This window comes from Sus scrofa, chromosome 4 (genome assembly GCF_000003025.6).
Source record: "Sus scrofa isolate TJ Tabasco breed Duroc chromosome 4, Sscrofa11.1, whole genome shotgun sequence".
NCBI lineage: Eukaryota > Metazoa > Chordata > Mammalia > Artiodactyla > Suidae > Sus > Sus scrofa.
Window position 1 is genome coordinate 48,085,475 of NC_010446.5, and position 144,179 is coordinate 48,229,653.

The following is a 144,179-nucleotide window of genomic DNA, read 5'->3' on the forward strand; positions in this document are numbered from 1 at the left end:
TGAGGAGTATCCTTTTCTCCACTGAAGAGCTTCAACCTTGTAGAAAAATCAATTGACCACATAAATGAGAGTTTATTTCTGAGCTTTCTATCTATTTGATTGATATATATGTTTGTCCTTATGCCAGCACTATGCTGATTTAAGCATCATAGCTTTGTAGCAAATACAGGAAATGTGAGTCCTCCAACTTCATTCTTCTTTTTCAAAATTGTTGGCAATCTGCAGCCTCTTGAATTTCTATATGAATTTTAGAATCCATTTTGTTACTCTATGAAGAAAATTTTTGGAGTTCTCACAGAGATTACATCAAATTTCTAGATCACTTTTAGTGGTAGTCATCCCTCTCTATCTGTGGATACAGGGCCCACAAATACAGAAGCCCAACTGCACTGACATCTTAACAATGTTAAAGTCTTCATATCCATGAAAACAAATGTTTTTCCACCTATTTAGATCTTTAATTTCTTTCAGCAGTATTTGTAGTTTTCAGCATATAAACTTTTTACTTGATTAGATTTATTCCTAAGTATTTGATTATTTCAGATACTATTTTAAATGAAGTTATTTTCTTGATTTTATCTTCAGATTGTGTATAGTGGAGTGTAAAAATGATTTTTTTTGTTTGCTGAGCTCTGCAATTTTTCTGAATTTGTTTATTATCTCTAGTAGCTTTCTTCTAGATTCTTCGTATATGATCATAATATTTCTACACATAGGGTCATAATATTTGTGAATAGACATGGTTTTACCTTTCTAGTGTGTTTAACTTTTCTTTCTTTTTTTTTTTTTTTTTTTTTTTTGTCTTTTGTCTTTTTTGTTGTTGTTGCTATTTCTTGGGCCGCTCCCGGGGCATATGGAGGTTCCCAGGCTAGGGGTCCAATCGGAGCTGTAGCCACCAGCCTACGCCAGAGCCACAGCAAGGCGGGATCCGAGCCGTGTCTGCAACCTACACCACAGCTCACGGCAACGCCGGATCGTTAACCCACTGAGCAAGGGCAGGGACCGAACCTGCAACCTCATGGTTCCTAGTCGGATTCGTTAACCACTGCGCCACGACAGGAACTCCTCTTTTTTCTTTCTTTCTTTCTTTCCTTCTTTCTTCAGCTCTGACTTGAATTTTTAATAACTTGTGGAATAGCAGCAATGGTGAAAGTGAGCATCCTTTGTCTTGTTTGTGCTCTTAAGGAGAAATCTTTCAGTCTTTTATCATTGAGGATAATGTTTTCTGTTTTGTTTTTATAAATACCCTGTATTATGTTGAGGATTTCCCTCTCTATTTGCACTTTTCTGGATGTTTTTTCATGAAAATGTGTTTGATTTTGTCAAATGCCTTTTCTGCATCAATTGAGATGTTCATTTGTTTTTTCCCCTTTCATTCTATTACTGTAATGTATTAGATGAATTGATATTCTCATATTAAACCACCACTACATTCTTTGTATAAATCTCAGTTGGCATACTGAATGATCTTTTTAATATGCTACTGGATTTGATATGCTAATAGTTTATTGAAGATTCTTCCACCTATATTTGTAAGATATATTTGAATTATGGAATGAGTTAGAAAGTATTTCTTCTTCATTTTTATGAAAACTGTGTTATTCTTTAAATTTTTGGCAGTATTTACTTATGAGGACATCTGACCCAGAACATTTCTTTTTGGAGAGGTCTTTGCTAGCTACAGGTCTGCTAAGAAGATTGTCTATTTCTTCTTACAGTTTAAATGATTTCTGTGTTTCAAGTAATTGGTCCATTTTTCTTCTATATTATCTAATTTGTTGGTATATGATTGTTCAATAGCTACAGTTGGCATATAATTTTTCTTAAAATTATTAATCCCTTTCATTTCCATAAGGTCAGTAGTAACATATCCAGTTTTAAACTTTTTTTTTTTTTTTTTTTTTTTTTTTTTTTGCCATGCCCATGGCATGGGGAAGTTCCCAGGCCAGGGATCAAAGCTGTGCCACAGCAGCAATCTAAGCCACTACAATAACAATGCTGGATCCTTAACCTGCTGCACCATAAGAAAACATCTAATTTTGATTTTAGTTATTTGTATCTTCTTTTTTGTTGTTGTCATTCTAGTTAAAAGTTTGTCAAATGTGGTTTTTTTGGGGTTTTTTTTTGTTTTTTTTTTTTTTGAAGAACAGACTTTTGGTTGCAATGATTTTCTCCCTTGTTTGTCTATTCTGTATTTAATTCATCCCCACATTAATTTTTATTATTTCTTTTCTTGTGCTAGCTTTGGGATTCTGCTCTTCTTTTTCTTTTTCCTTAAGTTTAAAATTAGGTTATAAATTTAAGATCATCCTTCTTTTTAAAATGTAGGTATACATAGTATTTCAGTCTTCTTGATAGAAATAAAAGAAAAGAAAAATGTTCAAGGATTTTAAAGAAAAATCTTTTGGAGAGATTTCTCAAAGAGCATGGATATCAAGCTGTTTGTTTTAAGATACTTTGAAAACTTACTTTTCAGCTTGAATTTTCTATAAATATATAATTTTTATTCACTTTTATGATTCAAGAAGTTGTCTTGAAAATAAAAATTTAGATTGTTCTAAAAGCAAGTGAGGAATATATTATCCTTCTCTCCCTATGCCTTATCATCACTGCCTTTGTCATTATCATTACCCATATACTCAAAGCATCAATGCCAATTTATAGACTAAGTGGCTGAGAGGGTGAAACATATTCAAGCATGCCATCTCAAGATAAACTTGAATATATTTATATTTGGAACTATGATTTGTTCCATAAACTGTTCACTTCTGTTAAAAGTGTTCATGATCTCCTACAGCTCTGATGTTCTTTTCTGAAAAAACAAGTATGATGCCGTATTGAAAAAAAAAAAAAAAGTTCTTTAAAGCCCTGTGAGGGATTAACTATTTGACCCCATATAAAATAAATCCTAAAATTACTTAATGCTTAGTTATTCTCCTTTTTGAATTCAATCACTCATCTGAATTGTTTCTTTTTTCTTTGTCAGTGACTCTACCTTTCCTATATCATTCAATGAGTCAAAGTCATAGTAGATTTATGACTGAAAAAGTCAGATGCTCTTACCTATAATCAATGTTCAAAGAACTTTTACCTATGTTTTCAAGATTAATGGTGTGATTCCCACTTAAGACTACCCAAGATAGACAGTATTACCACTTAGAATTCTGATATTTCTGGTCATGCTAAGTTAGACAAGACATCAACATTATTCTAATCACCTTCCTCATTCATGGTCCCTCAATGACCTCTGATATTAAAGAGTCAATACTAAAATCATGACTCATCTTTTTAGTTTCCAAGTACATGTCTGCAAAAGAAATACATTTTGCAAGCTGGTAATCTGTGATTTTCTTATTCAATATGGCAAAGTGTCATGCTAATTTAGAGCCAATCAAATAGCCAAAGCTTCAGAAAGACACTTAACATGAGAATATATTCTAATCCTCTAAATTTTGAAAACTGCATTTTACGGAGAAGCTTCATATACTTTTGTTTTATGATCTTCAAGCAAACACAAAATAATATACTAAACTATAGAGACTAAAGGTGCTTGTTGGAAAAAAGAAATAAAGAGGTTTGCTTGTTCTTCTCTTTTCCAGTTTCATTGAAGTTTGATTGTTGACTTTGTCAACTAAAAGTCATCAAAGCTCCAGGCAGTTATTGTAGTAGTATTGAATAAACTACCTTCTTTAGTATAGTTGCATGATTTGGATGTCTGCCTTTCTAGTATTGGTAGAAAACAATGTATTCTTATATGTAGTATGTTCCCAAGGTATCAGACTTACAGATCATGATGTTCTCTTGGTACCAAAATAAGTGTACATAGTTATTTAAAAAGAAAATGTTAATGCTATGGGATATTATTTAGACCCCAATTTCACTAGAAATAAAAATGTTACTTTTAATTAGAATGTTATATGATCAACAGAAATTATGAGTATGACCTATTAGAATGAGTGGAAATTTAGATTTAGAATTGAATATAAAAATCATCTTTGTCTAACATATATATATACACCTTTTTTTATTTTCCTTTTTAGGGCAGCACATGTGGCATATGGAAGTTCCCGGGCTAGTGGTACAATTGGAGCTACAGTTGCCAGCCTATGCCACAGCCGCTGGCCAATTCCACAGACACAACATGGGATCAGAGCCATATCTGTGACCTACACCACAGCTCAGGGCAACACCAGTTCCTTAACCCACCAAGTGAGGCCAGGGATTGAATCCATGTCCCCATGGATACTAGTCAGACTTATTACTGCTGAGCCACGATGGGAACTCCTATACTTTAATTATTTTTTACTTATTCTCTATAAGCCTCAGATAACTCATTTGGAAAAATATATAACAATATCTAACTCATAATGGTGCACCGTTTAAATAAAATAATGTATGTTTATCAATGGACATATTTTGTTCATTTTCCTGAGGGATGAAGATCAGCTTGTTTCCTTTGGTCATTGCTTGGATTCATATATCTTTTCAATCCTGGCCCCCAACTAAATGAGTGGCCAATAACTGGGTTATGTTTTCCTCATGGTGAAGACAAAACAAGGAAGATGAAGACAATCACATATACTCCTGCTAGGAGTTGACATATGTCTAACTGCTTACATTTATTAGCCAAAGCAAGTTATATGGATGAATTCAATGGGGGAAGGGAGGAGTCAACCTCCTACACAGAAGCATGACAATAGTAGGACAGGATTTTTAACAAATAGTAGATTCTATCACAGACTACATTCTTGTTAACAAATATCTACTCTCTTTCCACTATAATATAGAAATCCCTCTTCACAAGATTCCTCAAAAATATTAGCCATAACTGCTTCAGCCTCAAAGTTTAGGACCTTGATCTACATAATATTCATAAGATTCAGGCACTTTAGTTTATGTGCCCTATCTACCAAATGTGCAACAGTAGAACAGTGGCATCAAAACATCGCATACTCCCATTTGGAAAGGGAAGTAATAATTGGTTCTTAGAGATTCTGAAATCTTATGGCACTGGTTACAATCACTTGCTATTTTGGGGTAATGAATGATCCTTGATTATACCTTTGAGAGAAACTCCCAGTTCATTGTTCTCTATGGGTTCTTCCCTCTTTCTTGGAGGGCCTTTATTTTCTACTAGCATCTTTGTCCATCTTTTTGTTTGTTTTTGTTTTGTTTTGTTTTTTTAAAAGAAACTATTCTGTATGATAGAAATGGATGTTAACAACAAAACCACGAGTCTCGGGTTAACGGAAGTGACAATTTTATTCCATTCCAGAGAATGGACGAACTCTTAACTTTTAATCAAGCCACATGTTTGAAGAGATCATTGCAGTAAATGCACTCCTTAGACACTGGGTAGCTTTTCCATCTTGATTCCTGCTATTTGAAAGTTGGATGTCCAAGAGCTCTTTTAAATCTCAGTCACAATCCCCCCCCTTTTTTGGTGGGGAGCACATCTAATTTATGAGGAACTTCTCAGTCCAGGTTTTGAATCCACACCACAGCAGCAAGACAAGCCACAGAGATGACAATACCAGATCCTTAAACTGTCATGATGGAACTCCAGTCACAATCTCTTCTAAAGCAAACATAGCAGCACTTAGGTAAGTCATGAAGAAGTTTAGTTGATTTACAATGTTTCTTCAATTTCTGTTGTATAGCAGAGTGACCCAATCAAACACAATTCTCTGTGTTGTACAGTAGGAGCCCATTGCCCATCCATTCCAAATGTTACTGTTTGTATCCACCAATCCCAAACTCACTGTTCATCACACTCCCTCCCCTCTTCCCCCTAGGAACCACAAATTTGCTCTCCATGTCTATGATCTGTTTCTCTTTTGTAGATAGGCTCATCTGTGTCATATTTTGGATTCAACATATATGTGATATCATAGTATCTGCCTATTTCTGACTTACTTCACTTAGTGTGGGAATCTTTAGTTCCATCCATGTTGCCACAAATGACATTATTTTGATCTTTTTTATGGCTGAGTAGTATTACATTGTATATATGTGACACATCTTCTTAATCCATTTATCCATTGATGCAAATTTAGGTTTTTTCCAAGTCTTGGCTATTGCAAATAGTGCTGTGTTCAACATAGGGGTCCATGAATCTTTCTGAATGAATGTTTTGTCTGGGTGTATGCACAGGAGTGGTATTTGCTTTACACTATCTATGATTTAAGTTACCTCCATATGCCAATAGCCATACCAATAGTTTTTGAAACATCTTTGTCTTTCTGGACTAAGGTACATTTCTTTGAAAATTACCTAGCTTCTGTGAGATAGCATCATGTTCTTTTTACTCTGATCCATTTTGTCCAACTGAAAATCTTTTATGGAATGATATTTACAGACCTTAATAAAAGATTTGGTGGTCATATCCTTGATTGAATCGTTGTACTCTATGCATGCCCATGTTTTGGATTTTGTCCTCAGACTATGTCACTGTATATTTTTGCCAATTGATGAGGAAAAGTTGATACATATTTGAAGTCTGAAAAGTCTCATAAATTCTAAATTTTTCATTTGTGCTTCTACTTCTGCTTGTAAACAAGCCAATACCTCTCTTATTTATCTTTTCTTTTAGAAGTATATTAAGTGCATTTAATGAGAAACAAATTTTTCCCCAAAAAAACCCAAATCATTCTTTTTTTTAAAAAAAAAAACAAAACCCTATTGAAAAGGATGAAATTTCATTAGCTGTAATTTTTTTATCTTTCAAGTTATTACAGTTTTATCAGAATTGTACAAAATTTACCTCAATGCTAAGTTCAAATCTAATGATATGTATTTTAGAGGTTTTGTTATATATATATTTAGCTTTTATTGGAGCTACGACCAATCCAAATACCAGAGACTTAAAATAAATATTTATTTCTCCACCAGTTTATATGTGGGGTTTTGCTCAGCTGTGATTTATTCATCTTCTTACTTTAGAAACCAAGCTTATTTAGTAGTCACTATCTATGACATTATGTTCTTATGGTGAAAAGGAAGAGCAAAACAAGCTGGAGGAAAATAACACAAATGCATTTAATGATTCTGCTGGGACATGACATATTATCATTTATGTTCATTCAACTAGAGTAAGTTGTATGGTCAAGCCCAAGCTGATGGATAAAAAAGTATCCTCCACCACAGGAAAATATAGCAACAGAGGGAAGGCATTGATAAATGTGAGCAACCAAAAAACAATCTACCACTATGTGCAATGTAAACCATTTCACTAAAGGGAAGTAACTGTCTAATAAAGAGAATTCTTTTTATATTATCATCATTACATTTTGTTATTTGGTACAAGTGTGGTAGCATAACAAGTTTTCAACAATTACATAGTAATTTTCTGTGTATTACGTATAAACTATTAGTAAAATAACTTGACATTTAATAAACATAATTTTAAATGGTTTTATTAATCAGTCAACTGTGTAATCAATCATAAGTATATTTAACTGTAAATGAATTTATCTTTAAATGTGTGGATCATAAGAAGTAATATCTTTACTTTTTAATGTAAAGACTAGCACTATGGTGACTGTTGGTAAGAATTCATTCAGAGTGAGTGCTATGGAAAGAAGACAGTAAAGACTTTAGGGTTTTATATAAGGAATTAGTATCTCTTCTCTTAAATGCCTCTGTGGTCCCAAAGTTATATTTGTGTTTGAGAGATAAGCTAAATGCCATTACTCTGATATATAGTGGTTTGTATTTTTAGAAAGGGTGAAATAACCAACACTGGCATTTTTACATCTGTGAAATAAACCAAGAACCCCATTAAACTCAATGAGCATTAACCTTCTGTAAAAACGTATCACTCCTGTATTTTAAGGTAAAAAGTTATAAAATATGAAAATATTTGAAGAAAAAGAAGATGAAAAACTAAGTTGTATTTTTTATTGTTTTGAACTTAGTAGAGTGTTAGAAAAATGTTACAGAGAGAGGACAAGATGGCGGAGGAGTAGGGAGACACGCTCACCCTCTCCCACAAACACAACAAAAAAAGCACATCTACAGAATAAATGACTCACACAGAACAGCAACCAATCGCTGGCAGAGGAACCTAAACTCCAATAACGGCAAGAAGTTCGTGACATTACTGGGCAGAATGGGAGAAAAGAGGAGAGTGAGAGAAGGTGAATCGAGTGGGACGGGCGCTCCCGAAAGGGAACTGTGGAGGAGAAAGGGATCCCACACCCTGGAAAGTCACCTACTGGGGGAAAGATCAAATAAACCGGAGGAATCTCCAGATGCAGAGAAGAGTGTAGCAGTAAGTTGGACTACAGAAAAGCTGATCAACAACCCAACGGACCATCTGAACTACGGGCACAGTCACCAAAAATTGAGACGCCTGGGTGGGGGCTGGGCACTGAGACCTCGCCTCCGAAGGTTAGTCCCTGAGAAAGGGCCGGGCAACACCTGGGTGGGGGCTGGGCACCAAGTCCTCGGCTCTAGAGGTTAGTCCCCGGGCTGGGGGGGCGGGGTGGAGTGGAAACTGCTTGGGAGGTCTAGAAACCATTTGACGGGGCAGAGACTGCCTGGGAGACTAGAAAACAAAGCTGTTGCAGAGGAAGGGAACAATACTCTAGGGGCGGGGAAGTGGAAAGCCACATCAGAGGGAACCTGGGAGAAGAGCCTGGTCTGCGCCCGAGCTGGGGAGGGGAGAGAAGAAGGGGTGGGTCCCCATAGAATACCCCCCACGCCACAGCAAGCTTACAGGCCCGCTAGCTAGCAGAAAGCTGTGCTTCCCAGTGCATCCCCTCCCCCCACCCCCACCACCCCCTACGCTCTCACCGGACCTGGGGCTGCCTGCCTTCCAGGAGGGCTGGCCTCAACAATTGCCTGAAGCCTACCACCACAGGGGCTGTCCCTGCACAGGCCTGCTTGCCCTTTGGAGGGGCTACACTTCCGCAGAGCAGCACCAAACACCACCAGCCCCCGAGAAAAGGCCTGCAGCCCAGAAAAGCTAGAACAAGCCTAGCCAGGCCATGAATAGATCGGCCTAATTCTTATGGTTTTTCTGAGTCGGGCTGCCCCGGGGCGGAGCCTCTTGGGTTTCCAATGGCCCTGCTACATGCCCAAGCCCCCAGGGGATGCCCTAGTGGATCAGCTGCATTGGACTGCCAGCTCCAGGCAGGACCCCCTGCAGCCCAGAAAAGCTGCAACAAGCCTGGCCAAGTCAGGAAAAGATCTCAGACAGTTTTTCTGAGTCAGGCTGCCCCTGGGAGGAGCCTCTTGGGTTTCCAATGGCCCTGCTACCCGCCCAAGCCCCCAGGGGGTGCTGAGACCAAGTGGACCAGCTTCATAGGACTGCCAGCTCCAGGCAGGACCCCTTGCAGCCCAGAAAAGCTGCAACAAGCCTGGCCAAGTCGGGAAAAGATCTCAGACGGTCTTTCTGAGTCGGGCTGCCCTGGGGAGGAGCCTCTTGGGATTCCAGTGGCCCTGCTACCTGCCAAAGCACCCAGGGGGGGCCCCACTCCCATGGAATAGCTGCTCAGCACCACCAGCCACCTGGAAGAGCCCCTGCAGCCCAGAAAAGCTGCAACAAGCTCGGCCAGACTGAAAAGATCCGCCTACATTCTCAGGCTGTCCTTCTGAGTTGGGCTGCCCTAGGGAAGTGCCTCTTAGGTTCTCAGTGACCCAGATAGCTGCTCCAGCCCCCAGGGGGTGATGCACTCCTGAGGAGCAGCTGCCCAACACCGCCAACCCCCTGCAAGAACCCCACAGACTAAAAACACCAGAGCAAGCTCTGCATGACCAAGTGAAATCTGCTACCATCGTGGTGTGGACCTCCCAGTCCTGTCTGCCCTCAGGAAGCCCTCCTTTGCTTCAAAGAAACACTGTTAGCCCCATCAACACTCCAGAAAAGCCACACTGCCTCAAAAAAGATTGACCAACAATGATTGACCCTCAGGAAACATTCCACGGCAGTGTCAAGGCAAACACTACCCGATAACGAAGAGTGCAACTCCCTCAGGAGAAAGAAAACAACAAGCAAGATGAAGAAGCTGAGAAACCACCTCCAGTCAAACCAACAGGAGAACTCACTTAAAACAGTCAACAATGAAACAGGTCTCTGCAGTCTGACAGACCTGGAGTTCAAAAGGGAAATAGTGAAAAGACTGAAGGAATTAAGAGAAGATATGAACAGTAATGCAGATACCCTCAGAAAGGAACTAGAAAATATAAGGAGGAGCCAAGAAAAACTAGAACATTCATTTGCAGAGATGCAAACTGAACTAGGGGCAGTAAAAACCAGAATGAATAATGCAGAAGAATGAATCAGTGATATGGAAGATAGAATAATGGAAATCACTGAATCCGGTCAACAGACAGAAAACCGAATCAAACAACTGGAAAGCAATATAAGAGACCTATGGGATAATATAAAGCGGGCCGATCTACGCATAATAGGAATTCCAGAAGGAGTAGAAAAAGATAAGGGGATGGAAAATATATTTCAAGAAATTATCGCTGGAAACTTCCCAAATCTAAAGGATACTGGGTTCAAGATACAAGAAGCACAGAGGGCCCCAAACAAATTGAACCCAAACAGACCCACACCAAGACACATCATAATAAAAATGGCAAAAGTTAGTGATAAAGAGAGGATCCTAAAGGCAGCAAGAGAAAAACAGAATGTTACCTACAAGGGAACCCCCATAAGAATATCAGCTGATTTCTCTACAGAAACACTACAGGCCAGGAGGGAATGGCAACAGATATTTAAAGTGCTCAAAGGAAAAAATATGCCACCTAGAATACTCTATCCAGCAAGAATATCATTTAAAATAGAAGGGGAAATAAAAATGTTTTCCAACAAACAAAAACTTAAAGAATACAGCAACACAAAACCCAGGTTAAAGGAAATATTGAAAGGGCTTCTCTAAACCAAAAAGAAAGGAAGGAAAGGGAAGAAAAAAGAAAAGAAAAAAAAAGAAAAAGAAGACGAAGAGGAAGAACTAGGACTGAGGAAACCGCAATCAGAGAGCAGTCACTCAAATAAGCCAGCATACAGATTTAATCATGAACATGCTTCAAACAAAATACAATTTAAAAGGAAAAAATAAAAAAGAGTCATCAAAACCATAAAATGTGGGAAGGGATGTTAGGAAGTAAATAACCCTTTTTGTTTGTTTGTAGGTTTCTCTTTTAATTTTAATATAGTAATGAAGTGTTTGAACTTACAGGACCATCAGGCTAAAACACACAATTATGGGAAGGGGTTAGCATACTTAAAAAACAGGGCAATCACAAGCCAAAACCAAATATTGCATTTGCAAAAAAAAAAAAAAAAATACACTCAAGCAGATAATAACAGGAGACCATCCAACCAAAAAAAAAAAAGGAAGAATGGAGAACCATAGAATCAACTGGAACACGAGGTTCAAATGGCAATAAATAATCATCTATCAATTATCACCTTAAATGTCAATGGACTGAATGCCCCAAGCAAAACACACAGAGTGGCTGAGTGGATAAAAAGACAAAAACCTTCAATATGCTGCCTACAAGAAACTCACCTTAGGACAAAAGATACATATAGATTGAAAGTGAAAGGGTGGGGAAAAATATTTCACGCCAATAGACATGACAGAAAAGCAGGAGTCGCAACGCTCATATCAGACAAAATAGACTTTAAAACAAAAGACATAAAGAAAGACAAAGAAGGACACTATTTAATGATTAAGGGATCTATCCAAGGAGAGGATGTTACTATCGTCAACATATATGCCCCAAATATAGGAGCACCCAGATACATACAACAAATATTAATAGACATAAAGGGAGATATTGATGAGAAGACAATCATAGTAGGAGACCTTAATACCTCCCTCACATCAATGGACAGATCCTCTAGACAGAAAACCAATAAAGCAATAGAGATCCTAAAGGAAACAATAGAAAAGTTAGACTTCATTGATATCTTCAGGACACTACATCCAAAAAAATCAGAATACACATTCTTCTCAAATGCTCATGGAACATTCTCAAGAATCGACCACACATTGGGACACAAAGCGAATCTCAATAAATTTAGGAGCATAGAAATTATCTCAAGTATCTTCTCTGACCACAATGCCATGAAATTAGAAACCAATCATGGGAAAAGTAAAGAGAAAAAACCTACTACATGGAGACTAAACAACATGCTACTAAAAAACCAATGGGTCAATGAGGAAATCAAGAAGGAAATTAAAAACTACCTTGAAACAAATGATAATGAAGACACAACCCCTCAAAATCCATGGGATGCTGCGAAAGCAGTGCTCAGAGGGAAATTTATAGCAATACAGGCCTTTCTCAAAAAAGAAGAAAGATCCCAAATTGACAACTTAACCCTCCACCTAAATGAATTAGAAAAAGAGGAACAAAAAAGTCCTAAAGTCAGCAGAAGGAAGGAAATTATAAAGATCAAAGAAGAAATCAATAAAATAGAGACTCAAAAAACAATAGAGAAAATGAATAAAACCAAGAGCTGGTTCTTTGAAAAGGTGAACAAAATTGACAAACCCCTGGCCAGACTCACGAAAAAGAGGAGAGAAAGAACCCAAATCACCAAAATTATAAATGAAAAAGGAGAAATCACAATGGATACAGCAGAAATACAAAACACCATAAGAGAATACTATGAACAACTATACGGCAACAAGTTTGACAATCTGGAAGAAATGGACAATTTTCTAGAATCTTACAGCCTGCCAAAACTGAATCAAGTAGAAACAGACTAATCACTAGAAATGAAATTGAAGAGGTCATAAAAACACTCCCTACAAATAAAAGTCCAGGACCAGATGGCTTCACAGGCGAATTCTATCAATCATATAAAGAGGAACTGGTGCCCATCCCATCCTCCTTAAACTTTTTCAAAGGTTGAAGAAGAAGGAATACTCCCAAAGACATTCTATGATGCCACCATCACCCTCATTCCAAAACCAGATGAAGATACCACCAAAAAAGAAAACTATCGGCCAATATCATTGATGACTATAGATGCAAAAATTCTCAACAAAATCTTAGCCAACCGAATCCAACAACAGACCAAAAAAATTATACACCATGACCAGGTTGGGTTCATCCCAGGTTCACAAGGATGGTTCAACATACGCAAATCAATCAGCATCATACACCACATTAACAAAAGAAAAGTTAAAAAACATATGATCATCTCAATAGACGCAGAAAAAGCATTTGACAAAGTTCAACATCCATTCATGATCAAGACCCTCGCCAAAGTGGGTATAGAGGGAACATTCCTGAATATAATCAAAGCCATTTATGAGAAACCCACAGCAAATATAATACTCAATGGGGAAAAACTGAAAGCCTTCTCACTCAAATCTGGAACAAGACAGGGATGCCCACTCTCACCACTGCTCTTCAACATAGTTTTGGAAGTCATAGCCACAAACAAAAGAAATAAAAGGCATCCAAATAGGAAGAGAAGAGATCAAACTGTCATTGTACGCAGACGACATGATACTATACATAGAAAACCCTAAGGACTCAACCCCAAAACTCCTTGAACTGATTAATAAATTCAGCAAAGTAGCAGGAAATAAGATTAACATTCAGAAGTCAGTTGCATTTCTGTATACCAGCAATGAAACATTAGAAAAGGAATACAAAAATATGATACCTTTTAAAATTGTACCTCACAAAATCAAATACCTCGGAATACACCTGACCAAGGAGGTAAAGGACCTATATGCCGAGAACTATAAAACTTTAATCAAAGAAATCAAAGATGATGTAAAGAAATGGAAAGATATTCCATGTTCCTGGATTGGGAAAATCAATATTGTAAAAATGGCCATGCTCCCGAAAGCAATCTACAGATTCAATGCAATCCCTATCAAATTACCCAGGACATTTTTCACAGAACTACAACAAACAATCCAAACATTTATATGGAACAACAAAAGACCCAGAATCGCCAAAGCAATCCTGAGAAACAAAAACCAAGCAGGAGGCATAACTCTCCCAGACTTCAAGAAATATTACAAAGCCACAGTCATCAAGACAGTGTGGTACTGGTATCAAAACAGACAGACAGACCAATGGAACAGAATAGAGAATCCGGAAATAAACCCTGACACCTATGGTCAATTAATCTTTGACAAGGGAGGCAAGAACATCAAATGGGAAAAAGAAAGTCTATTCAGCAAGCATTGCTGGGAAACCTGGACAGCTGCATGCAAAGCAATGAAACTAGAACACACCCTCACACCATGCACAAAAATAAACTCAAAATGGCTGAAAGACTTAAATATAAGACAGGACACCATCAAACTCCTAGAAGAAAACATAGGCAAAACACTCTCTGACATCAACAACATGAATATTTTCTCAGGTCAGTCTCCCAAAGCAATAGAAACTAGAGCAAAAATAAACCCATGGGACCTCATCAAACTGACAAGCTTTTGCACAGCAAAGGAAACCCAAAAGGAAACAAAAAGACGACTTACAGAATGGGAGAAAACAGTTTCAAATGATGCAACCGACAAGGGCTTAATCTCTAGAATATATAAACAACTTATACAACCCAACAGCAAAAAAGCCAACAACGCAATGGAAAAATGGGCAAAAGACCTGAATAGACATTTCTCCAAAGAAGATACACAGATGGCCAGCAAACACATGAAAAAATGCTCAACATCGCTTATTATAAGAGAAATGCAAATCAAAACTACCATGAGATACCACCTCACACCAGTCAGAATGGCCATCATTAATAAGTCCACAAATAACAAGTGCTGGAGGGGCTGTGGAGAAAAGGGAACCCTCCTGCACTGCTGGTGGGAATGTCAACTGGTACAGCCACTATGGAGAACAGTTTGGAGATACCTTAGAAATCTATACATAGAAATTCCATATGACCCCACAATCCCACTCTTGGGCATCTATCTGGACAAAACTCTACTTAAAAGAGACACATGCACCTGCATGTTCATTGCAGCACTATTCACAATAGCCAGGACATGGAAACAACCCAAATGTCCATCGACAGATGATTGGATTCGGAAGAAGTGGTATATACACACAATGGAATACTACTCAGCCATAAAAAAGAATGACATAATGCCATTTGCAGCAACATGGATGGAACTAGAGAATCTCATACTGAGTGAAATGAGCCAGAAAGACAAAGACAAATACCATATGATATCACTTATAACTGGAATCTAATATCCAGCACGAATGAACATCTCCTCAGAAAAGAAAATCATGGACTTGGAGAAGAGACTTGTGGCTGCCTGATGGGAGGGGGAGGGAGTAGGAGGGATCGGGAGCTTGGGCTTATCAGACACAATTTAGAATAGATTTACAAGGAGATCCTGCTGAATAGCATTGAGAACTATGTCTAGATACTCATGTTGCAACAGAAGAAAGGGTGGGGGAAAAACTGTAATTGTAATGTATACATGTAAGGATAACCTGACCCCCTTGCTGTACAGTGGGAAAATAAAAAAAAAAAAATTAAATAAAAAAAATGTTACACGTTTCCCCCTAAAAACAACTTACTCTCTAGCACTTTACTCCAACCACTCATTTTTATTTACACAAAGAGCAGTAACATGGAGGTTGAGTGTGCCAGTGGTGATGTCAAGTACATAGGAATAAAGCCCATGGGCTGATTTAGAAGTGTAGCTGACATACAAATCAAAGCATTCTGAGGACTGTTGAAACCTAAATCAAGTCTAATTTTTTGAAGCAACATGTTCCCCTACTTGAGGAATCAAACATTACAGAATCCCATAATGAATATATGCTCAGAAATTTAAATATAAAATGTATAATCATTATTCATTGCTATATGAATATATAGTTCATAATTTAAATTTTTCATTCTGATCAAAAATACTAATGAATACTATTACACCTCATGTTTACTGAGTTAATTATATGTTGATAAACATTTGACATATACACATTAAAAATTGAGTCTATGTCTACCTATTCATACTACCTCTTTGTTCTATTGTAGACATTAATTGCAATTAAAATGAAGAATGATGAAATAGCTGTGATGATTTTAGAAATTTTTATCTTCATGGCTTATGCAGAAAAATTACTGGAAAAATGCATAAGAAATGATGCTATAAATTAAGAAAATGCAAAACTATCCCTACACTCCATAAATTTGTTTAAACTGTTTAATACAATTGCAAATATTCTGGTAGTATGTTTTATGTATTGGCTTTTTCTTAAGAATCAAGATAACATTTGGATGAGTTCATACTTTAATGAAACATTTTAAATTTACAATTAAATATATTAAGTACATTTAGTCCATTTATATTAATATAGCTATACACTTAAATGACAAGGATGCTTCCTAATGACCCAGCAGTATGATTTAACTCTATCAACTGAAAAACACTGGTCTAATTAGAGCTTAGGGCTTTACTTCTTTCACTCTTCTTTAGCTTAAAGGTATTATCTAAGGCTAAAACCACTATGTTATCAGAAGGCTTGGTATAGGTCATATATATGAGGAGCAAAGAGATCAAAATGTGTTGTGTTTATGGGTGGCCCTTTCACAAGGCTTGTCTCAGTGGATTTTGTCTTAAAATTGAAGTTTCTGTATGTTTGATGGCACAAAGATCTTGTGATAGGCCTTTATTTGTTGTACACTTTGTCCTAGGAAAACTAATGTGTCAAGAGAAAAGGAGGGTTTGAGAGTCATTTTTAGTATTTTTCTCTAAAAAATGGGAAGAAATGTATTTTTACTTGAGGTATTTCTTCTTTCAGGTCACTGAAATTTCAACATGCTAAGGGTCAATGGGAAGGAGTCAAAAAAAAGCAACAGAAATTCTCCAACTTCACATGGTTCAAACAGATTCCCCAGAATAAATCCTACATAGGGCTTTGTGGGTGGATGGGAAAGAAAGCCTTGAAATTCATCCAGAAGCACATATTCTACCAAAAGCTATTCTTCTAGTAACTTTGTACCACTTTCACATCAAGGATAAAGAATAATCATAGAGATTAAGTCCCAGGCTGCTACAAGGCTGCAGAGGTTGGACTGGAGCATTAAGTGTAGAGCTTTCAAAAGCTCAAGACAGATTTTGACAGGAGAGATCCACTTTTGGTTTTGTTTCCTTTGCTGCATCTTCACTCTGTATGTAATCCAATGTGGAAATATTGTCTGAGTTCTTTGCGAAGTGGTTGACACTACTGCTTTCCTTTTCAGCTAGATCTGACTGGTGGAGTCAAGGTATAATAGCTTCATTATCTGCACTGCATTGCTCATTATTCAAATTACCTTTCTACAATTTTGTTCTCTTGGTTGCTTAAATTATCAGTTTGAGCAATCTTCTTTTTTTCTATTCTCTTTCCTTGCCACTATAGAATTTTGCTTTTAATATACCCTATTTTTTAGAGAATTTCAAGTTCACAACAAAATTGAATGGAAAATATAGTTTCCATATGTCCCCTACCTCTGCAGGCACAGACTTCCCAACACCAGAGAGGTGCATTTGTTATAATCAATGAACTTATATTGACATGTTATTATCACTCAAATTCCATATTTTACATTAGGGTTCATTCTTATGTCATACATTCTATGGGTTTTGAAAAATATGAAATGCTATTTTTATAGTACTCCAAAAACTCTGATACATATAATGTAGGTGTATGAATATTCAAAGTATGTTTTTGAATATCATGATTAAAAATAATGTAATATTATGGTAATTGGACATGCTATTCATGGAAAACCTTGACTTTTGTCCAATTTGAAGGTCTATTCATAAGCTAAAAGGGAGGAGAAAGAACTGAGTGGATTACATCAAAGCTAATTTTCTGTGAAAATTTCTTCTCTGGGTCAGGCATGAGTTGTAGCATTGTCTGGCCCCCTAGACTAATGAAAATTGTGGATGCCATGTAACTTATGAAAAATTTAAATGTTCTGAACCAAAGGCCCTTTCTTTGTTCCCTTTTGACTTAACCCAAAACCTGTGGGAGCAAAGGTCATTGGAGGAATAAATCCTAATTGTGACATCCTCTGTATTTACTTTGCCTTATTCTCATAAAATATTCCTATTCATTTTACAAAATTTAGCTCACACATCACCCTGTTAAGGAAGCCTTCTCTTATTACTGTACTGTGGCAAAGTTAATCACTCCTTGTTCTCTGCTTTATACATAATTCTGTTAGGGCACTGCATAACAATTTCTTTGTGTACATGAACATCTCATTTAATAGATGTCCTTAATTGAAAGCAGGAAGTCTCACTCATCTCTGTGTTACTTCACAAGCGCCATGTCCTGTCCACAGCAATTGCTCAATAACAACTGTTTTTATTTGATTTAAATAGTGGTTCCATTACTATTTGTTTTTTTCATCCCCTCTAGTTTAGGCTAGCTCTTTATTTACCAATATGTTTTTTGCTATTATAGTTAAGTTGACTGAATCACAAAATAATTCACTGTGCAAATGTATGAAGAAATTGTGACTTTTAAATTTTCATATAAATGATATAATATATATCATAAGCATTCAACTAGATAACTGAAGAAAATTAAATGTGGTCTAATTCACTTAACTTAGTACCACATGGTAATTTAATAAATTTATTTTGATAACTCAGAATTACTTCCATGGTTTCACCGAGTGGTAAATCTTTGAGCTTTTTATGATGCACCTATTTTCAAGATAGCATTTGTTAGAAAAATCTGGAGTGTCTTGGGCTTACAAGACTTCATGTTATTATGACCACACTAGTCTCTGCTATAGGCACAATATTCTGGTCTCCTGCTTTGACTAGTGATAAATCTAGCTGGTTTTATCATGTTTCTGGGTGGAAAGTGAGCTAGGCTATGCGATCATGGTCGCTATATCTAATAACTTGTCTCACTTATAAATACCTTACTTCAGCTTCATCATGTGATCCAAGTCCTTTGTCAGTGCCATGACAGCATTTCAAAAACTTAAAAAAAAATGATTCTTATAGACCATCACAAATGTACACATAATAAACATGTATTTAAAATAGCTTTAACTTACTAAATGAGGGAAAAAGTAGGATAGAAAAACTCAGTAAAAGAAGAATTAAAGGTATGCAGTTTTATATAAACATTCTACTTTAAAACACTGAAATAGGAGTTTCTGCTATGGTGCAGTAGGATAAAGATCTGACATTGCTGCAGCTGGGCCATAGGTTGCAGCTCTGACTCAGATTAATCCCTGGCCTTGGAACTTCCATATGCCAAGGGTATGTGCAAAAAAAAAAGGAAAAGAATGATGAAATAAGTTTTGGGGGGGTGGCCATGCGTATAGCATGCAGAATTTCCTGTGCCAGGAATCAAACTTGCACCAGAGCAGTGAACCAAGCCACTGAAGTAACAACACCAGATATTTAACATGCTCTTCCACAAAAGAACACCTGAAATAACTTTTCCAATAGATATATAATCTCTTCATCATCCTTCCAAGCAGTGAAATCATAACCTTTGAGATTATCTTTTCTACTGAAAAGAAATCTGCAATTGAACATATGGCTTCACACAGAATCTGAGTCCTAATTAAGCAGAAATGATATAGCTAGAATGTACACCTTTAGAGAATTAAATAATCTTTGGGTAGGCATGTTAGACACTACTTCAGTATGACACGGAAAAGACATGCAGTCATCCATTTAACTTATTTCAGGTTTTAGATCATTTCTTTTAACAGTGTGCAAGTCCTCTGAGTACTTTTGTTTACACCACTGGATCACAAGTGAATTTCTGGCTTCTTATTTATCTTGCCATGTACAGGGTATGAGAAATACCCGAGTCATTTCCCAAATTCATCTAACATAATCCTGACATGACTGGTCTTGCTCTATTGCTTTTTAACACATTAGAAGTGTCTGTTTGCAATATTTTTTCCAAAATAATTAAAGCATTTCTCTTTTAGATCTTATGAAGCACACCACTTTTTTTTTTCTTTTTAGGGCTGCACCTGTGGCATATGCAAGTTCCCACACTAGGGATCAAATCAGAGATGCAGCTGCCAACCTACACCACAGCCACAGCAAGGCCAGATCCAAGCCACATCTGTAACCTACAATACAGCTCACTGGCAATTCTGCATCCTTAACCCACTAAGCAAGGACAGGGATCCAACCTGAATCCTCATGGATACTAGTTGGGTTCCTTACCACTTAAGCCATGACCAGAACTCCCATTAATCTCATTTTTTATCTTTGACTCCCAATATATCTGCATGTTTCTACCATGCTTTTTCCTTCTTGCACTATATATTTGATCGGGGTTAGAATGTATATAATGAGGAAGAAAAGTCATTGTAGTAAACTCTCCATTTTCCTCTATTGTGAGATGAGGATGATATAGATTTCAGGTTCATCCTTCTTTTGGGATAAGACATTCTCTATGTAAAATCTACAATCAAGTACACCAGGCTTGGCTATTTGTACATCAATGAAAGAAATTTGGAAATTATTATCCCTTAATTCTCATTCTTTCCAAGTCATGCTTTTCAAGAATTTAGGGTCATCAAAGAGAACAGAAATTAGCTTTGAGTCCTAAACACTTTTTATTTGAGACATCCACATTCTATAAACTTTAAACCATTACATTTTTGATGCCTTTATAAAGCTTCTTATTAGACAAAAAGATATATGTTATGTTTCTAGACTTAGCTCTTTCCTCATCATATTCTACTCTTTAAGCAAAATGAGTTATTTCATTTCTCTATATATACTTCAGAGTTTAACATGCAGATCTTTTTGCCTGAAACCCTCTTTCACTAGCAATTCTGACTAAATCTTAGTCTTTCTGTCTCAGCTTAAGAATGGCTTCCAGAATGCCCCTCGTATGCCACTATTGCAGGTGCACTTCTCATAATATATTATATAACATTCTTCTGGTTCTCTATTTCTGTGTAACAAACCACAGAACATGAAATGCCTCTCAGAAAACTACAGCTGTCTCCAGGAGTTTCTTACAGTTTTACTAATCCAATTTACCAGCAACATCTTAAAATTATCATGTACATGTTCCTGCCAGTTCATGGCTATAGCAGTTTCTACTCCAGGAAAGCAGATCTTTGCTATGTATCTCTGTTCCTCTGTCTTTCCAGATTTGGGGGTGGCTGTTTGCCCTGCACAGTCAGTTCTCTGATTCATGCAAGAAAAGACATATATTTTTTCTCTTTGTTCAGCTTTTTGTTTCTATAAGGATGAAGCACTTGGATGGAATTGTATGAAGAGGGAAAGTAATGAAGTAAAATAAAACAGAACATGCTAAATGTTTTGTTCAACCAGGGGCTTTAAACAGAAAAAAATAAACAATGTGAAATTATTAGCTTATAAGCATATCTTAGTGTTCGTTTACATATTAGTTCAATGATGTTATTAGAAGACACAAAATGGTTTGGTCTCTCAACTATCCAGAGCTTCATACAAAAGCTTGTTTGATCCCTTTATTATTATAGAATGTTGCCATTATTAGCAATACACACTTTCTAAGAAACATGTAGAAAAACAGCCAGTTGGTTTTATTGGCCAGATCTGGGTCCCATAGAAAGACATGATATTAAATATTGGAAGAAGAAAATATAAATTTTTCATGGACCATCCCATCAGAATGAACCTCAAGGAGTTCCCACCATGGATCAGTGGAAACAAATCTGACTAGGAACCATAAAGTTGTGGGTTTGATCCCTTGCCTTGCTCAGTGGATTAAGGAGCCTGCATTGCCATGAGCTCTGGTGTAGGTCACAGATACAGCTCAGATCTGGCATTGCCACGTCTCTGGTGTAGCCAGCAGCTACAGCTCTCTTTAGACCCTTAGCCTGGGAACCTGCATGTGCCACAGGTGTGGCCCTAAAAATAAGACAAAAGATGAAAACAAAAAAGAATGAACCTCAATAATTCCCTAACACACTAAATGAAATAGGTAGAAAAACCTAGGTAATTAATATATAATAGGCTTACCTGCATGTTCCGCTATAAACTCAATCTTACGATGTCAATCTGATTCCTTAATATATCACCCATGATCCAGTATTTATTTCTGGCACTAATATTTTCCATTAAGAAGATTAATCTATACTGTTTCCACTTTTTTCACAACTCTTATACACCAAATATAGATATGTGGAATTTTATGTATAATATTTCTCTCAAAATTTCCCCCTGCTTTTCTCTTCTCATTGTCTTCACACCAGACAAGCTCTGCTTTATATCAATGAGAGATGAAATTTATGGTCTTCTAGCAGGTCATAGTTCAAATAAAATTTATGCTATAATTTTCTCTTTAATTTATCATTCCCTTCTCAAGGGCCTAATACAAACTTTGACTGCTCCATTAGCTGGAACAAAGTCCTTCCCTAATTTTCAAACTATTTTTTTACTCTTTCTCAACAGGCAATAGCACTCCATTCCATTCATGTGATTCTTACTTCTGCATCTGAAGACATGTTACTTATTCCCACATTTTGGTCTATGATCTTTTTTTAATGCTTTGCTCCTTGTACTGTAGTAGTCATATTTTTTCTTTTATTAATCAAAATACTACTTATATGCAAAAAATAAATCCAAATATTACTTGTTCATAAATGTATTTTTGATAGTTTCTTATCCATGTCTACAATTCCTTCTCCTCTTTGTTTATAACTGCACTTATAGTCAGAGAGAAGTACTGATAACTATCATTTGTTATGAATTGCAGTGCTATAATTTATAAAATATCTTATTTAGGCTTAAAAGAACCTTATGTAATATGATCTTTTATTATGAGAAAAAAGTGCAAGATTTATATCAACTAAATATTAGAACCAGGATTCAAACTATGGCCTATCAGAAAAAAAAAAAACTTTTATTTTTATACATGTATACACACAAAGTCACCTCTCAACTCACTTTTCTCTCAATAAAAATCTGGTTTCACTCTTAAGTGATCTAACATATTTTCTTCATGTTGGTTTTATTTCTTTAAGAGATTGAGCGGAAGGATAGAAAGAACAGTATTAGTATATACAACTTAACATCCATCACTCTAGTTGACAACTCGCCACTCAAAGATCTGCCTCCTCTTATAGATTGTGATTTTCTTAACAAAATGGACCATAAATGATTATTGTTTCTGTCCTTGTTAGTTGGATGAATGAATGGATATAGTAATCAAATTATTAATCAATTGAGGAAGGACACACATATATATGTATACAATTATCTATATGTGTATGTGTGTGTATACATATATGTATATAAACTTTTTATATAATTTTTTTCCCTCTGGCAAAAGAGGTGACTTTAGAAAAATGCTATCAACCCAGTATTAGGCAATAAATACCAAGATGATTGATAAACAGGTAGAAATACAATTGGGTCAAGGTATACGCATTTTTTTTAACAGACAGTTCTCCAAAGAACACATACAGATGGCCAAAAAACACATGAAAAGATGTTCAACATCACTCATTATTAGAAAAATGCAAATCAAAACCACTATGAGATACCAACTTATACCAGCCAGAATGGCCATCATCAAACAGTCTACAAACAATAAATGCTGGAGAGGGTGTTGAGAAAAGGGAACCCTATTGCACTTTTGGTGGGAATGTAAATTGGTACAACCACTGTGGAAAACAACATGGAGATTCCTCAGAAAACTAAAAATAGACTTACCATTTGATCCAGCAATCCCACTCCTAGGATCTATCCAGAGAAAACCATGACTCAAAAAGATACATGTACTCCAATGTTCATTGCAGCTCTATATACAATAGCCAAGACATGGAAGCAATCTAAATATTCATTGGCAGAGGAATGGATAAAAACGGTGTGGTACACAAAAGGAACTAAATAACAAATTTGCAGAAACGTGGATGGACCTAGAAATTATCATGATAAGTGAAGTTAGTCAGACAGTGAGATAACATCATATGCTATCACTTATATGTGGAATCTAAAAAAAGACACAACGAACTTCTTTGCAGAACAGATACTGACTCACAAACTTTGAAAAACATGGTTTCCAAATGAGACAGTTTTGAGGTGGGGTTGGGCTGGGTTTGGGGATGGAAATGCTACAGAATCGAGTGATGATCATTGTACAACTATAAATGTAGTAAAATTCATTGAGTAATTTAAAAACTATATATATTCTTTTTCACACTACTTTTTCAAGGAGTAGTAGTGATATTTTAAAACAAAATTTACATATTTTAATATGTATATGCATATACTCCAATCAACTTTCTAACTACTTTTGTACTTTGCACGTTAAGAATATCTGGCTGGTAGAGAAAAAACAAATTATTTTATAAATCTCATGTCCTAAAGTTATGCAGAAGTTAATAGAAGCTCACTTAACAATAAGAGCTTTTTCTCTATTACTGTCTATACATACAAGTAAGATATATGAATATGAGATATTTTTAAAGCAGATTCCAGAAATGCATCACCTGAGCCCACTGGCTGATAAAGTTATTGCATAACATTTCTTATCCCAAATATTTAGAAATATTTCTTTCCTTAAGTGTCCCCATTTTTTTTCAGAGAAAGTGGCAAACTGAAATAATAAAGTCTTATCACTATTGGAGTTTTGTTTTTAAATCCTTATATTTAATGAATAACTGAGATAAGTTTTGGAGGATGTTTCTCTGTATGATCCAAATCTATTAATAAAATACAGTATTGCAAAATTTTAAGATTATACAGAGAAAATTAATTCTCTAAAATGAATGTACTTTCTTTACTAGTAATAATTTAATAAAACAAAGTTTACTGCAATAGCATGCTTAATATAATTGCATACCAAGGGAAATTAATGACTAATTTACAAAATGTGTTTTGTTTTTATTAACATAAAAAATAAAGTTGTCCTTAACTTTAAGTACTACTTGTGAAAAGTAGCATTAAAATAGTAGAGAAATTATATGATATATACAATCCTATTAACTTTCCTTGAGGCTCAAAATGAATACCAATAAGCTGCTATTTTGGAAGAAAAAATACAATAAAAACAAAAACATAAACTGCTTCATGTTGGAGAATGTATCTGTGGAGACTAAATCAAGGAAACAAAATGTACTTGTTCATATAATATCCAAAGGCCAAAATCAATTGTATAATGTACCCCAAAGACTCAAAATTATGTGTTCTCATTCATATTTTAAAATCAAAGTTCTTTTGGACTGGGAAACTTGTGAACAGAGAAAATATTCTTGAATCATTAATGTTGCTTGTTGGCATTTAAAAAATTGATAAGATGGAAGGTATATATGGTAAATGAAAAATGTGACTCTAAGTATCATTTTATTAGCATTAGAAAATAAAAAGTAATAATTAACTTATGTGGGACTTTTGGCATTCCACTTGAAATATACACATCTGGAAAGATGATTATTCTCAATCTAATAGAGAAAAGATGCAAATAATATACAAAGGGCTCAACTTTTCTTGAAGCCATTACGAAGCAAGAGACTATGGGTTTCTGACAAAAAAAAAGTTTTCAAATGAAAGACAAGTAATACTTGTCTAAATTTGGATGTATTAACATGAATACTTGTTCAAATATCTGCTTTTCTTTTTGTATACTTAAAATTTTTCATCAATAAAATAAAAGTTCTAAGGTCCAATTGGGCTGGAGGAGACAACGCTAGACCCATTGATAGGAGGTTCTGGCCCTTAATGGGTATGACCCAGCATGCTAATTCATTTGTACTACCTTCCATTCGTTTCTTCTTAGGACATTTTTCATCATTTTAGGCAAGTTTTCCATGCTTTCTCTAATCTTTCCCATAATTTAAAGATGCCTATATTAGAAGTATTTTTACCCTGGAATTTTATTTTTACTTTCTTTGTGTGCATATTTAGATAATGCTAGTTGATGCCCACATCTGAGTGCAATAATTCCAATTTGAGTGATTCTTGAGTACAGGGTATTGGATTTGGTATCATTGTGTTGTAACTCATTTAGAAAAATGGAAAAGTATATACTTTTATCCAAGTTACATCAAAAACTTATTATATAGAAGTATATTATAATTAGTTTTTAACTTGGTAGGAGGATTGTCTCACATATGAATATGCATTTTAGCTTGTTCTTGTGCTGATCTCTTACTAATATTCACAGAATACTGTATACATAAAATGCCTCATTGTGTGCATGCAAATTTAAAAAGAATATAAATAAGTCTTTCAACTCCTTGGTCAGATTTATTCCTAGGTGTTTAATTTTGGAGGGTATGACTTGAAAAGTTATTGTATTTTCACATCCCTCTTCTAATATTTAATTGTTAGTATACAGAAATGCATCAGATTTCTGAATATTAATCTTGTATCCTGCTACTTTGCTGAATTTGTTGATCAGTTCAAGTAGTTTTTGTGTGGAGTCCTTAGAGTTTTCTGTGTATAGTATAATGTCATTTGCATGCAGTGACAATATTACCTCTTCTCTACCAATTCAGAAAATTTTTATTTCTTTTGGTTGTCTGATTGCTGTGGCTAGGACTTCCAATACTATGTTGAATAAAAGTGATGAGAGTGGGCATCTTCGTCTCATTCCAGATTTTAGTGGGAAGGCTTTCAGCTTTTCTCCATGAGTATTATATTTGCTGAGGGTTTATCATAAATTAATTTTACTATGTTATATTCCCTCTAAAACCACTTTAGTAAGAATTTTTATCATGAGTGGATGTTGGACTTTGTCAAATGCTTTTTCTGAATCTATTGAGATGATGATGTGGTTTATAACATTTCTTTTGTTAATATGGTATATAACATTGATTTATTTGCATATGATTAACTATCTTTGTGAATCTGGAATGAATCCCACTTGATCATGACATATGATCAAAAATTTTTCCCGTCGTGGCGCAGTGGTTAACGAATCCGACTAAGAACCATGAGGTTGCGGGTTCGGTCCCTGGCCTTGCTCAGTGGGTTAAAGGATCTGGAGTTGCTGTGAGCTGTGGTGTAGGTTGCAGATGCGGCTCAGATCCCACGTTGCTGTGGCTCTGGTGTAGGCTGGTGGCTACAGCTCCGATTGGACCCCTAGCCTGGGAACCTCCATATGCCACAGGAGCAGCCCAAGAAATGGCAAAAAGACAAAAAAAAATTTATATGGGGAGTTCCCATTGTGGTGCAGTGGAAACATATCTGACTAGGAACCATAAGGTTGTGGGTTCAATACCTGGCCTCACTCAGTGGGTTAAGGATCTGGCATTGCCATGAGCTGTGGTGTAGGTTGCAGATTCGGCTTGGATATGGCATTGCTATGGATCTGGCATAGGCCAGCAGTGACAATTCCAATTAGACTCATAGCCTGAGAATCTCCACATACTATGGGTGCAGCCCTAAAAAAACAAAAAAGACAAAAAAAATTATATGGAACAATAAAAGACCAAGAATTGCCAAAGTGAAACTAAGGAATGAAAACCAAGCAAGAGACATAACTCCCAGACTTCAGTCAATATTACAAAGCCACAGTCATCAAGACAGTGTGGTAGTACTACAAAAACAGATATACAGACCAATGGAACACAACAGAGAACCCAGAAATAAACCCAGACACCTATGGTCAATTAATCTTTGACAAAAGAGCAAGAATATAAAATTGGAAAAGGACAGCCTTTTCAATAAGCGGTGCTGGGAAAATTGGACAGCTGCAAGTAAATCAATTAAACTGGAACACATTAATTAATTCAAAATGGCTTAAAGACTTAAACATAAGACAAGACACCATCAAACTCCTGGGAGAGAACATAAGAAAAGCATTCTCTGACATCAAACTTACAAATGTTTTCTTAGGTCAGTCTCCCAAAAGAAATAAAAACAAAAATAAACCAATGGGACCAAATAAAACTGACAAACTTTTGCACAGCAAAGGAAAGCATTAAAAAGAAACAAAAAACAATCTGCAGAATGGGAGAAAATAGTTTCTAATGATGCAAACAACAGCAATAGGAGAAAATAGTTTCAGATATTGCAACAAACCTAATCTCTAAAATGTACAAACAACATATACAACTCGAGAGCAAGAAAACCAACACCCCAATTGAAAAATGGGCAAAATACCTTTCTCCAAAGAAGATTTACAGATGCCAACAGGTACATGAAAAAATGCTCAACATCACTAATTATTAGAGAAACGCAAACCAAAATTACTATGAACTACCACCTCACACCTGTCAGAAGGGTCATCATTAAAGTGTCAACAAATAGAAAATGCTGGAGACTGTGTGGAGAAAAGAGAACCCTCCCCCACTGTTTCTAGGAATGTAAATTGGTACAACAACTATGAAAATGGTATGAAAGTACCACAAAGTTATGTATAGAACTACCATATGACCCAGCAATCCCACTCCTGGGCATATATCCAGACAACACTATCCTTGAAAAAGACACGTGCATGCATATGTTCATTGCAGGACTCTTCACAATAGCCAAGACATGGAAACAATCTAAATGGCCATAAAAAGATGAATGGATTAAGAAGATGTGGTACATATACACAATGGAATACTACAAGCCATAAAAAAAGGAACAAAATAATGCCATTTGCAGCAACATGGATGGAACTAGAGACTCTCATACTAAGTGAAGTTACTGCAAAAGAAAAAGACAAATACAATATGTAATCACTTATACCTGGAACCTAATATATGGCACAAATGAACCTTTCCACAGAAATGAGGTGGATAGACTTGGAGAATGGATTTGTGGTTGCTGAGAAGGATGGGAGGGATGGACACTGAGTCTGGGTTTAATAGATGTAAATTGTTCCATTTGAAATGATTAAGCAATGAGATCCTGCTGTACAGCACTGGAAACTGTATCTGGTCACTTGTAAGGGAGCATGATGGAGGATAATGTGAGAAAATAATGTATTTATATGTACATGTTTAATGTATATATACATATATATGTACATATAGACTGGGTCAATTTGCTGTACGTTAGAAAACCAACAGAACCAGAATACCATGAACCAATTATAATGCAAAAAATTAAAATCACTGAAAAATAAGTAAAATATAAAAGGATGTAAAAAGTAAGGGAATGTGAGTAAAAGTATAGAGCATTTTCTTATTTTTTTTAATAATCTATAGTTGATTTACAATGTTTCTTCAATTTCTGTTCCCCTTTGCTGTATAGTGTTTTCTTTTAAGGTGCAAGGAAGAGGCAATCTGATGTGGAATCTGATGTTGTATACAGATGCTAGATAACCTGTCTTCTTTAAAATATTTTGAAAGCTCTCTTAAATATTTCTATAATTAAGACATGGATTTTAGTGACAAATATTTCTTAAAGTTTGCAAATACTTTGCCTCAACAGGCAAAGTTTATTTAAAAAAAAACTTTTTATTTTCTTAAATTCCAGATTTTCTTGATAGAATAGCAATTCTTCAGAACTTGTATCTTTCTAATAGTCACAAAATATCTGTAGGCCTTCAAAATTCATTCTTTATTTGTTCAATAACATTAACCAAAACAACGTGAAACAAGTGCAGCTTCTAGAAGACATTTTTATATCTGTAGCCAACATTTGGATTTCTCTCAAAAATTGCAATTCCTATTATCGGAGGAGACAAATGGTAGAAGAGTAAGAGGACACACTCACCCTCTCCCACAAAAACATCAAAAAACACATCTACATGTAAAATGACTCACACAGGACATCAACTGAATGCTGGCAAGAGAACTTAAACCTCCCAAAAGGGCAAGAAACTCTTGACATAACTGGATAGAACAAAAGAAAAAAAGAGAGAGAGAAAAGGAATCTGGATGTGACAAGCATTCCTGAGAGGGAGCTGTGAAGGAGAAAGGAAACCCACATCTTGATGGAAGGCCACTTAACTGATGGAAAGATCAGCCAAGTCAGAGGGGTCTCCAAAATGCCCAGGAAAGTGAAGCAGCAGGTCTGAGAACCAAAAATCAGAGTGAGAGAAGCACAGATCATCTGAACCACTGGTGCAGACACTGCAGCCTGAGATGCTTGGGTGGGAGCTGGGCGCTGAGGCTTAGACTCTAGAGGTGAGTCCATGGGAGCAGACTGGGGTTGGTGGTGTGGAGACAGCCTAAGGGACTAGGAGAGTGGTGTGCTGTGGGTAAGCAAAGCAGTACACTAAGGGATGGGGAGTGGAAAGCCAAGGCAGAGGGAACCCAGGAGAAGGTCCAGACTCACAGGAGAGATAAGGCACCATTGTTGGGGAGGGGAGAAGAGAAGCAGTGGGCCACCACCATAAAAATCTCCTTGCACCCCAGTGTGCACACTTGTCCACCAGCTTGCAGAGGGCAGGACATCCCCATGTAGCATCCCCCGCTCCCGTGGCCCAAAGTGTGCCCCCCCAACAGAAAGCTGCACACAGCTCCACAACTCTCCTGGCTGCCCTGCACTGTGGGAAGCCACACAATACCTTGCCCTAGACTGTGCGTCTCAGGCATAACCCCTTGTGACCAGAAGTCACTTGCAAGCCCACCATAGATCTGGTGTCTCCAGCAGTAGGAAGCCACTTGCTAACCCACAGTGTACTGGACCTGCAGATGGCAGAAGCAAACCACTGCAATTATCCCTGATTCCAGAAGTGGTCATGGCCTACCACAGATGGGGATATATGCACAAAAATCATTTGCAGCCCCAACCACTTCAGAGGGTATCACAGAGAAGGACACTACAATGGAACACCACCCAATGTTACTCTCAATCCCCCAGGAGCAAACCCACACTGCAGCTGCCAATGCCAAAGTTCTGAGAGGGGCCCTTACACTTGGTCATTGTCCCTTCCTAGGAAGCTGCAACTAAGAATGCTTTGTTAAGCACATCCTGTGGGGGCTAAGCAGGACCAGGTACTTCTTGCATGATTTACAGGTGGTGGGGGCAAACTGCCATAGTTATCTCTGGCTCCAGAGGTGGCAATGGCCTGACACCAATAGGGGTCAGTGAACAGGCACCATTTGCAGCCCCATTTACCTCAAGGGACTCACAGAGGAAGGCATTGTGACTGAATCAACTATTGGTTCTCTTGCACCCTTGGGAACACACAGGACCTGCTGTTACCACTGCTGAATGTTCAGGGGAGTATCCATATGCCAGATCCCTGTCATTTCCCAGGATCCTGCAATCAGGAACAGCTTGTTCAGCACCTCCTACATGGGCTAAGTAAGATGGATCACTTCATGTAAGGTTTAGAGTTGGTGAAGGCCAATGTTCAGAAGTTATTACTGAAGCTAGAGACAGTCATGGCCTACTCCCACTAGGTTTCCCTGAACACATACCACCTGTGTTCCAATCACCTCAGAGGAGGGCATTGCAATCAAACATAAGCTATTGTTGCTCCCACCACTCTGGAAACTCATGCACCCTTCTGAAACTACAGCCAAATTCTCTGGTCACCTTGTAGATCCTTCTAGAGTTCATTACCAGTTTCCAGGGCACTACAAATAGGAGTAAACTGTGCCACCTTCCTGCAGGTCTTTCTTCCATTGACAGCCCATCGACCAAGCACTGAGTACTGGCCTTACCCATTGCCCCTTTCTCCCTGAAAACACAGTGAGCATCCTGGGGATAACAGACTGCTTACACTGAAGAAAGAGACAGCAAAGATTCAAACTCCCACACCAAAAAAAAAAAAAAGTAACCCCCCCAAAAAATACAAAGGGTTATTCTTGAATATAAATAGACTTACAAGACTACAGTTTGGCCTCCCCAAATTCACAGAAAAAGAAAAACACAAGCAAGATGAAGAAGCTCAGAAACCATTCCCAGGAGTTCCCGTCGTGGCGCAGTGGTTAACGAATCCGACTAGGAACCATGAGGTTGCGGGTTCGGTCCCTGCCCTTACTCAGTGGGTTAACGATCCGGCGTTGCCGTGAGCTGTGGTGTAGGTTGCAGACGCGGCTCGGATCCCGCAATGCTGTGGCTCTGGCATAGGCCGGTGGCTACAGCTCCGATTCGACCCCTAGCCTGGGAACCTCCATAAGCCGAGGGTGCGGCCCAAGAAATAGCAACAACAACAACAACCAAAAAAAAAAAAAAAAAAAGAAACCATTCCCAGTTAAAGCAACAGAACTCACTTAAAGCAGTCAACAATGAAACAGATCTCTGCAGTCTGACAGACTTCATGTTCAAAAGGGAGATAGTGAAAATACTGAAGGAATTAAGAGAAGATATGAACAGTAATGCAGATTCCCTCAGAAAGGAACTAGAAAATATAAAGGAGCCAAGAAAAACCATAAAATTAATTTGCAGAAATACAAACTGAGCTAAAGTCAATAAAGATCAGAATGAATAATGCAGAGGAATGAATTAGTGATGTGGAAGATAGAACAATGGAAATCACCCAAACAGGACAGCAGACAGAAAACCAAATGAAAAAACAGGAAAACAATATAAGAGACCTATGGGATAATATAAAGTGGGCCAATCTACACATAATAGGAATTCCAGAAGGAAAAGAAAAAGAAAAGTGGATTGAAAATGTATTTGAAGAAATTATTGCTGGAAACTTTCCAAATCTAAAGGATACTGATTTCAAGATACAGAAAGCACAGAGGGCCCCAAACAAGTTGAACCCAAATAAGTCCACACCAAGACATATTATAATAAAAATGGCAAAAGTTAATGATAAAGAGAGGATCCTAAATGCAGCAAGAGAAAAGCAGTGTCACTTATAAGGAAACCCCAATAAGGCTATCAACCGATTTATCTATAGAAACAGTACAGGCCAGTAGGGAACGGCAATATATATTTAAAGTGCTGACAGGAAAAAAATCTGCAACCTAGAATATTCTATTCATCAAAAATAGAAGGGGAAATAAAGAATTTCTCCAAGAAACAAAAGCTAAAAAAGTACAGCAATAAGAAACCCACTCTAAAGGAAGCAGTGAAAGGGAAACTACAATTCAAAAACAGTCAGTTAAGTAAGCCAGCATGCAGATCTAAACATGAAGATGTTAAAAATAAAAAAGACATCAAAATCATACAATGTGGACAAAGGAAGTAAGAAAAATTAGATTCTTTAAATTTTTTAAGGATGTGTCTGAGCATATATGATTATCAGGCTAAAGCAAGCAGATATACGAAGGGGTTAACATACTTAAAAAACAAGGCAACCACAAATCAAAACTGACACTCACAAAAACTGAAAAGAAAATTATTTAAGCATAAAATAAATGGAAATCATCCAACCAAAAAAAGAAAGGAAGAAAAGAGAAACATAGAAGCAACTGGAAAACAAGGTTTAAAATGGAAATGAATACACATCTATCAAATTATCTTAAATGTCAATGGACAGAATGCTCCAATCAAAAGACACAGAGTGGGGAGTTCCCATCATGGTGCAATGGTTAACAGATCAGACTAGGAACCATGAGGTTGCAGGTTCAATTCCTGGCCTTGCTCAGTGGGTTAAGGATCTTATGTTGCCATGAGCTGTGGTGTAGGTCACAGATGCAACTTGGATACCACATTGCTGTGGCTCCGGCATAGGCCAGTGGCTACAGCTCCAATTAGACCCATAGCCTGGGAACCTCCATATGCCATGGGAAGTGGCCCTATAAAAGGCAAAAAGACCAAAAAAAAATAAAATAAAATACAAAAAGAAAAAGACACAGAGTGGCAGATTGGATAAAAAAGCAAAAACTTTCAATCTCCTGCCAAGAGACTCACCATAGGGCAAAGCATACTTATAGATTGAAAGTGAGGGGATGGAAAAAGATATTTCATGCCAATGGACAAGACAGGAAAGTAGGAGCTGAAATACTCATTTCACTCAAAATAGAATTTAAAACAAAGGCCATAAAGAAAGACAAAGAATAACATAATTTAATGGTTAAGGATCCATTAAAGAAAAGGATATTACAATCATCAATATACATTCCCTTAATATAGGAGCACCCAGATATTTATAACAAATACTAACAGACATAAAAGGAGAAATTGATGGGAATACAATCATAGTGGGAGACTCTAACACCCCAGTGACATCAACAGACAGATCCTCTAAGCAGAAAATCAATAGAGCAACAGAAATTACAAAGGAAACAATAGAAAAGTTAGACTTAATTGACATTTTCAGGACACTACATACAAAAAAATCAGAATATACATTCTTCTCAAGTGCACATGGAACACTCTCAAGAACTGATCACATATTGGGGCCCAAAGCTAACCTCAACAAATTTAAGAGTACAGAAATTATTTCAAGTGTCTTCTCTTACCACAATGACATGAAACTAGAAATCAACCACAGGAAAAGAAATGAGAATAAACTGACTAAAGGGAAACTTAAAAACATACTACTAAAAATCCAGTGCGTCGAAGAGGACACCTAGAAGGAAATTAAAAAATACCTTGAGACAAATGATAATGAAGACAAAACCACTCAAAATCTATCAGATGCCACAAAAGCAGTGCTCAGATGGAAGTTGATAGCACCACAGGCCTTGCTCAAAAAAGAATAAAAATCTCAAATCAACAAATTAACCCATGACCTAAATGAATTATAAAAAGAAGAACGAAAAAACCTAAAGTCAGCAGAAGGAAGGAAATCATAAAGCTCAAAGAGGAAATCAATAAAATAGAGATTCAAAAAACAATAGACAAAATCAACCAAACCAAGAGCTGGTTCTTGAAAAGCTAAAGAAAATAGACAAAACTCTGGCTAGACTCACTAAGAAGAGAAGAGAAAGAACCCAAAGAAACAAAATAAGAAATGAAAAAGGAGAACTCACAGTGGATACTATAGAAATACAGAAAACCATAAGAGAATACTATCAACAATTATATGCCAACCAAAAACAAAAAAACTAGAAGAAGCAAATAAACAAACAAAAACCTAGAAGAAATGGATATCTTTCTAGAGACTTACAGCCTGCCAAAACTGAATCAAGAAAAATTGATCAACTGAACAGACCCATCAAGAAATGAAATTGAATATATCATAAAAACACTCCCTACAAATAAAAGTTTAGGACCAGATGGCTTCACAAGAGAATTCTACCGAACATACATAGAGGAACTTATACACATCCTCCTTAAACTTTTTCAAAAGGTTGAAGAAGAAGGAATACTCCCAAAGACATTCTATGATGCCACCATCAACCTAATTCCAAAGCCAGACAAAGATACCACCAAGAAAGAAAACTATCGGCCGATATCTTTGATGAATATTGATGCAAAAATTCCCAACAAAATTTTATCCAACCAAATCCAACAACATATCAAAAAGATCATACACCATGACCAGGTGGGATTCATCCCAGGTGTACAAGGATTGGCCAACATACGCAAATCAATCAACTTCATATACCACATTAATAAAAGAAAAGTCAAAAAGCACAGATCATCTCAATAGATTTAGAAAAAGCCTTTGACAAAGTCCAACATCCATTCATGATAAAAAGTCTTACCAAACTGGATATAGAGAGAACATACCTTAACATAATCATAGCCATTTATGACAAACCCACAGCAAATATCTCAATGGAGAAAAGCTGAAAGCCTTCCCACTAAAATCTGGAACAAGACAAGGATCCCCACTCTCTTCATTGCTATATGAAACTTATACAACTCAACAGCAAAAAAGCCAATTACCCAATGGAAAAATGGGCAAAAGGCCTGAATAGACATTTCTTCAAGGAAGATGTACAGATGGCCAACAAGCACATGAAAAAATGCTCAACATCCCTGAGTATTAGAGAAATTTAAATCAAAACTACCATGAGATACTGCCTCACACAAGTCAGAATGGCCACCATTAATAAGTCCACAAAAAACAAGTGCTGGAGGGGGTGTGGAGAAAAGGGAACCCTCCTGCACTGTTGGTGGGAATGTAAGCTGGTACAACAACTATGGTGAATAGTATGGAGGTACCTTAGAAATCTATACATAAAACTACCATATGACCCAGCAATCCCACTCTTGGGCATATATCTCGGGCATATTTTTTCCTTAAAAAAATGACACATGCACTCGCATGTTCATTGTAGCACTATTCACAAGAGTCAAGACATGGAAACAACCCAAATGTCCATTGATAGATGATTGGATTGGGAAGTTGTGGTAAAATTATATATATATATATATATATATATATATATATATATATATATATATCAGCCATACAAAAGAATGACATAATGGCATTTGCAGCAACATGAATGGAACCAAAGACTCTCATAATGAGTGAAGTGTGTCAGAGAAAGACAAATACCATACGATATCACTCATATCTGGTATCTAATAGACAGTACAAATGAAACTTCCATAGAAAAGAAATTCATGGACTTGGAGAATAGACTTGTGGTTGCCCAAGGGGAGGGGTGGGAGTGGGAGGGATTGTGAACTTGGGGTTAAGGGATGTAAACTATTGCTTTTGCAATAGATGAACAATGAGATACTGCTGTGTAGCACTGAGAACTATGTCTAGATACTTACAACGGAGCATAAATATGGGAGAAAAAATTATGTATACCTTTATGTGTAACAGGGTCCCCACACTGTATGTACCTTGGGGGAAAAAAAGTGTGTTGGGGAAATAACAAGAAATAAATTATAAATAAATTAATAAGTAAGTAAATTTCAAAATAACACTAAAAAAAGAAAATGGGTGATTAAAATATTTCAGATGTTAAAGAAAAAATGTGCTTATATTTGTTATTCTTTAGAATTACTGGCATCTTGATATTCCACTGCTAATTTCTGCTAATGCATTGGATAGTTTAGTTTTTATCAAAAGAAGTTAATATTAAATTCTCAATATATAGAGATATAGGCAATGTGACATGCTAGTTAAAACTCAGAATTCAAATCCTTCCTCTACCAATGACTACCTGTGTGGCTTGAGCAAATAAGTTCACCCTTCTAAGAATTATGTAAGAATATTATGTATGAGTTGTAAACATAAAGCCTTAGAAGAATAACTGGAACATAAAATGTACTTTATAGATGATAGACATCATTCTATAGTGATTGTATCTAATTCACCTTTAAATCCCTAAAAGATCTATTGTACGCCCTTAAATATTATACCTACTGATTAGATTTCATCTCATTATTACAAATTTACAACCTCAGAATTTTTTTTGTTCTCAAAAATATTTCAAATAAGCAACAGTGTAAAATAGAGTAATCATTAAAATTATATTATAAAAAGATACAGATTGTGTTGACATACACTTTCTTTTAAAAGATACTGATTTTGATTGGAAAATGTACAAGTAGCTATGATTAATATATCCAAAAACGTAAGCAGCTAATATCTCTGTGATGACTATCTTTAGTGATTTATTTGCTTGACTTTTTCTTTTCTTTTCTGTGTGTCTATTGAAGTTCTGTGGTTTTCAGTTCCCAGGAGATTTTGATCTATATCAGTGTATATTTTGATCTATAGCAGGCTGTATGTATGTGTGTATATATATATATATATATATATACAGAGAATTGTTTTAAGTTGCTGGTCTCAATTTCAGAGGCATTTTCAATATTCTGCATTTTTATTCTCACAATTACTGATTTGCTATATCTGTAGATGATATCTGTGGACGATTCCTTATTTTTACTCCAGGTTTGCCTTTACAAGTAAGGTTTCCATTTGTGATGTTCTTGTTTCTAGCTGTGGCCTTTTATTTTCTCCCTAGAAAATTTCCTTTAGCACGTTTTAAAGCTGGTTTGGTGGTGCTGAATTCCCTTAGATTTTGCTTTTCTGTAAAAGCTTTTGATTTCTCTCTCATATCTGAATGAGAGCTTTGTTGGTTACAGTATTCTTGGTTATAGTTTTCCCTTTCATCACTTTAAATATGTCATGCTACTTCTGCTGGCCTGCAGAATTTTTGTTGAAAAATCAGCTGATAATCTTAGGGAGATTCCCTTGTAGGTTATTTGATGATTTTCCCTTGTTGCTTTTAATATTTTTTTTGTCTTTAATTTTTGTCATTTTGGTTAGTATGTGTCTCAGCATGTTCTTTTTTGGGTTTATCCTGTGTGGGACTCCATGCTTCTTAGACTTGAGTGAATATTTCCTCTCAAAAATGAGGTATAAATTAGACATACCTCAAAATAATAAAGGCCATATATGACAATCCCACAACCAATGTCATATGAAACAATGAAAATATCAAAGCACTTTTTACAAGAGTAGGAAAAATACAAGTATGGCCACTCTTGCTATTTTTAATCAATATATAGTATTGGAAGCCCTAGCCATAGCAATCAAACAAGAAAAATTAATAAAATAAATAAAAATTGGAAAAGAACTAAAACTGACATTGTTAGCAAATGACATAATATTATACATTAAAAATCCTATCAAAACCACCTAAAAACTATTATAACACATTTATATATTCAGTAAAACTGCAAAATGCAAAACTGATCACAAAATTGTTGCATTTCTATATAGTAACAATAAACTATGGAAAGAAAAATTAAGAAAACAATCCCATTTACTATTGCATCAAAAAAATAAAATACCCAGGAATAAATTAATACAAACTCAATGATTTGTATTCAGAAAACTATAAGATATTGGTGAAAGAAACTGAAGACAACACAGAAAAATGGAAAGAAATATTGGGCACATTAGCTGGAAGTCTTAAGGTTAAAATGACCTTACCACTCAAGGTAAATTTCAGATTAAATGTCATATCTATCAAAATACTAATGGTGTTTTTCATAGAACTAGAACAAATAATTCTATGGCAACAATGAGACAACAAAATAGCCTATTCAGCTTTAATACTGAGAAAGACAAAGCTTGAGGTACCACATTTTCTAATTTCAAAGTATAATAAACTATAGTAATAAAAACAATATGTTACTGACTGACACAAAAACAGATACATAGACACATAAATTAATGGAACAGTATGGTGATCCTAGAAATAAACCCTTACTTATATGGTTACTTAATCTATGGTAAAAGAGGTCAAGAATATACACTGAGGAGAAAACACCCACTTCAACAGACAGTGTTTAGAAAACTAGATAGATACACGCAAAAGAATCAAACTGAATTACTTACTCGTACCCTATACAAAAATGAGCTCAAAATGGATTAAAGACTGAAATATAAATTTTGAAACTCTAAAACTCCTAGAAGAATACATATGTAATATGCTCTATGACATATTTTTTTGCTGTCTGTTTTTTCAAGCAAGGGAAACAGAACAAAATTAAGCAAACAGAACTACATCAAAATAAAAAGAATTTGTACAACAAAGAAATTTATCAATAAAATAAAAGGATTTGCAAACAATATAGCTGGTAAGGGGTTAATATGCAAAATATACAAAGAACATACACAATTCAACATAAAAAAAAAACCAACAACCAGATTTTTTTAAATGGGCAAAATGCCTGAAAAAACATAAACATATTTCTAGAGAAAACATAGGGATGACTAGCAGACACATGAAAGGATTTCTCCTTTTGTTTCTCAATCAATAATCATAAGGGAAATGCAAATCAAAACAACAAGGGGATACATAATCTCATACCTGTCAGAATGGCTAGTGTAAAAAAGACAAAAGACAAGTGTTGGCAAGGATGTAGAAAAAAAGGAACTCAGGTGCACTCTTGGTGGGAATGTAAGTTGATACAGCCACTGTGGAAAACAGGTTACTTAAAAAATTATGAATAGAACTATAATAAATTCCAGCAATTCCACTCTGAGCATTTGTCTAAATAAAAACAAAAATACTAATTCAAGAAGACAAATACACCCCTATGTTTATTGCAGCAGTATGTGCAATAGCCAAATGGTGAAAGTAACTTAAGAGTCCATCAATAGATAAATAGATAAGGAAGACGTAGTATAAAAAATGGAATATTGCTCAGTCATAAAGAAAAAAATCTTGAGATTCTCAACAACATGGCTGGATCTAGAAGATATTATGCTAAATTAAATTAGTCAGACAGAGAAAAACAAATACTGCATGATTTCACTTACCTGTAGATCTAAAAAACCATAACAAAACAGAAAGCTAATCATAGATACAAAGAACTCATCTTTGCCAGAGGAGAGAGTGTAAGGAGTGAAATAGGTGAGGGAGATTAAGAGGTACAAATTTTCAATTATAAAATAATTCAGTCACAGGAATGCAATGTACAGTATATAATCAATAATAATGTGATAATTTACATGGTGACATATTTAACTATATGTATTTTGGTGATGATTTTGCAATGTAAGAAAGTATTGAATCACTCTGTTGTACACCTAAAACTAATATAATATTGAATTCAATTATAATTTTATAAAATGTCTATACATATATTTCTGTATATATTTATCTCAATCCTTTTATGATTCTATGTATTAGAAAAAATACAATATTTTTTCTTTCAATAATTTATGGTTATTTAGGCTATATTTTTGATTGTTGCTGCTATTAAAAATATCACTATAATCTTCCTCCTATATATCATCCTATTCAAAAATTGAATATAAGGAACATACCTAAAAATATGCTGCATCATAGTGTTTACACTTTTCCAACTTTATACTAGGTATTTCAAAATTGTTTTCAAGCATTGTTATTATCAAGTTATATTGCAACTTCAGCAAGGCTTAATATTTTCTATTTATCCTAATACTCTACAATTATTATCATGGTTTTAATTTTTTGCCTATCTAATGTTTAGTATGCTGGTGATTAAATTGTGGTATTTTTGCTTAAAGCCTACCTTGAGATGATGTAACTGAAACTAATACCACATTTGGTGGGTGGATCTATGTTTGTTTCTGTAAGGGGAGGAGCTAGAATTTGCAAGGATGAAAGAGCAAAATGGTCTTCATTTGTTTTGCTTGTTTCTGTCACCATCAGAAAACAGTTCACCTTAGTGGCAGTAATTATTACTTATCTATATTTTTGCATAGTCCCCATATCACATTCTCTCAGTAGTACTCATGAGCTAAGAGGCCTGGACCACTGTCCACAAACTTCACTTTAAGTTCCTAAGGTTCAGTGTTAGCCAATCCCTCCACTAGTGACCAGGTTCCAGTGTCACAGGTTCTAGTGTCACAAGGTCACTTTCTGAGCTTCTAGGTTCTAGTGTCACAAAGTCATATTCTAAGCTTTAAGGTCCAGCACAAAACAGAAGACAATTTCTCCTCAGAGATAATTCCAAGATTTTTTTAACTGCTTTAAATACTTAGGTGCTAATAACCTAAAGATTTCAGCTCCGTGGTGTCAATTGCTTTTATAAATTTTCACCACTTTGAAAACATGCTGTGTTCCTTCTTCAAGCCTTCTAATACTTAGTTAAACAACATTCTATATTGCAATGTCTGTGTTGAAATAATCAATGAATCAATGAATTTCTGGATTCATTACTGGATTCTATCCAACAGAAATATTAAAATTATCATAATTTTATTTTTAGTTGAATTTTTTAATAATGTTTTTGAGGAATTTTTCACATGAGAATTGACTAATTTAATCTCATTTTCAATGGATCTTGACATTTTCCTTACTAATATTTCCTACTTGTTGATCATCTTTATTAGTTATATTATTTATATTGTGTGAAGCCTAATTTCTTTTCCTTTATAAATACCTCAGTTACTTATTGTGTTTTGTGGGGAGTGGCTGTCTCTTACTTGATTTTGATATAGAAAAATCATTTAATATGTTCTGCTTCTGATTCCTTCTTTTAATATCCTTCTTGAATATGAATGCTTTCTGTGAGGTAGCAGGCTAAGATAATGTGAAAATTCTGATAGGAAAACACATACAGCTGCTAAATAACATGCAACAAAAATTACTTTAATTCATGTCTGAGTTTACAAGAAAGGAAAATAATATCCAAGAGTCAAAAGAAGGAATAGAAAACAGAGAGCTAACCATAAGAGTTAATTTTTTTCCTGAAATAGGTGGCAATGATTAAGCTCTAAAAGATTGTTTTTATATTTCCTTTCCTAAACTTTTTAAAATATTTTAAATGCACCAAAGTAGAAAGAGGAAAATGAATCCTATCACCCAGATCAAGAAGTATTAAGTTTTTACCATATTTATATAGAAAAGCTAGTCACGGAGTATGTCATTTCACCCTTCATTCTCCAAAAATACACAAAAAAGGGACAAATTTCTTGACAGCAAGGTAGGAAACACAACAGAAAACTACATTTAAATTTCCGACAATATAACTGTTAGACTAGAATTTTATTATTAGATTAGCAATTATTCAAGAATAAGTGAAAAAAAGACATTTTTTCAGACAGATTTAAGTCTAAAGTACTAACAAATCCTCACTAAAAAAATTACTATTAATCGATATGGCTTCAGGAACAAAATGGAGCTGATTCTTGTTACTCATGATAGTTAGTTATATTCTATAGATTTTCTAGGAACACTGAATTAGTGGATTCATAACTATTTCTCCAAAGAGAAATATAGACTTTCGTTCCTAGGGTCTCCTGGAAACTTTTTTCTACTTATATATCATGCTTTTTTTGTGCTATGTAGGTTTGCCAACATCATTGTAAAACAACCTGTCTAATTAATGTTGAAAACACACTTATCCATATAAACCTTTCCTGTATAACATTTGGCATATTTAAAATATATTTCTCAGCATCCTGATCTGTACAATTTGCCTTGACTGCAAATTTTTATGCCTTACTACCTTTTGAAATGAAAAGCTTTAATTAAGTTTTAATTTAGTTAACATTTTTTGACCCTGGGTAATGTAACCTTAAGTTTCTTTTGTTTTTACCCTGAAAACAGTACTATCTACTGGATTATTTTATCAGTTATCTTCTCACAAAACCATATATTATTTTTCCATTTTATTTTCTATATTTTTATCATGCAGTTTAGATATTAGTTTAGCACTTTTCACAGTGGCCTCACGCATATATGGGCAAATTTCCTCTTATTTTTTTCTGCATGTGCATTACTGATTAACATTGAACTCACCATACAGCATTAGAATTCATGCCTAAACAAAGCTTATTAATACAAGTTTTTGTCTCTATAAGGCACATCACAGCCTTCTCATGCTTAGCAACACCATATATCTCATCAGCACTATACTTATGGGACAATTTAAACAGTGAAATCAAAATATTTGTGTACTTATATGTGGAATATTTTTTAAAAGGATACAAATGAACTTATGTACAAAACAGAAACAGACTCACAGACTGAAAAACTTATGGTTACCAAAGGGGACAGGTAGGGGGTGGGTGTTTTAAGATTGGCATATGCGCACTGAGGTATATGGAGTGATTGGCCAGTGGGTCATGCTGTGTATTACAGAGAACTCTATCTATACAATATTAGGTGATAATCTATGGGGGAAAAACATATGAAAAATAATGAGTATGTGTATATTTATGACTGAATCAATTTGTAGTACAGCAGAAATTATCACAACCTTGTAAATCAACTATATTTCAAAAAAAAAACCTTAACAAATAAATAAAATAAAATAAACGGAGTTGATATAGACCACAAAATGTATACTACATAGGTCTTAAAAAGGACAACTGTTTACAGCATGAGAGCAGAAATAACAAAGCAGTGTTGCTTTGTTTAACCTCAGCTAGGAATGTGTGTGCTGAGTGATTTTTTTTTTTACCATTTTACATATACACATGAATGACCAAGAAAATGTTATGAGTATTAATTTTGATATTAAAAACAAATTTTAACAATTAGTTAAATAATTAGGATCATTTGTCAGAAGGAAAGAGGGAAATATAAAAAAAATTGTAACCCAGAAATTCAGTGGGTAATATACCAAAGCATTGACTATATTAAACCATAAAAATTATGGATAATTTTATTAAAAAGAAAAAATTTGTAGTTAAAATATTACATACTAGCATATATATATCTTTAAATCAAAATTAATATTTGCATAATACCAGTTATACTTGATATATTTGCCAGTAAGTATTAACAATTAAATCAAATAAAATGGACTGGAAGATCAAGAGATCAAGAGGATGTGAATCTCACATATCCCAATGAACACATCAAAAATACATCTCCATGTGGAACCATTCTCAGTAAAAGAAACTGGATACTGGCATAAATGTTCAACTACAATCAAGGACGTAAATAAAGATCCACATGGAATAAGAATGGGAAAGGAACAAAAGAAATGAGTTTGGAGCCTATGCTGCATACAGGGGACAAAAAGGGGGAGGGGTTAGGGTCTTGGGATCCTCCCTGGGTAGTGAACGTCTCAAGCTATCTAGTGGTTATCCCAAGTTTGGGATTTCCTCGTGGGAATATGAGTCCCCTGGGCTGGTTTGAAAACCAGTGGGACAAACCATAGGGCTGTAGGGAATTGTGACTTCAGTTGTGAAGAATGTGCACATATACTTGCTTACTTACAAGGCAGAGGAAGCAAGTTGAAACTACCTGGGGTTCTCAGTTTCCTGTAACTCCCCCAGTGCATTCTCTACCAGGAGCCTATGTTGACACCCCTTCCTCCAGCTTCTTGAATAAGGTGAAGATTGCTGTAAATGTGTAGAACACATATTTTAAGTGGATGGAGTTGATTCAAACCTGGCATTGCATCTGAACAAGACAAGGACAAATAGTCCTGGTCACATGGTATATCAGGAGCTGCCTGAAGCTCTGACTGATAGGCTAGTACTTTCCCAGAACATGCCCTGGCCCTCACTGGATGCCTGGTATGGCTACTTTAACTTCAGCACTGCTTCCCACTAGGGCAAAGGTGCCATTACTAGGGTAAGAATACACACCTAGAGGAAGTCTATGATAGCAGAGTATCAGGACATGAGGTTCACCTACTCCCACAAATACATTGGAAATATAACTACATGTGGAAATATTCACACAGAAAATTTGTGAAAAACTGACACAAGACGTCTGGATTATGATAGAGCAAGAAAGACTTTACAAAACCAGATAGGACAAAAGAAAGAAGAAGGAATATGAGCAAGAGAAAAAGAAGTGAAAGGAAGTGAGACGGGACCTGCTTTCCGAGGAGGGACCTGAAAAGAGAAATAGCTCTTGCACCCAGTAAGAGTTCTCCCACCAGCAAGGAGATCAGCCAAAAATTGAGGAGGAACTCTAGATAAACAATGTGAAACAGTTAAAAAAGAGACAATCCTCTAAGAATTATCAGTGCTATAAGCAATGACTGTAGGCAAATGCCAGCAGGTGTTGGGGACTAAAACTTTGGCCTTAGAAATCAGACCAAAGAGGGAATTGGGCCTGGTTATATGGGAAAAACCCAGGGTTGGCCATGCAGAAACAGCTGGAGGGACTAAATTATAGGGTGACCACAATAGAGAGCATCTAATTGGTGGCAACAGTCAGACTTAGAGACTAGACGCCATTGTTTGGGGGTGCTAGAAGGAAGGGGTGGGATCCACCACTATAGCTTTGTTCCCTGAATGCAATGTCTCAAGGACACTGCCTGCTTCAGCTTGGGAAACTGCTTGGTAGCAGTGGCTGCCTAGCAACAGCTGAAAAGCAGTCCCAACCTTAGGGCTAAGACTTCTTGGAGCTGGAGTGGGTGGAGTAACCGCCTAGGGGAAAAACACAATTTCTCAGTTCCTTCCAGTGGCACCCAAGGTACTGGAGCCCAATCTGTGCCAGAAGAGCTGCAGGAAGTGGTGCCTATTTGCCACAACAACAGTGATTTGCTCAATCAGGGAAAATACGGGCACCATGGCTCTGCCCAGAGGCTCTATAGGGTGGCTCTTGGCTTTTTTGATCTGAACCAAAACAAAAAGCCAAGAGCCAAGAGAAAGCTATTGGTACCCTGTCCCTGCAGGAGCTATGAGCTGCCCTACTGGAGAAAAGCACAAGATACTGGGCCCCTGCCAGTGGCCCTGCAATGGCCCACATCAGTGGCACTTGTTCTGCACCAAGGGAGCTGTGGGAGGCCCATTAACCCATATTACAATCCTCAATGGCTACAGAGAGCACTCCTACCAGCAGCACGACAGGGGGAAGGACCATCAGAATACACAGCCTGCAGCTTCAGAGAGAGCATTTTAGCAACAGTTAGGGAGAAGCCCCCCCCGGGGGGGGGCATTAGAGATCCCTAGAGTGGCAAAGCAAGTGGAGTGACAGCAGAATAGTGGCACTCATCCCTATAGCTGCAAAGAGTAGTCCCTCAAGCCTTCCTGGCAAAGGAAGGGGAGGCAGGAGAAACTGCTGACATTGCAAGCTACAGGAAATAGCCCTGAAAGCTACCTGGTAGCAGAGGAGTTGCAAGAAATACTGCTACCCCCAAGAGCTTCAAAAGCAATCCTATGAACACGAATTGCTACCACCTGCCTCAAAAATCCCATCCCTAGAAGTGACCCAGCTCCAGGAAGGGAGGTATGATACCACTGCTCCCAACACATTCTCTGGGTACACATGAATGTTACCAAACCTGAGAATTCAAGGACTGGGCACCTCATTCAGCATCCATATACTAACTGTTAGGGGATGATAAACAGAGAGGTAGACACATGAGACTACAAAGGAGCAGCTTTCAGACAAAGGAACAGGACACACACACACACACACACACACACACACACACGCTAAATGATGAGGAAATTGGGAATCTATCTGAAAAATAATTCAGAGTGATGATAGTACAGATTATCCAAAATCTTGGGGAAAAAAATTGGAGACACAGATCAAGAACTAAGAAGAAATGTTTAACAACGTGCTAGAGGATTTAAAGAGCAAAATGAATAGCACAATAGTTGAAATGAAAAATAATCTAGAAGGAACCAATAACAGAAGCAGAAGAATGAACAAGTGAGGTGGAGGAGAGAATAGTGGAAATCACTGCTAAAAAATAAAGAAAAAATAATGAAAAACACTTAGGAGAGTTTAAGAGCTCTCTGGGATCACATTAAACATACCAATATTCATATTGTAGGGGTTCCAGAAGGAAAAGAGAGAGAGAAAGTGACCAAAAAAAATATTTGAAGTGATTACATATGAAAAATTCCCAAATATGGGAAAGGAAATCTCACTAAAGTAGAGAAAGCACAGCAAATTCCATACAAAGTAAACCCAAGAAGAAACACAGCAAGACACTTACTAATCAAACTGAAAAAAAAATAAATTCAAGGAACAATATTAAGAGCCACAAGAGAAAAGCAACAAATCACATATAAGGGAATCCCATAAGGATAACAGCTGATTTTTCATCAAAAATGCTATAAGCCAGAAGGGAGTGGCAAGATATATTTGAGGTGATGAAGAGGAGGAAACTAGATACAGGAATACTCTATACAGCAAAGCTTTCATTTAGATTTGATGGAGACATCCACAGTTTTACAGACAAGCAAAAGCTGAGAGAATTCAGCACCTCCAAACCAGTGCTACATCAACTACTAAAGAAATTTCTCTAAGCAGAAAAAGAAAAGCCAAATTAGAGATAAGAATATTACAAAAGATAATATTTTTAAAAGAAAGGATAATATGAAAGTAGGAAATCACCCACTGACAAATATGATATCAAAACTAGCAAGAATGAGAAGAGAGAACAAATGCAGAACATTGAAATGAATTTGAAATTAAGAGACCACAAGCAGAAAAATTCTGCACACATATAGATGGCTATATCAAAATATAATGGAAAATACAAATTAAATAACTATAATGGTCACACAGAAAGAAGAAAAAGCAAGCCTAATATAACAAAAAATAGCAAATCACAAGAGAAGACAACAAAAAGAGGAAGAGAAGAAAAAAGACCCAAAATAGCAACCCAGAAAAATTAAGTAAATGAAAATAAGTACATACTTATCCTTAATTACATTGAATGTAAATGGATTAAATGTTCCAAGTAAAAGATACAGACTGGATAAATGGATTTAGAAACAAGACCCATAGGTAAGCTACTTACAAGAGACATGCTTCACCCAAGGACACATACAGACTGAAAGTGGGGGTATGGAAGAAAATATTACATGCAAATGGAAATTATAGAAAATCAGGAATAGCAATACTTATATCAGACAAAATAGGTTTTAAAATAAAGGACACGAGAGATGAAGAAGGACATTGTGTAATGACTAAAGAATAAATCAAAGAAGAAATAACAATGTGAATATATATGCATCCAACATAGGAGCACCAGAATATATAATGCAACTACTAACAGCCATAAAAGGAGAGAAATTGACAGCAGCACAATAATGGTGTGAGACTTTAACACTCTACTAATAGCAATGGACAGATCATCCAGACATAAAATAAAAAAGGAAACACAGGCCTTAAATGATACACTAGAACAAATAGACTTAAGTGGTATCTATAGAATTTTTCATCACAAAGCAACAGAATATACTATCTTCACAAGTGCACATGGAACATTCTCCAGGATAGATCACATCTCGGGCCAATAGATCAAGCCTTGATATATCTAAAAAAATTAAATTATCTCTAGAATTTACCTGATCACAAACCTATGAGACTAGAAATAAACTTCAAGGAAAAAAAGAAGAAAAAACACAAACTCCTGTAAGCTAAACATTATTATACTAAACATCCAATGGATCATTAAAGAAATCAAAGAGAAAATTAAAAGATACTTAGAGATATATGACAATTGAAGATACAACAATCCAAAACCTATGGGACACAGCAAAAGCAGTTCTGAGAGGGAACGTTACAGTGATATCATTGTATCCCAGGGGTGGGGGGACTCAAATAGACAACATAATATTACACCTTAAGCATCTAGAGAAGGAAGAGCAGACAAACTTCAAAAATGGTAGAAGGAAAGAAATCAGAGTAGAAATTAATAACATAGAGACAAAGAAAGCAAGTGAGAAAATCAATGAAACCAAAAGCTGTTTCAAAAAATAAAAAAAAATTGATAAACCTTTAGCCACACTCATTAATAAAAAAAGGGAGAGGGTTAAAATCAATAAAATTAGAAATGAAAAAGGAAATGTTACAACTGACACTGCAGAAATACAAACGATCATGCAAGACTGCTATTTGCAAATGTATTCCAATAAAATGGACAACCTAGAAGAAATGGACAGATTCTTATAAAAGTACCACCTATAAGACTGAACCAGGAAGAAATAGAAGATATGAATAGACCAATCACAAGTGCTGAAATTGAAACTGTGACTTAAAAACTTCCAAAAAACAAAAGTCCATGACCTGATGGCTTCTCAGCTGAGGTCTACCAAACATTCATAAAAGAGTTAACACCTCTTCTGAAACTTTTCCAAAAACTTGCAGTGGAACACTCCCAAGCTCATTCTATTAAGCCACTACCACTTAGTGGCCAAAGATGCCAAAACCAAAGATACCACAAAAAAGTAAATTACAGGCCAATATCACTGATGAACAAAAATCCTCAATAAAATATTAGCAAACTGCATACAAATACATACTAAAAGATTAGATACCATGGTCAAGTAGGATTTATCCCAGGAATGAAAGGATTCTTCAATATCCACAAATTTATCAATGTGATATACCACATCAACAAAACAAAAAATAAAAATAATATCATCATCTCAATAAACTTTTGACAAAGTTTAACACACATTCCTGCTAAAAACTCTCTGGAGAGTTTGGGATTAATAGATGCATACTATTGCAGTTGGAGTGAATAAGCAATGAGATCCTGCTGTATAGCACAGGGAACTATGCCAATCACTCATGATGGAACATAATTGAGTATAATGTGAGAAAATCACAAATACATATATATGTATAAATGTGTCACTTTGCTTACAGCAGAAATTGACGGAATATTGTAAATCGACTATAATATTATTTTTAAAAAAATTAAAACAATACGCACCTAGAGTGAAAGGAACTAGATGAGGCTGAACTTTAGGGCTACTTCCCCAGTACCTTGAGTCCCACTCCCATTCCCAATATGGTGGTGATGGCCATTAAACATAGACAAGGTTCTGGTTAACACTTGTCTCTGGTTCTAGCCCATCCATCTCCAGCCCCACAACCCAACTTGGTGATAATGCCAACGAACCTTGGAAAGGACATGAATCACACTCATTTCAGATCCATTTTTACCACTAAAGCCACTGTTGCAGCCAGAATAAATGGGGATGTTCCTCCACAAGAACACCACCTCAAGACCAGGATATGTAACCACTTCAACCTAATTTCAGAGGAAATTAAATAAAATGAGAACACAGAGGAATATGTTTCAAAATTAAGCATAAGAAAAAAAAAACTCTGGAAAAAAGCCCTAATAAAAAAGAGAAAATAACTTACCGGATAAAGACTTCAAATAAAACATTTAAAAGAATGAAAACTGAACTTGAGAAAGGAATGTATGAAAACAGAAAGAATATTAATAGGAAACAAAAGAAAAATGAAAGAACCAGTTAGAGCTGAAGAATACAATACTAAAATAAAAAAATGAATTAATATAAAAATACAGAAAAATGAATGTGATGTAGAAGATAGAATAATGTAAATTACCCATTCAGAACAGAAAAAATAAGAAAAATCATAAATGGAAGTCAGTTTAGAGCATCTCAGAGAAAACATCAGGGATTACAGGGATCCCAGAAGGAAAGTGAAAGATAAAGGGGCACAAAATGTACTGGATGAAACTATGGCTAGAAACTATACAGTCTTGATGAATAAAACAGATATCTAGGCAAAGGGATTACAGAGAGACCCCAAAAAATTGGGACCAAACAGTTTCATACCAAGACATATTATAATTTAAATGGAAAAAATCAAAGATAAATAGAGGATTTTAAAGGCAGAAAGAGAAAGAAAGACTCACAGATAAGGCAATGCCCACAAAGCTACCAGCTGATTTTTTTGCAGAAACATTACAGGCCAGAAAAGAGTATAATGATATACTTAAAATACTGAAACCTAGAATATTCTACCCAACAAAGTTGTCATTCAGAATTGGAGACTGGAGTTCCTCTGTGGCTCAGTGGGATAAGGATCCAGCTTTGTCACTCCTGTGGTTTGTGTCACTGCTATGGTGTGAGTTTGATCCCTGGCCCAGAAACTTCCACATGCCATGGGGACAGCCAAAAAGAAAAAAAAATGAAAGAGTAAAAATACATCTTGTTCAAAAAAATTGAGGGAGATAAGAAAAATTCAGAGAAGGATCAAGATGGCAGATGAGTAAGACATGGTGCACACCTTCTCCCACAAACACATAAAAAAAAAATCTACCTGTAGAACATTTTGCACAGAACATCTAATAAATGCTGGCAGAAAACCTTAAACCTCCAAAAAGACAAGAAATTCTACATAACTGGGTAGCACAAAAGAAAAAGAGAGAGAGAGAGAGAGAGTGCTAAAAGAATAAGGAAAGAACTAGCACTCATGAGAGGGAGCTGTTAAAAGAGGAAAGGAAAAAACACCCTGGGAAGCCACCTAACTGATGGGAGATCAGCTGAGAGGGAATGACCTCAAAGTGTAGAGAAAAACTTCAGCAGCTGGACTGAAGAGGGCAAAGCAGACTGAGAGCCACACAGACCATCTGCACCATCACCCCCGGACATCACAGCATGAAATATTTGGGTGGGGGCTGGGCACTGAGACTCAGGTTCCCAAGGTCAATTCCAGAGAGAAGACAAGGGTTGGTTGTGTGGAGACAGCCTGAGGGGCTAAGGAGTGGTGCACCATGGGCTCAGAAACTGAGATTCACAGCTAAGGGAACCCAGGAGGAGGTCTGGGCCTGCAAGATAAGAAAGGCACCATTGTTGGGGAGGAAAGCTGAGGAGTGACAGACTGCAATAGGTATATCTTTCCCTGAGCACACCAATATTATAATAAAAATGGCAAATTTTAAAGGTAAAGAGAGGATTTTAAAGACAGCAAGAGAAAAACAAAGAATTATAAGGGAATCACCAAAAAACTATCACCTGCTTTCTCTAAAGAAACATTCCAGACCAGAAGAGAGTGGCAAGATGTATTCAAAGTTCTGAAAGGGAAAATTTGCAGCCTAGAATACTCCACCCAGCCAGGATATCGTTTAAAATAGAAGGAGAAATAAATTCTTCAACACACAAAAACTGAAAAAGGACAGCAATACTAAACCCATTCTAAAAGGAACACTGAAAGAGCTCACTAAATAAAAAATAAGTAAGAAGAAATAGGATGGAGGAAATCACAATTGGAAAGCAATCACTTAAAAAGACAGTAAACAGATCTAAAAGGAAAAAAAAATACTACTGTGAAAGTGATGATAAATGCAAAGGATAGAAAGGGGACAAACATGAAGGTGTTAAAAAGGGAATTAAAATCATAAAATGTGGGGAAGGAAAGTAAGAAAATCTAGATGCTTTTTAGATTGTTTATGAACCTATATGACTATCAGGTTAAAGCAAACAGATATAGGAAGGGATTAACACACTTGAAAAACAGGGCAACTACAAATCAAACCAAACATTACACTCACAAAAACTAGAAAGAAAAGGACATAAGCATAAAATTAAAGGATATCATCCAACCAAAAGAATAAAAAGGAATAGAGGAGAAACATAGAATCAATTGGAAAATAATGTTTAAAAATAAATAGATAGTTATCAATAGTTACCTTAAATGTCAATGGACTGAGTGCTCCAATGAAAAGACAGAGTGGCAGACTGCATTAAAACAAAATCAAGAGACTATATAATATGCTGCCTACAGGAGACTCACTTTAGGGCAAAGGACACATATAAAATGATAATGAAGAGATGAAAAAATGTTTTTCATGCAAATGGAAAAGATAGGAAACTTGGAGCTGCAATACTCATATCAGACAAACATGACTTTAAAACAAAGGTCATACAGAAAGACAAAGAAAAACCCTATTTTATGATAGAATCAATTCAAGAAAAGAATATTACACTCACCATTATGCATGCCTCTAATATAGGAGCACAATAGACATATCCTCCTGACAGAAAAAAACAATAAGGCAACAGAGATTCTAAATGACACAAAAGGAAGACTTAATTGAAAATTTCAGGACATTACATTGAAAAAAAAATGTATTACACATTCTTTTCAAGTTCACATAGAATATTCTCAAGGATTGACAACACATGGGGCACAATACTAAAGTCAACAAATTTGAGATTATAGAAATTGTTTCAAGTATCTTCTCTGACCACAATGGCATGAAACTAGAAATCAACAACACGAAAAGAAAAGAGAAAAAAAAAAAACTGACTACATGGAGATTAAACAACAAGTAACTAAAAAATAAATGGGTCAAAGAGGAAATCAAAGGTAATTACAAAATATCTCAAGATAAATGATAATTAAAACACAACCATTCAAAATCTATGTGATGCTGTAAAAGCAGTGCTTATAGGGAAGCTCATAGTGAAATAGGCTTCCTCAAAAAAAGAAGAAAAATATCCCCAGACACCTATGGTCAATTAATCTTTGAAAAAGGAGGCAAGAAGATAAAATGGGAAAAAGACAATCTTTTCATTAAATCTTGCTGGGAAACCTAGACAGCTGTATGCAAATCAATGACACTAGAACACACCCACACGTCATGCACAAAAATAAACTCAAAATGTCTGAAAGACTTAAATATAAGACAAGACACCATCAAACTCCTGGAAGAGAAGATAGGCAAAACATTCTCTGACATCAACCTTACAAATGTTTTCTCAGGTCAGTCTCCCAAAGCAACAGAAATAAAAGCAAAAATAAACCAATGGCACCTAATCTGACAAGTTTTGCACAGCAAAGGAAACCAAAAAGAAAACAAAACAAAAAGATAACTTACAGAATGGAGAAAATAGTTTCAAATGATGCAACTGACAAGGGCTTAATCTCTAGAATATACAGGCAATTTATACAACTCGAGAGCGAAAAAGCCAATCACCCAATAGAAAAATGGGCAAAAGACCTGAACAGACATTTCTCCAAAGAAGATACACAGATGGCCAACAAGCACATGAAAAAATGCTCAACATCCCTGATTATTTGAGAAATACAAATCAAAACTGCCACAGATACCACCTCACACCAGTCAGAATGGCCAGTGTTAATAAGTCCACAAATAACAAATGATGGAGGGGGTGTGCAGAAAAGGGAACCCTCCTGTACTGTTGGTGGGAATGTAAGCTGGCACAACAACTATGGTGAATAGTATGGAGGTACCTTAGAAATCTATACATAGAAATAACATATGACCCAGCAATCCCACTCTTGGGCATATATCCAGACAAAACTTTCCTTAAAAAAGACACATGTACCCACATGTTCAATGCACCACTATTCACAAGAGTCAAGACATGGAAACAACCCAAATGTCCATTGTCAGATGATTGGATTAGGAAGATGTGGTAATATTTTATATCTATATCAGCCATAAAGAAGAATGAAAGAATGCCATTTTCAGCAACATGGATGCAACTAGAGACTCTCATTGAGTTAAGTAACTCAGAAAGAGAAAGAAAAATACCATAGGATATTACTCATATATGGTATCTAATAGACAGTACGAATGAACCTTTCCACAGAAAAGAAAATCATGGACTTGGAGAATAGACTTGTGGTTGCCTGAGGGGAAAGGGAAAGAGTGAGATGAATTGTAAACTCAGGGTTAATAGATGCAGACTACTGCTTTTGGAGTGGATAAGCATTGAGATCCTGTTGTGTAGCACTGGGAACTCTGTCTTATGGTGGAGCATGATAATGTGAGAAAAAACAATGTATACAGGTATGTGTAAATGGGTTACCATGCTGTACAGTAGAAAATTGACAGAACACTGTAAACCACTATAATGGAAAAATAAAAAACATTATGTAAAAATAAATAAATAAATAAATAAATAAATAAATATAAAAAAGAACAAAAATCTCAAATCAACAATTTAACCCACCACCTAAAAGCATTAGAAAAACAGAACAAAAGCAACCCTAAAGTCAGCAGACGGAAGGAATTCATAATGATCAGAGAGGAAATCAACAAAATAGAGATTCAAAAACAATAGAAAAAACAATATTACCACTAGCTAGTTCTTTGAAAGAGTAAAATTAATTGAAAAACCTGTGGCCAGACTCACCAAGGAAATGAGAGAAAGAAATCAAATAAAAACAAAATAAGAAAAAGTAAATCTCTGAACAAATACTCCAGAAATCCAAAATAAAAGGATACTATGAACAATTATATGACAACAAATTTAACAACCAAGAACAAATGGCCAATATTCTAGAGATGTACACCCCACCAAAACTGAATCAAGAAGAAATAGACTATTTGAATAGACCAATCACTAGAGATGAAATTGTACATGTAATAAAAACAATCCCTACAAACAAAAGTACAGGACCAGAGGAATTCTGAACTCAGAGGTGAATTCTACCAAACATACAAAGAGGAAGTTATACCCATGCTTCTTAATCTTTTCCAAGAGGTTGAGGAAGTAGGAACATTCCCAAAGACATTCTATGAAGCCACCATCACCCTAATACCAAAACCAGGCAAAGATACTACCAAAAAGGAAAATTTAAGGCCAGTATCTTTGATGAATATAAACACAAAAATTCTCAATAAAATTTTAGACAACCAAAATCCAGCAACATATAAAAAATATCATACACCACAACCAAGTGGGATTCATGTCAAATTCACAAGGATGTTTCAACATACACAAATCAATCGACATCATACACCACATTAACAAAAGAAAATTCAAAAAACATGATCATTTTAATAGATGCAAAAAAGTAATTTGCCAAAATCCAAAATCTATTCATGATTAAAAGTCCAACATCCATTCATGATAAAAACTCTCACCAAAGTAGGTATAGAGGGAACATCCCTTAACACAATCAAAGCCATTTATGACAAATGCACTACCAATATAACACTAAAGAGAGAAACTGAAAGCCTTTCTACTAAAATCTGAAACAAGGACAAGGATGCCCACTCTCACCACTTTTATTCGACATATTACTAGAAGTCCTAGCCATGGCTGACAGAAAAACAAAAGAAATAAAAGGTACCCAAATTGGAAGAGAAGAGGTAAAATTGTCACTCTATGCAGATGACATGATACTATACATAGAAAACCCTAAGGACTCCACACAAAAACTACTTGAACTGATCAATGAATTCAGCAAAATAGCAGGATACAAGATTAACATTCAGAAATTGGTTGCATTTCTGTATACTAACAATGAAGTATTTAAAAAGGACTATAAAAACAGGTGTTTTTTAAAATTGTTCTAAAAAATTAAATACCTGGAATAAACATGACTATAGAGGTGAAAGATTTATATGCTGAAAATTATAAAACATAAATCAAGAAAATTAAAGAGGATACAAAGAAATGGAAAGAAACTCCATGCTCCTGGATTGAAAGAATTAATATTGTTAAAATGGCCATACTAATACTACCCAAAGCAATCTACAGATTTAAGGCAATTGCTATCATGTTAATCATGACATTTTTCACAGAACTAAAACATACAATCTGAAAATGTGTATGGAATGATAAAAGACACAGAATCACCACAGCAAACAAACTGAGCAGGGAAAAAAACAAAACAAAAAATGAGACAGAAGGCATACCTCTTCCAGATTTCAGACAATATTACAAAACTACAGTAATCAAGAGAGTGTGGTACTTTTACCAAAAGAGACATACAGACCATGGAACAGAATAGAAAAATCAGAAATGAACCCAAACACCTATGGTCAATTAATCTTTGACAAAGGAGGTAAGAATATAGAATGGGGAAAAGACAGTCTCTTCAGCAAGTGGTGCTAGGAAAACTGGATACCTGCCTGTAAATCAATGAAACTAGAACACATCATCACACCATGCACAAAAATAAACTGAAAATGGCCTAAAGACTTAAATGTAGAGAAGACACCATAAAACTCCTAGAAGAGAACACAGGCAAAATATTCTCTGACATCAACCATATAAATGTTTTCTTAGGTCAGTCTCCAAGGCAACAGAAATAAAAACAAAAATAAACCAGTGAGACCTAATCAAACTTACAATTTTTGCACAGCAAAGGAAACCATTATATAAATACAGAATAGGAAGAAATAGTTTCAAATGATGCAACAGACAAGGGCTTATTCCCTAAAATATAAAACTTATACAACTCAACAGCAAAAATAAACTAACAACCCAATTGAAAATGGGTAAAAGACCTGAATAGACATTTCTGCAAAGAAGACATACAGATAGTCAGCAGACATATGAAATAATGCTCAAATAACTAATTAATAGAGAAATGCAAATCAAAACTACAATGAGTTACCACCTCACACCAGTCAGAATGGCCATCCTTAACAAGTCAAGAGATAACGAATGCTGGAGAGGGTGTGGAGAAAAGGGTACCCTCTTTCACTGTTAATGGAAATACAGATTGGTACAACAACTATGGAAAACAGTACGGAGGTACCTCAGAAAACTAAGTATAGAACCACCACATGACCCAGCAATCCCACTCTTGGGCATTTATCTGGACAGTACTTCCATTGAAAAAGATACATGCACCACTATGTTCATTGCAGCACTACTCACAATAGCCAAGACATGAAACAATTTAAATGTCCATTGACATATGAGTGGATGAAGATGTGTTATATATACCCAATGGAACACTACTCAGCCATAAAAAATAACAAAATAATGCCATTTGCATCAATGTGGATGGAAATAGATTCTCATACTAAGTGAAGTAAGTCATTAAGAGAAAGACAAACACCATATTATATCACATATCTGGAATCTAATATATGGCACAAATGAACCTATCTACAGGAAAGAAACAAACTCATAGACTTGGAGAACAGACTTGTGGTTGCCAAGGGGGAGGAGGATGGAGAGATATGGACTGGGAGTTCAGGGTGTGTAGATGCAAATTTTTTCATTTGGAATGGATAAGCAATGTGATCCTTCTGTATTGCACAGGGAACTACAACCAGTCACTTGTTGGAGGAAGATGTGAGAATATATATATATATATATATATATATATATATATATATATGTACATATATATGACTGGGTCATTTTGCTTCACAGCAGAAATTGACAGACCATTGCAAGTCAACTAAAATAAAAAATAAAAATCTTTTAAAAAATGAAAAACTCCTCAGACCATCAAAACAAAATTATCATTAACACTAAGCAGACCCTACCAGAAGTATTAAAATGTCTTCTCTAAGTGGAAAAAAGGTTACAAAAACAAATAAAAATTATACAAAAATTCCCCTAATAAATCATCCATCATTTAAATATGCTAGTATAAAAATTAAAAGACACAATTGTAAAGTCAACTATAACTACAATAAACAATTAAAGGATAGGCATTAAGATGTAAAATATGACATGAAAAACAAAATATTAGGGGGAGTATAAAAACTGTAGAACTTTTATAATACCATTATATATACATATATATACCTCAAGGCAACCATGAATAACAAACCTATAAAAGATATACTCTCAGAGAGAGGTAGAAAAAGGAAAGCAAACATACACTAAAGAAAATCATGAAGCCACAGTGGAGAACCAATCAAGAAACAAAAACAGAGCAAAGAGTAAGTACAAAAACAACCAGAAAACAAGTAATAAAATATTAATAAACCCATAATCTATCAATAATCATTTTAAATGTTGATAGGATAAATGCTAAATCAGAAAACACAGAGCTGGATTTCCCTTCATGGCTCAGTGGTTAATGAACCCGATGAGGAACCATGAGGATGCGGGTTTGATCTTTGGCCTTGCTCAGTGGGTTAAGGATCTGGCATTGCCATGAGCTGTGGTATAGGTTGCAGATGTGGCTCGGATCCTTCATTGCTGTGGCTGTGGTGTAGGCTGGCAGCTGTAGCTCCAATTCATCCCCTAGCCTGAGAACCCCCACATGCTGTGGATGTAACCCTAACAAGCCAAAAAAAAAAAAAAAGAAAAAGAAAGAAAACATAGAGTGGCTGATTGGATGAAAAGCAAAACCCATCTGTATGCTACTTAATACAGACTAAAATCAAAGCTAAAGACACAAACAGATTGAAAGTGAAGATGTGGAAAAGACAACCTATGAAAAAGGAAAGTAAGCAAAAACTAAGGTAAACAGTATTCATATCAGAAAAAGTAGTATTTTTCATAGAAAAAGAAATAAGAATTATCCAAATTGGAAGGAAATAAGTATTGTCATTATTTGCAGATGATATGACTCTATATAGAACACCCTAAAGTCTCCAAGATAAAACTATTCAAATTAATAAATGAATTCAGCAAAGTTGTAGAATAAAATATTAACATACAAAAATCCCTGTTTTTCTATATACAATAAAAAACTATCAGGAAGAGACAGCAAGGAAACAATCTTGTTTAAAATCATATTGAAAGGAACAAAATGTCTAGGAAAATATGTAACCAAGGTGGTGAAAGTCTACCACATTGAAAATTTTAAAATATTAATTAAGAAACTTGAGGCTTATACAAAGAAATAGAAATACATCCATTGCTTGAAGATTGGAACAATTACTATTGTTAAAATGTCCATAGTACTGAGAGCAATCTACAGATTTGATGTAATTCCTATCAAAATACACATGGCTTTTTTCTCAGAACTAAAAAATCATCACAAATTTTCAAAACAATCATGAGAAAAAAAAGAATAAAAAACAGCTGAAAGTATTACCCCCTGATTTCACAGTATACTACAAAGTTACAATAATCAAAACTGTATGGTTCTGGTACAAAACCAGGCATATAAATCAATGGAATAGATTAGAGAACCCAGAGATTAACTGACACACTTACGGTCAGTTAATGTGTTACGCATGAGGCAAGAATATGCCTTGGGTAGAAAGACTGTCTCTTACATAAGTGATGCTGGGAAAACTGAACAGCTACATACAAAATAATGAAGTTAGAACATTTTTTTATCACATAAACGAAGACAAACTCAAAATTGATTTAAGACCTAAATATAAGAGTGGACATCATAAAACTCCCAGAACAAAACAAAGAACACTTTTTGCCAAAAGACTTGGCAATATATATTTTTTTGCAACAGTTTCCTCAGGCAAAAGGAAAAATAAGCAAACCAAAATTAATTAAATTTGGATGTATTTACACTGCAAAGGAAACTATCAACAAAATAATATATACTGAATGGGAGAAAATATTTTCAAATTCTATTACCTATAAGTAGTTAACATCCAAAATACATAAACTACTCATACAAGTCAATATTAAAAAATACCTCGATTAAAAAATGGGTGCAAGACCTGAATAAATGTTTTTCCAAAGACCTATATATGACTAGTAGCCACATCAAAAGATGCTCAACACTGGTCATCATTAGGAAAATACAAATCAAAACCAAAATGAGATATCACTTCACACCTGTTAGAACGGCTATCATCAAAAAGACCACAAATATCAAATGTTGGCAAGGTTATGCAGAAAGAGAACACATTTACACTGTTTTGGAGAGTGTAAATTGTTGCATCCAGTATGGAAAGTGGTGTGAAGATTCCCAAAAAGACTAAAAATAGAATTACTATATGATCCAGCAATTCTGCTCCTGGATATATATTGGAAGAAAATAAAAACACTAATTTGAAAAGAAATATGAACCACAAAGTTCAGTGCAGCATTATTTACAATAGCAAAGCTATGGAAACAAACTTTGTGTTCATTATCAGATGCATGAATAAAGAAAATACAGCTGCATGCAAAGCAATGAAACTAGAACACACCCTCACACCATGCACAAAAATAAACTCCAAATGGCTGAAAGACTTAAATATACGACAGGACACCATCAAACTCCTAGAAGAAAACATAGGCAAAACACTCTCTGACATGAGAGTGAATATTTTCTCAGGTCAGTCTCCCAAAGCAATAGAAATTAGAGCAAAAATAAACCCATGGGACCTCATCAAACTGAAAAGCTTTTGCACAGCAAAGGAAACCAAAAAGAAAACAAAAAGACAACTTACAGAATGGGAGAAAATAGTTTCAAATGATGCAACTGACAAGGGCTTAATCTCTAGAATATATAAACAACTTATACAACCCAACAGCAAAAAAACAAATCAATCAATGGAAAAATGGGCAAAAGACCTGAATAGACATTTCTCCAAAGAAGATACACAGATGGCCAGCAAACACATGAAAAAATGCTCAACATCACTGATTATAAGAGAAATGCAAATCAAAACTACCATGAGATACCACCTCACACCAGTCAGAATGGCCATCATTAATAAATCCACAAATAACAAGTGCTGGAGGGGCTGTGGAGAAAAGGGAACCCTCCTGCACTGCTGGTGGGAATGTCAACTGGTACAGCCACTATGGAGAACAGTTTGGAGATCCCTTAGAAATCTATACATAGAACTTCCATATGACCCCGCAATCCCACTCTTGGGCATCTATCCGGACAAAACTCTACTTAAAAGAGACACATGCACCCGCATGTTCATTGCAGCACTATTCACAATAGCCAGGACATGGAAACAATCCAAATGTCCATCGACAGATGATTGGATTCGGAAGAAGTGGTATATATACACAAAGGAATACTACTCAGCCATAAAAAAGAATGACATAATGCCATTTGCAGCAACATGGATGGAACTAGAGAATCTCATACTGAGTGAAATGAGCCAGAAAGACAAAGACAAATACCATATGATATCACTTATAACTGGAATCTAATATCCAGCACAAATGAACATCTCCTCAGAAGAGAAAATCATGGACTTGGAGAAGAGACTTGTGGTTGCCTGATGGGAGGGGGAGGGAGTGGGAGGGATCTGGAGCTTGGGCTTATCAGACACAACCTAGAATAGAATTACAAGGAGATCCTGCTGAATAGCATTGAGAACTATGTCTAGATACTCATGTTGCAACAGAAGAAATGGTGGGGGAAAAACTGTAATTGTAATGTATACATGTAAGGATAACCTGACCCCCTTGCTGTTCAGTGGGAAAATAAAATAAAAAAAAAAGAAAGAAAATGCAGTCTTTATGACACTGGAATTACTCAGCCATGAAAAATAATGAAATTTTGCTTCTTGCAACAATATGGATGGACCCAGAGGGTACTATGCTTACTGAGAAGTCACACAAAAAGGCGAATTCTGTATGTTACCATTTATATGTGGAATCTAAAATGTAAAACAAGCAAAGTAACATAACAAACCGGTAAGAGTCACAAATATAGAGAACAAACTAGAGCTTACAAGAGAGGGATGGGGGAAGGGCAAGATAATGGCATATTAAGATATACAAACTATTATGTATAAAGTAAACAAGCTGCAATGATATATTGTACAGCACAAGGAACATAGCCACTATTTTACAATACCTTTCAGTGGACTATAGTCTATAAAAATATTGAATCAGTCTTATATACCTAAAACTTATATATTAATTCTACTCTATGTCAATAAAATTAAATTACAATGTTAAATTTTAATTGTAATTAGTGAGATAAAATGAAATAGAATATTTTGCATTCAAACAGTATGGGAAATACAGGCAAATAAATGAAACACAATAAACTTATTTTAGGAGAAGAGAAAGCAATGAAAAAAAGCATGTTAGAGATAAAGCAGAAATTACAAGGTATAAAACAAAAATAAATACAAATAATGACAATCTAAAAAAAACGGTATAACACAATATGACAGAGGTTGGAGAAACTTGTCTGTAAACTATTTATAAGTATAATGGCTCAAATTTTTAAAATATCAGATAAGTGTTGCTTAAAAGAATGCTGGACAACAGTATCTATACAAAGCCAAATGGAATGCATTGCAAAATGCAGTAATAGTTATTAATAATGAAAAGTCCAGCAAGAATACTAATCATGAACTTTTGTTCACTTAACAATTCAGAAATTTTTAATTTCCAATGAAAAATGTCTCTTTATAAGATATAGCATGTTTAAAACAAGAAGAGTTTTGTAGAAATGAGCTAATCACTTGGTAATTACATAGTTCATTTGAGATGGTATGGACTTAAAGAATACTAGGTTCAATAAAAATAGATATTTAAAATCTTTAGATTTTTCAAGAGACTAAGAACAACAGTTAAATAATTTGTATATTAATATTTAAAGATATCCAATTGTGGCAACAGTATTTTAAAGTTGGATGGTAATTGTAAAAGTTCTTTTTAATAATGATATGTATGAGACTACAGATAATATCCTATATTTTACTGTGAGAGATGAGGTGAGGCCCAGTGAAAAATTACTAGGAAAGTAAACAGATAATATTTTCAAAAATTTCTTATTAAGTTACAATTGACATAGACTTAGCTGTGTAATATATTTTCAAACTTGTGCCATTAAGCATACGGATTACAGACAGGTTTTCCACCTCTGTCATATTGTGTTATACTAGTTTGTTTAGATTATCATTATTTATATTTGTTTTATACCTTGTAATTTAAGCTTTCTCATAGTAATTCAAAATATATAAATATTGTGAAATAATTACCATTATATATCTAGTTATTTTCCATCATTACACATAGTCACAGATTTTTTTCTTTGTTAAAAAATCTTTTAAGATTTAATCTCAGCAATTTTCAAACTACATTACAGAATTAACCATAGTCACATCCCTTGGCTTATTTTTTTTTTAACTATAAGTTTATACCTTTTGACTCCTTTCACCCATTTTGTGCTCAACTTTCTATCCTGTCTCTGGCAACTGCCAGTCTGTTCTCTGTACCCATGAGTTTTTTGTTGTTCATTTGTTTGTTTACATTCCACATATAAGTGAGATCGTATGGCATCTGTCTTTAACTTGTTTTAATTGGGATAATGTTCTTAAGGTCCATCCATGTTGTCACAAATGGCAAGTTTCTCTTATTTTCATGGCTAAATGATGTTCTTTTGTGTATATATGCCACATTTTCTTTATCCATTCATCCACTGATGGACACAGTTTGCTCCCATATCTCAGCTTTTGCAAATAATGCTGTAATGAACACAGAGGTGCATATATCTTTCAAGTTGGTGTTTTTGTTTCCTATCATCTCAGTATATATATATGTGTATATATATATATGTGTGTATATATATGTGTGTGTATATATATATATGTGTATATATATATGTGTGTGTATATACATATATGTGTGTGTATATATATGTGTATATATATATATACCAACAGACTTTCAAAGGGAAAATAGCATTTTTAAGACACTTTTACCAGAGACTTACCTATTAATTACATCAAGCAGACAACAAAAAAATGAAACATTGTAGGAAATAGAAGATAGAAAAAACATGATAAAGAGTCATATAAGTTATCATGTAATACCTCCCCACACAAAATCATTACACATTCTGCTCAAATACATGTGGAAATTTTATAACTGATTACATCTTAATTTTGAATCAAAGCAAAAAAGTAATTGTTAACTCTTTCATTTTGTTATACACACAAAATGCACAAAAAACATTGCAAATATAATAAAAGACTCCTTTTTCTCATTTTCTTACTATTTGAGAGTAGGTTGCTAACCAGTTGCCCATCATTCCTGTACATTTTAGTGTTTATTTATTAAAATCAAGGACATTCTGCAAAATAGCTACAAAACAACTAAAATCATAAATTTATATTGATACATTATTAAACTGAATTGAATTTTGCCAGTTGTTACAATCATGTTCTTTACAACAAAAGCAACCAGTCTGGATCTATGTATTGCTTACAGTCACCATATCACTGTAGCCTTATTCAATTTATTACACTTATTTAATAAGTTTTAATTTTTGAAGACTTTAGTTTAGGTTATTTTGTACATTGTCTCTCAATTTGGTATGCCTGAAGTTTTCTCATAATTAGATCAAAGGCCTTCATCTTTGGCAGGAATATCACAACAAGGATGCTCTGGTGTGTTCTTATCACAAACTATCAGGGGTCTCACAATCTCGATTTATCACATTACTAGTGATCACTGGGATCATCTGGTCAATCACATAGGGAAAAATTAAAGCCTCTGGCCAAAGCCAGTGAGGTAAAGTGATTCATCAACAACCACTCAATGGACTTCAAAGTGGACTGACCATCCCCAGCTGAGGTTAAAGAAGACACGGTGGTAACCTCAAGATAAATCCTAAGTGACAAACACTGACATAAATTGTTCCAGATTATTGACTCTTAGAAATTGCATGAGGTAATAAATGTCCTCTTGATTCTTCTATGGTGTCAGAAGTGACAAGATTTCCTTCTTTGTATGGTTGAAGAACATTCCTGTGTGTAATGTATTCACATTTTCTTTATATATTAATCATTGAAGAAGTCTGTTTCCATATATTTACTACTCTGAGTAATGCTGCAGTGAACATATCCCTTTTAGTGCAAATATCTCTACTAGCTACTGATTGCATTTCCCTCAGATATAGACACAGAAGTAGGGTTGGTTTCGTTGCTTGTGCTTTTGATCTGAAAATTAAAAAAAGAAACACATTGTGAAACTGATGCCAAAGAGCTTTTTTATTCCCCCTATGTGTTTTCTTCCAGGAAATTTTGATTGTTAACTGAGGTCTTTAATTCATTCTGAATTAATTTTTATGAACATTGAAAGATAAGGGTCTATTCTCATTCTTTTGCACATAGGTATACACTTTTCCTGACACCATTTATTGAAGAAACTATCCTTTCTCCACTCTATGTTCTCAGGCCTCTTGACAAAGATTATTTAACCATGTATGTGTGAGTTTATTTCTGGTTTCTCTATTTTGCTCCATTGGTCCATGTCTGTTTTTATGTCAATATATGGTTTTGTTTACTATAGTTTTTTGTGGTATTGTTCAAAATCAGGAAATGTGCTGTCTCCAGCTTTATTCTTCTCTCTTCTTTGGATTTTGGGATCTTTTGTGGTTCCATGTAATTTTAGGGCTATTCTTTGGGTGAAAAATATTGATATTTTAATTGCAATAAATCTATAGATTGATTTGGGAAGCACAAACACTTTAACAATATTAACTCTTCCAATCTATGAACATAGAATATCTTTCTTCTTCATCAATACCTTATATTTTGAGTGTACTTACTTATCTTTTACTACTTGGTTAAATTTTTGCTGAAGTATTTTACTCTTTTTGAGGCTATTCTAAATGAGAGGGTTTCTTCCTTTTTTGTTGTTGTTTTTTGTTTTTTGTTTTTTGTATTCTTTTCAAGTCAGGACTTGCGGCATATGGAAAATCCCAGGCTGAGTGTCAAATCAGCATTGCAGCTGCTGGCCTATGTCACAGCCACAGCAATGCAAGATCTGATCCATGTCTGCAACCTACACTGAAGCTCATGGCAGTGTTGGATCCTTAACTCACTGAGCAAGACCAGGGATTGAACCAACATCTTCATGGGTTCTATGGAGTTCTTGTCCTGGCACAGGGGAAACAAATGTGACTGGGAACCATGAGGTTGCAGGTTCGATCCTTAGCCTTGCTCAATGGGTTAAGGATCCGGCTTAGCCGTGAGCTGTGGAGTAGGTCACAGACGCAGCTCGGATGCTGCATTGCTGTGGCTGTGGCGTAGGCTGGCGGCTACAGTTCCGATTGGACCCCTAGCCTGGGAACCTCCACATGCCATGGTTGGGCCCTAAAAAGACAAAAAAAAAAAAAAAATCCTCATGGGTTCTAGTCAGTTTCTTAACCCACTGAACCATGACAGGAAATCCAATGGAATAGTTTCTTAATTTCTCTTTCTCTCAGATAATTTGTTGTTAGTGTGTAAAAGTGCAACTGATTCTTGTGTTTTTTATTCTACAAATTATCTGAATTTATACTTTTAAGTTTTTGGTGGAGTTTTTGAGGTTTTCTATATACAGTATGTCATCTGCACAAAAAAATATAATTGTATTTCTTTTCTGATTTGATGCTTTGTTTTTCCCCCCATTATTTTATGCCTAATTGATGTGACCAAGATTTCTCACACTATTTAAAAGACCAGTGTTCTCATTGTGGCTCAGCAATAATGAACCTGACTAGTATCCATGAGGATGCAGGTTTGATCCCTGACCCAGCTCAGTGGGTTAAGGATCTGGCATTGACATGAGCTGCAGTGTAGGTCACAGATGCAGCTCGGATCCCATGTTGCTGTGGCTATGTTGTAGGTTGGCTGCTACATCTCCAATTCAACCTCCAGCCTGGGAACTTCCATATGCCATGAGTGTAGCCCCCCACCAAAAAAAGTTCAAAAACCATGAGTGTGTGCAATTTTATCTTGTTTCTGATCTTAGAGTAAAAGTTTTAAGATTTTCACTATTCAGTATTATGTTATTTGGGGCTGTCATATATGGCCTATATTAAGATAGATTACTTCTTTAATTTGTTCATGGTTTTTATTGTAAAAGAATACTGAATTTTGATAATTTTTGCTGCATTTATTGAAATAATCATGGCGTGTGTTCTTTATTTTGTTGGTGGGGTGTATCACATCTTTTGATTTAAATAACCACCCTTTTATGTCAGGAAAATTCAAACTCCTTACTTCTATTGATCTGTTCATATTTTCTATTTCTACATGATTCAGTCTTGATAGGTTGTATGATTCTAATAATATATCCATTTGTCCTAAATTATCCAACTTGTTGGCATGTAATTTTTCACAATACTCTCATATGATCCTTTGTATTTCTGCAGCATTTGTTGTAATATTTCCATACTCATTTTTAATTTTATCTGAATCTTGTTTGCCAGTCTAGCTGCTGTTTTTTATTTTATCTTCTTTTTAAGGAAACTTAGTTATGTTAATATTTCCATTGTTTTTATTTATATTTGCACTGATCCTTATTATTCCCTTTCTTCTATTCAATTTGGATTTGGATTATAACTTTTCTAGTTCCTCAAGGTATAAAAATAGCTAATTTTATTGTGATCAGTCCTTTATCCTAATGTAAGCATATATCATTGTAAACTTCCCTCTTAGAATAGTTTTTTGCTGCATTCCATAAATTTTAGTGTGTTGCATTGCTTTTTGTTTTTCTCAGGATGCCTTTTGTTTTCCAATTGATTTCTTCTTTGACTCATTGATTATTTAGCATTGTGCTGCTTAATTTCATCATATTAATTAATTTTCCAAATTTCATTCAGTAATCGATTTCTATGATCATAACATTTTGGTTGGAAATGATAATTGGTATGATATCAATATTTTAATTTTTTAGGACTCACTTTGTGGTCTAATATATGATATATCCTAGAAAATGTTTTACATGCACTTAAGAGGATTGTGTTTTCAGCTGCTATTAAATGTATATTAAATACATTGGTTTTCACTGCTATTACTGTCTAGATAATCTTTCTATTTTTGGGAGTAGAGTATTAAGAACTTCTCCTACTACTTCATTGCTGTCTATGTCTCCCTTCTTATCTGTTAATATTTACTTACTTGGTGCCTCAATGTTGGGTTTATATATGTATATATATATATATATATAAATTATTATATAATCTTGATAAATTGACACTTTGTTTTTATATAATGACCTTTTTTCTTTTGTTATAATTTTTGATTTAAAGTCTACTTCATCTGATAGAAGGACAGCTACTTCTGCTGTGTTTTAATTTCCATTTGCATGGGATATCTTTGTCCATCATTTCACTTTCATTTTGTCTGTGTCCTTAAAGCTAAAGTGAATCTCTTATAGGCAGTATTTATTTGGGTCTTTTTTTGTTGTGCTTTTTAATCTATTATTTGTCTTTTGATTGGAGAAATTAACTCATTTACTTTGAAAGTAATTTTTTCTATGTAAAATTTATTATTGCCATCTTGTTAATCATTATTTGGCTGTTTTAATTTTTTTTCTTTTCATCCATTTTTTTCTATCTCTACATTAGCAATGTAAAAACGTTTTTATCTTAGGAAAAGCAAATTTAATTAAACACCTTCTCATTTAAAAAGAATAGCCTCATAGGCACTAAGCCATGAAAACTTGTATTGTTAACTTGATAAAATGTCTTTTATAGCAATATATACATCTTTTTAATAAAAAGGTAGGAAACAATTCTTTAAATTTCAGGAATCAGACATTAATGCATATTTGTGCTGATTTTATTTACCATTGAACTAGGTGGAAAAGTAAAGAAAAAAGAAATAATATATAAGCAAAGCTATTATCATTCCAATCTATGATATTCTATAAAGAGGAGTCAAAATATCTATAGAAACTTATAAAATCAATGGGAAATTTCAAGTGGTTATAAGAAAGATTTTTAAATTTTATTTATTTTTTATACTCAATGAATTTATTACAAGTATAAAACTGTGTTGTGTTGATCATTGTTCAAGACATATTTTTAAATAGTTTTTAAATTATTATTATTTTTTGGAACCCATTGTGGCTCAGGAGGTTAAGAACACAACAAGTATCTGTGAGGAAGTAGGTTTGATCCCTGGCCTTACTCAGTGGGTTAAGGATCAGGAATTGCTGTGAGCTGAAGTATAGGACACAGATGCAGCTTGGATCTGCATGGCTGTGGTATAGGCAGGCAGCTACAGTTCAGATTTGACCCCTAGCCAGGAACTTCCATATGCTGCAGATGCACCCCTAAAAAGGAAAAATATATATACATATTTAGAGAAGATAATGACATGAAGATACCATTTACATTAGCCCACAAAAAAATAGATGCTAAAACCTAATTAAATAGTAAAATACAGGGTAATCATAACTGTAATTTTTAAATATAATAAGGATGAAAATTATTTTCCATTTAATAAATAAAATTAATGAAATTTCCATTAAATCAAAATAGTAATTTTCATTGCCCTTAATAAAATTAAATTCAATGAAAAGTAATATGAAAGTGTAAAAGGCCAAAAAATATCAAGAGAATTCTGAATCAGAAGCAAAGAAAAAGTATGAGGATTTTTAGAGTACAATGTTTCATATTGAGGATACTCTTTCCAAACTAGATATCACAACTTGCTGTAGAATTATGATAACTTGAACAGAACTCTCTTAATATAGGAAGTTCAGCAATAGGTCCTCATTGTAATATGAAACTTGGGTATATGTTTAGTGATATACTAAATATCATTTTAACAGTCTACTTAATAAATCTTACAAGAAGCCATCATTAAATCCTGTGAAATTGGATTGTTATGATCATTATATAACTACGGATGTGAAAAATTCTTTTGAGTAATAAAAAAAGTTAAAAAAATTAAAAGTGAAATAAAAATCTTGATGTTAAAAATATTTTGAAATTTTAGATAGATATTTAGGTCATGTTTATGACCTTGAAGGTGGACGACTTCAATAAAATGACACCAAAATATACACAATAAGAGTAAATAGAGAAAGTGATTACATTAAAATTTCAGTCTTCTATATGGAAAAATATACCAAGAACAAAGTAAAAAATAAGTCACAGATGTGTTAAAGACATTTAGAATACATATAAATGATAAAATATTAGGATAGCTATGTATGAGAAATTCCAAGAAACTGTAAGGAAAATGCAAATAACCTTGTAGAAAAGTGGGTGAAAGGTATGAATAACCTGTGGAAAAACAGAAAATAATGGCTAAAAAATCCACTTCACAATGTTCCTAATTTATCTAAAAATCAAGAAGATGAAACCAGGTCAAAATTAGATATTGTTTTCATAGATTATTTGACAAAAATCACACATCTCATAAAATATATTGGTGAAAATGGTGTAATATTTTTAAGACTGTTAAGAATGTAAGTAGTTATGATTAATTTGGATAATAAATATGGTAAATTTAGAAGGAAAAAACCCCAATGGATAATGATGAAGAATAACTTTTACATATTATTGTAATCAAATTGGTAATTTTTCCCTTAATTACAATATTTTTTTAATTACTCAAATGAATTTATCACATCTATAGTTGTATAATGATCATACCAATCTGATTTCACAGGATTACCAACCCACAGCCAAGCATATCCCCACTCCTCTGTCCATGGACATTTAGGTTGTTTCCATGTCTTAGCTATTGTAAATAGTTCTGCAATGAACATTGGAATACATGTGTCTTTGCAAGTCGTGGTTTTCTCTGGATAGATGCCCAGGAGTGGGATTGCTGGATCAAATGGGAGTTCTATTTTTAGTTTTCTGAGGAATCTCCATACTGCTTTCCACAGTGGTTGCACCAATGTGCAATCCCACCAACAGTGTAGTAGGGTTCCTTTTTCTCCACACCCTCTCCAGCACTTATTGTTTGTAGACTTTTGGATGATGGCCATTCTGGCTCGTGTAAGGTGGTACCTCAGAGTGATATTGATTTGCATTTCTCTAATAATGAAGGATGTTGAACAACTTTTCATGTGTATTTTGGCCATCTGTATGTCTTCTTTGGAGAATTGTCTGTTTAGATCTTCTGCCCATTTTTTGATGGTGTTGTTTGTTTGTTTTTTTTTTTTGGTATTGAGTTAAAGGAGGTGTTTACAAATTTTGGAGATTAATCCCTTGTCAGTCAATTCATTTGCAAAGATTTTCTCCCATTCTGTGGGTTGTCTTTTTGTGTTGTTTAGGGTTTCCTTTGCTGTGCAGAAACTTTTAAGTTTGAGTAGGTCCCATTTGTTTATTTTTCTTTTTACTGTCATTATTATAAGAAGTAGATCTGAGAAGATGTTGCTGTTGTTTATGTCAGAGAGTGTTTGGCCTATGTTTTCCTCTAAGAGTTTTATGGTGTCTGGTCTTATATCTAGGTCTTTAATCCATTTGGAGTTTCTTTTTGTGTATGGTGTTAGGGAGTGTTCTAATTTTGTTCTTTTCCATGTGGCTGTCCAGTTTTTCCAGCACCGCTTATTGAACAAGCTGTCCTTTCTCCATTGTATAGTCTTGCCTCCTTTGTCATAGATTAGTTGGCTGTAGGTGTGTGGGTTTAATTCTGGGCTTTCTGTCCTCTTCTGTATGTCTGTCTTTGTGCCAGTACCATACGGACTTGATGACTGTTGCTTTGTAGTATCGTCTGAAGTCAGGGAGCCTGAATCCTCCAGCTCCATTTTTCCTTTTCAGGATGTCTTTGGCTATGCTGGGTCTTTTGTGCTTCCAAACCAACTTTAGGATATTTTGTTCGAGTTCTGTGAAAAATGTCCTTGGTAATTTGATAGGGATTGCATTGAATCTGTAGATTGCCTTGGGTAGTATAGTCATTTTGATAATATTAACTCTTTGAGTCCACGAGATTGGTATATCTTTCCATCTATTTGTGTCATCTTTGATTTCTTTCATCAGTGGCTTGTAGTTTTCAGAGTACAGGTCTTTTGTTTCTTTAGGTAGGTTTTACTCCTAGGTATTTTATTCTTTTGGATGCGATGGTAAACGGGATTGCTTCCCTAATTTCCTTTTCTGCTTTTTCATTGTTAGTATATAGAAATGCTGTCGATTTCTGTGTATTGATTTTGTATCCTGCAACTTTGCCCAATTCGTGGATAAGCTCTAACAGATTTCTGGTAGAGTCTTTAGGATTCTCTAGGTTAGAATTTTTTCTTAACATGAGAAAGGAATTTAACAAAAAAAATTTTCATCCCTCTTTGAAAAGTTAAGCGTGGGATTATTTTACAGGGTTTTAAACAAGATACATGGAGCATCCTATTTGCCAAAAACCCAACAAGTACCAATGGATCATCTAGGTCACAAAGATGGAAGGAGAAAATCCTCTCAAAAAAGACTGAGTCAGGTAGAAAATCTCCTTAGGCTTTGGGTAAAACTAGAAAAATGGTATCTTTATGAGTTCCTTGAGAGATAAATACACTTCAACAACTCATCAAGTATACATAAAGGCTTTCCAAGTACTGCTTGTTTTAATGGAAGGAGATATGAGGAATAACTTGTCTTTCAATTTGAAAAGAATAATCATAACATACTGCAGACAACTGGAGTTTCTGAACACATCAGTGAGGTAGTACTCCTGGTTTTGTGAGGCTTATATCCAACCCTCTGGTATGCATGTTTAGTACTATGTAGGGTATCTACTGTTTCCTGCTGTACAGGACCTATATGTATGAAGTCAACAGTTTAATGGATCAATGTGATACTGTGTGGAATGGCATTATGAATATTTTGACACAATGTTGAAAAGTTATGTGACTTCAACTCAAGGTGGTTAGAGGAAAAAATATAAGTGGTTACTTTTTATTATATTTGTAAAAAAACAAATGAATAAATAAGCAAATTAACAAAGTGCATAGCCCCCAGTTTCTTAGCAATATACAAAGTACAAGAAATAGTACAGCTTTATTCCAGCGAAGAGTATGTAAAGAATAGTAGTTACAATTGTGCAAACTGATTAAGCTTATATTTGAAACATTTCATAATTAACATCAAATCAAGTATTTATTAAGATAATTAAAATGATTAAAATGATCTGGTTCAAACACAGCAATTTAAATTTTTCTCATTGAAGGAGAGACTATTTAAGTCAACATGGTAAAGTGTCTCATACATACATTTTGCTAGATCTATTAAGTAGTCTTACTTACAATTCAAAATTTAAGTTTGTATCATTGACTGATAAATTTGTACTTAGTGACAAATGAAATTATAAAACTGAAGTTGTGCAATTGACAGAGCTGTGTTTTTTATATGAATTGTCTGGCAAACATTGCAGGTTGGCTCAATCAATACAATTCCAATTCATATATTTCAGGCTGACTAAATTTTATAGGCTACAAGCCTAAAATTCCTAGATATATTTACAGTTTATGTTGTGGTCCATCAACTGACATGAGATATATAATTTTGAAATATAAAAGATAGAAGTTATTCAGAGATATTAATGTTTTTCTTTGCAAGCATCCTTATGGATACACAAAGACTTTCAGTAGCTTTGGTAACAGGGATCCAGCGGTCAATACTCAGGGTAGTGGTCATTAGAAATAAATTTTGTTTGCAATGGCAAGAGTAAGAAATTGTGATCCTATTTTTAAGTAGAGTTTTGTCCAGATATATGCCCGAGAGTGGGATGGTTGGGTCATATGGTAGATCTATGGATAGTTTTTTAAGATACCTCCATACTGTTCTCCATAGTGGTTGTACCAGCTTACATCCCCACCAACAGTGCAGGAGGGTTCCCTTTTCTCCAAAACCCTTCCAGCATTTTTTATTTGTGGACTTATGAATGATGGCAATTCTGACTGGTGTGAGGTGGTATCTCATGGTAGTTTTGATTTGAATTCTCTAATAATCTGTGATGTTGAGCATTTTTTCAAGTGTTTTGGCCATCTGTATATCTTCCTTGGAGAAATGTCTATTCAGGTCCTTTGCCCATTTTTACATTGGGTTGTTGCCTTTTTTGCTGCTGAGTTGTATAAGTTGTTTGTATATTTTAGAGATTAGGCCCTTGTCAGTTGCATCATTTGAAACTAAAAAAGAAAAATGCACCCACATGTTCACTGCAGCACTATTCACAATATCCAAGATATGGAATCAACCCAAATGTCCACTGATAGATGAATGGATTAGGTTTATGTGGTATATATACACAATGGAATACTACTAAGCCATAAAAAGAACAAAAGAATGCCATTTGCAGCAACATGGATGGAACTAGGGACTCTCATTCTGAGTGAAGTAAGTCAGAAAGAGAAAGACAAATACTACTTATATCTGGAATCTAATATACGTCACAAAGGAAGCTTTCCACCCAAAAGAAAATCATGGACTTGGAGAATAGACTTGCGGTTGCCAAGGGGGAAGGGAAGGGAGTAGGATATTGGGGTAAATAGATGCAGAATGCAGCCTTCTGGATGGATTAGCAATGGGATCCTGCTGTGTAGCACTGGGAACTCTGTCTAGTCTCTTATGATGGAACATGTAATGTGAGAAAAAAGAATGTAGGGTGTATGTGTAACTGGGTCACCATGCTCTACAGTAGAATTATATATATATATATATATATATATATATATATATATATATATATATACATAAATGATAAAAAAAGCAGAAAAGAAATAAAGAAATTGTGATCCTGCAGATAGCAGTTGGACTTCCTGACCTCTAGATCCTGGTGGAGCTGGAGTGAGTAATTGATGTTTCAGCTTTTGTATTCCTGCCTTTTGGAATGAAGAAAAAATAGAATTTTCTTTGGAAGGCCAATTCTTTGACGTTATTCTGGGAATCAATCCAGGAAGCATAGACTGAAGCTTTCATTTCTAACCATTCAAAAATATTTGTAAATAGCATTGTTTTCTTAGAATCTCATACTAAGTTAGAAAGAGAAAGACCAACACCATATGATTTCACTTATAAGTGAATTCTAGAGTATGGTAGAGATGATCTATCTACAAAATAGGAACAGATAATGGACATGGAGATTAGACTTCTGTTTGCCAGGGGAAGGAGAGAGAGATGGGGACAGATGGGGAGTTTGGGGTTGGTAGATGCAAACTATTACATTTTAAATGGATAAGTAATGGGGTCCTACCATACAGAACAGGGAACAGTGCTCAGTTTCTTTGGTTAGAATATGATGGAAGATAGTATTTAAAAAAAAGAATATGTGTGCAAAAAAAATAAAAAAATAAAGGGACTTCAAACTGGATAAGAGAAAAAATGTGTATATATGTATGGCTGGTTCACTATGCCATATAGTAGAATTTGATACAACATTGTAAATCAACTATACCCTAATAAAAAATAATTTATAGGAAAATATAGCCATTTGATGAAACACTTCTCTCTCCACCCCATACCTCATATCAACATCAGGACTTGAACCAGGAGGACAAACCAACCACCACTACAACCATACTTCCTATCATACTGGCGGAATCCATTTTTTTCTTGGTCTCCAAAAATTTTTCCACCGCTTCCCATATGTCTAGATTCTCCTGATGATACCATTCATGAATGGCTATCATACAGGGTACTCTACACAGTAATATAGTTATTATTCTTTGAATTTCAAGCAAAATTGAAAAAAAAGTGCTCAAATTTTAATCATGGAATAATTCATACAGTGTTCTTTAAAAAATGCAGCTCTCTCTCAAGAAGAATGGTATTTTGATGTGCCATGGTTTATGCAAAGAAAAAGTTCCACTATTGTTAGCATGAACACGTGTTTAGGTGGTACAATCACCTACATTTGCCCTTTTTGTAAGTGACTTATGTTTAAATAATCAAAAAAGGTGCTTTAAGGTAATAATCAGTTTTAATAACTGAACAATGAAAATGTGAATAATTCAAAGACAATCAAGGACACATGTAGTGCAGAAATAATCTGTCAAATTGATTTTTAGTCATTTGTATATTGTATACTGTACTTCTATTTGTATGTTTAAATTTTTGTATGTTTTTAATAAAAATGATAAATAATAAAAAATTTGTATCTAGTTGCCTATATTAAATATCTTTACTTTTATATTAGTTTTAATGGTTTATAATATATGTAAACAAATTTTAACATAGCTACTTAGGTTATCAACTACTACCAGATATGATGTTTCATGATTTTATTTTATTTTTTAATTTTTTATTATTTTTTGTCTTTTTGCCTTTTCTAGGGCCACTCCCGTGGCATATGGAGGTTCCCAGGCTAGGGGTCTAATCAGAGCTGTAGCCACCAGCCTATGCCAGAGCCACAGCAACACGGGATCTGAGCCACGTCTGCAGCTTACACCACAGCTCAGGGCAACACTGGATCCTTAACCCACTGAGCAAGGGCAGGGACCAAACACTCAACCTCATGGTTCCTAGTCAGATTCATTAACCACTGCACCACGACGGGAACTCCCTATGTTTCATAATTTTAAATGTTAGTCTTCTTTCTGTTCTTAATCAAGTAAATAATCTTATTCAGTTTTTATTTTTATTCTTTTTAAAGGAATGATTAACAAATAGTTTCCTTGTATTTTATCTTTAAATAATTTCACCCATTATTCAATAGGAATCATATACATTAAAATTTTTATGCATATAAAAATGGCATAAAGATAATTATTCATTTGAAAATGTGTATAACATTCTACCTGATAAACATTTTTCAGAAATCTTCAAATAAGTAACCACTAGAGGCAAAATTCCTGGTGAATAAAGTTTACCAAAGAGTGTTAGTAGCAGCTGGCCTAGGGAACATTTGCAACAACATTTGTGCTTTTACACTGGGCCAAAAACAAACATTTGTTTTGTCATAATGATTGAAATAAACATTTTAATTTAGGTAATGTTTGACATCAAAACAAATGCCTCCAAATAAAATAATATTTAGGAAAGAAAGACTTCTGCAAATATGTTTCTTTGCAAAGTGGATATTTTATAGATTTCTTTCTGCCAATGCAGGTGTTAATGTATATGTTAAATAAGTTGTGGGTGTCATTCTTCATGGATACAAAGTTTTAATTTTCTGTTGCTATCTTCATTACATAGTAGGAAAAGGTTGGTTAATGAAAATAATAGATTGTAACATTACAAGTAAGATAGGTAAAATTTATTAACTTGCATTAAAATGTTTTTGTTCAGGAGTTCTCATCATGGCACAGTCAAAATGAATCACAATGTCCAAGACATGGAATCAACCCAAATGTCCACTGATAGATGAATAGATTAGGTTTATGTGGTATATATACACAATGGAATACTACTCAGCCATAAAAAGAACAAAAGAAGCCATTTGCAGCAACATGGATGGAACTAGGGACTCTCATTCTGAGTGAAGTAAGTCAGAAAGAGAAAGACAAATACAATATGATATCACTTATATCTGGAATCTAATATACGTCACAAAGGAAGCTTTCCACCCAAAAGAAAATCATGGACTTGGAGAATAGACTTGCGGTTGCCAAGGGGGAAGGGAAGGGAGTAGGATATTGGGGTAAATAGATGCAGAATGCAGCCTTCTGGATGGATTAGCAATGGGATCCTGCTGTGTAGCACTGGGAACTCTGTCTAGTCTCTTATGATGGAACATGTAATGTGAGAAAAAAGAATGTAGGGTGTATGTGTAACTGGGTCACCATGCTCTACAGTAGAATATATATATATATATATATATATATATGTATATATGTATATATATGTATATATATATATTTAATCATATATATATGATTAAAAAAATAAAGTTTTCCTTTTAAGTCAAATAAAAATGGAAAAAAAAAAAACAAATCCAACTGGGAACCATGAGGTTGCAGGTTTGATCTCTGGCCTCCCTCAGTGGGTTGAGGATCTGGAGTTGTCGTGAGCTGTGGTGTAGTTGGCAGATGTGGCATGGATCCTGTGTTGCTGTAGCTCTGGTGTAGGTTGGCAGCTACAGCTCCAATTCCACCCCTAGCCTGGGAACCTCCATATGCCATGGGTGTGGCTCTAAGAACCCCCCCCCCAAAAGTTTTTGTTCAGTACAATAAAGGAATGTAAACTTTGTCCAGGTCATGATATTGTTCTATAAATGTTGGGTGATAAAAGACTTTCAATCATATGGAATACAATATTTACAACTGTGTTAATATGTTAACTTTAATTATTTATTTTCAAAAATACGCATACAGCTTTATAATGTATCTATGGCCATAACATGTGTTACTTCATTTAAACTGAGGCTATTTAATATATCAGAGCAAATTGAAATTACCTTTTTGGAAGATGGCTCTTGGGTTTGAATGCATGATTGATTTACTTTGTATACTCTGGATAAAAGCCTTACCAATTAACTATAATATGGCATAGGAAAGCCCATGAATGTATACAGCTCCATTCAATTTTTAGTACCATTCCCTATCCTGTCATACTGTGTCCAAAGACAAAACTACAGTAGGAAAACTGGAAAGAGGACTTATTTTTTACTGGGCCTGAGTATCTCCATTAAGGAAACAAGTAACCAGGATATCAGAACTTTCTGGGACAAAAGAGCCTGAAAAAATTTGGAAGAAAGTCAAATAAATAAACATCCATATGCTCATCCTGTAAGCTATTATTGAAGCAGACTGGAAAAGATCATTTTAAGTCAAGAAGGCACTATTCAGTAAAGCTCTAAAACCCCATCTAAGTTTTAAGATAGTAATTTTTAAAATGCAAAAATCTAAAGGTCTCCTGAAGATAAAATATTTTTTTCTATAAAATAGGTATTCTGAAATTGGAACCTGCAATACAAAACAGGGACTGAAAATATGGCATAAGTTCAGTGATAGGTATTAAATTCCTTCTAATGAAAAATTTATAAAAAGTACTTCATGTCATTGAAGATTTTATGGCAAATAATTCTCATTCTAGCCTTCTATATAGTTTAGTTAAACAGTCATCATGAAAGATTATGGGTAAATGAAACAAATAAGCAAAAACAAGCCCAATGAAATAATTTCTAAAAAATCAACTTGTAACAAGAGAAAAATGAACACAAGTGAAAAATAGAAAATTTAACAAACTAACGAAAAAGGGAGCAATAGTTTTGATAAATCTTAAAATCTATGTACTAGTAAATAATTATAAAATCTATTTTAAACCAGGAAATATAAATTTTAGACATCAATATTAAAAAGAAAGTGATTGTGCAATTCAGTGGTTTATTTATGTATTTATTTAATTTTTTAATTTTTTGACTTTTTGCCTTTTCTTGAGCTGCTCCCACGGCATATGGAAGTTCCCAGGCTAGGGGTCTAATTGGAGCTGTAGCCACCAGCCTATGCCATAGCCACAGCAACGTGGGATCTGAGCCACGTCTGTGACCCACACCACAGCTCACAGCAACGCCAGATCCTTAACCCACTAAGTAAGGCCAGGGATCGAACCCACAACCTCATGGTTCCTAGTCAGATTTGTTAACCACTGCACCATGACAGGAACTCCTTCAGTGGTTTATTAAACCATGCAAAGATTTTTGTCATATTCAGGAGCAGGCTATAATTATTAAATAACTATATATTAGGGAAAATATATAAATGTTTGTTTACTATTGAAAAGAATAGAAATATGTAATTTGATTAAACCTTACAATCAAAGAGGAGAATAAGAGAAATAATAAGAGCATAGAAAAGCATGGAAGAATGAAAAATAAGATTAAATAAGATGATAAACACATCTACTCAGACTTTACAAGTAACCATTAGGCCAGTTGAAAAAACTGTAAAACTGGAATATAATATAAATAAATTACTGAAAATTATAGAGTAAATAGAAAAAGACTGATTCTGGTGGGGACTGAAAACTCTCCTAGAAGAAGAAGGACTTGTAAATTCTCCTTTTGGCAGGTTTTAGCCTGAGCTAATTATAGTCAACATTACATGGTGCAGTGGCATTGATGGCATCAATGGTGGTGGGTAAATGATAGTCTTTCAATTGTGAAAAACCATAAAACTAAAGCCAGGGAAACTGTGACTTGCTGAAGAGAGTAGTGGAATTCCAGGAGGGAATGACACAGATACAGAATCTCTGAAAATTAATTTTATCTACATCTTTGATTCACTTCTGAATCTTTCATTAAGTAAACAAACCCAGAGAAACTCAGCTAAAGACAAAGGATCTGATCTGAGAAGAGAGTTGCTGTCTATGAAGAAAGTTTACAATTCAAGTGCATCAGAACTAAAACTAAATAATTACTACAAATCATTAAACAAATAGAATTCAATTGTTCATAATTTATTATTCATAATGTCTAATATATAATTAAAATGTGCACATTATTTGGATATTGTGAAGAGGAAATATCCCCAAAAATAAATACTAAAAAAATCAATTGAATTCAACACTGATACAAGTCAGACAGTGGATTTCTAAAGGAGAATTTTCAAGTGACTATTATAGCTACTGAAATAAATAAGGATCATAGTGAATGAAAATATAGGAAGTTTCAGCAGAGGGACATAAACAAGCAAAAATATTTCAAATAAAAATAAAAACCAGAGTATACATTGACAAAATAATTTTTTAAAGCTATAAGAACTTAAAAAGAAAGTAGAGTTGGTGACCTTGAACATTGATCAATAGAAGCAACCGAAGGTAAAGAAAAGAAAACATATTTTGAGAAAGTTAACAGAAATTCAGGGATATATTGGGTAATAATGTCACCTTGACTAAGATACATGTCCTCAAAGTAGAGGAGAGAAATAATGGGTGGCAAAGTAATATTATAAAAAACAATAATTTAAAAATCAGAACACAGGTTTGATCCCTGGCCTGGCACAGTGGGTTAAAGGATTCAGCATTGCTATAGCTGTGGCAATAGGTCAGAACTGATGCTCAGATTCCCTGGCCCAGGAACTCCATATGTCACAAGTTGGCAAAAAAATAAGTAAATAAAATAATACATAACATCAGAAAGACTAAATATCTGATTAAGGTAAGAGGAACTATTTTTTTTTTGCCCTTTCTTTCTAAAACATATAATTCTTCAAAACCAAATTTTTCAAAGCTTATATCATAATGAATCACAAGATACAAACCGATACTCTATACTTTGAAATACATCTACAATTTATTTAAAGGAATATAAAATAAATTATAAATACATTCTGAAAAGTTAAATATGTATATTTTACCCCAAAGAACATTACTAAACAGATGTAAAACAATACAATGATGTGTAATTAAGAAAAAAGAAAAATTTAAATTGGACAAAAAAGTCCTCAACAAAATTACCAATTTGAATGAAACGAAAAGCTGGTTGTTTGAAAAGATCAGCAAAATTGATAAACGCCTAGCTAGATTTATCAAGAAAAAAAGAGAGAAGACTCAAGTCAATAAAATTAGAAATGAGAAGAAACAACGGACATCACAGAAATAAAAAGGATCATAGGAGACTACTATATGCAACTATTTGCCAATAAAATGGAAAACATAGAAGAAGTGGACAAATTCTTAGAAAAGCACAATCTTCTAAGACTAATCCAAGATGAAATAGAAAAGATGAACGGACCAATCACAAGTAGGGAAATTGAAACTGTGATTAAAATACTTCCAACAAGCAAAAGTCCAGGACCAGATGGCTTCACAGGCGAATTCTATGAAACATTTAGAAAAGAGCTAACACCTATCCTTCTGAAACTATTTCAAAAAATTGCAGAGGAAGGGACACTCCCAAACTCATTCTATGAGGCCATCAGCACCCTGATACCAAACCAGAAAAAGATCAAACAAAAAAAGAAAACTACAGGCCAATTTCACTAATGAACATCGATGCAAAAATCCTCAACAAGATACTAGCAAACTGCATGAAAAGGATTGTACATCATGATCAAGTGGGATTTATCCCACGGATGCAAGTGTTCTTCAATACCACAGATCCATCAGTGTGATACACCACATTAACAAACTGAAGAAAAAAAACCATATGATACTCCCAATAGATGTGGAAAAAACCTTTGACACAATCCAACACCCATTTCTGATCAAAACCCTTCAGAAATTGGGCATAGCAGGAACCTACCTCAATGTAATAAAGGCCATACATGACAAACCCACATCAAACATCATTCTCAATGGTGAAAAGCTGAAAGAATTCCTGCTGAGATCAGAAACAAGACAAGGACGTCTCCTCTCACCACTACTCTTCAACATAGTTTTGGAAGTCAAAACTACTATGAGATACCACCTCACACCAGTCAGAATTGCCATCATTCATAAGTCCACAAATAAAAAATGCTGGAAGGGTTTTGGAGAAAAGGGAACCCTCCTGCACTGTTGGTGGGGATGTAAGCTGGTACAACCACTATGGAGAACAGTATGGAGGTATCTTAAAAAACTATCCATAGATCTACCATATGACCCAACCATCCCACTCTCGGGCATATATCTGGACAAAACTCTACTTAAAAATAGGATCACAATTTCTTACTCTTGCCATTGCAAACAAAATTTATTTCTAATGACCACTACCCTGAGTATTGACCGCTGGATCCCTGTTACCAAAGCTACTGAAAGTCTTTGTGTATCCATAAGGATGCTTGCAAAGAAAAACATTAATATCTCTGAATAACTTCTATCTTTTATATTTCAAAATTATATATCTCATGTCAGTTGATGGACCACAACATAAACTGTAAATATATCTAGGAATTTTAGGCTTGTAGCCTATAAAATTTAGTCAGCCTGAAATATATGAATTGGAATTGTATTGATTGAGCCAACCTGCAATGTTTGCCAGACAATTCATATAAAAAACACAGCTCTGTCAATTGCACAACTTCAGTTTTATAATTTCATTTGTCACTAAGTACAAATTTATCAGTCAATGATACAAACTTAAATTTTGAATTGTAAGTAAGACTACTTAATAGATCTAGCAAAATGTATGTATGAGACACTTTACCATGTTGACTTAAATAGTCTCTCCTTCAATGAGAAAAATTTAAATTGCTGTGTTTGAACCAGATCATTTTAATCATTTTAATTATCTTAATAAATACTTGATTTGATGTTAATTATGAAATGTTTCAAATATAAGCTTAATCAGTTTGCACAATTGTAACTACTATTCTTTACATACTCTTCGCTGGAATAAAGCTGTACTATTTCTTGTACTTTGTATATTGCTAAGAAACTGGGGGCTATGCACTTTGTTAATTTGCTTATTTATTCATTTGTTTTTTTACAAATATAATAAAAAGTAACCACTTATATTTTTTCCTCTAACCACCTTGAGTTGAAGTCACATAACTTTTCAACATTGTGTCAAAATATTCATAATGCCATTCCACACAGTATCACATTGATCCATTAAACTGTTGACTTCATACATATAGGTCCTGTACAGCAGGAAACAGTAGATACCCTACATAGTACTAAACATGCATACCAGAGGGTTGGATATAAGCCTCACAAAACCAGGAGTACTACCTCACTGATGTGTTCAGAAACTCCAGTTGTCTGCAGTATGTTATGATTATTCTTTTCAAATTGAAAGACAAGTTATTCCTCATATCTCCTTCCATTAAAACAAGCAGTACTTGGAAAGCCTTTATGTATACTTGATGAGTTGTTGAAGTGTATTTATCTCTCAAGGAACTCATAAAGATACCATTTTTCTAGTTTTACCCAAAGCCTAAGGAGATTTTCTACCTGACTCAGTCTTTTTTGAGAGGATTTTCTCCTTCCATCTTTGTGACCTAGATGATCCATTGGTACTTGTTGGGTTTTTGGCAAATAGGATGCTCCATGTATCTTGTTTAAAACCCTGTAAAATAATCCCACGCTTAACTTTTCAAAGAGGGATGAAAATTTTTTTTGTTAAATTCCTTTCTCATGTTAAGAAAAAATTCTAACCTAGAGAATCCTAAAGACTCTACCAGAAATCTGTTAGAGCTTATCCACGAATTGGGCAAAGTTGCAGGATACAAAATCAATACACAGAAATCGACAGCATTTCTATATACTAACAATGAAAAAGCAGAAAAGGAAATTAGGGAAGCAATCCCGTTTACCATCGCATCCAAAAGAATAAAATACCTAGGAGTAAAACCTACCTAAAGAAACAAAAGACCTGTACTCTGAAAACTACAAGCCACTGATGAAAGAAATCAAAGATGACACAAATAGATGGAAAGATATACCAATCTCGTGGACTCAAAGAGTTAATATTATCAAAATGACTATACTACCCAAGGCAATCTACAGATTCAATGCAATCCCTATCAAATTACCAAGGACATTTTTCACAGAACTCGAACAAAATATCCTAAAGTTGGTTTGGAAGCACAAAAGACCCAGCATAGCCAAAGACATCCTGAAAAGGAAAAATGGAGCTGGAGGATTCAGGCTCCCTGACTTCAGACGATACTACAAAGCAACAGTCATCAAGTCCGTATGGTACTGGCACAAAGACAGACATACAGAAGAGGACAGAAAGCCCAGAATTAAACCCACACACCTACAGCCAACTAATCTATGACAAAGGAGGCAAGACTATACAATGGAGAAAGGACAGCTTGTTCAATAAGCGGTGCTGGAAAAACTGGACAGCCACATGGAAAAGAACAAAATTAGAACACTCCCTAACACCATACACAAAAAGAAACTCCAAATGGATTAAAGACCTAGATATAAGACCAGACACCATAAAACTCTTAGAGGAAAACATAGGCCAAACACTCTCTGACATAAACAACAGCAACATCTTCTCAGATCTACTTCTTATAATAATGACAGTAAAAAGAAAAATAAACAAATGGGACCTACTCAAACTTAAAAGTTTCTGCACAGCAAAGGAAACCCTAAACAACACAAAAAGACAACCCACAGAATGGGAGAAAATCTTTGCAAATGAATTGACTGACAAGGGATTAATCTCCAAAATTTGTAAACACCTCCTTTAACTCAATACCAAAAAAAAAAAACAAACAAACAACACCATCAAAAAATGGGCAGAAGATCTAAACAGACAATTCTCCAAAGAAGACATACAGATGGCCAAAATACACATGAAAAGTTGTTCAACATCCTTCATTATTAGAGAAATGCAAATCAATATCACTCTGAGGTACCACCTTACACGAGCCAGAATGGCCATCATCCAAAAGTCTACAAACAATAAGTGCTGGAGAGGGTGTGGAGAAAAAGGAACCCTACTACACTGTTGGTGGGATTGCACATTGGTGCAACCACTGTGGAAAGCAGTATGGAGATTCCTCAGAAAACTAAAAATAGAACTCCCATTTGATCCAGCAATCCCACTCCTGGGCATCTATCCAGAGAAAACCACGACTTGCAAAGACACATGTATTCCAATGTTCATTGCAGAACTATTTACAATAGCTAAGACATGGAAACAACCTAAATGTCCATGGACAGAGGAGTGGGGATATGCTTGGCTGTGGGTTGGTAATCCTGTGAAATCAGATTGGTATGATCATTATACAACTATAGATGTGATAAATTCATTTGAGTAATTAAAAAAATATTGTAATTAAGGGAAAAATTACCAATTTGATTACAATAATATGTAAAAGTTATTCTTCATCATTATCCATTGGGGTTTTTTCCTTCTAAATTTACCATATTTATTATCCAAATTAATCATAACTACTTACATTCTTAACAGTCTTAAAAATATTACACCATTTTCACCAATATATTTTATGAGATGTGTGATTTTTGTCAAATAATCTATGAAAACAATATCTAATTTTGACCTGGTTTCATCTTCTTGATTTTTAGATAAATTAGGAACATTGTGAAGTGGATTTTTTAGCCATTATTTTCTGTTTTTCCACAGGTTATTCATACCTTTCACCCACTTTTCTACAAGGTTATTTGCATTTTCCTTACAGTTTCTTGGAATTTCTCATACATAGCTATCCTAATATTTTATCATTTATATGTATTCTAAATGTCTTTAACACATCTGTGACTTATTTTTTTACTTTGTTCTTGGTATATTTTTCCATATAGAAGACTGAAATTTTAATGTAATCACTTTCTCTATTTACTCTTATTGTGTATATTTTGGTGTCATTTTATTGAAGTCGTCCACCTTCAAGGTCATAAACATGACCTAAATATCTATCTAAAATTTCAAAATATTTTTAACATCAAGATTTTTATTTCACTTTTAATTTTTTTAACTTTTTTTATTACTCAAAAGAATTTTTCACATCCGTAGTTATATAATGATCATAACAATCCAATTTCACAGGATTTAATGATGGCTTCTTGTAAGATTTATTAAGTAGACTGTTAAAATGATATTTAGTATATCACTAAACATATACCCAAGTTTCATATTACAATGAGGACCTATTGCTGAACTTCCTATATTAAGAGAGTTCTGTTCAAGTTATCATAATTCTACAGCAAGTTGTGATATCTAGTTTGGAAAGAGTATCCTCAATATGAAACATTGTACTCTAAAAATCCTCATACTTTTTCTTTGCTTCTGATTCAGAATTCTCTTGATATTTTTTGGCCTTTTACACTTTCATATTACTTTTCATTGAATTTAATTTTATTAAGGGCAATGAAAATTACTATTTTGATTTAATGGAAATTTCATTAATTTTATTTATTAAATGGAAAATAATTTTCATCCTTATTATATTTAAAAATTACAGTTATGATTACCCTGTATTTTACTATTTAATTAGGTTTTAGCATCTATTTTTTTGTGGGCTAATGTAAATGGTATCTTCATGTCATTATCTTCTCTAAATATGTATATATATTTTTCCTTTTTAGGGGTGCATCTGCAGCATATGGAAGTTCCTGGCTAGGGGTCAAATCTGAACTGTAGCTGCCTGCCTATACCACAGCCATGCAGATCCAAGCTGCATCTGTGTCCTATACTTCAGCTCACAGCAATTCCTGATCCTTAACCCACTGAGTAAGGCCAGGGATCAAACCTACTTCCTCACAGATACTTGTTGTGTTCTTAACCTCCTGAGCCACAATGGGTTCCAAAAAATAATAATAATTTAAAAACTATTTAAAAATATGTCTTGAACAATGATCAACACAACACAGTTTTATACTTGTAATAAATTCATTGAGTATAAAAAATAAATAAAATTTAAAAATCTTTCTTATAACCACTTGAAATTTCCCATTGATTTTATAAGTTTCTATAGATATTTTGACTCCTCTTTATAGAATATCATAGATTGGAATGATAATAGCTTTGCTTATATATTATTTCTTTTTTCTTTACTTTTCCACCTAGTTCAATGGTAAATAAAATCAGCACAAATATGCATTAATGTCTGATTCCTGAAATTTAAAGAATTGTTTCCTACCTTTTTATTAAAAAGATGTATATATTGCTATAAAAGACATTTTATCAAGTTAACAATACAAGTTTTCATGGCTTAGTGCCTATGAGGCTATTCTTTTTAAATGAGAAGGTGTTTAATTAAATTTGCTTTTCCTAAGATAAAAACGTTTTTACATTGCTAATGTAGAGATAGAAAAAAATGGATGAAAAGAAAAAAAATTAAAACAGCCAAATAATGATTAACAAGATGGCAATAATAAATTTTACATAGAAAAAATTACTTTCAAAGTAAATGAGTTAATTTCTCCAATCAAAAGACAAATAATAGATTAAAAAGCACAACAAAAAAAGACCCAAATAAATACTGCCTATAAGAGATTCACTTTAGCTTTAAGGACACAGACAAAATGAAAGTGAAATGATGGACAAAGATATCCCATGCAAATGGAAATTAAAACACAGCAGAAGTAGCTGTCCTTCTATCAGATGAAGTAGACTTTAAATCAAAAATTATAACAAAAGAAAAAAGGTCATTATATAAAAACAAAGTGTCAATTTATCAAGATTATATAATAATTTTATATATATATATATATAAACCCAACATTGAGGCACCAAGTAAGTAAATATTAACAGATAAGAAGGGAGACATAGACAGCAATGAAGTAGTAGGAGAAGTTCTTAATACTCTACTCCCAAAAATAGAAAGATTATCTAGACAGTAATAGCAGTGAAAACCAATGTATTTAATATACATTTAATAGCAGCTGAAAACACAATCCTCTTAAGTGCATGTAAAACATTTTCTAGGATATATCATATATTAGACCACAAAGTGAGTCCTAAAAAATTAAAATATTGATATCATACCAATTATCATTTCCAACCAAAATGTTATGATCATAGAAATCGATTACTGAATGAAATTTGGAAAATTAATTAATATGATGAAATTAAGCAGCACAATGCTAAATAATCAATGAGTCAAAGAAGAAATCAATTGGAAAACAAAAGGCATCCTGAGAAAAACAAAAAGCAATGCAACACACTAAAATTTATGGAATGCAGCAAAAAACTATTCTAAGAGGGAAGTTTACAATGATATATGCTTACATTAGGATAAAGGACTGATCACAATAAAATTAGCTATTTTTATACCTTGAGGAACTAGAAAAGTTATAATCCAAATCCAAATTGAATAGAAGAAAGGGAATAATAAGGATCAGTGCAAATATAAATAAAAACAATGGAAATATTAACATAACTAAGTTTCCTTAAAAAGAAGATAAAATAAAAAACAGCAGCTAGACTGGCAAACAAGATTCAGATAAAATTAAAAATGAGTATGGAAATATTACAACAAATGCTGCAGAAATACAAAGGATCATATGAGAGTATTGTGAAAAATTACATGCCAACAAGTTGGATAATTTAGGACAAATGGATATATTATTAGAATCATACAACCTATCAAGACTGAATCATGTAGAAATAGAAAATATGAACAGATCAATAGAAGTAAGGAGTTTGAATTTTCCTGACATAAAAGGGTGGTTATTTAAATCAAAAGATGTGATACACCCCACCAACAAAATAAAGAACACACGCCATGATTATTTCAATAAATGCAGCAAAAATTATCAAAATTCAGTATTCTTTTACAATAAAAACCATGAACAAATTAAAGAAGTAATCTATCTTAATATAGGCCATATATGACAGCCCCAAATAACATAATACTGAATAGTGAAAATCTTAAAACTTTTACTCTAAGATCAGAAACAAGATAAAATTGCACACACTCATGGTTTTTGAACTTTTTTTGGTGGGGGGCTACACTCATGGCATATGGAAGTTCCCAGGCTGGAGGTTGAATTGGAGATGTAGCAGCCAACCTACAACATAGCCACAGCAACATGGGATCCGAGCTGCATCTGTGACCTACACTGCAGCTCATGTCAATGCCAGATCCTTAACCCACTGAGCTGGGTCAGGGATCAAACCTGCATCCTCATGGATACTAGTCAGGTTCATTATTGCTGAGCCACAATGAGAACACTGGTCTTTTAAATAGTGTGAGAAATCTTGGTCACATCAATTAGGCATAAAATAATGGGGGGAAAAACAAAGCATCAAATCAGAAAAGAAATACAATTATATTTTTTTGTGCAGATGACATACTGTATATAGAAAACCTCAAAAACTCCACCAAAAACTTAAAAGTATAAATTCAGATAATTTGTAGAATAAAAAACACAAGAATCAGTTGCACTTTTACACACTAACAACAAATTATCTGAGAGAAAGAGAAATTAAGAAACTATTCCATTGGATTTCCTGTCATGGTTCAGTGGGTTAAGAAACTGACTAGAACCCATGAGGATTTTTTTTTTTTTTTTTGTCTTTTTAGGGCCCAACCATGGCATGTGGAGGTTCCCAGGCTAGGGGTCCAATCGGAACTGTAGCCGCCAGCCTACGCCACAGCCACAGCAATGCAGCATCCGAGCTGCGTCTGTGACCTACTCCACAGCTCACGGCTAAGCCGGATCCTTAACCCATTGAGCAAGGCTAAGGATCGAACCTGCAACCTCATGGTTCCCAGTCACATTTGTTTCCCCTGTGCCAGGACAAGAACTCCATAGAACCCATGAAGATGTTGGTTCAATCCCTGGTCTTGCTCAGTGAGTTAAGGATCCAACACTGCCATGAGCTTCAGTGTAGGTTGCAGACATGGATCAGATCTTGCATTGCTGTGGCTGTGACATAGGCCAGCAGCTGCAATGCTGATTTGACACTCAGCCTGGGATTTTCCATATGCCGCAAGTCCTGACTTGAAAAGAATACAAAAAACAAAAAACAAAAAACAACAACAAAAAAGGAAGAAACCCTCTCATTTAGAATAGCCTCAAAAAGAGTAAAATACTTCAGCAAAAATTTAACCAAGTAGTAAAAGATAAGTAAGTACACTCAAAATATAAGGTATTGATGAAGAAGAAAGATATTCTATGTTCATAGATTGGAAGAGTTAATATTGTTAAAGTGTTTGTGCTTCCCAAATCAATCTATAGATTTATTGCAATTAAAATATCAATATTTTTCACCCAAAGAATAGCCCTAAAATTACATGGAACCACAAAAGATCCCAAAATCCAAAGAAGAGAGAAGAATAAAGCTGGAGACAGCACATTTCCTGATTTTGAACAATACCACAAAAAACTATAGTAAACAAAACCATATATTGACATAAAAACAGACATGGACCAATGGAGCAAAATAGAGAAACCAGAAATAAACTCACACATACATGGTTAAATAATCTTTGTCAAGAGGCCTGAGAACATAGAGTGGAGAAAGGATAGTTTCTTCAATAAATGGTGTCAGGAAAAGTGTATACCTATGTGCAAAAGAATGAGAATAGACCCTTATCTTTCAATGTTCATAAAAATTAATTCAGAATGAATTAAAGACCTCAGTTAACAATCAAAATTTCCTGGAAGAAAACACATAGGGGGAATAAAAAAGCTCTTTGGCATCAGTTTCACAATGTGTTTCTTTTTTTAATTTTCAGATCAAAAGCACAAGCAACGAAACCAACCCTACTTCTGTGTCTATATCTGAGGGAAATGCAATCAGTAGCTAGTAGAGATATTTGCACTAAAAGGGATATGTTCACTGCAGCATTACTCACAGTAGTAAATATATGGAAACAGACTTCTTCAATGATTAATATATAAAGAAAATGTGAATACATTACACACAGGAATGTTCTTCAACCATACAAAGAAGGAAATCTTGTCACTTCTGACACCATAGAAGAATCAAGAGGACATTTATTACCTCATGCAATTTCTAAGAGTCAATAATCTGGAACAATTTATGTCAGTGTTTGTCACTTAGGATTTATCTTGAGGTTACCACCGTGTCTTCTTTAACCTCAGCTGGGGATGGTCAGTCCACTTTGAAGTCCATTGAGTGGTTGTTGATGAATCACTTTACCTCACTGGCTTTGGCCAGAGGCTTTAATTTTTCCCTATGTGATTGACCAGATGATCCCAGTGATCACTAGTAATGTGATAAATCGAGATTGTGAGACCCCTGATAGTTTGTGATAAGAACACACCAGAGCATCCTTGTTGTGATATTCCTGCCAAAGATGAAGGCCTTTGATCTAATTATGAGAAAACTTCAGGCATACCAAATTGAGAGACAATGTACAAAATAACCTAAACTAAAGTCTTCAAAAATTAAAACTTATTAAATAAGTGTAATAAATTGAATAAGGCTACAGTGATATGGTGACTGTAAGCAATACATAGATCCAGACTGGTTGCTTTTGTTGTAAAGAACATGATTGTAACAACTGGCAAAATTCAATTCAGTTTAATAATGTATCAATATAAATTTATGATTTTAGTTGTTTTGTAGCTATTTTGCAGAATGTCCTTGATTTTAATAAATAAACACTAAAATGTACAGGAATGATGGGCAACTGGTTAGCAACCTACTCTCAAATAGTAAGAAAATGAGAAAAAGGAGTCTTTTATTATATTTGCAATGTTTTTTGTGCATTTTGTGTGTATAACAAAATGAAAGAGTTAACAATTACTTTTTTGCTTTGATTCAAAATTAAGATGTAATCAGTTATAAAATTTCCACATGTATTTGAGCAGAATGTGTAATGATTTTGTGTGGGGAGGTATTACATGATAACTTATATGACTCTTTATCATGTTTTTTCTATCTTCTATTTCCTACAATGTTTCATTTTTTTGTTGTCTGCTTGATGTAATTAATAGGTAAGTCTCTGGTAAAAGTGTCTTAAAAATGCTATTTTCCCTTTGAAAGTCTGTTGGTATATATATATATACACATATATATACACACACATATATGTATATACACACACATATATATATACACATATATATATATACACACACATATATATACACACATATATATATATACACATATATATATACTGAGATGATAGGAAACAAAAACACCAACTTGAAAGATATATGCACCTCTGTGTTCATTACAGCATTATTTGCAAAAGCTGAGATATGGGAGCAAACTGTGTCCATCAGTGGATGAATGGATAAAGAAAATGTGGCATATATACACAAAAGAACATCATTTAGCCATGAAAATAAGAGAAACTTGCCATTTGTGACAACATGGATGGACCTTAAGAACATTATCCCAATTAAAACAAGTTAAAGACAGATGCCATACGATCTCACTTATATGTGGAATGTAAACAAACAAATGAACAACAAAAAACTCATGGGTACAGAGAACAGACTGGCAGTTGCCAGAGACAGGATAGAAAGTTGAGCACAAAATGGGTGAAAGGAGTCAAAAGGTATAAACTTATAGTTAAAAAAAAAAATAAGCCAAGGGATGTGACTATGGTTAATTCTGTAATGTAGTTTGAAAATTGCTGAGATTAAATCTTAAAAGATTTTTTAACAAAGAAAAAAATCTGTGACTATGTGTAATGATGGAAAATAACTAGATATATAATGGTAATTATTTCACAATATTTATATATTTTGAATTACTATGAGAAAGCTTAAATTACAAGGTATAAAACAAATATAAATAATGATAATCTAAACAAACTAGTATAACACAATATGACAGAGGTGGAAAACCTGTCTGTAATCCGTATGCTTAATGGCACAAGTTTGAAAATATATTACACAGCTAAGTCTATGTCAATTGTAACTTAATAAGAAATTTTTGAAAATATTATCTGTTTACTTTCCTAGTAATTTTTCACTGGGCCTCACCTCATCTCTCACAGTAAAATATAGGATATTATCTGTAGTCTCATACATATCATTATTAAAAAGAACTTTTACAATTACCATCCAACTTTAAAATACTGTTGCCACAATTGGATACCTTTAAATATTAATATACAAATTATTTAACTGTTGTTCTTAGTCTCTTGAAAAATCTAAAGATTTTAAATATCTATTTTTATTGAACCTAGTATTCTTTAAGTCCATACCATCTCAAATGAACTATGTAATTACCAAGTGATTAGCTCATTTCTACAAAACTCTTCTTGTTTTAAACATGCTATATCTTATAAAGAGACATTTTTCATTGGAAATTAAAAATTTCTGAATTGTTAAGTGAACAAAAGTTCATGATTAGTATTCTTGCTGGACTTTTCATTATTAATAACTATTACTGCATTTTGCAATGCATTCCATTTGGCTTTGTATAGATACTGTTGTCCAGCATTCTTTTAAGCAACACTTATCTGATATTTTAAAAATTTGAGCCATTATACTTATAAATAGTTTACAGACAAGTTTCTCCAACCTCTGTCATATTGTGTTATACCGTTTTTTTTAGATTGTCATTATTTGTATTTATTTTTGTTTTATACCTTGTAATTTCTGCTTTATCTCTAACATGCTTTTTTTCATTGCTTTCTCTTCTCCTAAAATAAGTTTATTGTGTTTCATTTATTTGCCTGTATTTCCCATACTGTTTGAATGCAAAATATTCTATTTCATTTTATCTCACTAATTACAATTAAAATTTAACATTGTAATTTAATTTTATTGACATAGAGTAGAATTAATATATAAGTTTTAGGTATATAAGACTGATTCAATATTTTTATAGACTATAGTCCACTGAAAGGTATTGTAAAATAGTGGCTATGTTCCTTGTGCTGTACAATATATCATTGCAGCTTGTTTACTTTATACATAATAGTTTGTATATCTTAATATGCCATTATCTTGCCCTTCCCCCATCCCTCTCTTGTAAGCTCTAGTTTGTTCTCTATATTTGTGACTCTTACCGGTTTGTTATTTTACTTTGCTTGTTTTACATTTTAGATTCCACATATAAATGGTAACATACAGAATTCGCCTTTTTGTGTGACTTCTCAGTAAGCATAGTACCCTCTGGGTCCATCCATATTGTTGCAAGAAGCAAAATTTCATTATTTTTCATGGCTGAGTAATTCCAGTGTCATAAAGACTGCATTTTCTTTCTTTTTTTTTTATTTTATTTTCCCACTGAACAGCAAGGGGGTCAGGTTATCCTTACATGTATACATTACAATTACAGTTTTTCCCCCACCATTTCTTCTGTTGCAACATGAGTATCTAGACATAGTTCTCAATGCTATTCAGCAGGATCTCCTTGTAATTCTATTCTAGGTTGTGTCTGATAAGCCCAAGCTCCAGATCCCTCCCACTCCCTCCCCCTCCCATCAGGCAACCACAAGTCTCTTCTCCAAGTCCATGATTTTCTCTTCTGAGGAGATGTTCATTTGTGCTGGATATTAGATTCCAGTTATAAGTGATATCATATGGTATTTGTCTTTGTCTTTCTGGCTCATTTCACTCAGTATGAGATTCTCTAGTTCCATCCATGTTGCTGCAAATGGCATTATGTCATTCTTTTTTATGGCTGAGTAGTATTCCTTTGTGTATATATACCACTTCTTCCGAATCCAATCATCTGTCGATGGACATTTGGATTGTTTCCATGTCCTGGCTATTGTGAATAGTGCTGCAATGAACATGCGGGTGCATGTGTCTCTTTTAAGTAGAGTTTTGTCCGGATAGATGCCCAAGAGTGGGATTGCGGGGTCATATGGAAGTTCTATGTATAGATTTCTAAGGGATCTCCAAACTGTTCTCCATAGTGGCTGTACCAGTTGACATTCCCACCAGCAGTGCAGGAGGGTTCCCTTTTCTCCACAGCCCCTCCAGCACTTGTTATTTGTGGATTTATTAATGATGGCCATTCTGACTGGTGTGAGGTGGTATCTCATGGTAGTTTTGATTTGCATTTCTCTTATAATCAGTGATGTTGAGCATTTTTTCATGTGTTTGCTGGCCATCTGTGTATCTTCTTTGGAGAAATGTCTATTCAGGTCTTTTGCCCATTTTTCCATTGATTGATTTGTTTTTTTGCTGTTGGGTTGTATAAGTTGTTTATATATTCTAGAGATTAAGCCCTTGTCAGTTGCATCATTTGAAACTATTTTCTCCCATTCTGTAAGTTGTCTTTTTGTTTTCTTTTTGGTTTCCTTTGCTGTGCAAAAGCTTTTCAGTTTGATGAGGTCCCATGGGTTTATTTTTGCTCTAATTTCTATTGCTTTGGGAGACTGACCTGAGAAAATATTCACTCTCATGTCAGAGAGTGTTTTGCCTATGTTTTCTTCTAGGAGTTTGATGGTGTCCTGTCGTATATTTAAGTCTTTCAGCCATTTGAGTTTATTTTTGTGCATGGTGTGAGGGTGTGTTCTAGTTTCATTGCTTTGCATGCAGCTGTATTTTCTTTATTCATGCATCTGATAATGAACACAAAGTTTGTTTCCATAGCTTTGCTATTGTAAATAATGCTGCACTGAACTTTGTGGTTCATATTTCTTTTCAAATTAGTGTTTTTATTTTCTTCCAATATATATCCAGGAGCAGAATTGCTGGATCATATAGTAATTCTATTTTTAGTCTTTTTGGGAATCTTCACACCACTTTCCATACTGGATGCAACAATTTACACTCTCCAAAACAGTGTAAATGTGTTCTCTTTCTGCATAACCTTGCCAACATTTGATATTTGTGGTCTTTTTGATGATAGCCGTTCTAACAGGTGTGAAGTGATATCTCATTTTGGTTTTGATTTGTATTTTCCTAATGATGACCAGTGTTGAGCATCTTTTGATGTGGCTACTAGTCATATATAGGTCTTTGGAAAAACATTTATTCAGGTCTTGCACCCATTTTTTAATCGAGGTATTTTTTAATATTGACTTGTATGAGTAGTTTATGTATTTTGGATGTTAACTACTTATAGGTAATAGAATTTGAAAATATTTTCTCCCATTCAGTATATATTATTTTGTTGATAGTTTCCTTTGCAGTGTAAATACATCCAAATTTAATTAATTTTGGTTTGCTTATTTTTCCTTTTGCCTGAGGAAACTGTTGCAAAAAAATATATATTGCCAAGTCTTTTGGCAAAAAGTGTTCTTTGTTTTGTTCTGGGAGTTTTATGATGTCCACTCTTATATTTAGGTCTTAAATCAATTTTGAGTTTGTCTTCGTTTATGTGATAAAAAAATGTTCTAACTTCATTATTTTGTATGTAGCTGTTCAGTTTTCCCAGCATCACTTATGTAAGAGACAGTCTTTCTACCCAAGGCATATTCTTGCCTCATGCGTAACACATTAACTGACCGTAAGTGTGTCAGTTAATCTCTGGGTTCTCTAATCTATTCCATTGATTTATATGCCTGGTTTTGTACCAGAACCATACAGTTTTGATTATTGTAACTTTGTAGTATACTGTGAAATCAGGGGGTAATACTTTCAGCTGTTTTTTATTCTTTTTTTTCTCATGATTGTTTTGAAAATTTGTGATGATTTTTTAGTTCTGAGAAAAAAGCCATGTGTATTTTGATAGGAATTACATCAAATCTGTAGATTGCTCTCAGTACTATGGACATTTTAACAATAGTAATTGTTCCAATCTTCAAGCAATGGATGTATTTCTATTTCTTTGTATAAGCCTCAAGTTTCTTAATTAATATTTTAAAATTTTCAATGTGGTAGACTTTCACCACCTTGGTTACATATTTTCCTAGACATTTTGTTCCTTTCAATATGATTTTAAACAAGATTGTTTCCTTGCTGTCTCTTCCTGATAGTTTTTTATTGTATATAGAAAAACAGGGATTTTTGTATGTTAATATTTTATTCTACAACTTTGCTGAATTCATTTATTAATTTGAATAGTTTTATCTTGGAGACTTTAGGGTGTTCTATATAGAGTCATATCATCTGCAAATAATGACAATACTTATTTCCTTCCAATTTGGATAATTCTTATTTCTTTTTCTATGAAAAATACTACTTTTTCTGATATGAATACTGTTTACCTTAGTTTTTGCTTACTTTCCTTTTTCATAGGTTGTCTTTTCCACATCTTCACTTTCAATCTGTTTGTGTCTTTAGCTTTGATTTTAGTCTGTATTAAGTAGCATACAGATGGGTTTTGCTTTTCATCCAATCAGCCACTCTATGTTTTCTTTCTTTTTCTTTTTTTTTTTTTTTGGCTTGTTAGGGTTACATCCACAGCATGTGGGGGTTCTCAGGCTAGGGGATGAATTGGAGCTACAGCTGCCAGCCTACACCACAGCCACAGCAATGAAGGATCCGAGCCACATCTGCAACCTATACCACAGCTCATGGCAATGCCAGATCCTTAACCCACTGAGCAAGGCCAAAGATCAAACCCGCATCCTCATGGTTCCTCATCGGGTTCATTAACCACTGAGCCATGAAGGGAAATCCAGCTCTGTGTTTTCTGATTTAGCATTTATCCTATCAACATTTAAAATGATTATTGATAGATTATGGGTTTATTAATATTTTATTACTTGTTTTCTGGTTGTTTTTGTACTTACTCTTTGCTCTGTTTTTGTTTCTTGATTGGTTCTCCACTGTGGCTTCATGATTTTCTTTAGTGTATGTTTGCTTTCCTTTTTCTACCTCTCTCTGAGAGTATATCTTTTATAGGTTTGTTATTCATGGTTGCCTTGAGGTATATATATGTATATATAATGGTATTATAAAAGTTCTACAGTTTTTATACTCCCCCTAATATTTTGTTTTTCATGTCATATTTTACATCTTAATGCCTATCCTTTAATTGTTTATTGTAGTTATAGTTGACTTTACAATTGTGTCTTTTAATTTTTATACTAGCATATTTAAATGATGGATGATTTATTAGGGGAATTTTTGTATAATTTTTATTTGTTTTTGTAACCTTTTTTCCACTTAGAGAAGACATTTTAATACTTCTGGTAGGGTCTGCTTAGTGTTAATGATAATTTTGTTTTGATGGTCTGAGGAGTTTTTCATTTTTTAAAAGATTTTTATTTTTTATTTTAGTTGACTTGCAATGGTCTGTCAATTTCTGCTGTGAAGCAAAATGACCCAGTCATATATATGTACATATATATATATATATATATATATATATATATATATTCTCACATCTTCCTCCAACAAGTGACTGGTTGTAGTTCCCTGTGCAATACAGAAGGATCACATTGCTTATCCATTCCAAATGAAAAAATTTGCATCTACACACCCTGAACTCCCAGTCCATATCTCTCCATCCTCCTCCCCCTTGGCAACCACAAGTCTGTTCTCCAAGTCTATGAGTTTGTTTCTTTCCTGTAGATAGGTTCATTTGTGCCATATATTAGATTCCAGATATGTGATATAATATGGTGTTTGTCTTTCTCTTAATGACTTACTTCACTTAGTATGAGAATCTATTTCCATCCACATTGATGCAAATGGCATTATTTTGTTATTTTTTATGGCTGAGTAGTGTTCCATTGGGTATATATAACACATCTTCATCCACTCATATGTCAATGGACATTTAAATTGTTTCATGTCTTGGCTATTGTGAGTAGTGCTGCAATGAACATAGTGGTGCATGTATCTTTTTCAATGGAAGTACTGTCCAGATAAATGCCCAAGAGTGGGATTGCTGGGTCATGTGGTGGTTCTATACTTAGTTTTCTGAGGTACCTCCGTACTGTTTTCCATAGTTGTTGTACCAATCTGTATTTCCATTAACAGTGAAAGAGGGTACCCTTTTCTCCACACCCTCTCCAGCATTCGTTATCTCTTGACTTGTTAAGGATGGCCATTCTGACTGGTGTGAGGTGGTAACTCATTGTAGTTTTGATTTGCATTTCTCTATTAATTAGTTATTTGAGCATTATTTCATATGTCTGCTGACTATCTGTATGTCTTCTTTGCAGAAATGTCTATTCAGGTCTTTTACCCATTTTCAATTGGGTTGTTAGTTTATTTTTGCTGTTGAGTTGTATAAGTTTTATATTTTAGGGAATAAGCCCTTGTCTGTTGCATCATTTGAAACTATTTCTTCCTATTCTGTATTTATATAATGGTTTCCTTTGCTGTGCAAAAATTGTAAGTTTGATTAGGTCTCACTGGTTTATTTTTGTTTTTATTTCTGTTGCCTTGGAGACTGACCTAAGAAAACATTTATATGGTTGATGTCAGAGAATATTTTGCCTGTGTTCTCTTCTAGGAGTTTTATGGTGTCTTCTCTACATTTAAGTCTTTAGGCCATTTTCAGTTTATTTTTGTGCATGGTGTGATGATGTGTTCTAGTTTCATTGATTTACAGGCAGGTATCCAGTTTTCCTAGCACCACTTGCTGAAGAGACTGTCTTTTCCCCATTCTATATTCTTACCTCCTTTGTCAAAGATTAATTGACCATAGGTGTTTGGGTTCATTTCTGATTTTTCTATTCTGTTCCATGGTCTGTATGTCTCTTTTGGTAAAAGTACCACACTCTCTTGATTACTGTAGTTTTGTAATATTGTCTGAAATCTGGAAGAGGTATGCCTTCTGTCTCATTTTTTGTTTTGTTTTTTTCCCTGCTCAGTTTGTTTGCTGTGGTGATTCTGTGTCTTTTATCATTCCATACACATTTTCAGATTGTATGTTTTAGTTCTGTGAAAAATGTCATGATTAACATGATAGCAATTGCCTTAAATCTGTAGATTGCTTTGGGTAGTATTAGTATGGCCATTTTAACAATATTAATTCTTTCAATCCAGGAGCATGGAGTTTCTTTCCATTTCTTTGTATCCTCTTTAATTTTCTTGATTTATGTTTTATAATTTTCAGCATATAAATCTTTCACCTCTATAGTCATGTTTATTCCACTCCTCTGAAGATTGTACTTTTCTAAGAATTTGTCCATTTCTTCTACGCTTTCTGTTTTATTGGCGTATAGTTGCATATAATAGTCTCATGATCTTTTGTTTTTCTGTGATGTCCATTGTTACTTCTCAATTTTCATTTCTAATTTTATTGACTTGAATCGTCTCTCTCTTTTTCTTGATAAGTCTGGCTAGGGGTTTATCAATTTTGTTGATCTTTTCAAAGAACCAGCTTTTCATTTCAATGATCTTTTCTATGGTTTTCTTTGCTTCTATTTCATTGATTTCTGCTCTGATCTTTATGATTTCTTTCCTTCTACTAACTTTAGGTCTTGTCTGTTCTTCTCTCTCGAGTTGCTTTAGATGTCAAGTTAGCTTGTTTATTTGGGCTTTTTCTTGTTTCCTGAGGTGAGCTTGTATTGCCATAAACTTTCCACTATGGCTTTTGCTGTATCCCATAGGTTTTGGAATGTCCTACCTTCATTGCCATTTGCTGCTAGGTATTTTTTAATTTCCTCTTTGATTTCTTCAGTGATCCATTGGTTGTTTAGTAGCATGTTGCTTAGTCTCCACGTGTTTGTGTTTTTTGCATTTTTTTTTCTTGTTGTTGATTTCCAGTCATATAGCATTGTGGTCAGAAAGATGCTTGATATGATTTCAATGTTCTAACAGTTACTGAGGGTTGATTTGAGACCCAGGATGTGATCAATCTTAGAGAATCTTCCATGAGAACTCGAGAAGAGTGTGTATTCTGTTGCTTTTGGATGGAATGTCCTATAAATATCTATTAAGTCTATATAATTTAATGCTTCATTCCGGGCCTGCGTCTCCTTATTGATTTTCTGTCTTGTTGATCTGTCCATTGCTGTGAGTTGGTTGTTGAAGTCCCCCACTATTATTGTGTTATTGTCAATTTGTCCTTTTAAGGTTGTTAGCAGTTGCCTTATATATTGTGGTGAACCTATGTTGAGTACGTAGATATTTAAAATTGTTGTATCTTCTTCTTAGATTGATCCTTTGATCATTATGTAATGATCATTCTTTGTCCGTTAAAATAGTCTTCATTTTAAAGTCTATTTTGTTTGATATGAGTATTGCTACTCCAGCTTTCTCTTGATCCCCATTTGCATGAAATATTTTCTTCCATCCTCTCAATTTCAATTTGTATGTGTCCCTAGAAGTGAAGTGGGTCTCTTGAAGACAGCATATATATGGGTCTATTTTTTGTTTCCATTCAGCCAGTCTATGTCATTTGGCTGGGGCATTTAGTCCATTATCATTTAAGGTAATTATTGATATGTATGTTCTTATTGCCATTTTATTAATTGCTTTGGATTTGTTTTTGTTGCTCTTTTTTCTTTCCTTCTTCTCTTGTTCTTTTCTGCCTAGAGAAGTTCCTTTAGTATTTGTTGTGAGGCTGGTTTAGTGTTGCTGAATTCTCTCAACTTTTGCTTCTCTGTGAAGGTTTTGATTTCTCCTTCAAATCAGAATGAGAGCCTTGCTGGGTAGAGAAATCTTGGTTGGAGGTTTTTTCCTTTCATAATGTTAAGTATTCCATGCCACTCCCTTCTGGCCTGCAGAATTTCAGCTGAAAAATCTGCCAATAACCTTATTGGGGTTCCCTTGTATATTACTTGTTCCTTTTCCCTAGCTGCTATCAAGATTTTCTCTTTGTCTTTAATTGTGGTCAGTTTGATTAACATGTGTCTTGGTGTATTCCTCCTTGGGTTTATTTTATATGGTACTTGTTGTGCTTCCTGGATTTGAGTGAGTGGTTCCATTCCCATGTTAGGGAAGTTTTCGGCTATTATCTCTGGGAATATTTTTTCTGTCCCCTCCTCTCTCTCTTCTCCTTCTGGCACCCCTATAATATGCATGTTGGTGCATTTCACGTCGTCTCAGATTTCTCAGACTCACTTCATTTGTTTTCAATCTTTTTTTCTTTTCTGTCCCACGTCCATAATTTCTACTATTCTGTCCTCTACCTCGCTTATTTGTTCTTCTGCTCCTGTGTTCTGGTGTTAGCTGCTTCTAGCGAACTTTTTATTTGTTATTGTATTTTGCATCTCTCCTTGTTTAAGTTTTATAAATTGTATCTTTTTGGTCAATGTTTCCTGTAAGTTATCCATCTTTGCCTCCAGTTTATGTCCAATGTCTTGCATCATCTTCAGCATCAACAGTCTAAAGTCTTTTTCCTGGAGCCTGAGAATCTCCTGATCACTTAGCCGATTTTCTGTTGTTTTTTTTCTTTCTCCCTCATCTGAGTTATAGTGCTCTGTCTTTTCATTTTTATAGCTTTCTGGTGTGGTGACCTTTTTACAGATAATAGAGTTGTAGCCTCTCTTACTTCTGGTGTCTGCCCCCTTGTGGTTGAAGTTGGTAAGTGGCGCTTGCTGTAGGCTTCCTGGTGGGAGGGGCTGACGCCTGCCACTGGTAGGTGGAACTGATTCTAATCCCTCTGGTGGGCAGGGCTTAGTCTCTGGATGGGAATAGAGGCAGATGTGTGCCTGAGGGGTCTTTAGGTAGCCTGTTTACTGATGGGTGGGGCTGTGATCCCACCTGGATTGTTGTTTTCCCTGGGATTTCTCAGTGCTGACTGAGGAGTAGGGCCAGATTTTTCCAAAATGTCCACCTCCAGAGAAAGGCAGGCTGCTGAATATTCCTAAGACCTTTGTTTCCAATGTCCTCCCCCCACAACTAGCCACATTCACCCCTGTTTTCTCAGGATGTCCTCCAAGAACTGCAGTCAGGTTTGACCCAGGGTCCCATGGAGACTGCATTGCCCTGGGACCCACTGCATGTCAAAGTCTGTGTGTGCCTTTTAAGAATGGGGTCTCCATTTCCCCCAGTCCTGTGGAGCTCCTGTGCACAAGCCCCACTGGCCTTCAATGCCAGATGCTCCAGAGGCTCTTTCTCCCAGTGCCAGATCCCCACAGGTGAGGGTTTGATGTGGGCCTCAGAACTCTTACTCCTGTAGGTGAGTCTCTGTGACACAGTTTCCAGTCTGTGGGGCTTCCCACCAGGGAGGTATGGGGTTGTTTATATCATAAAATCACCCCTCCTACCTATTGATGTGTCCTCCTTTTTTCTTCTGGAATAGGATATCTTTTTTAAGGTTTCTGATCCGTTTGGTTGAAGAATGCTAAGTTTTTAGTTATGAATTTTGTTGTTTTTAGGAGAGAAGTTGAGCTCCAGTCCTTCTTTTCTGCTGTCTTAATCCTGCCTCACTGTGCCTTTGGGAATGGTATGCCCAGAGAGAAGGTAAGGCACCCAGACTTCAGGAAAGGTTGCATCATGTCCCAGTAATCCAGGGCCTTTGGAGTATGGAGCCACCTGCTTATGGGGAGAGACGTGGAATTGCAAAGGCCATCTCAGGCATATTGATCAACTGTGCTAGTGCCCGGAAAGGGCAGACTCTGAGTTAGGGGAGTTGCCAGTTTCCACGTTTGAGGTCTGGCAGACCGGGTTCTGAGAACTTTGCCTGCAAGGCAGCTGGCCAGGCATCTTCCACTCCCTTAGATATCTTCTTTGTACTATATTTTTGTACATAATATTATTATACATATATTACAAGAGCAGTGCACAATCTTGTAGGAAATCAGTTTTGAAATGTTCAATAGAAGTTTTATAGGATCTTAACTATGGAGAAAAAGAAATAACTATAGGTACTCTGCAAAAGGTTGAAGTCCTACCAAAGGAAGTAATTTCATGTCAGTGCTATTTGAAAATTAAAACTAAAATTATATCCTTTCAATTAACACTGAAAAGGGGGCTGAGAAAATTATTTTTCATATGAATTTGCTAATATTTTTTATAATATTATATGATTATAAATGGAATGATTGTGTCTATAGAGCCTTATACTTTGTTTGCCTCTTTGAAGAAGAATTAAGTGATTTTGAACAAAGGTCAGGGCAATATAGTTTGAGGGTGAAGGCTAAGGAAGTTTCATAATACAAAAGTTTTACTTGATTTGTCTATTAATTTTGAGTGTTGACTGAAACATATTATAGGATGTTAAAAATTATTCCTCACATTTCCCTTGATATTACAAATGTAGCAGAAGTATTTTTTATTTCACTCTCCTCCCTTAAGCACACTGATGATAACAAATAAAATGAAATAGAACAAAATTACTGCAATTACAAATCGCAATTAATAAACCACATCTGCCAAACAAAGTAGAATGTCAAAATCAAGACATTTATATAAAACTGATACATGACCTCTTGGCCAAGTCACATCTGCAATCTACACCACAGTTCATGGCAACGCCAGATCCTTAACCCACTGAGTGATGTCAGGGATTGAACCTGCCATCTCACTGTGCTTAGTCAGACTTGTTTTTTATGAGCCATGATGGGAACTCCTTTTTGTGTGTGTGAAGAATGGCTTTTATGAGATCACAAACTGAGTGACATAGCTGAGGAATTAATCAGTAAGCTTGAAGATAAGTAGAAAGAAACTTCTTAAATTGAAATGTTAAGATTAAAAGAATGCAAAAAAAAATCAGAAAATGATATCAAAATCTGTGGTACAATTTCAAAAATTATAACATGCATAATTGAAATATTAGAATAAGAAGACTAGAGAATGGAATAAAAGAACAATTTGAAGTAGCGATAGCTTAGAATTTTTCAAAATTAATGAGAGATACAAAACTGAAAATTTACAAAATTTGGATTTTACAAAATCAGAAAAAACACAAAATTTTACTCATATATATCATGTTCAAAATCTAGAAAACCAGACAAGAAGCAAACCTTAAAAATAAGCTAGAAAAAGTTACTTTATATATAGAGGGAAAAGAATAAGAACTACAGTGAATTTCCAATTACAAATCATGCAAGACAACAGAATAAAATAGCTAAAATAGTGATAGGAAACTGACCCAAAATTCTATATGCAGTTAAATTATCCTTTAAAAGTGAAGAAAAAAATGAGGACATTCTTAGACATATAAAAACTTTCTTAGACATAAAAATGAGGACTTTCTTATAAAAACATTCATTGACAATCGGCTTGTCGAGAGAAATGTTAAAATAAGTTCTTCAGGGAGAGGAAAATAATATAGAAGAGACACTTATGTTTACAGAAAGAAAGAATCATGTTAAAGAAGAAGTAATTAGAAGTAAAGTAGGAGTTCCTGTTGTGGCTCAGTGAATTATGAACCTGACTAGTATTTATGAGGATGTGTATTTGATCCCTGGCCTCACTCAGTGGGTCAAGGATCCAGCATTGCCATAGGCTGTGGTGTAGGCCACAGATGTGGCTTTTATCCTGCATTTCTGTGGCTTTGGTGTAGGCCAGAAGCTGCAGCTCTAATTAAACCCCTAGCCTGGGAACTTCCATATGCCACAGGAGCAGTCCTAAAAAAAAAAAAAAAAAAAAAAAAAAAAAAAAAAAAAGAGGTAAGGTAAATTTATTTTTTCTTAATTTATGTCAGATAATGGTTCAAATAATAAAGTAAATATATATATATACACTTCTTTACATAATACTGTAATATATACTATATATATTTATTATATATACATGCATGTATATATTTACCTTTATATACCTATATACTTTATTTACCTTAAGGCATATATATATATATTTATCTTTGTGTATATACATATATATATGTATATATATATGTTAAATATGTTGAAAGCAGTACTATGGTACTATAGAGAATGGGATGGGGGAATTGGGTCTGCTCTTTTATTAGTTACATGTAATACTTGAGAAGGAGAGTACTATTATTTGAAAGTGGATTTAGATAGTTGTAAACAAATATGAAAAAATAGCAAGCAATGTTTATTTTTTAAAAATAAGTATAATTGATATGCTATGAAAAGAGAGAAAATGGAATACTAAAAAATGCTTTATTAAAACCAAAGAATGGAAACAATAGGAAAATAAACAAAAAGAATGAAAGGAAGAATGACACAGAACTGTCAGGGTCCATAGTTTTTTCTTTCACATAATATGAATCTACATTCTTTTCCATAGTCAACTGGAAATTATTTGAAAAAGAAAAACCAGCCCAACTACATGAAGTGAATAACAATATTCATAATTTCAAAATTGGTATGGTGATTGTGGTGTGACTTTAGTATTCATTGTCCACTTTTGTTTCAACCCAAGAAGAATGACTTAATTCCAAATAACGAAGAACAGACATAAAAAGTGTGTTCTAGTGATAATATGAGGAAACAAATGGAAAGAACTATAATATTCAGATTGCCATGCAATGTTCAATTTTTTATAGTTCATGTGTTAAAACAAGAGCAAAATGGGAGAACAAGATGGTGGAATAGAAGAATGTGGCATTTACCTATATAAATACAAAAAAAATACATCTACATATGAAATAATATGCACAGATTACCTACTGAACACTGACAGAAGATGTCATATGATCAAAGGTGCAAGAAAAAATTGCCACTTAAATTGATATGTCAAAGGGGTAAAAAGGGGAATAAGAATTGGATGTGCATCCCTGAGAGGTAGCTGTGAAAGAGGAAGTTTCCCTCACCCTGGAACCCCTTCAGCAGCAGGGAAATTAACAGCGATGGAGAAGGAGCATCAGAGTATCAAAGGAGAGTGCAACAGCAGGATTACTGCAGGCAGAACAGATAGAGACCAGTCCACAAAATCCTGGGACTCCCAAGCCCAAAACACACCTACTGGTGTGTGGCAGCTGGATTTTAAAGCCAGGCTTAAGTAGACATACCTGGGGAGGGGATTAGTGTTGGCTGCTCAGTGAAAGCCTGAAGGAGCTGAAGTGTGGGACAAGACATAGACAGGGGTGTATGCAGGAGAGAGCCAGGATCAGCAATAGAAACTCCATTGTTAATGCACATGTGAAGGGAAGGATGGAGCTCTGTAATAGCAGCCTTATTTTTGGCATGCTCACAGCAGATGGAGCTCCAAACATTGTGCATGAAAACATTGTGAGTTTCTCACATCCTGAGATGGGCTAAAACCTCAGCCTTGTCCCAGCAGCTCTGCAACCCATGGATTTATTCCACAGCCAACAACTTTGTAAGCTCAGCACCTGATGGATATCTGAATGCATTACTGGTTCTCTCATGGCTGGAGTGGGTCCACTGTTAGCAGCTGTGGGCTCTATAGTTGCACACATGGAGGTAGGGCTGGAGTCTGTGCTGATTCTGTAGTTCCTTCAGTGGGTCCAGGTGCATAAATAGAGCATTCCTTTCACCTTACTTCAGAGGATCAGAACTGATGGATCTCTCCTGGTGGTTTTGTGAGACTAGAGCCTAAGGACTTTCAAGATGATCGTCTATATTCCCATGATGGAGATGGGGCCAAGGGCAGTGTCAACAATGGTGTATATTGTCAGCCCACATAATGGGTTACAGAAGACGTCTATGAATGAACATTTTGGTTGAGCTCCTGTGCAGGAAGTCTCTGGCTCCTTGCCCAGCAGGAGCACTCCAGTCCCACCTACCTCACCTTGCAGCTCAGAAATAGATACCAGGGATTCTACTCTAACAATCGGGTAATAGATGTTGCCCCTGACAATGTTGTGACTCCATCATAAAGCAAAGAGGAGGCACCACTAACATCCAGTACAGGCTCTTGTTCTACCACAATAATCAAATTTCCAATAAAGGGGTTAATGGCCAAAACACACACAGGAAAAATGTGGCAGGCATCTGTACTAACAGCAGCCCTTGCACCAAAACTATTAGAATTATACAGGCTATTCAGGGATGCTCTCACATAAAAACAGCCCTTCAAGACTACAATATATAAACTTTTCTACTAAATTCATAGATGAAGAAAAAATATATAAGTAATTTAAAGAAGCAGAGGAGCCACTTCCAATTAAAAGATCAAGAGAATTTCCTTGGAAGAAGAAACAATGAAATAGAAATAGACCTTTTCAGTCTACTAGACCCCCATTTCAGAAAGCAAGTAAAAAAACACAGAAGGAATTAAGAAATACTATCAATAGTAATGCAGACCACTGTACAAAAAAGAAAAAGAACTAGGAATTATAAAGAGGCACCATATAAAATAAGAAAACTCATTTGTTGAGGTGAAAGCTGAGCTAAATGCTATAAATAGCAAATTAAATAATGAAGAAGAACAAATAAATGATGTGGAAGAAAAGATAGAAATAACCCAGTCAAAACAACAGACAGAGAAAAATTTTAAAAATGAAAGCAATATACAAGACTTATGGGATAATATAAATTGAATCAATTTACACATAATAGGAATCCCATAAAGAGAAGTAACAGAAAAAGGGGACTGAAAATGCATTTGAATAAATATGGCTAAAAACATCCCAAATATAAGGAAACATATTTCCAGGTACAGAAAATAAGAGGGTCCCAAACAAAATGAAAACAAACAGATATATATTAAAGACATATTAAAATTAAAATGTCAAAAGTTAAAGAGAGGATAATAGATGCATCAAGAAATAAATAAAACTTTTATTAGAGAAAATCAGCTTTAAAATAAGGGCCGTAAAGACAAAGAAGAGTACTATACAATGATAAAATGATCAATAGAAAAAGAGGACATTACATTTATAGACACATGCACTCAATTTAGGAGAATTTACATACATAAAATAAATAATAACAAATATAAAGGGAGAAACTGACAGGAAAACAATAATAGTATGACACTTTAACACTCTACAGATATCAATGAACAGATCTTTCAGAAAGGAAATTAATAAGATAACAAAGATCCTAAATTATGCAATAGAACACATAGAATTACTTGATATTTTCAGATTATTCTTTAAAAATATACATTATTTTCAAGTGTACATGGAAGATTCTTTAAAATAGACCACATACAGGATATAAAACAAGCCTCAACATATTTAAGAGATTAGAAATTATTTCAAGCATGAAACTAGAAAGCAACCACAGAAAGAGAAAAGATCAAAAAAGGAAAAAAAGTGATTACATGGAGGATATACCATTGTGGCACAGTGATTAATGAATCCAACTAGGAACCATGAGGTTGCGGGTTTGATCCTGGCCTTGCTCAGTGGGTTAAGGATCTGGTATTGCCATGAGCTGTGGTGTAGGTCACAGATGTGGCTCAGATCCTTCGTTGATACGGCTCTGGTGTAGGCCACAGGAGAGGCCCTAGAAAAGGCAAAAAAAAAGACCAAAAAAAAATGATTACATGGATACTAAAATACTTGCTACTGAAAAAAAAAAAATAAATAAATGAGGAGTTCCCATTGTGGAGCAGCAGAAATGAATCCAACTAGGACCCATGAGATTGCAAGTTGATCCCTGGCCTTGCTCAGTGGGCTAACGATCCAGTATTGCCATGAGCTATGGTGTAGGTCACAGATGCAGCTCGGATCTGGCATTGCTGTGGCTGTGGCATAGGCCAGCAGCAACAGCTCCAATTAGACCCCTAGACTGGGAACCTCCATATGCCACAGGTGTGGCCCTAAACAGACAAAAAGACAGGAAAAAAAAAGGGTGAATGATGAAATAAAAAGGAAAAGATATATATATATATATATACTCAAGAAAAATAACCATGAGAATATAATGATACAAAATCTATTTGATACAGAAAAAGACCTCCTAAGGGGGAATTTCATAAAGATACATGCCTTCTTCAATAAACAAGAAAAATTGGAGTTCCAGTGTGGCACAGCAGGTTAAGGACCAAGGATTGTCACTGCAGTGGCTTTGTTGCTGCTGTGGATTGTGTTCAAGCCCTGTCTCAGGAAATTCCACATGTCATGAGTATGATTGACAGAGAGAAAGGAACAAGAAAATATCAAGTGAAGAACAAAATCTACCATCTGAAAATTAGAAAAAGAACAAAAAAAATCCAAAATAAGCAGAAGGAAGGAAATAATAAATACCATAGGGAAAATACATAAAACAGATAAAATATAAAATTTTTATTGATAATATTTTATTGATAAAAATATAAAAATTAAAAAACCTTTTAATTATAAAAATTTAAGAGCATTTAATTATAAAAGTTTAAGAATTTAAATGGTTCTTTGAAATGGTAAACAAAATTGACAAAAGTTTCACCAAACTCATCAAGAAGAGATGAGAGAGGACCCAAATACACAAAATAAGAAATGAAAGGTGAGAAATAACAACAGATATCACAGAAATTACCAAAAAAAAAAAAATACAAGAAAACACTATGAACAACTACATAGCAACACATTGGAAAACCTAGAAAAATGGGTGAATTTCTAGAAACATATACCTTTCCAGAACTTAATCAAGAAAAAAAAATAGATAAGTTGAATTGACCATTCACTAGAAGTGAAACAGAGTATGTAATTTAAAAAACTCCCTACAAAAAAAAAAAAAAAGCCCAGGACTGGACAGCTTCACTGGGGAATCAGACCAAACATGAAAAAAATAATTAATGCCTACAATTCTCAACTATTCCAAAAGATCAAAGATGCAAGAACACTCCAAAATTGAATTTATGAAGACATACCCTGATAGCAAAACCAAAGACATTAGAAAAAAAATTACTTTTGATTAATACAGATGCAAAAATCCTCAAAAATAATAGCAAAACAAATCCAAAAATATATAAAAAGTCTCATCCACCATGTCCATAGTCAGACACAGTTAAACAAATGAAAATTAATATTAGTATATCACACTGACAGAAGAAAAAACACATGATCATCATTTTTTTTTAAAATATTGATTAAAACATACGGTGCTGACCAAGATGCAGTGACCAATGCTACAAGAATTATATCGCATCACCAGTCTTTCTTTCTCAAGATTGATTTGGCTTTTCTGGGTATTTTGTGTTTCCATACAAATTATAAAATATTCTTCTCTAGTTCTGTGAAAAATGCCATTGGTAATTTGATAGAGATGTACTGAATCTATAGATAGCCCTGGGAAGGATAGTTCTTTTGACAATATTCATTCTTCCAATCTAAGAGCATGGTATATCTTTTGTTCTGTTTGTGTAATCTTTGATTTCTTTCATCTGCATCTTATAGTTTTCAGAGTGCAAGGTTTTCTTCCTCCTTAGGTGGGATATATTCTTAGGTATTTTAGGTATTTTATTCTTTTTGATGCAATCATGAATTGATTGTTTCCTTGATTTCCATTCCTTTCTTCTTATTCTTTCTTTTTGCTTTTTAGGTCTGCACCTGTGGCATACGGAAGTTCCCAGGCTAGGGGTCAAATAGGACCTGTAGCTGCCAGCCACAGCCACAGCAGTTCTGGATCCAAGACAGATTTGTGACCTGGGCCACAGTTCATGGCAATTCTAGGTCCTAAGCCCACTGAGCAAAGCCAGAGATTGAACCCACATCCTTACGGATCCTAGTTGGGTTTGTTACCACTATGAAATGATGCAAACTCCCTTGATTTCCATCTCTGATCTTTTATTTTTAGTGTATAGAAATGCAAGAGATTTATGTATAATAATTTTCTATCCTGCAACTTTACTGAATTCATCGATGAATTCTAATAGTTTTCTAGTAGCCTCTTTAGGATATTCTATGTATACTATCATGACATCTGCAAATAGCAACAGTTTTATGTCTTTTCCAATCTGGAATCCTTTTATTTATTGTATTCTCTGATTGCCATTGCTAGGACTTCCAAAAGAATGTTAATGATAGTGGTGAGAGTGGACAACCTTGCATTGTTTCTGGTTTCAGCTTTTAAACATTGAATGTGATGTTAGCTATGGGACTGTCATATATGACTTGTTATGTTGAGGTAAGTTCCATCCTTTTCTATTGTTTTCTTTATCTCTCTTTTGTTTATTTCTGCTCTGATTTTTATGATTTACTTCCTTTTACTAACTTTCAGTTTTGTTTGTTCTTCTTTCTCTAGTTGCTTTATGTGTAAGTTTAGGCTGTTTGTTTAAGATTTTTCTTGTCTCTTGAGGCAGGATTGTATTGCTATAATCATGTCTCAAAATTGCTTTTGCTGCATTCCATAGTATTTGAATCAGTATGTTTTCATTGTCATTTGTCTCTAGGTAGTTTTGATTTCCTCTTTGATTTCTTAAGTGATTCATGGATTGTTTATTAACATATTGTTTAGTCTCCACATATCTGTGTTTTTTGTAGGTTTTGTTTTGTTTTGTTTCTTTGTTTTTTGTTTTAGTTTTTTGCTTTTTAGGGCAGCACCTACGGAATATGGAGGTTCCCAGGCTAGTTGTCAAATTGGAGCAGCAGGTGCCAGCCTATGTCACAGACACAGCAATGCAGGATCTGAGCTACATCTGCAACCTACACCATAGATCATGGCAATACCAGATCCTTAATCCACTGAACAAGGCCAGGGATCAAACCCCTGCAACTTCATGGATACTAGTCAGGTTCATTATTTCTGAGCCACAATGGGAATGCCTTTTAATCTTTATATTTAACGTGGTTGTAGATATGCCTATTCTTAGTGTGATTTTGTTGTTTTGAATTTGTTTTGTAGTTTTTTATTTCTTCTCTTCCTCTTTTGTTCTCTGCTCTTGTGATTTTATGACTATATTTAGTGTTGCTTTAGGATTGTTTTTTTCTTATCTATGTGTATGTGTATGTCATAGATTTTTGGTTTTTCATTCCCATTAGGTTTTGATACAATAGACTATACATATATAAGATTATTTTAAGTTTCTGATCTCTTAATTTCAAATTCCTCACCAGTATCCTGCATTCATACTCTCCTCATGATTTCCGGGTTTGATGTCATATTTTGTGTGCATGATTTACAGCCTTTACTGTATGTTTGCCTTTACCAGTGAGATTTATGATTTTTTCTAGCTGTTTCCATTTTTTTTCCTCCCAGAGCTATCTGTACAGCATTTGTTTTAAAGCTTGTTTAGTTGTGTGGAATTCTCTTAGCTTTTTCTTGTCTGTAAATCTTTTGATTTTTCTATCAAATCTGAATGAAAACCTAGCTGGATAGAGTAGTTTTGGTTATAGGATTTTCCCCTTTCATCACTTTAAATATATCATGTAACTCCCTTCTATCCTGAAAAATTTCTGCTGGAAAATCAGCTGATTATCTTATTGGGATTTATTTGTATGTTATTTATTGACTTTCCTTAGTTGTTTTCAATATTTTTCTTGCTTTTTAATTTTCATCGATTTGATTAATATGTCTTATCGTGTTCTTCCTTGATTTTATCCTGTAGAGGACTCACTATTCTTCTTGCACTTGAATATTTTCAATCCCATATTAAGTAAGTTTTCAGCTATTATTTCTTCAAATATTTTCTCCAGCCCTTTCAGTCTCTCTTATCCTTCTGTCCCCTCTATAATGTGAATGTTGGTGAGTTTAATGTTGTCCCAGATTACTGTTAGACTCTCCTCATTTCTTTTTCTTTATTCTGTTCCATGTCAGTGATTTCTACCAATATGTCTTCTTATTTGTTCCTCTGTTTCATGTACTATTCTATTGCTTCCTTCTAGCGTTTTTTTCCCCAGTTATTTTTATAGTTCATCTATTTTTGTTTGTTCTTTAAATCTTCTATTTCTTTAGTAAGTATTTCTTGTAATTTCTCTATCTGTACTTCCATTTTTTTCTCTAAGATCTTGGATCATCCTTACTATCATTACTCTGAATATTTTTTCATGAAGGTTGTTTACCTTCACTTTACTTAATTGTATTTCTGGGGTTTTGTCTTATTCCTTCATCTAAAACACATTTCTCTGCTCTTTCATTTTGTCTAGCTTTCTGAGTTTGTGGTCTCCTTTCTCCAGGTTGCAGGGTTGTAGCCCTTTTGATTCTGGTGTTTCCTCCCTGGTGGGTGCAGCTGACTCTTGTCCCTCTGATGGGTAAGGCCATGACAATGGTTGGATTAGAGGTGACTGTGTCCTTACAATGACTTTAAACAAACTGTCTACTGATGGGTGAAGTTGTGATCACATACATTTCCTTGAGACTAAGTCCATGAGAAATATTCTGTGTTCCTTCCAAGAGTGGATTATCTGTTTCCCCAAGGCCTGTGGAGCTACTGCACTCAAGCCCCACTGGCCTTCAACACCAAAATGCTCTCTGGTCTCCTCTTCTCAAAGCCATATCCCCAAGCTGGAAAAATTCACATGCAGTAAGTCTGGAACTCACTTCTATATGAAACCTTCTGTGATATAGTTATTTTTCAGTCTGTTTCCCCCACCCAGCAGGTATGTGATTTGCTTACAATGTGAAACCCCTCCTACCATCCCCTTGTGGCTTCTTCTTTGTCTTTGGGTGCTTGATACTCTTTTTCCAGACTTTTTTTGTTAATAATTGTTCAGAAATTAGTTGCAATTTTAGTTTTTTCTTGAGAGAAGGTGAGGTCAAGTCCTTCTACTCCACAATCTTGTTATACCACAGTTTTATTCAGGACTTAGAATTCAGTGAATTCATTCAATCTCTAATTCAAGATACTGGCAGAGTTTTTATCACTTAGAAGATACTGTGCTAAATGCTGAGCATAGAGTGGTAGGTAAAACAAGATGCATAGTTTACCCTTGACTGACTTGGTTTTGACTGTGTGGGTATATATATAACTGAATTTTTTTTTCAAAAATTGTGCACTGCACAATCATTGAATCCATGAGTTGGCCAACATGTACAGGGTTGACTGTAAAATTATAGACAGATTTTAGACAGAGCATTGTTTCAGAGTTAGCTATACTTTATTCTTTCAGAAAGCTTATTGTCTGGTTATGGAGATATGTATTAAATAATCAAACTAGTAAATATGTCATTGCAAACTGAGATGCATATTCTAAAGAACTAGAACATGATTCTATGAGAACATATAAGAATCTCATATAGTAAGACCTCATAAGCAAATGTCCTTTCAGGAAATGTTAGCAGAGATATTTGAATAATAATTATAATAATTTGTAATGACATTAAAAAATAGATGTATAAAGGAAATTAAGGACGAATTGATCAAGATTCTCATTTACTGTATAAAGTATTTTGGTTTTTTTTTTCCTTAAAAAGACTAATGGTTAAGTGAATATTTGCATGTAACGACACTCCTAAGTCAAAAAATTTTTCCCATTTTCCTTTGACTTGGTATTGCATCCTATCCTCCCACTCTTGACCTAAAACATTTTGCATTGCACTAATTGGTTACTCAACTTTAAACACACTCTCCTACAGTTTTTAACCAATGTTTGTTTGGCATTTTGGATTTAAAACTGTCCTTTTCTCTATAGATTCTATATTACCTATGACCTTTTAAAAAAGAGATCACACTTTTTCTCAAACCAAAGACCCAAAGAGCTCTGTGTAGAGTGGATAATGTTTTAGAAACAATATACTAGCAAATATTCTTATTTCACCTCATAAATCATAAATGTGCATTTCTCTGAAGCTATTCTGTAATTATGGCTTAGTGGATAACTAAGCCAAATACAACTCATGGAAAAGAAGGGCAAGACTCAAAATAACTCTGTGCAAGATAGGAAAGGGAAATATTGTCATTCCACTTCTGTGAGGAAGAAGAAAATAAAGAAAGGGATATGAAGGACGAAAAGAAATAGCAAGATATACCTAGAGTAGAAGAAGAGAGAGAATATCTTTGTGTGTGTGTGTGTGTGTGTGTGTGTGTGTGTTTAATTTATGTTTAGAGGAACAAGAATAAAAATTATAATGGATTTCTCCTTAAAAATAATATGATCTTCTATCTTCTTATACATATAGATATTGATTTCTTATGATAAATTGGTTTATGTATGACTGTGGAATGTGGCATATGCAAAACTTAAAGAGCAAGTGTCATACTTTGAGTCCAAAGATCATTTGGCTGCTGCAGAACTTGGATGTTCAAAGTATGTAAGAAAGGAGAATTCTCCTTTATTCAAGGTATGATCAGTCTTTTATTCTATTTAGTTTTTTTCAATTTTTATATGAGGCTCACCTATATTATAAAGGGTGCTCCACTTTATTCATTCTACCAATTTCAGTTGCAATTTTATAGAAACACTCAGAATAATATATGAACAAATATCTAGGCAGCACAGTCACAGTAACACACAAAATTAATAATCACAAATAAATAATATTCCTCCAAGAAATTTTGTGGGAAATAATGTTGGCCTTCAATAATGTGGGAGTTAGGGGTGCCAATCCTCCACAAATTCAAAAATCTCTCTATAGCTTTACAGTTGACCCTCTATATCCATGTAGCATGTATTTATTTGAAAAAAAAAACTACCTATAAGTGGACTCACACAGTTAACATGTGTTGTTCAAAAATTAAATCAATTGAGTCAACAGCTAAATGATTTATGCTTCTCAGAAAATGATTTCATATCATTTGGGATTATAATTGCTTATTCATCAGGGTTTACCCCCAAAGTGTAATTATTGAAGCACAATGACACTATTCTGAAAAACTTTTAAGCTACTTAAATGTCAATAAAAAGACATTTATAAAGAAGCATAAACCCCTTCAGACATCACAATCAAGGTAAGATAGTATCTTATGTACATATTTTCCATTTATTTTATTCTACATTAGAAGCCAACATGTATATATCACAAAAGGAAAGAAAAGAATCTGACTTTCTCTAGAGAAATTTTATAGCTCTTACCAAGCTTTAAAATAATGAATAAATATTTTTTAAGAAAAGTAGTCCTTCTGTTATCCTAGATAATACTCTCTCATATTTTATACACTCCAAACAACAATAAAAGTAATATTAAACAAATCACTTTGGAAAATATGTAAAAAATTTACACTTATACTTTATTGTCTATACTTATTTTTATACTTATTATAGGACATAGCAAAATAAAGATTCAGAGGAATATATACCTAGGAGAATAATCGTTGTTCATTTCTCACTCTATCACAAAACAGCTAAAAAATGCTGGGATATAGAAGTCTTATTTAATCTTCCCTACCAGTATAACAGTAATTGAGTGTCAAGAATTACATCCTCATAGCAAATTTATGAGGTAGTTATCCTTTGTTTTATTTAACTATTGAGGAAACTAAGGTTCAAAGAAAAGTCATGTCAGAGCCATCATCAGCAATAGATGTTGTCAGAATTTACTACAGATGTACAGATTGTCTGTCTGTCTCTGAAATAACTTGTCCCCAGTTCACATTAATTCCTTGCCTTGTAAGAAGTGCTCTACTAAATAAAAGTTAACAATAAATGAAGATTAATCAAATTAGTTCATCTATCTTTAGAATTAAACAACACTTTATAAAATATCATGTTAAAAATCTCATAAAACAAGAGTTCCTGAAGTTCAAAGTTGGAGTTCATTGGTAGTGCCTTCATAAATTTAGCTAAATTTTCATTGAACTTACTCCATTTTCAACAAATTCAACTAAATAACCCAGAAGTCTTAACATATATATTACATATCAAATCTCTTCAGATCTCCTTATATAAGGCATTAGTTTGGAAGAATAAAACTTATTTATTTCTGGTTTTTGAAGAGTATTCTATAACACTAGTAGCATGAATATATTGATAGGAAACACACCAATACTTTATTTGGGAGGAAAATGAAATAATAAATCAGTCCTAGTTCAGAATATCAAAAATTGTGTTGTGTGTTACTATGTTTTTCATCTCCAAGGAACTTGGCATTACAGGCTACACTCAATGATTATGTAGCCACACCTGCCATGAATTATCAAAAAGAATCTAGTATCCAGATGTCTAATAGGTTCCCTGCATGTCTGAGTGTAGACCATGATCTCATTTTATTCACTATTCTTATATCTTTGTTTTATTTTTGTTCAGCAGTGAAGACTGTGGAGAAATGAAAGCAAAAAATGTTTCCTGTAGCTCACCATCTGTGAACCAAGTTTTTCCCTCTCCATTGGGATGCAATACAATGCTTATATTACCAAATATACCCTATATCAAGTGATTTGTTTCATCTTTAATTTATAATTTATTCAGTGTATGTGGGCAGATAAATATAAATTTAATTTACAAATATGAAGGAAGAAAACAATAAGAATACAAAACACATATTAAAAATGTTCAGCTAGTGAATTGAAATGATGATATAGCTTTTATTTGTAGCTCAAAATGTCTAACAACAAAAGAAAGGACAGGACCCATAGTAGAGACTAACACAAGCAAAATGGCAGAAATATTGTTTGACCTACTATTCCAGATTCACCCAGAGAGAATGCAGGCTGAGAATTAATGCAATAAAAAATGGGACTTTAACACAAACCAGAAAAGACCAAATCAAAAATTGGGTTTTTTATGAGAAGCTACAGAGAGAATTGCATTTCAGTTGCAGTAAATTACATAAATGAACACACTATGCCAAAAATGACTTCATGTAAAAAGTTGATTAGCTATTTATCAAATATGGGAGTATGTGGCAAGCACTGGTAATCACTCTTGGCTTTGTAGTATATCAGCTTGTGCATTTATCTTGTAATATTAATCTATGTCATTTCATTTTGAAAAAATGCCATAAGTTGCAAAGTCTTTGTTTGATTCTATGTCAGTAAAATATATGTAAAAATTTTGCTGCCTATATACAGAAATGGAGAACTTGACAGAATTAACATTCAATCAGACATATTTATATTGAATAAAAAACTGATATTGAGTTTATCAATAACTATACTCAATTTGCTAAGCTACCTAGCACATGAATTCATTTATAAGGTAAATATAGAGTCAGAGAAATATGAAGCTATACTAATTTTTAATATTGAGAGGTGCTCACTTAAACTTGAGAAAATAATTCAAACATAAAATAAAAAATCAACACATATTAAAATATATTTGGGTTTATTTTAGTGCATGGTGTAAGGGGGTGTTCTAGTTTCATTGATTTGCATGCAGCTGTCCAGGTTTCCAAGCAAGACTTCCTGAAAAGACTGTCTTTTGCCCATTTTATATTCTTGCCTCCAATGTCAAAGATTAATTAACCAAAAGTGTCTGGGTTTATTTCTGAGTTCTCTATTCTGTTCCATTGCTCTGTTTGTCTGTTTTGGTACCATTACCACACTGTCTTGATGACTGTGGCTTTGTAATATTGCCTGAAGTATGGGAGAGAGATGCCTCCTGCTTCGTTTTTGTTCCTCAGAATTGCTTTGGCAATTCTGGGTCTTTTGTGGTTCCATATAAATCTTTGGATTATTTGTGCTACTTCTGTGAAAAATGTAATGGGTAATTGGATAGGGATTGCATTGAAACTGTAGATTGCTTTAGATAGTATGGCCATTTTTACAATATTTAGTTTTCCAACCCAGGAGCATGGAATATCTTTCCATTCTTTACATTTTTTTAATTTCCTTGATTAATGTTTTATAGTTCTCAGCATATAAGCCTTTTACCTCCTTGGTGAGGTGTATTCATAGTTATTTTACTTTTTGGGGTGCAATTTTATTTTTTTATTTTTTTATTATTATTTTTTTTTACCATTTCTGGGGCTGCTCCCATGGCATATGGAGGTTCCAAGGCTAGGGGTCGAATCGCAGCTGTAACTTCCAGCCTAAGCCACAGCCACAGTAATGCAGGATCTGAGCTGCATCTGCAACCCACACCACAGCTCAGGGCAACATAAGATCCTTAACCCACTGAGCAAGGCCAGGGATTGAACCCACAACTTCATGGTTCCTCGTCAGTCTAGTTAACCACTGAGCCACGACAGAAATTCCCAAGGGTGCAATTTTAAAAGGTATTATATTTTTGTATATCTTTTCTAATATTTCATTGTTAGTTAACATAAATGTGACTGATTTAATCTGAATGTTAACCTTATATCCTGCTGCACCATGCACAAAAATAAACTCAAAATGGCTGAAAGACTTAAACATAAGAGAAGACACCATCAAACTCCTGGAAGGGAACATAGGCCAAGCATTCTCTGACATCAACCTTATGAATATTTTCTCAGGTCAGTCTCCCAAAGCCACAGAAATAAATGCAACAATAAACCAATGGGACCTAATCTAACTGACAAGCATTTGCACAGCAAAGAAAACCAAAAAGAAACCAAAAAGACACCTTACAGAATGGGAGAAAATAGTTTCAAATGATGCAACTGACAAGGGCTTAATCTCTAGAATATACAAGGATCTTACACAACTCAACAGCAAAAAAAGGCAACAACCCAATGGAAAAAATTGGCAAAAGACCTAAATAGACATTTCTCCAAGGAAGATATACAGATGGCCTACAAGCACATGAAAAAATGCTCAACATCCCTGAATATTGGAGAAATGCAAATCAAAACTACCATGAAATACCACCTCATACCAATAAGAATGTCCATCATTAATAACTCCACAAATAGCAAATGCTGGTAGAGGTGTGGAGAAAAGGGAACCCTTCCTGCACTGTTGGTGGGAATGTAAGCTGGTACAAACACTGTAGAGGTTCCTTAGAAAACTCTACTTAGAACTACCATATGACTCAGCAATCCCACTCCTGGGCACACATCTGGACAAAACTCCCCTTAAAAAAAGACACATGCACCCACATGTTCATTGCAGTGCTATTCGCCAATAGCCAAGATATTGAATCAACCCAAATGTCCATTGATATATGATAGGATTAGGAAGAAGTGGTATTTATACACAATGAAGTACTACTCACCCATAAAAAGAATGAAATAATGCCATTTGCAGCAACATGGATGGAATTAGAGACTCTCATCCTGAGTGAAGTAAGTCAGAAAGAGAAAGACAAATACCATATGATATCACTTATATCTGGAATCTAATATACCGTGCAAAGGAACCTTCACACAGAAAAGAAAATCATGGACTTGGAGAATACATTTGTTGTTGCCAAGGGGGTGGGGGAGAGAATGGGATAGATTGGCAGCTTGGGGTTAATAGATGCAAACTATTGCTTTTGGAATGGATTAGCAATGAGATCCTGCTTTGCAGCACTGATAACCATGTCTAGTCACTTATGATGGAGCATGATAATGTGAGAAAAAAAATGTATACATGTATGTGTAACTGGGTCACCATGATGTACGGTAGAGAAAAATTCTATTTGGGAAATAACAATAAAAATATTAAAAAAGATTAAATTAAAACAGTTTTTATCATTTAGGTTTAGGACTTAACATACACTTAAGAGCTAAAGACATGTACCCTTCTCCTCTTCTTTTTTAAAAATCTACAGAAACCTCATGACTAGCTACCATTTTCCTAAAATTAGTGTGATCCAGGGTAAAAGGAAAAGTGTGAACTACTTTTGCCTTTGAATTGCTTTAGTATTTGCTAATGGAATTGAGAACTATGCATCTCAACTTCTTCTAGGAATGACATAATAAACTCATCAGAGAGGTATTTTGTTTGCTTGTTTTTTGAAATTCTAATCTTCTTACAAGAAGAATTTATAAATAGATTTTTGCATAAATTAATGACTTCAGATTGCTAAACACTTATTATTCTATTATGTGATAGTCCCATGCTAGCCAGCTTCAAGTTAGAATTGGTCTCACAAGAGACCACTACATTTGATACCAACTGCAAGTTCAAGGGGTTCTAAAACCAGCCCTTAGTATTGATAATTTTCTATAAGGACTTACAGAACATACTGAAAGCTATAATATTCATGGTTATGGTGCATTTCAGTGAATGAAGGAAGAACAAAATCAACCCAGCAAAGAAGAACACAGGGCAGAGTCAGGGAAGTAACTTCTAGCCCTCTCCTTGTGAAGTCAGACAATTTCTTTCCTGGTATCAATTGACAACACCTATGGAGTGTTGCCACCTAGAGAAGCCCACTCAAGCTCTAGTGTTCAGAGCATTTGTTGGGACACCAGTCACAGAAGGATGACCAATTCATTGATTTCCCATGTGATTTATCTGTCTCCATGTCAACTGATACTGTATGACTTAAAGCCATCATGCCAAATCATATGTCTTTTCCAATGTGGCCAGTCCCCACTTAAAATCACATTGTTACTTCTCTGTGGCTAGAGTGGCCCAGCCTAGATGCTATTTCTGGAGAGCAACTTGCCTAAGAATAACTTGGTGGGATGTCTCTGTCTTCCCTACTCATTTCTATATGCTCCTTCTATGTGCAGTAGCTGTTCAATCAGCCCTAAGTTCTTTTCCAAAAGGAATTTCCCTATGTGTAAGTGTGTATTTGGTATGTCCATGGGAAAAGGTGAGCTTAGGGTCTTCCTACACTACCATCTTGGACACCTCTCTATTCAGATTTTCTTTTGTTTTTACCTAAAATCTTTCTTCTGTTCTAGAATCTCATCTAGTGTACCACATTGCAAATAGTTTTTTTTTCCTTAAGATCCTCTTGACTAACAATTCATCAGACTTCCTTTGATTTATTAACTTTTACATTTTTGAAGAATACCAACTAGGCATTTTGCAGAATGCCTCTCTATTGGAATTTGTCTCCTATTTTTCTCATGATAAAACTGGTGTTTTAGATTCAGCAGATAAAGATCACAGAGCTAAAATACCATTTCATCACTCATGTCTAGGATATACACTATCAGTTCTGTTCATGACTGTTCATATTGATCTTAATCACCTGGCAAAGTAGAATTAACCATGTTTCTTCAACATAAAGTTAGCCTGTTTTCCCCCTTTCCATGCTGTACTCTTTGAAGGAGGTCATTTTGTTCACCCTATATTAAGTGGAAAGTTACACTCTCCTTACTAGAAGGTATAGTACACAAATTATTTTAAATTCTTATACAAATGATATTTGTCTTTTCTACCTATATGCTAAATTATATCATTAATTTATATTTTATGATTTATGGGTGTTTACTTATTTGGGAGACTATAAATAAATACTGTATTCTTTGTGGTTAATATTCTAGCTTTTGCATTGAGAGCACTTTCAGCTAACTTTGATGTTCTTTTAAGTAACTCCATTTTTTCAAACATGAAGTGGGATAATGAACTCCCCCATATTAAATAACAAACCCAAGAAAATACTAAGCATTATCTTCAAAAAGAAATACGTATTCCTCTGTGTTGTTCTTCTCTGGCTTTGTGTTTCTTCTTTTTTTTTAAATAAACATAATTTCTCTGGGAGTTCTCATCCTGGTGCAGTGGTTAATGAATCCAACTAGGTACAATGAAGTTTCAGGTTTGATCCCTGGCCTCACTCAGTGGGTTAATGATCTGGCATTGCCGTGAGCTGTGGTGTAGGTCACAGATGCAGCTCGGATCTGGCATTGCTGTGGCTGTGGCATAGGCCAACAGCTACAGCTCCCATTAGACCCCTATCCTGGGAACCTCCATATGCCATGGGTGCAGCCCTAGAAAAGACAAAAAAAAATCATTTTTCCCATTGTTAAGCTCATGACAAAATAATAACAAAAAATAAACAGACAGGTGTACATCAATATAATGCAAAACACATTCTCTTTCCCAGATTTCAGAAGTTCTTTCCAATTATGCCTATATTTCAGCTTAGTTGATTTTTGTGGCATAGGAAGTTTTATAATTCAATGTTGGTGCAAAATGAAAAACACTAAAAAGAAAAGATGTCTTTTATATGGTCTTCTATATGGTCTTCTATAAGGATAAGTAATCACATCAACTTTCATTTTTCTCTGTAAAATGCTCTAAGTAAAACCTCTTATTTCTTGCTGCAACTCATAAACATTTTGGCAAAAGGATTTTGCAAGTTTGTGTCAGATTATATGGTGTTTAGTGAAATTGGAAAATAGTTCAGTGGTGGTAAGGAATAATAGTAAATATGATGTTGATATCTCAGACTGATGTTTCACTTGAGTCTTAAAAATGAATTTAGTTTCTGAAAACAAAGTACTTAATTAAACACATAGTTTTATATTGGGATTTAGAATAAATATAGGTATGATCTGTGTTGTTGAAGAATTTCATTTATAAACATTCTAAGTATTAGGCAGTTCAAATTACATACTGTTAAGCCTTTAAAAACTGAATAAGATTTCTTTTTGTCTACATAATAGAAGACATAGATCAATGATTTATTTATTTTGTGTTCTGTATAATGCTCTTAATCTGAAAGATTTCCTATTCTTTTTCCTAATTTCCTAATTTGTTTTGTTAGTATTTAGTTATGTTTTATTTATTTGTAGTTGCACATTCATCTACATTATGCTAACCAGCAATAACAAGATTAATTACAGATTTTTTGATGTAATATTTTCTTTTTTTTTTCTTTTTTGATTTTTTAAGTTTTATTGTAGTATAGTTGATTTACAAGTCTATGGTAATTTCTACTGTACAACAAAGTGATTCAGTCATACATATACGCATATCCATTAATTACAGATTTTTAAAAAACATTTTTTTGGTTGAAAGACAATGTAAAATGTGTCATTTTATCAGGACACAATATTTATTAATATATTAAAATAAATTTTATTTATATATTTAAATTTTTATAATTTAAACATCCAATTGCATTTATTCAATGTGTTTAACTTTTATGTAGTATCTCTTGTAGTGCCTAATTTTACACATTTATGGGTTGACTAAAGCTTGTTGCTGATTCAAAGCCAGTATTTACTATTTGAATTGTCCTGTTGTATTTTCACCTGCCATTTGCAAATTTTCCTCTTCTCATGTCTGTCTTCACTGAAAATGAGCTTCTTTCTGCCTCATGTTTAATTAAAATTTCATTATCACTCTTCTATAGCTTCTTTTTAAAAATTAAAATATAGTTGATTTACAGTGTTTATTCAATTTCTGTTTTACAACAAATTAGCACATACAGTTCCCTGTACTGTACAGTAGGAGCCCATTGCCTATTCATTCAAAATGTTACAGTTTGCATCAACAAACCCCAAGTTCCCAATCCATCCCACTTCCTTCCCCCTTCCCCCAACAACCACAAATCCGCTCTCCATGTCTGTGTTCTGTTTCTCTTTTGTGGATAGGATCATCTGTGCCATGTATTAGATTCCACATATAACTCATATCATATCATATTTGCCTTTCTCTTTCTGACTTTCTTCACTTAGTATGAGTGTCTCTAGTTCCACTGATGCTGATGCAGATGGCATTATTTTGTCCTTTTATGGCTGAGTAGGATTCCATTGCATGTATGTTCTATGACAACTTAATCCATTCATTTCTTAATGGACTTTGAGAATGTATCCATGTCTTGGCTATGTGAATAGTGCTGAAATAAACATAGGGGTACAAGTATCTTTTTGAATATTTTGTTCAGAAATATGCCCAGGAGTGGGATTGCTGTATTATATGGCCATTCTATATTTAGTTTTATGAAGGAGCTCCAGACTGTTTTCCATAGTAGTTGTACCAATTTACATTCCCACCACCAGTGAAAGGGGTACCCTTTTCTCCACAGCCTCTCCAGCATTTGCTATTTTTTTTGACATAATGATGGCCATCTGACCAGTGTGACATGGTACCTCATTGTAGCTTTTATTTGCATTTCTCTAATAATTAGTGATGTTGAGAATTTTTTCATATACCTATTGGCCATCCATATGTCTTCTTTAGAGAAATGTCTACTTAGGTTTTCTGTCCATATTTCAATTGGTTATTTTATCTTTATTGTTTTTGAGCTGTATGAATTGTTTATATTTTGGAGATTAGGCCTTTGTATATTACATCATTTGAAAAGATTTTCTTCTATTCTGTGGGTTGTCTTTTCATTTTTTAATGGTTTCCTTTGTTGTGCAAAAGCTCCTGAATTCAATTAGGTCCCATTGATTTATTTTTGGTTTTACTGACCTTATTCTAGGAGGTAAATAAAACAAGATGTTGCTGTGATTTATGTCAAAGAACATTTGCCTATGTTTTCCTTAGGAGTTTTATAGTATCTGGCCTTACATTTAGATCTTTAATCCATTTTTAGCTTATTTTTGTGGGTGCTGTTAGAGAGTATTCTAATTTCATTCTTTTATATATAGCTTTCCAGTTTTCCCAGCACCACTTATTGAAGAGCTTATCTTTCTTCCACTGTATGTTCTTACCTCCTTTGTCATAGATTAGTAGACCATAGGTGCTTGGGTTTATATCTGGGCTTTCTATCTTATTCCATTGATCTATATTTCTTTTTCTCTGCCAGTATCATATTGTTTTGATAACTGTAGCTTTGTAATATTGTACAAAGTCAGGGAGCCTGATCCCTCCATTTCCATTTTTTTAATAAACTGCTTTTGCTATTTGGGGTCACTTATGTTTCCATACAAATTTTAAAATATTCAATTCTAGTTCAGTGAAGACTATCCTTGGTAATTTAATAGGGATTATGTTGAATCTGTAGATGCCTTGGTTAATATGGTCATTTTGACAATATTGATTCTTCCAATCCAAGAGCATCATGAATCTTTCCATCTGTTTGTGCCTTCTTTGATTTCTTTCATCAATGTCTTATAGTTTTCAGAGTATAGGACTTTTGTATATTTAGGTAAACTTATATCTAGGTATTTTATCCTTTTTGATGCAATGGTAACTGGGATGGTTTCTCTGATTGAAGTTAAACTATCACTGTTTGAAGATGACATGATACTATACTTGCAAAACCCTAAAGAAACAGCCAGAAAACTATTAGAATTTGTCAATGAATTTTTCAAATAATACACAGAAATCAATTTCATTTTTATAGCTTTTTAAAATTCTAGTTTAGTAATATTTACATTTTTAGAAATTTTAAAAATAATCTAATTCTTACTGTTTAAATTGAATTCTAAAAGCACTTATGATTCTTACAACACCCTTATGAACTCTATTAACACTATGACAATAGCTACTCATTCAGAAATGTATGAATCTTTTATGCCCAATATCTATCTGTCTACTTGTTGAGTCAACATTTAATAGTTCAAATGTATTGCTCTTTTCCAGTCAATGGTATTTTCAGGACTTCTAAAAGTGATCAAGTGATGACTATGCCTTCCTGAACCTTGAGTTAGCAAACTCATAATTTATATAAAACTCTATAATAATAAAAGGAGTTGCCTGTATCTCTTGTATTCTACTCGCTGGGTATTTATCCAACTACACAGCATCAAGTTCAGATAAATGCCTTCATACATGTTATGCAAATAAAAATGTAAACAGAAAGAAAATTTGTTTGAATCAAATTAGTCAACATCGTTCTAGAACAGGTTTAAGGAATACAAAATTGCCTTGAGAATGAGAGGGAATTTTAAAATTCTTTATAAAGTTGATATTTCAATCTAAAAATTATACTGAAAGGTCTCTGACTCTCAACTTTATTATAAAATATAAATGTAAAAAAAATAGAAAATGCAAACTAATCAAGATTTTTTGCTCCCAATGATAGGGGAAGGGGAAAAGTAACTATTGTGATATATGACCAGAACCTCCTATCCAATATAATTGTATATTTGTAAGTAGGTGGAAATTTTGCAAATAGTTAGAGATTCTAATAAAAAAAATTAAATAACATGCAAGATGAGATAGGCATTTCTACAGAAAAAAAATGGAAAATATAAGAAAAATCAAATTAAAATGCTAAAAGCCAGAGACAGATGAATTAGAAATGATGACATTCAGTACACTCATTGGTATACTCAACTCAACCACAGAAATAATCAGTAAACATGAAAATAGGGCAATAGAAAGTATGCAAACCAAAAAACAGTTTTTTAAATAAACCATAAAAGAGCATCAAAGGAACTGTGTAACATTCATAATTGGAATTCCTGTGCTAGAGAGTAAGATAGTGGGGCAGAGAAAATATTTTAAGAGGGAATAACAGGAGTTCCCATCATGGTTCAGTGGTTAACAAATCTAAGAACCATGAGGTTGCAGGTTTGATCCCTGGCCTTGCTCAGTGGGTTAAGGATCCTGCATTGCTCTGAGCTGTGGTGTAGGTTGCAGATGCATCTCAGATCCCACGTTGCTGTGGCTCTGGTGTAGGGTGGCAGCTATGGCTCTGATTCAACCCCTAGCCTGGGAACCTCCATATGCCATGGGAATGGTCCAAGAAATGGCAAAAAGATAAAAAAAAAAGAGGGAATAAAAAAGAACTTTCCAAAGGTAGTGATAGATACCAAATTGCAGAAGAATAATAAGCAAGAAAAAAAACTGCTAAAAATTAAAGTAATAAAGACAAAACTTGAAAGCATTCATGATGAGAAAGACGCAACAAAACAAGAAAAAAATCTAATATTTTTCTTATTAAAATACATACAAGCCAGAAAAAGTAATTTTGACAGTAAAAGAATCAATCAGGGAATCTATACCTAGCAAAATTATCTTTCAAACATTAAGGATATATATAAAAATTTCTCAGGCAATAAAAAACACAGATGATTTTAAACAGACCTCTGTTTTAAAGGAAAGGTTAAAAGAAGTTCTTCAGAACAAAAATAATGTAATATAGCTCAGCAACTTGGATGTTAGGAAAAAGAGAAAAAGCGAAAATGAGAAATAAATGAAGATGAGAAGACGAAATATAATACTTTTAAGGTCCATCTTAGTTAGTTGAAGAGATAATAGAGCTTTTGAAGCAATAATAACAAAAACGTGTTCTGTGCTTAGAAAATATTTAAAAAATGAAATGCATGACAAGTATGAGACAAGAAATGGGAGAGTTGAGCTGGTCATATACTGTTATAAAGTCTTTATAATACATGTGAAATTGTATACTGTTATTTGGAAGATGGACACAAATTACTGAAAATATATAATGTAAAGCCAAGGAAATTGACTCAAATATGCTCAGAAGACAAATAAATAATAAAACAGAATTGAGTTATAAAATATCATAAATTAAATCTAGAGAAGGCAGAAAAGAGATGGAAAATGAACAAATGCAAAAAAAAAAAAAAAAGCACCTGGAAGGCAATTGATTTTAATGCATCTATTTTAATTATTATTTTACATATGAATATTTAAACATATTACAGAGAGAAATTTCGAGATTTGATTAGGAAAAAAATCTAACTATATGCTCTCTATGACAAACTCACTGTAAGTACAAGACTAAATTAAGTTAAATATAAAAGGAAGGAGAAATAGATTTCACATATATAACCAACTGGTATTTGACAAAGATGTAAAGGAAATTTAATGAGGAAAGCATAATCTTTTCAGTAAAAATTAATCAATCAAATATACATAAAAGTAAAACAAAAACCTTGAGACATATTTCACACCTCTAAATTTTTAAGTGGAAATGAATCAAAAATTTAATTGTAAAATATCAAATGAAATAATTTTTAGAGACAATGTACCAGAAAATCAACAACACTTTGAGTTTCTTATGATTTATTAAAAAATTGAAGTAGAGTTGACTTACAAAATTGTGTTAATTTCAGATGTACAGTATAGTGATTCATGGATTTTTCAGATAATATGTCATTACAAGTCAGTGGGTAAAATTACCTGTGCTATACAATAACTCTTTGTTTTTTATATATTTTATGTATAGTAGCAGGTATATATTAATCACGTGTTTCTAATTTTCCCCTACCTCTCTCCTTTTTGTAACCATATGTTTGTTTTCTATGTCTATGAGTCTGCTTATGTTTTGTGTATAGATTCATATATTATTTTTTAGATTTGTATAAGTGATATTATGTAGTATTGTCTTTGATGTATTTCACTAAACATAACATTCTCTAAGTCTATAAATGCTGTATATTACCTACATAGATACACATAAAATATATATTATATAGTATATTAATAATATGCATAATAATATATGTAATAATATACAATATATTATTGCACATTATCATGTTACTGTATTTTATATATATATATATACATAAGGCATTTCTTAAGCTGATCATATGTTGATGGGCACTTGGATTGCTTCCATGTCTTGCCTATTATAAATAGTGCTGTTATGAACACTGAAGTGTGCATACCTTTTCAAATTAAAGGTTTCATTTTTCCCAGATATATATCCAGAAGTGGAATTTCTGGATCATACAGTAGTTTTATTTTTAGTTTTCTAAGGAACCTCCATACAGTTTCCATTGCGGCTACACAAATTACCATCAACAATGTAAGAGGGTTCCCTTTCCTCCACACACTCTCCAGCATTTGTTTATAAGATTTTTGATGATAGCTCTTCAGATTAAGTGGGGTGATAGCTCATTATGGTTTTTAATTGCATTTATTTAATAATTAGTGATGTTGAGAATCTTTTCATGTGCATGTTTGCTAATTATATGTCTTCTTTTGAGAAATGAAATAATGGCTATAATTCCCAGTACTATATAATATATCCTTCTTGCATATTTATTTTATACATAGTAGTTTGTATCTCTTAAAACCCTACCCTGAGCATGAACTCCTTCCTTCTCCCCACTTGTATCCACTAGTTTGGTTTCCATACCTGGGAGTCTATTTCTGTTTTGCTGTATACATGCATTTGTATTATTTTTTAGATTCCATATATAGAAGTTATTATACAGTGTTTTTCTTTCTGTATTTGACTTGTTTCACTAAGCATAATATTCTGTAGGTCCATCCATGTTTCTACAAATGGGAAAATGTTAATCTTCTTTATGACTATTATTCATCTTTATACATTCATCTGTTGATGGATACTGGGACTGCTTCTGTATCTTGGCTATTGTAAATAGTGCTACTATGAGTATTGGGATACATGTATCTTTTTGAGTTAGTTTATTTTGTTTTTCTAGATATATATAAGACTGAAATTGCTGGCAATTGTTTATAAATTTTGATATTTACCCCTTATAGGTCATACTTTTTATAAATATTTTCTCCCATTATTTCAGATTTCTCTTCATTTTGTTGATGGATTCCTTTTCTTTTCAAAAGCTAAAGTTTAATTAGTTTTCATTTGTTAATGCTTTATTTCTCTTGCCTTAGGAGACAGAGCCAAATAATTTACTGCTTAGATTTATATCAGAGTGTTCTGCTTATGACCTCTTCCAGTGATTTTTTGCCCAATCTGGCCATTTCTATTTAACATTGTTTTGGAATCTCTTGGCACAGTAGGCAAGCAAGAGAAAAAAATAAAAGGCATTAAAAAATGGAACAAAAGAAGTAAAACTATCACTATATTCAGATGGCATGATACTCTATATAGAAAATCCTAAAGTCGCCACCCCAAAACAATTATAAATTTAGCAAAGTTGCAGAATATAAAATTAATATAAGGAAATCTGTTGCTTTTCTAATCACTAACAACAAACTCTCAAAAATAAAAACAAACAAAAAAATCCATTTACTCGTGCATCAAAACAAATAAACCATCTAGTAATAAATTTAACCTAGTAGGTTAAATACCTATATTCTGAAAGCTTTAAAACACTGAAGTAGATTGAAGATAATATAAAGAAATAGAAAGATTTCCCATGCTATTAATTGAGAGGAATTATCATTCACACATCAGTTTTATAGCTTCTACTGTAGAAGTTTTTTGCCTTCTTGGTTAAGTTTATTTGTAAGTATTTTATTACTTCTAGACTATTGAAAATGTAATTATTTCTTAATTTCTTTCTCTGGTTGTTCATTTTTGGTATAGAAATTGAGCTGATTTTTGTACATTAATTTTGTATCCTGCAACTTTATTTAATTCATTTATTACATCCAACAGATTTACTATTAAGTAAAACAAAAATGAAAAAATTTTCAAAAGTCTTGAAATGTGTGCAACAACAACAAAAACACAATCAATAAAAGCAAAAATAGACAGTGAGACCGCATCATACTGAAAAGGTGTTGAGCAGCAATAAAAACAAAAAAAATGATAAAACACAACCTTAAGAATGGGAGAAAATATTTGCAAACAATATATCTGGTAAAGGATTAGCCAAAATATGTAGAGACAATATTCAATTCAATGACAATAAAGCAAATGTCACGATTAAAATAGGCAAAGAAACTGAATAGACATTTATCCAAGGAAGATATACAAATGGCCAACAAGTATTGAAAAATGTGCTCAATATTTTTAATCATCAAGGAAATGCAAATCAATATAACCATGAGATACAAGCTCACACATATTAGAATGCTTATTATAAAAAGACAAATTTTGCCAAGGATGTGTACAAAAAGGAACAATTGAACACTGTTAGTGATAATGTAAATTGATACAACCACTATGGAAAATATTATGGAAGTTTCTCAAAAGATTAAAATATAACTACCAAAGATCTACTAATCCTACTTCTGGGTATTTGCCCCAAATAATTAAAATCAGAAACTTCAAAGTATACTTGTATACCCTTGTTCATTGAAGCATTATTTGCAAAAGCCAACACAATGAAGCAAATGAAATATCCATTGATAAATAAATGGATAAAGAAAATATGGTATAGAAATACAATAAAATATTAATATTAGAAAAAATAAAATAAAAAATAAAATGTGTCCATTTTTAATAACATGAATTAACCTGGGAGAAATTGTGCTAAATGAAAAAAATAATGAACACTGAAGGATGAACACTACATGATACCACTTCAATAAGAAATCTAAAATAGTCAAAACAATAGAAGAAAAATATCAAATAAGCAACCTAACCCTACACCTAAAGCAACTAGAGAAAGAAGAACAAGTGAAAACTTAGTTATTTGAAGGAAAGTAATAAATTAATAAGAGCAGAAATAAATGAAATAGAGAGGAAAGCAATAGAAATGATAATGAAACTAAAACCTGAAAATAGAAAATATGAACAGACCAAGCACAAATATAGAAATTGAACCTGTGATTAAAGAACATTCAGCAAACAAAAGTCCAGGACCAGACGGCTTCACAGGTGAATTCTATCAAATATTTAGGGAAGAATTAGCACCATTTCTTCTGAGATTATTCCCAAAAAATGCAGAGGAAGGAACACTCCCAAGCTCATTTTTAAGCCAACATCATCCTGATATTAAAACAAAAGACACTACAAAAACAAAAAGAAAATTATAGGCCAATATCACTGATGAACACAGACACAAAAATAATTCCCTTTGTGGCTCAGTGGTTGATGAATCCGACTAGGAACCATGAAGTTGAGGGGTCATCCCCGGCCCTGCTCAGTGGGTTAAGGATCTGGCATTGCCATGAGCTCTGGTGTAGGTTGCAGAAACAGCTCGGATCCCACGTTGCTGTGGCTCTGGTGTAGGCTGGCTCCTATTCAACCCCTAGCCTGGGAACCTCCATATGCCGCCATGGGAGCAGCCCAAGAAATGACAAAAGACAAAAAAAAAAAAAAATTAACAAAATGCTAGCAGCAATATGCCATAAAACAATCATACACCAATGACCAAATGGGATTTATCGCATGGATGCATTTTTTTCAGTATCTAAAAATCAATCAGTGTGATACAACTCATTAACAAACTGAAGAATAAAAAACATATGATCATATTGATTAATGCAGAAAAAGATTTGATAAAAGTCAACATCTAATTATGATAAAAAATAAACTCTCCATAATATGGGCATAGAGGGAACCTAGCTTGGCATAAGAAAGGCCATATATGACAAAACCACAGCTACCACTGTTTTCAATGGTGAAAAGCTGAAAGCATTTCCTCTGAGATCAGGAGCAAGATCAGGATTTCCACTCTTGCCAATTTTATTAAAAATAGCTTTGAAAGTCATAGCCATGGCAATCAAAGAAGAAAAGGAAATAAAAATAATGCAAATTAGAAGAGTAGTAAAACTGTAGCTAATTACAAATGACATGATATTATATATAGAAAATCCTAAAGAGGCTACTAAAACACAACCAAAGCTCATCAATGAATTCAGTAAAGTATCAGGACACAAAATTAATACACAGAAATCTCTTGCATTTCTACACACTAACAATGAAAATCAGAAAGAGAAATTAAGGAAATAATCCCATTTACCATCACATCAAAAAATACAATACCAAGTAACAAACCTACCTAAAGAGGCAAAAGACATGTACTCTGAAAATATTAAGGCACTGAAAGACTTTGCTTTGAAAGACAAAGATGGCACAAAGGGAAAGATATACCATGTTCCTAGATTGGAAGAATCAATATTATCAAAAGGAGTATACAGATCCAGGCAATCTACAGATTCATTGCAATCCCTATAAATTAAGAATGGCATTTTTCACAAAACTAGAACAAAAAATATCAAAATGTGCATGGGTTCCAAAAAAGACTCCAAATATCAAAGCTATCCTTAGGGGACAACACACACATACCAATGGAACTAGAGGGATAAAGATCCCTGGCTTCAGTGTATACTACAATGCTATAATCATCAAAACAGTATGATACCAGCACAAAAACAGAAATATAGATCAATAGTAGAGTATAGAAAGCCCAGAAATAAAATCAAGCACATATAGTCTATTAATACATGACATAGGAGAATTTACATGGAGAATTTAATGTAATGGAGAAAATTTACAAGAATTTACATGGAGAAAAGACAGTCTATTCAATAAGTGGTGCTGGGAAAACTGGATAGCTACATGTAAAAGAATAAAATTAGAATATTCATTAATACAATGTACAAAAATAAACTCAAAACAGATTAAAGACCTAAATGTAAAGCCAGATACTATAAAACTCTTAGTGGTAAACCTAGGCAGAACACTCTCTGACATAAATGACAGCAAGATCTTTTTGGATCCACTTCCTAGAGTAACAAAAATTAAAACAAAATAAATATATGGGACCTAATTAAACTTAAAATCTTTTTGCACAGGAAAAGAAATAATAAACAAAATTAAAATACAACCCATAGTATGGTTGAAAATCTTTGCAAATGAAGGAAGCAGTATGGGATTCATCTCCAAAATAGACAAATATCTCCTACAGCTTTGCATTAAAAAAATTAAAAAATCAGCAGAAAATCTAAATAGACATTTCTTCAAAATATACAGGTGACCAAAAATCACATGAAAAGATGCTCGACATTGTACATTGTACAATATACAATGAGATACCACTTTACATCAGTCTAACTGATGACCATCATCAAAAAGTTTACAAACAATAAATGCTGGACAGGATATACATACAAGGGAAATCTCCTACACTGTTGGTGAGATGGTTAATTAGTATAGCCATTGTGAAGAATAGTATGGAGCTTCTTTAAAAAACTAAATATAGAACTAATATATGATCCAGCAATCCAAGAGAAAACTATAATCCAAAACAATAATCTGAAGTTCTCAAACAGATTAGATGTTCGGTAGTTAGTGAATGCTAATAAGTTACTTTTCTGATACTAACATGCTCACTTCATCATTAAAACTTCATTTTTAATTAGATTGAGGAAAATTCTCTAATTAGCTTCCTGAAATATTAAATGTATGGAAAACTATTTTTTTCACAAATTATACTATTCTTTGCTATTTTTATATTTACTATTATATGTATGTAAAAATAGTTATTGAGTACATAATTTTTGCATCATATTGGGCAAAATTCTGTGAGTAATTTGAAAGTTATGAAGCATATCTTTGCTCTCAAAGATTTGTGACACATTAGTTAGAAAAATAAAATTTACATGGCAGAAAGATATTTCAGACCATGAAATATGTCAAAAAAGGAAATTTTTCCTAATTATCTTTGATATTTTATCTCTATATTAATACCAAATTTATCTGTAGCTAGACATCTAATCTTAGGATAATTTGAAAAGGGAGATTCTCTCTGTCAATTAGAGTATCACTGTCCCTATTTTCCTCAGTCATTCTGAGCTTTTGTAGAGCCAATCAGTAATTATAAAGAAAGAAAAGATGTCTAGTACTGAAGTCATCTGACATCACTTTTAAGAATGTATTTTGTTTTATCTGTTCATCCAGTTATTTTCATTGTTTCAAGCTGTCATCTTTGAGGGATCTTTTTAAAATATGGACTCATGTTAAATAGACCTTTGCTGGGACCTAAAATTCTTCATTTCTAATAGCCTCCCAGAATAAGCTGCTGCTGTTGCTACTGATCTGTTTGGGGATCCTGTTGTAAGTAAGTAGACTCTAAAGAAAAATCTTTGTCCCACTGTGGTTTTCTGTCATTTTCGGTGGTAGCATATACACTTTGTGTACTCCTCACACTAAGTATAAGACTAATTCACCTGGTTCCATATCTTAGAAGAAAAGAAGAAGAAAAGTTGTCTAATATTTTGGAAAATAAAATTCATATGAATACACAAGCTGAATACTCATTTATAATTCACTTTTCTAACATCAAGTTATTTTTAATTATTCTGATTGTTCATTTTCTGCCTAAAGGACTAAAGAAAATATCTACTGCAAGGATATTTTATCCTCCTTCAAACAAATTGTTCAGCAAGGTAAATGGGCAAGATGCAGGGCCTTTTCTCATCCAGTGAGTGCTTTCAGAATTCTTCCCAACTAGAAAGTATAATCCCTTCCTTGGGTGAGAATTTGAATTGGATGGAAGGAACTAAATCTATAAGGAACTTCTCAATTTTTGTTTATCACAGAATCTTAGTTTTGTAATTTCAAAAATAGATAATCATTTTCTTTTGTTCTATGTAATCTATTATTTCTTTCATCCCCTAAGTCATAGATGAAAATTTTAGTTTAAATACGAAAAAGGAAAAAGGAGAATAAAATTATCAGAAGTAAAAAATACATTTATCTGATTTCCTGGTGTGATGCAATGAGTTAAGAATCTGACTGCAATAGTTTGGGTCACTGAGGAGGTGCAAATTTGATTCCTGGCTTGGCCACAGTGGGTTAAAGAATTTGGTATGGCTGCAGCTGTGGTATATGTTGGATTCAGTCTCTGGCCTGGGAATATCCATATGCCACAGATGTGGCCATAAAAATAAAACAAAAAACCAAAAAAAAACCTAAACATTTATCAACCTATTACCTTCACAGTGGCAGGGCTAATGTTGAGAAAACTCAATCTCAGCATTGGATAATTAGCCAAATATATTTTCGGTTTTCTCTGGATTCATAGGAAAATAAAGACATTCTTAAAAAGCCATAAAACATCAATAAACAAGCCAAAAAAATTTGATCTGGTGTTAGAACTGAGAATCTAAAGCCCTGATATGTGTGGGGCTGCTGATGCCTAAGTAGATCTATAATTAGATATCTAAACAAATATTTCTCTCTATACATTTATTGACTCAAGTATACATTTTCTTGGGATGAAAGTTAGAATGCAAACAATCTCTGGGAAAATATACTCAGGCAGACTTCGAAGAATTTACACAAAATCAACAAACACTAGCATAACTTCACCAAAAAATAACAAATATTATTAAAAATAAACAATCCAAATTCCATATATAAGAATGAGTAGACAAAAATAGAAAGACATGGGAAAGGAGGTGAGAAAGATAAATTCCTTAAGAAAGTGTTTAAAAAACTAAGAAATGGAAATTTTAATGGTCTTATCACAAAAAAATAATGAAATAAGTAGACTAAAATTTTATTTTGCCCACCTCCTTCCATACTCAAAAAAAGTGACAGAACTAAATAATTTTCCATTGTTTTTCTGGAAACTATTCAAACAGATAATATCAAACTTTCCCAAGTGTCTTCAATGAATAGAGAAAGAAGGTGTGTTCCAATCTTATTTTATGATATTTATATTATACTTAATCAAAGACTAGAAAAGAACAGTAATTAAAAGGAAATTTTAAAATCCAAATTTATCAATCATTTATACAGAGAAAACTATTAAAAATAGAGTAATGCAAAATATCATGGCATATTAGATTCTATTCTAATTTTTTAGAACTGTATTATTTAATTGTACAGTTGCAGTATTTAATTATAATTATCATAAATTCTTTGATGGAGGAGAAATCAGAATCAGATGTGAGAAGACTTCAGCCTTCCAAGAATGATGTCAAATGACCCCCTTCATGGTGGATTATGAACTTATTTACTATGAGATATATTTCTTCTCCAGAGATTCCTTGTTTGTGTATCAATTGTATTTTTGGTTTGCAGTTATTCTGAAGTTTTTATATAAGACTCTATATGTATATGAGATCGTTTTAAGTTGTTCTCTTAATCTCAAGTTCATATCCAGTGTCCTTCATTTGTACCCACCTCTTCTTGGATTTTCGGTGGAATAATTGTGCATGGATGATTTCGCATCTTTATTGTATATATACCTTTACTGGCGAGCCTTGTCATTTGTGAAATTTTTGTTTCCTGCTGCTGTTTTATCTTTTCTGCCTAGAGAAGTTCCTTTAGTATTTGTTGTGAGGCTGGTTTAGTGTTGCTGAATTCTCTCAACTTTTGCTTCTCTGTGAAGGTTTTGATTTCTCCTTCAAATCAGAATGAGAGCCTTGCTGGTTAGAGTAATCTTGCTTGGAGGTTTTTTCCTTTCATAATGTTAAGTATTCCATGCCACTCCCTTCTGGCCTGCAGAATTTCAGCTGAAAAATCTGCCGATAACCTTATTGGGGTTCCCTTGTATGTTACTTGTTCCTTTTCCCTAGCTGCTATCAAGATTTTCTCTTTGTCTTTAATTGTGGTCAGTTTAATTAACATGTGTCTTGGTGTATTCCTCCTTGGCTTTATTTTATATGGTACTTGTTGTGCTTCCTGGATTTGAGTGAGTGGTTCCTTTCCCATGTTAGGGAAGTTTTCGGCTATTATCTCTGGGAATATTTTTTCTGTCCCCTCCTCTCTCTCTTCTCCTTCTGGCAGCCCTATTATACAGATGTTGGTGCATTTAACATTGTCCCAGAGTTCTCTGAGACTCTCTTCATTTGTTTTCAATCTTTTTTTCCTCTTTTCTGTTCTGCATCCATAATTTCCACTAATCTGTCCTCCATCTCACTTATTCATTCCTCTGCCTCCTCTATTCTGCTGTTAGCTGCTTCTAGTGAGTTTTTTATTTCAGTGAATGTATTTTGCATCTCTTCTTAAGTTTTGTATCTTGCATCTCTTTGATCAGTGTTTCCTGTAAGTTATCCATCTTTGCCTCCAGTTCATTTCCAATGTCTTGCATCATCTTCAGCATCAACAGTCTAAAGTCTTTTTCCTGGATGCTGAGAATCTCCTCATTGCTTAGCTGTTTTTCTGGGGCTTTTCCTTTCTCCCTCATCTGAGTTATAGTGCTCTGTCTTTTCATTTTTATAGCTTTCTGGTGTGGTGACCTTTTTACAGATAATAGAGTTGTAGCCTCTCTTACTTCTGGTGTCTGCCCCCCTTGTGGTTGAAGTATGTATGGGGGCTTGCTGTAGGCTTCCTGGTGGGAGGGGCTGACGCCTGCCCACTGGTAGGTGGAGCTGATTCTAATCCCTCTGGTGAGCAGGGCTTAGTCTCTGGATGGGAATAGAGGCAGATGTGTGCCTGAGGGGTCTTTAGGTAGGGTAGCCTGTTTACCGATGGGTGGGGCTGTGATCCCACCTGGATTGCTGTTTTCTCTGGGGCTTCTAAGCAGCTGACTGAGGAGTAGGGCCAGATTTTCCCAAAATGTCCACCTCCAGAGAAAGGCAGGCTGCTGAATATTCCTGAGAGCTTTGCCTTCAATGACCCTCCCCCACACCAAGCCACATTCATCCCTCTTTTCTCAGGATGTCCTCCAAGAACTGCAGTCAGGTTTGACCCAGATTCCCATGGAGACTTTGCTCTGACCTGGGACCCAGTGCACATCAAAGTCTGTGTTTGCCTTTTAAGAATGGGGTCTCCATTTCCCCCAGTCCTGTGGAGCTCCTGTGCACAAGCCCCACTGGCCTTCAATGCCAGATGCTCCAGAGGCTCTTTCTCCCAGTGCCAGATCCCCATAGGTGAGGGTTTGATGTGGGCCTCAGAACTCTTACTCCTGTAGGTGAGTCTCTGTGACACAGTTTCCAGTCTATGGAGCTTCCCACCCGGGAGGTATGGGGTTGTTTATATCATGAAATCACCCCTCCTACCTCTTGATGTGGCCTCCTCTTTTCCTTCTGGAGTAGCATATATTTTTTAAGGTTTCTGGTCCATTTGTCTGGAGATTGCTCAGCCTTTAGTTGTGAATTTTGTTGTTTTTAGGAGTGAAGTTGAGCTCCAGTCCTTCTATTCCACCATCCTAATCCTGTCTCATCCTCACATCGCAAATAAAATAATTTTTAAAAAGAAGTCTGCATTTATGACCATCTTTATAGCTAATTAGAAATAAATAGGAACTTATTTATCTTAAGTATTTAAAAGAGCATATATAACGGTAAAACATTAATAGCATTCCATTTAAAACCATGACATGCATGAAAAACAAAATATATCAACCATTAAAGAAGGAACTACTTAAAGATATCTGGAGACAAATCACTTAATTGTATAATAGAATTTTGTAAATTTACTAGATAATAAGATGAATACTCAAAGACAAAAGGCAATATACTCAGAGTTCCCATCATGGCTTAGGGGTTAACAAATCTGACTATGAATGATGAGGTTGTGGGTTCGATCCCTGGCCTTGCTCAGTGGGTTAAGAATCTGGCATTGCCTTGAACTGTGGTATAGGTCACAGACACAGCTTGGATACCATATTGCTGTGGCTGTAGCATAGGCTGGCGGCTACAGCTCTGGTTAGACCCCTGGCTTGGGAATCTCCATATGCTGTGGGTGCAGCCCTAGAAAAGACCAAAAAAAAAAAAGTCAATATACTAATGTTATTCAAGTACATTTTTGCTGATTTCATTGTCTGTACTTTTGTAACTCATTAAGCTGCTTTAACAAAGTTATTTTGAATTATTTTTCAGTAAATATGTAGATATTCATCTCTTCAGGTCAGTTACCATGAATTTATTCTGTTTTTTTGATTGAAAGTTGTAATGTTTTTCTAATTTTTATGTTCCTTGTGGCTTGCAACTAGTGACTGCCCATTTGAAGAAGCATCCATAATGCTGAGTCTTTATGGACTTGCTTCGGGAAATATTTTTTATCAGTCAGTCTAGTTAAGGTTCTGTACTTTGGTTCCTAGCTATCTTAGTTGTCTAATTTTTTTTTCCTTTTTAGTAATTTGTAATCTCTTGCTTTCTTTGGTGACTGAATACATTACTTCCTTCAGAATTCTGTGGGAATTGGGCCATAAATCAGCTCTTTCATGTGTCCACTGAAAGGTCAGCGATATGGGTTCCAAGCTCCATTCCTCTCTCCCTCTTGGAGGAGAAGGCTCATTCCTGTGCTTTCTCCAAGTGGAATAAACCATTTGAAAGAAGGTGACTTTTCCTTCAGCTCAGAAGAAAGAAACAATAGAAAAGAATGAAAAAGAAATTCTGGAGGTGAACAGTATAATACCTGAAAGGGCAGAAAGCTTATTTAAAGAAATAATGGCAGAAAACTGCAAATATTTTTCATTGTAATTCAAAAATGTTTGAAAAAAATATTAGAGTATAATTAATTTAAAATGTTCCATCTACTTCTGTTGTATTGTGAAGAGACCCAGCTACACATACACACGTTCTTTTTTTTATTCTTTCTTCCATCATGTTCTAACCCAAGAGACTGAATACAGTTTCCTGTGTAGTAGGACTCCATTATCCATTAATTATTTTATTGTCTTTGTAGGGCCACACCCACAGTATATGGAAGTTCCCAGGATAGGTATCTAATAAGAATTATAGCTGCTGGCCTATGCCACAGCCATAGGAACAACAGATCCTAGTTGCATCTGTGACTTACATCACAGCTCACAGCAACACCAGATCCTTAACCCACTAAGCTAGGCCAGGGATTGAATTTGCCTCTTCATGGATGCTAGTCAGATTCATGTCTGCTGAGCCACAATGGGAATACCTATTTATCCATTTTAAATTTAATAGTTTGCATCTCCCAACACCAAACTACACATATATCCCCTTCTTCCCCCTTCCATCTTAATCCATTAATCTGTTGATGTACATTTGGGTTGTTTCCAAGTTTTGGCTACTGTGAATACTGCTGCAGTGAACACAGGGGTGGAAGTATCTTTTATCATGAAAGTTTTGTGCAGATACATACCCAGGTGTGGGATTTCTGTGTCATACGGTAGGTTTATATTTAGTTTTCTGAAGTACTCCCACACTGTTTTCTATAGAGTTATACCAATTTACATTTCCACCAATAGTGAAGGAGGGTTTGCTTTTCTCCACATCCTCTCTAGCATTTGTTATTTGTTGACTTGTTAATAATGGCTATTCTGACTGGTGTGTGGTGGTACCTCATTGTTGTTTTGATTTGCATTTCTCTAATAATTAGTGATGGTGTGCATTTTTTAATGTGCCTCCTGGCCATCTGTATATCTTCTTTGGTGAAATATCTATTAGGTTTTCTGCCTATTTTTCAAATGGGTTGTTTTTGTTGTTGTTGAGCTGTTGAGTTGAATGAGTTGTTTGCATATTTTGGAGATTAAACCTTTGTTGGTTGAATTGTTTGGAAAAATTTCCTCCCATTCTGTGGGTTGTCTTTTCTTTTTTTATTGGTTTCCTTTACTGTGCAGAATTTTTTGAGTTTAATTAGGTCACATTGGTTTATTGTTGTTTTTATTGTCATTATTTTAGGAAGTGGAAACAAGATGTTGCTGTAGTTTGTGTTAAAGTGTGTTCTGCCTATGTTTTCCTCTAGGAGTTTTATAATATGCAGCCTTACATCTAGGTCCTTAATTCATTTTGAGTTTATTTCTCTGTATGGTGTTAAAAAATATTCTAATTTCATTATTTTACAGGCTGTTGTCCAGTTTTCCCAGAACCATTTATTGAAGACACAATCTTTCCTCCATTGTATGTTATTGCCTCTTTTGTCATAGATTAGTTAACCATAGGTGATTGGGTTTATTTATGGACTTTCTATCCTGTTCCTGTGATTTATATTACTGGGTTTTTTTTTGCAGTACCATAGTGTTTAAATGATTGTAGCTTTGTAGTATAGTCTGAAGCCAGGGAGCATGATTCCTCCAGTTCCTTTTTTATTTTCTTCTATATTGATTTGGCTTTATGAGGTATTTTGTGTTTTTATACACATTTTAAAATATTTTGTTCTAGTTCTGTAAAAAAGTTATTGGTAATTTGATAGGTATTGCATTAAATCTGTAGATTGCCTTAATAGTATTGTCATTTTTGCCTTAATAGTATTGTCATTTTGACTATATTGAATTTTCTCATCTACGAGCATGTTATATCTTTTCAACTATTTTGGTCATCACAACATCTTATTGTTTGATGTCTTTCATCAGTGGCTTATTGTTTTTCAGTGTACATGTCTTTTGTCTCTTTAGGTTAATTTAATTCCTATTCATTTTTTATATGATGGTAAATGGGATGATTTCACTAATTTCTATTTCTGATACTTCATTTTAGTATATAGAAATATAATTGATTTCTTTGTGTTAATTTTGTATCCTACAATTTTACCAAATTCATCGATGAGCTCTAACAGTTTACTTGTAGTATCTTTTGAATTTTTTTTTTTTGGTACAGTATCATGTCATCTGGAAACAGTTATAGTTTTACTTATTTTTCAATTTGGATTATTTTGTTTCTTTTTCTTCTCTAATTGCCATGGCTAGGACTTCAAAATCTATGTTGATTAACAGTGGTGAAAGTGGACATTCTTGTCTCATTCCTCATTCTGATATTAGCAGAAATGCTTTCAGTTTTTCACCATTGAGAATGATGTTAGCTATGGTTTTGCCATATATGGCTTGTTGAGGTAAGTTAACTCTATGCCCACTTTATGGAAAGATTTTATCAGAAATGTGTATTTCATTCTATCAAAAGATTTTTATGTGTCTATTGAAATGATTATATGGTTTTTATTTTCCAGTATTTTGATATGATATTTCAGACTGATTGATTTCCAGCTATTGAAGAATCCTTGAATTCCTGGGATAAATTCCACTTGATCATGGTATATGATTTTTGAATGTATATTTTATGTGGTTTGCTAATATTTTGTTGAAGATTTTTGCATCTACATTCATCAGTGATATTGGCCTGAGTTTTCTATTTTTGTGGTATCTTAATTTCATTACCAGGTTTGGGAGTGTTCCTTCCTCTGTAATTTTTTGGAAGAGTTTCAGAAGAAGAGGTGTTAACTTTTCTCTGAATGTTTGATAGATTTCACCTGTGAAACCATCATGTCTTGGACTTT